This window comes from Ctenopharyngodon idella, chromosome 17, assembly GCF_019924925.1.
Source record: "Ctenopharyngodon idella isolate HZGC_01 chromosome 17, HZGC01, whole genome shotgun sequence".
NCBI classification, from domain to species: Eukaryota; Metazoa; Chordata; class Actinopteri; order Cypriniformes; family Xenocyprididae; genus Ctenopharyngodon; species Ctenopharyngodon idella.
This window is the reverse complement of record NC_067236.1, coordinates 33,186,235-33,330,413: the sequence shown is the minus strand read 5'-3', so window position 1 is coordinate 33,330,413 and position 144,179 is coordinate 33,186,235. Positions and strand designations below refer to the sequence as shown.

At 38.1% G+C, this 144,179-nt stretch overlaps 1 protein-coding gene across 1 annotated transcript; it reads left to right on the top strand.

The window, feature by feature from the left end:
* Positions 1-68,229: 68,229 nt before the first annotated feature.
* On the top strand, positions 68,230-143,716 carry esrrb (estrogen-related receptor beta). Its single transcript, XM_051866923.1, is given in 8 exon segments — positions 68,230-68,589; positions 92,302-92,587; positions 92,589-92,724; positions 103,452-103,568; positions 119,543-119,653; positions 120,272-120,433; positions 135,567-135,836; positions 138,824-143,716. Coding segments are annotated over 8 exon segments (1,377 nt in total). The 5' UTR covers positions 68,230-68,539; the 3' UTR covers positions 139,069-143,716.
* The last annotated feature ends 463 nt before the right edge of the window (positions 143,717-144,179 follow it).

Here is a 144,179-nt window from a genome sequence, read left to right as displayed (position 1 = left end):
CATTGTTTCATTTATTCACACCTGTTTCGTATTTAGTTCATTGTCTTGTGTTGGATGTGTATGGCGCACACTGTTTCATTTACTTCTTGTTTTGGATTTCATTCTTTTGTTTTGTTGAATAATTAAGTTTTAAGCTGCATTTAGATCCGTTTCGCCTCTCTGCAATTCATCCTCATCATAACTTGACAACGACTTTCTTGTTGCATAGTATATTTTTACACACACAAAATATCTTCTCTTTAGGATTTGTATTATTTAGAACATAAAATTAAGCCCAGAAAAAGACTTCAGCAAGCCATGTAAGGAATAATTGATGAATTTCCCACTTATACTATGGTTACCAGACATTGTTTAGATGTTGTATTTCAAGACATTTGAATGTTTTTGTCCTTAAAACACTCGTGTATAGGAATACATTCTTTCGTATCTCATCCCAAGCCTCCGTTGCTAATTCCAAAACATCATTTTAGACCTAATAACGGAGGCTTTGAGCCACTGAATAATGCAGTTACAACCCGAATTCTGGAAGTGTTGGGACGTTTTTTAAATTTGAATAAAATGAAAACTAAAAGACTTTCAAATCACACAAGCCAATATTTTATTCACAATAGAACATAGATAACATAACAAATGTTTAAACTGAGAATTTTTAAAATTTTATGCACAAAATGAGCTCATTTCAAATTTGATGCCTGCTACAGGTCTCAAAATAGTTGGGACGGGGGCATGTTTATCATGGTGTAGCATCTCCTCTTCTTTTCAAAACAGTGTGAAGACGTCTGGGCATCGAGGTTATGAGTTTCTGGAGTTTTGTTGTTGAAATTTTGTCCCATTCTTGCCTGATATAGGTTTCCAGCTGCTGAAGAGTTTGTGGTCATCTTTGACGTATTTTTCTTTATAGGTGAAAGATCTGGACTGTAGGCAGGCCAATTCAGCACCCTGACTCTTCTACGACGAAGCCATGCTGTTGTAATAGCTGCAGTATGTGGTTTTGCATTGTCCTGCTGAAATACACAAGGCCTTCCCTGAAATAGAGGTCGTCTGGAGGGGAGCATATGTTGCTCTAAAACCTTTATATACCTTTCAGCATTCATAGTGCCTTCCAAAACATGCAAGCTGCCCATACCGTATGCACTTATGCACCCCCATACCATCAGAGATGCTGGCTTTTGAACTGAACGCTGATAACACGCTGGAAGGTCTCCCTCCTCTTTATCCTGGAGGACATAGAACACTTTTCCACTTTGAAACAGTCCATTTTAAATGAGCCTTGGCCCACAGGACATGACAGCGCTTCTGGGCCATGTTCACATATGGCTTCCTTTTTGCATGATAGAGCTTTAGTTGGCATCTGCAGATGGCACGGCGGATTGTGTTTACCGACAGTGGTTTCTGAAGGTATTCCTGGGCCCATTTAGTAATGTCATTGACACAATCATGCAGATGAGTGATGCAGTGTCGTCTGAGGGCCCAAAGACCACAGACATCCAATAAAGGTCTTCGGCCTTGTCCCTTACGCACAGAGATTTCTCCAGTTTCTGATGTTATGCACTGTAGATGATGAGATTTGCAAAGCCTTTGCAATTTGACGTTGAGGAACAGTGTTTTTAAAGTATTCCACAATCTTTTTATGCACTCTTTCACAGATTGGAGAGCCTCTGCCCATCTCTCTGAGAGACTCTGCCTCTCTAAGACATCCCTTTTACAGCTAATCATGTTACGGACCTGATATCAATTATGCTTTTTCAGCCTTTTGTTGCCCCCGTGCCAACTTTTTGGAGACCTGTAGCAGGCATCAAATTTGAAATGAGCTCATTTAGTGGATAAAAGTGTAAAATTTCTCCAGTTTAAACATTTATGTTATGTTATCTATGTTCTATTGTGAATAAAATATTGGCTCATGTGATTTAAAAGTCTTTTAGTTTTCATTTTATTCAAATTTAAAAAACGTCTCAACATTTCCGTAATTCGGTTTGTGTATATATATATATTTTTTTATTTACTTTAACTTGGTCCAGTCAAATAACTAAAAATGAAATAAAAATTAATCCAAACTATATAGATTTTTTTTTTTTTTAAAAAGACAAAAACACAACAAAAAATGACTAAAACTTTAACTAAAATTAAAATGAAAACAGAAAATATGAGTCCAATTCAAAATATGATTAAAAACTCTATAATAGCATCTCAGTGATCCTGAAATAAACTGCAGAAAGAGAGAGAAAGGCAGAGACAGACAGATATTCTCCAGACCCCCGTGCATTATCCACAAATGCATGTGGGTATTACTTTTAATACTGTTCTGGATAGAGGAGAGTGAAATAATGTGGCGTTTAAGCATCCATCGATTTTGGAATTAAAAAGTTAGTTTGCAAAGATTTACTGTGGGGGTTCGACGGCAGAGCTCTTTATCAGGGCAGCAAATGGGCGGTTATACGCTGTCCAACAGAGCTGCGATTGAGAGATCGATAGGTGCGTGATTTAGTAACTGGGCTACAGCTAATCAATAAGTATAAAAGTAAATGAAATATGCATTACAGGGATTTTATTAGAGGGGGTTAGCAGATGGAGAATAACCGTCGGGCCATTTATTTTATACCTATTGATTGTACAACATAGAGACTCGCCGTAGCTCAAGTGAACCCCTTCTCAAATTCAGCGTGAGTGTCGTGTGATTTATTGCTTTTGAGGTCAGGCGGTGCGCAGACAGCTAAAGACGGCTCTGACGGGGTCCTATCTTAGCACGGCTGAAGCGTTTATATGGCCGCTAGTGCTGACCTGGACATCAGGCATTTCTGACACAGTTACTGTAGGAAAACCCACTGGACACTGGCTTTCAATGCAAATGTTACAGACAGTTCAAACACTGGCATTAGCTTATACAATTAATGTTATTATTCAAGCCACAGCTGACAGACATTCACCCAGAAATGGATATTCTGTTATCATTTACACCTGTATGCTGTTACTTTTTCTGCTGTACACCAAAAGGAGACATTTTGTGATACTTTTCCACACAAAAACAGCTTATAATGTCCAGTTCACCATTTTTACTCACCTTCATATTGTGCCAAACCCGTATGACTTTCTTTCTTCTTCAAAAGGACAAATTGAGCTGCATGATTTCTCATTGAGAGAATGCTGTCAAGCTCAAAATAAAAATAAAAATACAAAAAGCACCATAATACTATCATATAATTATCATAGCGGTATATCTTTTGACCTACATTAGCTTTTTTTTTTTTTTTGTCACTGTTCGATGCCATTGTTTGTGTGTGTCGTAACCAGTCACAACATTTCTCTTTCTCACACAAAGCCACTGTCTGATTTCAGAAGAGTCTGACAATTATGATACTTTTATGATAGTTTTATGGTGTTTTGACAGCACTGATCCTTCATGGTCATCGTAAGGAAAAGAGCAGCTTGAACATTCTGATCAATTTCTCCTTTTGTGTTCCACAGATGAAAGAAAGTGTGGGTCTTGTGCATTTTGACCATTTCCTATTTGGAAGGGAATGACAACAAAAGAAAAGAGGGCTTTGTTGTTGTTGTTGTTGTTATTTCTGACAAACGGAAAATTAGATTTGGTCTCGATTTTTTTCTTTTTTTTCCTTTTTTGTGTGTGGTTTACAAATCAGATTATGGCTACAATATTTTATTGACACATGTGGGCGGCACTGAAACGCCCCTTTCATCTGATTGGTCAAACCGTGCCGTCTTCTATACAGCATTAATTCACTGCCAATGTCTTTACAGTCTGATATCGTCAGGAAACACCACTCACTCTTAAAGGGATAGTTCTCCCAAAAATGAATGTTCCATCATTATTTACTTACCCTGGTAAATGCTGTATGACCATCTTCCTTTTTTTTAAACCACAAATAAAAAAAAGAGAGACTGAGCCAAATCTCATTTCTGTTTGATAAATAACATGTATTTCCTTCCAAAAAGGAAATTAAATGGTCAAAACGAACACAAATTGTGAGTAATGACTTTAATCATGTTTTTTTTGTTGTTTGTTTGTTTTTTAATTCCTGGAATAGTCACTGATATTTGTGTCAAGAAAATAAATTTGTCAAGTATTAGTCTTCTGTGGTGCATATTAATTTCTGCTAGACATTGCTCATGTGCCACCAGCACCAGGACAAACACTGCTTTAGCAAATCAATCAGAATCATTCTGAAAAATCCTTATACAGTAATTGTAAAGGTTGTGGAAGAGTCATGAAAATTGATTGGTGAATTGATAGGAACTCTTCATTTATAGTTTCTGTTTTCATTTTCATTTTATTTAAAGTTTTAGTGATTTTATTGAGTGTTTTTGTCATTTTCACTATTATTTTTTTTAAACGTGTATATAGTTTAGTTAGTTGGTTATTTTAGTACTTAAACTAAATAAAAATGAGAAATGTTGCCTTGGAACTAACTGAAATCAAATAAATTTAAGCTTTTTAATATTTTATCTTATTTCAGTTAATGTTTATTTTATTTCAAGTATTGAAAATGTTTTATGGTTTTAGTTTTAGTTAACAATAATGTCCCTTATTTAAATAGGAAGAATTTAATGAACTCAGGAAACTCTTTATAAAATAAAAGTAACAACAAGGTCATGGGCTTGATTAATTTGGCTTGAAACTGTTTAAGTTGTGAATTTAACTTGTGCACAAAGCAGAGTTTCCATCCCATGTGTTCAAGAGAAGAAAATCGTCACTTCCTGTGAAACTGGTGCAAAATACTAGTAATAAAAATGGAAGAAGTTGCTGCAATCGGGCTCTTTTTTCCTCCATCATAAATGAGTTGGTCTCAGAGCGTCAGACGAAACACAATAAACGCTGTCATGTTCTCTTGCGTTCAGATGCTGGTGTTTGGGAACACAATCGTGTGAGACTCTTCTGGAGGGATTTAGACCAAATCATTTTGATGACAGACTTTGGCTCAGGCGTTTCAGAACCACCAAACCAACATTTGAGATGCTGCGATGCCATTGGTCCGCTGGTTAGTCCAGTTTTCCAACCACAGCCTCTGATGAGGAATTTATTAGTTATTTATGCAATATCCAAAAATTTGCATAAAATTAGGTGCATGGAAACATCTTCTGATAAAGTGTAAGCCTTGAATGTAAGTTGCTTTGGATAAAAGCATCTGCCAAATGCATAAATGTTAAATATCTGTAGAGGTATAAAATATTCTTCGACACATTAACGTCTACTTTAATCTTCATTATATCAGCGCTGCCGCTGCACACAGCTCTGTCTCCAGCACAGAGCCAAACTGTCAGCACCGCGTGTGCCTTAATGCACATTTGAAGACAGAACGTTTAGCATAGCATCTGAATCCATGAATCATAAACGTGATGATCTGTTTACAGCCTTCTGAGCATGCAAAGTAATTCACAGAGGACGAGCGCGCTCTTATAGAGAGAAGTGTTTGCATAACCCTCCGTACGTACAGTCAGATCACGCTGACAAGAGCATGCGGGTATTAGAAATGACACCAGACATCAGTCCTGCGGCCCGTTCGGACCGGCCCGCCTGCCCCTCTTCATTACCCTGAGTGTTTCGGGCCTTCTGCTTTCAGGATTGAAATCTGAATTGGTTCGTCCACTTCCCTCAGCGGCATCCGCTGTCTGCACCTCTTCCCTGCGCCGGGTTTGTCATGTAAATAACAAATGCACTCAGTGTGGTGATTTACCGCAGGCCGCTGGCCTCTGATGTATATTAATATTGCTGCACGTTTCACTGTACTACAGTCCATCATTCATTTGGATAAAAGAGGAGGAATTTAAAAACGGCCAATGCGGTACAATGGGGATACAGATTGCATCCATTTATTGTGCTGAGTGATGGAGCGGCTGCCCACTCTGTCCTTCACCTTTCCGAGATCCGTGCAGCTTCCCATAAAACCTAAAAAAAGAGACGCCCTTTGCCCCTCGCTCTCCCTCTGCCGGTGGGATATGAACCAAGTATTTCTACTGGACACCACCTGCACAGGAAGATGTGGTTTCATTAAGCTAAATAGACATTAATAAAAACTACCATGCAAAACATTTGACCTTTGACTCCTGGCAACAAGTCTGGTGCACACTGCAACATATTCTGCAAAAGAACTGCCCACTTAGACAGGAAGAGACTGTCTGACTGACATGTAAAGTGAACAATCATAGTTCGTCAGGAGGCCTGTTTATCTGAAATAAATATACCACAAAGTTAGACTTTTGTGAAATCTAAATAACGATGTTATAATCTCTGTAAAAAGTCATACACATTTTAAAAAATGAATTCATTACCCTTATTTAAGAACATTTTTACACAATATATATATATATTTTTTTATGTTTCATTAAAATTTAGTTGAGATTGTCATAATAATCAACTATAATATGTTTACCTTAACTTTGGTACTTACATCCATTTTCTTACATTTGTCCAACTTAATTAAATTACTAAGGTTTAATTTATTTTATATTTTATTATGTTAGTGTTACTAAATTTATTTAATTATTTCTGTTTTAGTAATTTTCTTATGTTTGTCCAGTAGAAGTTTATTTATTTACTATTGTTCGATTCATTGCTTAATGTAGTTCCAACTAATTGTATTAACTTAATTAATTTTCTTATGTTGGTCTAAATTAAATTAAGCAGTATATCTAATCAAATCAACATTTATACTAATTTTATTTTTATAAATCAATGGATTCATTTGGATTCACATGGATTCATTTAAGACGGTATGCAAGAGAAGACTAATGCAAGATATGACAAAAGACAAATTATTGGAAAATAGTGGAAAAGTGTGCAGACTTTGTGATTGTCACAAACAGTTGCTCAAACATGAGGAGAAGGATTTATTTTCAGCAGTGTCAATATATTTATTAAACAAAACAGAACAACATCATGACAAGAACTGACAAAGAACAGACAGAAACACAAGGTTTAAATACACAGAACAAACCAATCAACGAAATGAAGAACAGGTGTAACTGATAATTAAACACTGAAAAACCAAGGTAACCAACTGAAAACTCAGGAAACTGAACTAACCTATAGTGAAAACCCACCCCAATATACAAAGATTACAGACCCCCCCCCCCCATCTAGGAGGCACGTCCTCTCGCCTTAATAACATCAATAAAAATACACAAAATAGTCCAACAGAGGAGGGCAGGAGGGAACTTTAACATAAGGGCAAGGTGGGGCTGAAGCCCCAGGGCCTGAGCATTGGCAGGATTGGCAGCCCATCGGGAGCACCTGAACTTTTCCTGGTGGGTGGCTCGCAAAAACCCCACCATGCCCCCACATATTGTGCGCTGTTATTTACTGGAGTGCTGCGAGTGCATGGGAAACAAACACCACAAGCCAAGTGATGAAATGGCCCTACTTGATTAAACCACATGCAAATTCCGCAGTTGCCCGGAGGGAAGGCGGAGCCTGACGGAGCTGAAGTGGTGGATGGACGAAGCACATCTGAAAGCCTGAAAGTCTGTGGCACAGGCAGAACAATGACTGACCAAGGCGGAGCCAGAGGGACAAGGGTCCCAGGTGGAGCCGAGGGGGTGAGGAACCACGGGAAATAAGGGGCCATTGTGGGTGTTCTGCACGGAGCAAAGGGGTCGACTGTCCAGGGCTGGACTGGCCAACCAAATTTATAGTGCACCGAGCAGGAGATGAAGGGCTGAGGCAGGGATTCACAAAACGGTTTCCTAGCCAATACAGGACAAACAAACTTCTCTGGAATGGCCTCCTTGGCCAACACGGAACTGAAATTTACTAGCAATTTCTGAGTAATTTCTTTTTTTCAGTGTACTTCTGTTTTTATCATGTCTTTGACCTCGTCCCACAGTATGTCAGTATCTGAGCAACATCAACATCATAAAACTAATTAAGAACTTTTACTATTCAAGTTAGTCCTGACTTTTCTAAGCAGTCTTTACAAATTGGACTTTTATGTCACATATTTCTCATTAATGTAATTTGACATCCAGTGTTGCCACACTTTTCCAGTTGCTCCTGATTGCTATAATAATTTTTTATTACAAAGAGCATCTATAATATTTTCAGATTTTTGAGGCCTGGAATGACCATTTTTTAAATTATGTGATATGTCCAAGTTTTCCATGACTGTGGGAACCCATATCAAAGACTTTAGATGTACTCGAGTCGTTTTATAAAAAGTCCCGCCTTCTAAATAAAGGAACCATTTTCCAGTTGGACACGCGCTTAGGACTGCACATGTGCATTGGCTCATTCAGGCTGAAATATACAAGCTTTTTACTGTTATGTGAGCATAAGAAACAACATTTACTGTATGGGACAGTTCAGATTTTGTTGCTGACTTTTCCCATATATCATACATTTCTAAATACATTTCAAACACACAGTTGGTTGTTTTGGTTGTGAAGCTCATTGTTCACATGGTCTTATGTGTATTGCTACACTCAGTGTGATTATTATGCGACATCTTTCGTCCCGACGTCAGTTTTTCCGGCTGTATCTGCTCTGTATAAATCTTTACTTTAGCGTCTCACAGGAGCGGGGTCGCTTACTCTGAGAGATGGTGGGTTTGATTGTTTAAATGGTAATTAGTGTCCTGCTATTAATTTGTGTTTGTGCACGCTCAGACTATCGGCCCGAATCCCTCCGAGAGAGAGAGCGGATGGTGGGAGAGCCGCTGAGAGAGTTTGAGACTGGAGACAGTTTGATTTCCAGTGTTATTGTGTGTCTGCCGCGGTGCCGCTGTACCCAGCTGCGCTTCAGCCGTGTCTCTTTATCTCTTTAGCACTCACAGGCATTGTGTTGAAGCTAGCTGTGAAAGAACTCATCAAACAGCCTCTCTGTTTGGGCTGGACAAACGCTCCATTTTACAGCCTCAAATTGGCTGTCAAGAGCAAATCTCACTGTCACCAACCCAACAATACACATACACCAGCCCGAGCGTCCCGTATAACACAGTTCCCAGCATGCTGAGACTATTATTCAACAGGCAAACGTGTGTTTGACTTGTATAATTCTGCTGAAAAGAAAATTTTGACCCTGTGTTGTTTTACAGGCAGAACGTCTGAGCAGCTCTTTATCATCTAACGAAAGTGGAAGGTTATTTATACTGCCCCATGTCGGAAAGGACAGAAAAAAAAAAAAAAAAAAACCCACAATAAAAGCATCATAAAAATACATATGAGAAGTCATATGGCGTGCACAAACCAATGAAGTTTTTTGTCTGTGATGTGAAGCTTCGAGTGACAAAACATTTTTACACAAATGAGGTTTGAGAGCTGCGGCTGAGGGGAAGATATCAAGTGAACTTAACTCGCACAAACCATCACATGACTTGTAATATAGCACACGAGTATTTGCTGCAACTATTATGATGCTTTTTTGTCCTTTTTGCAATTTTTTTTTTTTTTTTTCGGAGTGACAACTGCACTTAAATGTAGGACTTGTGAAAAAGAAGTACACAACCATACATTTAAAAATAGTACTTACTATGGAAATAATATACTTTAAAAGAATATACTTACGTGCAAACTGAGTGATGTTTTGGGGCACTTAATTTCATGTTAGTATAAATATAGTTTAATTTTATATTAAATGCAATAAGCTGAACTGGAATTTTGCAATAAGCTGGCCTTTTTATGTCATTATTATTTTATTATCTGCTAAAAATATACTTTTTTGAAGTACTCTACAAGTGCACATTAAATATATTTAGGTGCACTTCTTTAATGCGGATGAAACACTGATGAAACGAGATCAGAAGAGGAGAGATGACAGTGTAAACATGGCCTAAATCATTTGATATTTGCCTAGTACAGTTACAGTACTGAAGTTCAGTTCTGTTGAAACGCAGAATAAACCTACTAGCAAGGGCACTTAAAGCACCACAGCAGCTTTGGTTTCTATTTTTGGATTGATGTTGACTCATTCTGGCTCCCATGCTGCCCTTTCCTGCCTCTCCGACTCCTGTTTTCCTGTTCTCTCATCCTCCAGTCTTTCTCTTCAATCTCCATCACCTCCATTTTGCCTCCATCCTTCTTTCTGGCCCTTGCACAACACCCTCCCCGCGGTGACAGATCACCTGCATCTAAAGTCCTGGTGTTCTCGCCCGGCGGTCCGTCCCCCCTCTCATTAATGCCCACGCCGGCGTGAGGGCCATATGGCAGCGCAAGACAAATAACGCCAGCGCTCAGCCATTGCTTCTGCTGACAGAATTGCAGCCCACCGCAGTATTTTGCCCTCAGCCGCTTCACTCCACGTACTTGCCTCTCCTCGCGCGTCCTTCAAAAGCCCACCGCTGAGACGCCTGTTGCGCTAATCTCGACTCGCGCCGGCCTGCGCTCTTGTGTGTGGTCTGAGCTTTAGACAAGAGCGTTCATGGTGTTTTAGCTGAGCCAAGGCTCTACAGTGCAAACATTTCAGTCACATTTGTGACTGAAAATTACTGTGCTGCTGTAAAAAATGTTTTAAAAATAGTTCAATAATACAACTGGAATAAAAACTACAACTCCAAAAATGCATCTACACTGCAACAGTTATGCTCACTAGAATAAATATTAAGATTTTGTGTGTTTATGTTTAGGTGATATAGGTGAAATAGGTTATGATGTTATGATTAGCTGTTGTTTCTTTGCAGCGTATCAAAACAGCATCAGGATTATCAAAAGTACAGTCAGAAATTGATAGGATTGAGGGATTGGGTATTTTTTAATATTTATATCATATGACTTAGTTAATCAATATCATAAGCAAGAGCACTGTTTTCTCAGAATATCTGCACCATTGCAAATGTGATATTGATTTTATACAATAGTTCAACGAACAAAACTTGTAACGTGTAAAGTTGTAGCAATCCAAGAGAGCAAGTAAGAAGACAGAGGGAAACCAAGCACTTCACACTCCAACACAACATTAACACTAGACAAACAAACTCAGGAAAACCAAGGGCTTAAAAACACTAGGGAAGGTAATCAACAGAACAGGGAACAGGTGTGTAATTCAATTAGAAACCAAGGCAACTAACAATGAATGAGAACACAGGCAAACAGGAACAGGGAAAACCAAACTAAGGGTATGTTTACACGACAATGATGTACTGAAAACGGAAAAAATTTTCCTTGCAATTTTTTGCATAAAGACGACACTGTTGTAAAAAATGATCCCCATTCACACGGATCCACGAAAACGACTAAAAACGCTTTATTATCCTGCCAGGCCAGTAGATGGTGATGTCACTTTTTAAAGAACACATGCGCATGTGCATAACATAACTGTTTTCACAAATTCACGTTTTTGTTTTTTACACGGAGACGATAACTGTAAAAAAATATATATATATATCGCACTGAATCTTGTTTTTAAACATTTGCATTTTCAGGCCCCAAAATGCATAAAACGTTTTCAGTTTTTAGTTGAAAATGGTGTTGTGTAAACGGCCCATAAAACACAAATGAACTCACAGAACTAAACTTAACCCTAACAGAAGTTAACAATAATCAACTTACATGTAATACATTTAACTAATTGAAGTAAATATTAATTGAAATTTTAGACACTTTTTTTTTCTCCAAGCAAAACACAGTGTTTTATTGGTTGATAAATGAATCTGTGTTTTTGAATAAACTGAGTAAAATTAATTCATTGTTTTATTTAAAATGTTTTAAACACATTTATAAATTAAACATCTCCTTTACTGAAAGAAAAAAGTAATGTGGTCTAGAGTGACATGAGATGTAAATAATGACAGAATTTTCATTGTTAACTATTGCAAAGCTACTCCCCCTCAGTGCAACAGCACCATCTATATGTTCAAGTTAAACATCCTCATTTTGACTGGGACCTTTGAGAGCTCGCTGTTTTGACTTTGCTCAGCCGAGCAGGATCGGGCAGTTTTTCCATTCGCTGTTCCTGCGTCCCCTTATGACCGCTCGAGTGGATGCTGGTTTGCCACACAAAAGGCTAATCATTAAACAGTCATTTAGTCGTGTTCTTTTAAGTATATGAATCAGCCGCCTCATTACTGTCAATGTGTAATTAGCTGATTAATAAACAGGGGCCGGCCGGGCCAGTGGGAAGCGCTCGTGAAGTAATTGTTTCTGGAGAGCCCGAACACAAGGGCCCATTAAGACATAAAGAAGCATGCATTCATCCCAAATCATTACTTTACAAAACGCGCCACTCGTCTCGGGACTGTTGATGTGTAATGGTTCCTTTATGGCCTGGCTCTTCTCTTAATCAGCTACGGTCGGCAGGTGTAGAGCGCTGCGGATGTACAATAGCACTAAAATTAGACAAACACACTTGCCTTTTTAATCACTGTCAAATTGCGGATTCCTAATAACGTACGTCGTGTTTAATACCGAGTTATTTTTCTGTGATTAATTTTAATGTAATTTCAACTTGGTTTTCTGAGCACGTTTTGACCTTTGGCTGCAATCTGAAGGCCGTTTCTCATGGTCATGTGCTGTTTTGAAATCCCTCAATGTGTAAACCCAAAACTGCAGGGTTTTGTTTTAAACACATCTTGTGGTTAGCCATCATTCCCTCCAGAAATATTAATCAATTATCCTGCCTTGCTCCCGGTGCAGGATCCGTATGGAGAGGAATTCATCTGGAAAGAGGCACAAGCAGATATAATAGGACTGAGCAAAAAGCCCGTGCGCTGAGTGCTGTGCTGTCTAATCCTGAGAGACAGCCTAGAGCCACAATGTCACTTTTAGTTCCCCCCTTAGTCCCTCAGTGCGGCGCTCATCTCAAAATGGCCGTGTAATGTGGATAAACTTCCGAAGTGATGGACACAGACAGCGCACACTGGAAGACACTTGCATTTCTGTTTTGATGAGGATCTGAAAGTGTCTGCGAGGCTTGTGGCTCTTACATGTGGAGGCTTTTACTCAGCCTTGCTCAGTGTTTATTACTTTTGTTTATGCTTAATGATTTCAACGATCCCCTAACCCGAAGTATTGAACTTTGGTGCATGATTCCTCAAATCATGTGTGCTGTTGAGGAGAGGTGTGATCAGATGCATGAAACAGAACAAAAACAGGTGAAAAAAATCCCACAGACTTACAATAAAAGAGGGAACAGAGGCACATTTACAGACCAGAAGATCACAGAGATGAGTGGGTGCAGGACTCCTGTTACTTGAGAGCAAACGCCCAGTAACACAACTTAGCAGCCACACCTAGCAACCATTCAGAACACCTCAGCAACCACATAGCAACACTTTACTTCTGTCATGACAACTCTCAGAGTGTTCAGCATGGTAATGTTGACATGTTTGGTCTTGGCGGAATAGATCTGCTACACTGCTGCTGATATTTCTGCTTCTGTTATTACTGCTGTTGGTTATTGCTGCTGCTGCTGTTGCTTATTGCTGCTGTTATTGCTGCTCTTGGTTATCACTGTTGCTGCTGTTGTTGGTGCTACTGTTGGTTATTGCTGCTGCTGCTGTCATTGTTGTTGCTGCTGCTGCTGCTGCTGTTATTGTTGCTGCTGCCGTTATTGGTGCTGCTGTTATTGGTGCTGTTGTTTACTGGTGCTGCTGTTATTGGTGCTGCTGCTGCCGTTATTGCTGTTGCTGTTGGTTATTGGTGCTGCTGTTATTGGTGCTGTTGTTTACTGGTGCTGCTGTTATTGGTGCTGCTGCTGCCGTTATTGCTGTTGCTGTTGGTTATTGGTGCTGCTGTTATTGGTGCTGTTGGTTATTGGTACTGCTGTTATTGGTGCTGCTGCTGCCGTTATTGCTGTTGCTGCTGTTATTGGTGCTGTTGGTTATTGCGGCTGTTATTGCTATTGCTGCTGCTGTTATTGTTGCTGTTGCTGCTGCTATTGGTACTGCTGTTATTGCTGTTGCTGCTGTCATTGTTGCTACTGCTGGTATTAGTGCTACTGTTGGTTATTGCTGCTGTTTTTATTGTTGCTGTTGCTGTTATTGTTGCTGCTGTTTTTGGTGCTTCTGTTGGTTATTGCTGCTACTGTTATTGTTGCTGCTGCTGTTATTAGTGCTACTGTTGGTTATTGCTGCTGTTTTTATTGTTGCTGCTGCTGTTATTGTTGCTGCTTGTTATTGCTGCTGCTGCTGTTATTGTTGTTGCTGCTGCTGTTGCTTATTGCTGCTGTTATTGCTGCTCTTGCTGCTACTGTTGGTTATTGCTGTTGCTGCTGTTACTGTTGCTGCTGTTGATTATTGCTGCTACACTGCTGCTGCTGTTATTAGTGCTACTGTTGGTTATTGCTGCTGTTTTTATTGGTGCTGCTGCTGTTATTGTTGCTGCTGTTGGTTATTGCTGCTGCTGTTATTGGTGCTGCTGTTATTGATGCTGCTGCTGCCGTTATTGGTACTGCTGCTGCTGTTATTGCTGTTGCTGCTGTTATTGGTGCTGCTGTTATTGGTACTGTTGGTTATTGCTGCTGCTGCTGCTGTTATTGTTATTGCTGCTGCTGCTGCTATTGGTACTGCTGTTATTGCTGTTGCTGCTGTTATTGTTGCTGCTGCTGTTATTGCTGTTGTTGTTATTGCTGCTACGGCTTCTGTTATTGGTGCTGCTGTTGGTTATTGGTACTGCTGTTATTGTTGCTGCTGCTGCCGTTATTGCTGTTGCTGCTGTTATTGGCGCTGCTGTTATTGGTGCTGCTGTTATTGCTGCTGCTGCTGTTGGTTATTGCTGTTGCTCCAGAGCAAGTACAGGACTTTCTACTAATACATACACAACATACTGCTGTGAGCAAGTAAGACATGCTGCTGCTGTACAGGTGGAGGGATTCTGAAAGCGCTCTGCAAACTGCTACAGCAAATACTGGCCAAGAATTTGAAGGTTGAGCAGCAAGCTCATTGGCTACTGATACAGCAAGAACCAATCAGCTGTGCACTATAGAGAATGATGTGATTGCAAGCAGACTGAGTTAAGGACCTATCAGTCTGCACCATCTATACTTTCATGACAGAAGTCTGTATTAAGCAACGCTTTATTAACTATCCAGAACATTGTAAAAATTACCCAGAACACCCTAGAAATGACAGTAATCACATAGCAACCAGCCAGAACATGTCAGCATCTGCATAGCAATGCCTTAGCAACCACCTAGAACATGTCAGCAAACGCATAGCAGGACACCCGAGAAATGACACAGCAATGCCTTACCAGATATCAACACCTTAGCAACCAGCCAGAACATGTCAGAAACCACAATCAAAATGCCAAAGCAACCACACCTGCACCCTCTTGAAAATGCAATGCTGAGTCTGTTGTGCTATGGATTTTATGATGTATAATGTATATTGTGTATTGTGAGTCAATCTCAGTGTCCACTGCCAGTGAAGCAGTGTCTGCTGGGATAGAAAATGACATCATCAGTCGCAAACTCCACTGCTCATGAATTGTGGAAGAATTTAGAAAATAATGTTTGAACCGAAATTACTTGGAAAATGTATAAACGAGAAGGCTTTGAATCACGTGTTTCTAGCCCATCCGTGGATGGAAATGCTAATGCAATCAAGCCTGTTAATCACCGTCCACTGGCCTTTTTCTTAGGGAGGAGGTTTGTGTTTAAAAGCTGCCTTTAAAGAAACATTTGACACATGAGTGAACATTCTGTTATTCACTCACCCTGTCCAGATCCAAAACGACCATGAAAACTACAAGCCAGAAAGCCTTAGTAACCACCCAGAACATGTCAGAAACCACATATCAACAGCTTAGTAACCACCCAAATGTCATATGTGTATCATAATGGCTGTCCATATAAATTCTTCTTTTGTGTTTCACATAAACAAAAGAAAGTTGTATGAACTTTAGAGTGACATGAATGTGAGTAAATGATACTTTTTAATTTTTTGGGTGAACTACCCATTTAACTGTTCCATCTGACCTTTGACTTTAGGCACACTGGTAAAATCATTAACTATAATTTAAAGTTTAATGTGGGGTTTTATTATCTGTGCCAATTAGAGAAATCAGTATGTAGAAGCAGATTTAGTGGCATCAGAAATCTCGTCGACCTCACGCAGTTCTGTTGGATATGAAACACACTCATTAGCACAACAGAGAGCCTGTGTTTCTGTGACCTCCAGCGGATTCCCTTCTATCTTCAAATGTTCGTACATGAAAGTTTGCTTCAGTCGAATCCATAAAAGGACTTTTTAATTGTCAATCATTTATCAGATTGTGTGGACCGCCGTGCAGTGTCATGATACAACTGTTTACAATCCACTCAAAACGTGCCTGTGGCGACATTTCTGCTAAACGATATTACATTGCTTATTGCATGTTTCACAACTCTTTCAAAGCGAAATGTCCAGTGGTTGGCACTAAAAGCTCGATCAATTTTTAACAAAAACAGATGAATGTGAATCTGGCAATGTTTTATTACGCTGGTTGAATGTATCATGGCAGTTTGGGAATCAGATGTTAATGGGAATCCGTTAGCTGAACATCTGATGCATATGGCACAGAAAACTGGATTCACTGTTGCGAAGGCAAAAATTTCAGAATGGGGGGAAAAAAAAAATTCTGAATGGGAAATTCAGAATTTACTTTAATTTTTTGTCATTTCATACAACATACCCTAGTTTTAGGGTATGTTTAAAAGACAGCGATGTTCTAAAAATGGTTAAAGTTTTTCTTTTGCATTTTTCACGTACAGACGACAGTGTTGTCAAAACGATCCCCGTTCACACGGATCTGCAAAAAAGTTTAAAAACTCTGTATTCTGCAGTGCTGTACCAGGTGAGCTAATGAGCAAGTTTACTACATCAGAAAAGGCACATATATGGTGCTGGTTATGTGATGCAAACATCAAACATCATGTATTAGTTTCCAAATCATGCACTATGGTAAATGTGTTTTAATGTCATAACGTTGTAACGATCAGCCTTATCGGTTGAGTTACATGAATTGAAATAGGGTCAGATTATATTGATTATATACACCGATCAAGCATAACATCATGACCACCTTCCTAATATTGTGTTGGTCCCCCTTTTGCTGCCAAAACAGCCCTGACCCGTCGAGGCATGGACTCCTCTAGACCCCTGAAGGTGTGCTGTGGTATCTGGACCAAGATGTTAGCAGCAGATCTTGTAAGTCCTGTAAGTTGTGAGGTGGAGCCTCCATGGATCAGACTTGTTTGTTCAGCACATCCCACAGATGCTCGATTGGATTGAGATCTGGGGAATTTGGAGGCCAAGTCAACACCTCAAACTCGTTGTTGTGCTCCTCAAACCATTTCTGAACCATTTTTGCTTTGTGGCAGGAGCATTATCCTGCTGAAAGAGGCCACAGCCACCAGGGAATACCGTTTCCATGAAAGGGTGTACATGGTCTGCAGCAATGCTTAAGTAGGTGGTACATGTCAAAGTAACATCCACATGGATGGCAGAACCCAAGGTTTCCCAGCAGAACATTGCCCAAAGCATCACACTGCCTCCGCCGGCTTGCCTTCTTCCCATAGTGCATCCTGATGCCATGTGTTCCCCAGGTAAGTGAATCATCAGACCAGGCCACCTTCTTCCATTGCTCCGTGGTCCAGTTCTGATGCTCACGTGTCCACTGTTGGCTCTTTCAGGGGTGGACAGGGGTCAGCATGGGCACCCTGACTGGTCTGCAGCTATGCAGCTCCATACGCAACAAACTGATGCACTGTGTATTCTGACACCTTTCTATCAGAACCAGCATTAACTTCTTGCGCAATTTGAGCTACAGTAGCTCGTCTGTTGGATTGGACCACACGGGCCAGCCTTCACTCCCCATGTGCATCAGTGAGCCTCGGCCGCCCATGACCCTGTCTCCGGTTCACCACTGTTCCTTCCTTGGAGCACTTTTGATAGATACTGACCACTGCAGACCGGGAACACCCCACAAGAGCTGCAGTTTTGGAGATGCTCTGACCCAGTCGTCTAGCCATCACAATTTGGCCCTTGTCAAACTCGCTCAAATCCTTACGCTTGAAAATAAGTACTTAGTCTTTATTAATCAATAATCTAAAAGTAAGGAATAAAAGTTGGTGTTTTACTGACACTAGTGTTTGTTTCAGCTGGACTGTTGTGAATTGTACAAGGATGTTTTTGGAGCAAAAATGTACGTAGAGGCACATTTTTCCAATGAGTGCTTCAATTTACTCTCTAGTGTTATGGTTTTGAGTCTGAATTATTATCTTACAGATGAACTGAAATCTTTTTTAAAAACAAATGAACTTGCCTTACAGGGTCGGTTCACCAAGAAATTTTAATTCTGTCATTATTTACTCATCTTTTTGGGTTTTCAAACATGTACACTGCAAAAAAAAAAAAAAAAGAAAAGAAAAGAAAGAAAGAAAATTCTTCTTTTTTGTTGCCAATAGTTATCACAGCTTAAAATTTAGTGTTAGAACTCAAATATGACTAAAATTACAATTTTAAGGCAGCCAACTTACTTTTTTAAGTTGAAACAACACATTATTCATTATTCTAATGTTGAATTTTAAGTTGCTGCATTTTTTTCAGTGTATGTGGCTATTGTTTTCTTTGCAACACTAAAGAAGAATTTGGTGACACTTTACTTAAAGCCTTAATATATAATGCATTACAAAGTTATTTTGAATGCATTAATTATGCCTTGTAATGAACCTTAATGGTCTCATGAGTAACTGTAACCACAGTTATACATTATAATACTTATCTATTCAGTGTTACACCTTTAGAAAGTATAATACATTAAAACACGTGACAATTCCAGATGGAACAATAAATCTTTCTTTGCGTTCTTTTTCAGCTCATTTTCTCTTTTGGAGCTGGACAGGTGTGGCCCCAACATGTAAAAGTGAGTACTTTTGTCCGTGAATTATTCCTTTAATTGCCCACTCAAAACATCCAAGCTTTTCCACACGCTGACAGAGACGTTCAGTCACATCCTCTTATACCTTTCTGTAGCACGTCAAAGAGATTTGTCCACTCGCTGTAATTAGTCGTTACCATGACGACTTCCTTCCAGGGGAACAGCCCCTCCCAGCCATAAAGCCCCAGCCATCCTCGATGGGCCGAAATGAATTTCCTCACTGGGGCAGGAAGTGGGAAAGGAGGGCGGTGTGTGTGCGCCCAGTCAATCGGCCCGCTCCAGTACAGGAATCCAGCGGCTGATGCTGCTCATATTTCAGCCTTGGTAAAGATTAGCTGTCAGCCCCAGAGGAGATGTATTGATCTGTTTTCCTTTTTTTTCTGCCAGCAATCACCTGACAAAGGCAGCGAGGAGGGCTTCCGTGAGTGATGCCCGTTCCCGTCTCCACCTCCTGCGCTGGATATGGGGGTTCCGGTGACCGCTGATGCCGGGATATAATTAAACCATAAACTTTACGTGAACTTGCACTCTGAGCCAAGTGTGCTTCGTTCATTAGGGTGAAAAGGCCAAATGAAACATTATGCGTGAAATCAAACAAAACAACATTTGTTAATCAGGAGCTTTTTCTTGTTTTACAGTAATGCACGAGTTTGACTTGGGTTAATTACATACATTAGGTTAATGACTTAACCTATATAGATCATAATCATATGCTGGTTTATATATATTATGGAGATAAGTATATGATTCTTTTTTTTTTTTTCATAGAGAGACGCTATATATAAAAAAACATTGTGCTTTGCAGTAATATTTCAGAAGCAGTTAAATCTGCAAACGCATGCCATTCATAACAGTGCTGAACTCTATAGAAGGAAATGTTCACCTAAAGGAACATTAAGCGTGATTCACTTTGTGTGTGCGCTGTTGAGTACTAGCAAATAAGTTTATTTGTCATATGCACAAAATGTCACTGACAATTTGTACAATGAAATGCTTGTTGTGAGGCTCAGGCAGTCTACAGCTGTAAATACAAACACAGATACACATAGAAAGAGTGCATAAAAAAAACAGTAAAATAAGATAAGATTAGGAGCAAAAGATAAAATGCAGATGTTCATGTAAACCGTGGAATTGTGTATGAGAGTATGTGTAATAGTAAGAAAGGTATGTGTGCAAAATATGCATGATTTAGTACAATAGTCCGCTCTAACCCATGTTAAACTGTTTTTGATCCTGTAAATGAACAGTTGATATCCGAAAGAACTTGATGCATAACGTATTATGTTTAAAGCATGAAAACATGACGTTTACTGCTCAGCTTTCAAGAAATCATGTTTTTCCAAGTTCCAGTGAAACAAGTATGGATTTTCTGTGGTTAATTTGTAAACTGTTACTCATAATACTAAATATGTGCTTAAAGCCTTGCAGAGTAGCGTGTAATTATTTAAATGAGTGCCTTCAATACCCATGAATGTGTCTTTCACATGTTTTGCACCAGCCCTGTTTCATTGAAAGTGTTTTGGATTTGAAGGCCAGTGGAAAAATGTCTAAAAACAGATTTCACCATAACACACTATCCGCAGCCAGCTTTGAACCAGGTCATACTTTATGTTAGGGGTCTTTTTTCTACATTATAAAATTAAGCATTTAATACAATGTACTTATTGTGTACATACATGTTGTTCTGCAAAACTCTTGTATTGTTGGCATGAACTAAACAGTGAAATCTGTCAAACAATGTAAATTCAGCAGTGTTGGGGAAAGTTACTTTTAAAAGTAATGCGTTACAATATTGCGTTACTCCCTAAAAAGTAACTAATTATGTTACTTAGTTACTTTTCACGGAAAGGAATGTTGTGTTACTTTTGTGTTACTTTTTCTCACCTGCGCTGGGCTTGCTTGTTTGTTTTTAGTAACAAAAATAAACAAAAAAAAGTTATATTTTTGGCAAATGTAAAGCCCTTTCACACCAAAAGTGAAATGAATAAGTGTCACAGTCACTGTCTCGTCCCGTTTGTTTTGGTGTTCATGTGTGTCTTTGTTCCTAGTTCCCGCCACTCATCAATCATCATGGACACCAATCACCCTCACAGCTGTTTGTCCTTTACATTGTGTATTTAAGTTCCTTCCTGTGTTCAGTTCATTGTCCGGTATTGTTTATGTCAAGGTGTGAGTGTTGGTACCCGTTCTTCTGTGTGTTCACGAAATAAACTACGTTTTGGATTACCTTCTTCTTCCTCATCTATTTGCCTGCAGCTACCCGTGACAATAAGCCTCAAATGCATATTTACTCCTGTACAGTAGAGGGCGCAGCTCAAACTAACTTTTCAGCTGCGCTGCCATTCTGCATTAAAGAAGAATAGGATACAGGAGAAGGAAGTTCGACTCTCTTCAGAAATAAAAGCAAAATAATTTACTATTAACACAAATGTGATGTTTATTTAAAGTCACTTTTGCTTGCTGGTATGGTTGAATTGGATCATCGAGGATCAGCGTACAGTGCGCATGACACAAATTTCGTCATCAGAAGAGCTGACGAGCACCACTGGATTTTTGTAACCATGCGTACTTTGTAATCTCAGGTCGCACATGCGCATTTAATTTTTTTGCAGTATTTACATGGGTTGTAACTCATGGCAAGAGATTGCTCAGAACTGTGCATGAGTTGAATGCCTGTGCACACGTACAAGGCAATACTGTATACTTTGCAAGGATGTGTGTTCAACTGTGGACGTACATTTGCTTACGCGTTAAAAAAGGTATACTTTTAGTTTTACTCTTGATTCTCTCAACATGAGCACAGAACTGTCAGTCAATACATGAAAAAACTAATTATATTTGAAAAAGTTTTTGTAGTAAATATAAAAGTAATGCTTTTATGGAAAAAGTAATTTGATTAGGTAGCTCACGTTACTTGTAATGCATTACCCCCAACACTGAAGTTCAGTGTGCTGTTAATAGAGCAGTAAGATACAGGAATGTGCGGCAGTGTTTCTTGAGAATCTATGGAGCCCCACACATGATATTTAGGAAACAAATAGTAGGCTAAATCATGTGCACGATTTATAAATCGAGGGAACAAATTAGTAAATCGTGCAGCTCCTCCTGGTTAGTAATGTATGGTTTCTCAATGTATTCAAGGATTCAAGGATTTTTATTGTCATTCCCTACATGGTTACATAAAGGAACAAAACTAAGTACTGAGGTCCCGGTCAAAAATACAAAATAAAACATTTTATTGGTTAGTATCTAAGGTGTAGAATCTAAGGTGTGTGTCTAAGCAGCGTCATCAATAAATAGCATAATAAGCAATAATAAAAAAAAAAACCTAAATAAACAATGCAAGCATAAAACAATGCAATAATTAGTAATAAATAAGAACATAAATAGTCAAATATTATTGCACCTAAAAAATCTGTAAGTAGACATTATTGCACATAAAAAGTCTATAATATTACTGTCATTTTAAAAACACAAACTACTACACATGCAAGTGTCTATGTTATTGCACGTATGCACATATGCACATTTTTATATTGCTAGAATAAAAAGTTATGGTTTAAACTGCTTTGCAAGCAAATAACACTCCCCATAGGAATAAATTAAAAGAAAAAAAATTGTTAATGTGTTAATGAGTGTTGATGTGCAGAACACATACTGGCTATCTTTACTGTCTGCAGATTTATTTAAAAATATGTTCAAAATTATCTTTATTTATAATAAGTCAACTAAATTAAACATTGACTAACAAAATGTTTTTAGATTTATCTTTAGTCAAAATTATACTTCATATTACACTGTAAAAAAAAGTTTTTTAAAAAGTTGTAAATAAAACAGATAATTGAATTACTTTATTTTATAAGAAAATACTATGTCAGTCTTTCTACTTGAAAATTTCAAATGTCAATTTTCTTACTTTGTAATAAAGTGTGAAATGTATAAGCAATTTCTGAGAGAAAATAGTTTAAAAGTAAATCCATTTTTCTTTTTTCAGTGTAGCTAATTTTGTTTGTAATGAAATTAACTTATAAAAACATAAATATAATTTGAGGAAAAAATATCTGTATTCGGCTGTAACAAAGAAATCATGGCCCTAAGAAACAGTGTGTCAGACATTTGTATGTGAATATGTGGACAGTCTAAAGTATGTGCGTCATAAATCAAAGGCCGGCGGTGTGCGTGTGATGATGCCACATCAGTCGGGCCCCTGCGGTGAAGCCCTCTGTTACAGCGCTCTGACGCCGGGCGACTCCGGGCGTTTAGCCTGAACTCAATCACGAGCTGCTCCACTGTTAATCTCACAGCCTGGAAAAACACTAAAGATGTCGGCCGCCACTTTGCTTTGCGTCAAGAGTCAGGTAATTCTCTTTCCAGAGCGCCCGAGTAACAAATCACATCTTCAGCTGTCTGTCTTTCCATCTGTCTATCCCTCCCCCTCTCGCCGAGCACAAGATTGATGGAGAGATGGAGGGAAAAATCAATGCTTTCCTGCGAGCTGTGTCATGTTTAGGGACGGCTGATGCGTAGACGGCAGCTTTTCCTGGTCTGTCCGCCCTGATTCACTCCATCTTTCCCCCTTTCTCTCTGACCTGATTTCCCTGCGTTTGGGCATCAGCGGGTGGTAGATGAAATCGAATCTCTTAGCTTGTTTTCTTTAGGACGGCGGTGATTTCCAGCCGATCTGTTGCCGTGAATATGACTTTCATCCCTATTTGTCATTTTATGGTTAATTATACGCTTACACAGTGCCTGTCGCACTTGATGTCATTCATCTTTTCTTTAATCAACGACTCGATGCCATGCTCATTTGTTCATGTATACAGTCAGGGTCCGAAATGAACTCCCGCCACGCGCCAAATGAGGGTAAAAATGGGCTTTGGTCAGAAAAACAAAATGTACCATCGCCACTGAACAGTTTAGGCTGTTACAGTACACCAATCAGGCATAACATTATGACCACTGACATTAGTGAATAACACTGATCATCTCTTCATCACGGCACCTGTTAGTGGGTGGATATATTAGGCAGCAAGTGAACATTTTGTCCTCAAAGTTGATGTGTTAGAAGCAGGAAAAATGGACAGGCATAAGGATTTGAGCGAGTTTGACAAGGACCAAATTGTGATGGCTCGACGACTGGGTCAGAGCATCTCCAAAACTGCAGCTCTTGTGGGGTGTTCCCGGTCTGCAGTGGTCAGTATCTATCAAAAGTGCTCCAAGGAAGGAACAGTGGTGAACCGGCGACAGGGTCATGGGTGGCCGAGACTCATTGATGCACGTGGGGAGTGGAAGCTGGCCCGTGTGGTCCGATCCAACAGACGAGCTACTGTAGCTCAAATTGCTCAAGAAGCTAATGCTGGTTCTGATAGAAAGGTGTCAGAATACATAGTTTGTTGCGTATGGAGCTGCATAGACACAGACCAGTCAGGGTGCCCATGCTGACCCCTGTCCACCGCCGAAAGAGCCAACAGTGGACACGTGAGCATCAGAACTGGACCACGGAGCAATGGAAGAAGGTGGCCTGGTCTGATGAATCACGTTTTCTTTTACATCATGTGGACGGCCGGGTGCGTGTGCGTCTCTTACCTGGGGAACACATGGCACCAGGATGCACTATGGGAAGAAGGCAAGCCGGCGGAGGCAGTGTGATGCTTTGGGCAATGTTCTGCTGGGAAACCTTGGGTCCTGCCATCCATGTGGATGTTACTTTGACACGTACCACCTACCTAAGCATTGTTGCAGACCATGTCTGTGGCCTCTTTCAGCAGGATAATGCTCCTGCCACAAAGCAAAAATGGTTCAGGAATGGTTTGAGGAGCACAACAACGAGTTTGAGGTGTTGACTTGGCCTCCAAATTCCCCAGATCTCGATCCAATCGAGCATCTGTGAGATGTGCTGAACAAACAAGTCTGATCCATGGAGGCTCCACCTCACAACTTACAGGACTTAAAGGATCTGCTGCTAACATCTTGGTGCAGATACCAGAGCACACCACCACAGTGAAGTCCATGCTTGTGCCAATGTCAATCCTGCATTGTAAGAAGAGCATCGTGAGCAATGGCATCACCCTGGATCTCATGAAAAAAAAAAAAAAAAGGATTTTTCCATTGTCTATTGGATTATTGCAGTAAATAAGCTCTGTGACCCCCAAAAGTTTATGACTCTTACAAGTTTTGTTCATGACAGTCTTCACAAATGAACACAATTTTTGAAGCCTAAATACTATCGGCAGAAGTTAAAGCTAAACATTGACTATAAACTAACTACACCGCTGTCACATGACATTAAAGTCATCACTATGTCACGCGTGACCTTTCCAACGTGATTATGTAATGCGTGGCACATCGCAGAGCAGTGCAAGACGAGCATTTGTGGTTAAAAATTATATAAATTTTCTTTTTTTTTTTTAGAAAATGTCCGATGGTTTCTCTAGATAAGACTCTTATTCCTCGTCTGGGATCATGTAGAGCTCTTTGAAGCTGCACTGAAACTGACATTTGGACCTTCAACCCGTTGAACCCCAGTGAAGTCCACTATATGGAGAAAAATCCTGGAATGTTTTCCTCAAAAACCTTCATTTCTTTACAACTGAAGAAAGAAAGATATGAACATCTTGGATGACATGGGGTTGAGTAAATTATCAGGAAATTTTAATTCTGAAGTGAACTAATCCTTTAAAGGTTCTTCATGGAACCATTGATGCCAATAAAGAACCTTTATTTTTAAGAGTGAAGCTACTCAGAGCGTCCATCCCATTTCTTCTCATTTTTTCTGGCACTCTAATCAGAACACTGCGAGCTCCGGCGGGTGAAGTACGCCAAAAGCTGCCTTTCCTGACAGCCAATAAAAACCCAATAATCTCCCCCATTCAAGTGGCCCTATTTTAAAAAAACACTAACTAGTGCTATTACTCAGGTGCTGGGCGCCGCTGCCTCTCTGCTCTCTTCCCTTAATGCTCTTTTTATTTAATATATAGCCCATGAAAAATGACACACTCCCGTCTCGGTGTGTAGATATTTTGTTGCTGATGATGCGAGACGAATTTCCATCACGGCTTTGTTTCCAGCAGGCGAGCAGATAATCTTTTACAGCGCAGAGGGAGTACGCCACGTCCATCAATCTAGTGTGCTTATGGCTGCCGCCCGCCCGCCACCGACCAGCTCTCATGCACACGGGCGAGTCAAGGGTGCAGGTCCACCGCGCTCAAACGGCATGTTGATTAACAAATCATCTGCATCTAAATAACTCACTCCTTCAAAATATAATGTATGCCATGCTATATAGGTTATATAACATAACTGTTATCGTTTGAACAGATATCTGAGTACATATATTTTATAAAACATTAATATTAAGTTATAAAATCAAATTTTAACATTCAATTGTTATATTGAAAGGGGGAAATGTCACAGCATTGTAGAGAGCGAATGTACAAAGTCACATTTTCTGGATACATACTGTACAGCAATTATACAGTCCATCTGACAGAATCAGGGGAACACTTAAAAGTGATCATTACATCAGAGAGATTGAGGAATCATTTCTATCACAATTCCCACTGATTTTGTTCAGTCCAGGATGGAGAGTGTAAACGGGAAGCGTGTGTTGGCGGTGTCCGGCGGGCCTCAGTCGTGGTCCAGTGGCACTGAGGCATCTTTGAATCATGGAAGAGCAGCGTTCATGACTCTCCACGGCTCTTTTCCGCTCAGATGCAGAATGCCTGATTGACAATAATAGGAAGTGGCAAGATCGATGGGAAACAAGCGAGGGGGAACGTGTGCACGAGTGTGTGTTCTCTCCGGTTGGGAAGAGTCCGCAAGCACGGGACAGGAGACGCGGGAAGGCTCTTAGGTGGCAGAGCTGTCAGTCTCCTCGTTATTCCGGCTTCACAGATAAATGGGAAGGTTCGGGAAGAGGGATGATCTGACCGTCACTGTCACACTAATGCTTTACCTCAACAGATCTGATGTGTGTCTTAAATGCCTGTGTTGAATCATCGTTTATTCAGACTTGTGTTGTTTTCCAAGGAGTACAAAAGGAGATGTTAAGCAGAATGTTCATGTTGCTCTTTTCCATACAATGAACATAAATGGTGACCAGCAGCTATCATGCTCCAAAAAGCACAGTAAAATTAGGTAATATAAGTTGTGCACTATACAGTATTATTCTTTAATATTCTGTACGCTACAGGTCAAAAGTTTGGAATAATTAAGCATTTCTTTTTGTCAGATAAATGTTGGGTAATACCTGTGTGTGCGTGTGTGTGCATGTGTGACAAAATATGGTAATATCCAAAATTCTTGACCATGTGGGGACATTTTTTGGTCCCCATGAGGAAAACAGCTTATAAATCATACTAAGTGGTGCTTTTTGAAAATGTAAAAATGCAGAAAGTTGTCTGTGATGAGTAGGTTTAGGGGTAGGATTAGTGTAAGGGGATAGAATATACAGTTTGTACAGTATAAAGATCATTATGTCTATGGAAAGACCCCATAGAACATGGAAACCCAACGTGTGTGAGTGTGTGTTTGAAAATGGTGCTAAAGCGGTGAATCCTCGAAAGTGTGATCAAGTGAAAAGCAGGATTAGACCCCGGTGAGATGTCACGAGTTCAGCCCACTCTCTAATTGATTGGTGTGAGATGCACATGAAGAAGACGTTAAAGTGAAATGAAGTCATAACAGTGAATAGAGACATTTATTAGGTCAGACACGGAACCCACCAAAACGTTGAGATTGTTTATTGATTTTTGTGTTTTGGCTGACTGCTCCTGTGTAATCGCTTGTGCTGTTGCGGCGACCCGGACCCTGAAGCCCCCGACCGCAGACAGGAGCTCAGAGCACTGTCATCTGATGCGCTTCCAAACGGGCCACTGTATATCTGAGAATCAGCCTCATTTAAGGAATATTCCTGGTTAAACATAACTGCATCTGAGGTATGATGATTAGCACAGAAAGTCATTTTGACACAAATAGACAGTCCACATTTACAGTAATATGGTGGTTTTAAAATGTGAAGCTGATATTTTGGTTAAAGCACTTACAAGAGTCATACAAGCAATGTTTGTTATTTAGATGAATTTGTGGTTGTGACATCAGTATAAAATTCTGTCATGAAACTCTAGATGGTGCAGGCTGATAAGTCCTTAACTCAATCTGCTTGCAATCACATCATTCTCTATAGGACTCAGCTGATTGGTTCCTGCTGTATCAGTAGCTAATGAGCTCGTTGCTCAACCTTCAAATACTTGGTCAGCATTTGCTGTAGCAGTTGCAGCGTGCTTCCGAAATCCTCCACCTTCCCCAGCTCCACCTATACAGAGCTTCCACAGGTAACTTACTGTATGTATGCTATATTGTACAGCAGCAGCATGTCTGTCTTGCTCACAGCAGCGTGTTGTGTATGTATTGGCAGTAGCAAGTCCGTACTTGCTCTGCCACTGCAGCAGCAGAAATAACCAACAGCAGAAGCAGAAGCAGCAGCAGCAGCAGCAGCAGAAGTAACTAACAGCAGCAGCAGCAGCAGCAGAAATATTATCATAACAAAAAAATATAATATTATCATAACAAAAAAAACAAAACAAAAACTGCGTTTACATGGACCACAATAATCGGTAGTAGCACAGTAGGAATAAAAAAAGTCACAAATTGGAATTAATTGCACAAATCCAATTTAAATTTCATTTGGATTATAAGGGGTGGTTTAAACCTTTTCTAATCCATTCAATAGGACATGTAAACATGGACTGAAAATCGAAACTGGAAAGTTTTGCGCAAAGTTATGTTCAGTTTCATCAGTCGGAATGGTTTTCAAAAGGTGTCCATGTAAACGTAGCTAATGTAACTGACCCTTGTGAAAAAGAAGTATGCTTTAGCATACTTTTAAAAAGAGCACTTATTACAGAAATAACATTCTTTAAAAGAATATACTTAAGTGTGAAGTGACTAATGCTTTAATTTGCATATTGTAATTGCATGTTATTTGCAATTAAATTAAAATGTATTATAGTTTAAATTTATATAAAAATGTAATTAGTTGAACTTTAGAGTGATTTCTGACCCACTTCAGTAGGACTTAAGTACCCATCAAAATATAATATATATAATTATTATGTGTGTCTTTAAGTTATTAGTATTGTTGACATGAATGGGTTTAAACTGTTGCATACATCAGTGTGTTCTCATGTCCAGTTTACAGTGAGAGGCACTGAGTCGGACCATGCCTAGAAGTTTTAAGACCCAAGGAAAACGGCGCTTTAGAAATGAAATGGCTAACCTCTGATGGCCACCTCATCCTATAGTTGTTGAGTGTAGTACTACACACGTATAAAGAGCCGCCACTGGCTGAAGGTTGCTATGAATCTGCTGGCGGTTTATTAGACGGGGCAGTGAGCTGTGACTGACGGTATTGTCCACAGATGGACTGAAGTCCACGGCACACGGGACCCTGCACGGCCTCGCTGACAATACAATCAATAACCACGCGCTTATTACATGACCTCTCTCTCCTGGAGTGCTCGAATGCCTCTCTTCCTCTGGTTCCGCTTCTCCTGCTTCATTTTTAACCCCTTTTATTTCCCTTGTAACCTGATTGGTCTCCAAAATCTTTGGTCTCTTAGGCCAGAATCAAGTACACACATGCAAATGAAAACCAATGCAAGCACATGATCCCACTGTTAATATGTGCACTCTTAAAAACCTCAGTACTACAGGGGGCGATAGAGTTCCCTTCATATGTCATTAAATTCAATGTTTGCCTAGTTAGCATTAGCTAGTTAGTACGATGGCCGAGATAGCTCAACACACTGCAACTGAAGAAAACAAATGCAAATAGAAAAAACACCAGCAAATTAAGAAAACATCTTCATCAGTTTGACAGCACATGTGCTGCAAATAACCACAACACAACCAAATAAAGAAATGTATTTGTATTTGGTTGTGGTGTGAGTATTTGCAGTGTGTTTCTGTATTTGGTTGTGTTTGGAGTATTTGCAGTGTGTTTCTGTATTTGGTTGTGTTTGGAGTATTTGCAGTGTGTTTCTGTATTTGGTTGTGGTGTGAGTACTTGCAGTGGCTTTCTGTATTTTGTTGTGTTGTGAGTATTTTCAGTGTGTTTCTGTATTTGGTTGTGTTGTGAGTATTTGCAGCCCGTTTCTGTATTTGGTTGCGTTCGGAGTATTTGCAGCGTGTTTCTGTATTTGGTTGTGTTGGGAGTATTTGCAGAGTCTTTCTGTATTTGGTTGTGGTGTGAGTATTTATAGTGTGTTTCTGTATTTGGTTGCGGTGTGAGTATTTGCAGTGTCTTTCTGTATTTGGTTGTGGTGTGAGCACTTGCAGTGTGTTTCTGTATTTGGTTGTGGTGTGAGTATTTGCAGCACGTTTCTGTATTTGGTTGCGTTGGGAGTATTTGCAGTGTCTTTCTGTATTTGGTTGCATTGTGAGAATTTGCGGTGTGTTTCTGTATTTGGTTGTTTTGTATTTTCAGTGTGTTTCTGTATTTGGTTGTGTTGGGAGTATTTGCAGCACGTTTCTTTATTTGGTTGCGTTTTGAGTATTTGCAGCATGTTTCTGTAGTTGGTTGCGGTGTGAGTATTTGCCGCGTGTTTCTGTATTTGGTTGCGTTGTGAGTATTTGCAGCCCATTTCTGTATTTGGTTGCATTGTGAGTATTTGCAGTGTGTTTCTGTATTTGGTTGTGGTGTGAGTATTTGCAGTGTGTTTCTGTATTTGGTTATGGTGTGAGTATTTGCAGTGCGTTTCTGTATTTGGTTGCATTGTGAGTATTTGCAGTGTGTTTCTGTATTTGGTTGTGGTGTGAGTATTTGCAGTGTGTTTCTGTATTTGGTTGCGGTGTGAGTATTTGCAGTGCGTTTCTGTATTTGGTTGCATTGTGAGTATTTGCAGTGTGTTTCTGTATTTGGTTGTGGTGTGAGTATTTGCAGTGTGTTTCTGTATTTGGTTGTGGTGTGAGTATTTGCAGTGCGTTTCTGTATTTGGTTGCATTGTGAGTATTTGCAGTGTGTTTCTGTATTTGGTTGTGGTGTGAGTATTTGCAGCGCGTTTCTGTATGTGGTTGCATTGTGAGTATTTGCAGTGTGTTTCTGTATTTGGTTGTGGTGTGAGTATTTGCAGTGTGTTTCTGTATTTGGTTGCATTGTGAGTATTTGCAGTGTGTTTCTGTATTTGGTTGTGGTGTGAGTATTTGCAGCGCGTTTCTGTATTTGGTTGTGGTGTGAGTATTTGCAGCGCGTTTCTTTATTTGGTTGCATTGAGTATTTGCAGCGTGTTTCGGTATTTGGTTGCGGTGTGAGTATTTGCAGTGTGTTTCTGTATTTGGTTGTGGTGTGAGTATTTGCAGCGCGTTTCTTTATTTGGTTGCATTGAGTATTTGCAGCGTGTTTCGGTATTTGGTTGCGGTGTGAGTATTTGCAGTGTGTTTCTGTATTTGGTTGCGTTGGGGGTATTTTCAGTGTCTTTCTGTATTTGTTTGCATTGTGAGAATTTGCAGTGTGTTTCTGTATTTGGTTGTGTTGTTAGTATTTGCATCACGTTTATTTATTTGGTTGAGTTGTGAGTATTTGCAGCCCATTTCTGTATTTGGTTGTGTTGTGAGTATTTGCAGCGCGTTTCTGTATTTGGTTGCGGTGTGAGTATTTGCAGCGCGTTTCTGTATTTGGTTGTGGTATAAGTATGTGTAGCGCGTTTCTGTATTTGGTTGTGGTGTGAGTATTTGCAGCGCATTTCTTTATGTGGTTGCGGTGTGAGTATTTGCAGCGCTTTTCTGTATTTGGTTGTGGTGTGAGTATTTGCAGCGCGTTTCTGTATGTGGTTGCATTGTGAGTATTTGCAGTGTGTTTCTGTATTTGGTTGTGGTGTGAGTATTTGCAGCGCGTTTCTGTATTTGGTTGCATTGTGAGTACTTGCAGTGTGTTTCTGTATTTGGTTGTGGTGTGAGTATTTTCAGGGTGTTTCTGTATTTGGTTGTGTTGTGAGTATTTGCAGCCCATTTCTGTATTTGGTTGTGGTGTGAGTATTTGCAGTGTGTTTCTGTATTTGGTTGTGGTGTGAGTATTTGCAGCACGTTTCTGTATTTGGTTGCTGAAATTTTACTAGTCACGAATTCCATTGTATTAGATGTTTCGGCAATGACTAATATTTTTGGAGGCTTGATGACAATGGATTTTTTTTGCATGTTTTTTGTTGTCATAAAGTTCCTGAAAAGTTTCAGAACAATTAGTCAGATAGTATTTGATGCTCAGGCTAAAAAAGGATGCAGTCTGCTCTATTTAATATTTTTGTCTCTACATCTCGTTGTTTTTTCAGCATCTTACGGCATGAGCATTGTCAAGTTAGACTTTTGAAAAATGTGTCTTGAAGCCACTGTGCTCTGTTTTGCTCTTGTTTTTTAACACTAGAACACATCCTGACTCTCTCTTTCTCTGTCATGTGCAGCTCTATGTTCCCACTGTGGACCCCATGGCCCATAAATGCTAATGTCCTCCACTTGCCTCTCTCATAAAGCCCAATAAAAGAGCACCATAAATCCTGCCAATTAGCACCATCTATCAGTGCCGTTAATTGGAGAATGGAGACTCATTGGTGGGTGACCTTGCGTGTCAGAGATGATACTGATGGCTGATGGAGATCAGTCTGTGGTCGGAGCTCAGGATTGACAGTTTGGACTGTAGTCTACAAGAGAACAACTCTGAGACATGCTACACTATTATGATCACTGTACAGTGTTATTTGATCAGTGACTTAAAGTTTTGTTAAATGGAAATAGGACAAATGGTGTAAAAAGTCCACACTTTGCATTTAAATGAACATGCATTTTGATCGGTAACGACAGTCAAACGTCATTTCATGACGACAGACGTAACACAACACTGTCATTATTTTTTACTCCAGCTAGAGGGCGCATGACTTTAAAACGTAAATATAGGTCGTAATAAGGTGCTTGAAAAACACCTATAGGTTCGTCTGAATTTACAATACTAATAACTTAAAGTCCACCTATAAAATCAAAATAAAACAGTTATCTTTTTACCTGCATGTCATGTGACCATTAACTGTCATCAGAGAACCGTGAACATGCAAATGTGTTGTTAAATGATTAACTTATATCTTAGGGAGATTAGTTTCAGCTGACAAAACAAGTTTGGGAACCCATATTAGCTATTTACCCACCCTTATGTGCAAAACATGTGACTATTTTTTCTGTGGATCACAAAAGGAGACATTTTGAAGATTTAAAGTGTTAGTTTGCTCAAAAATTATCTTTCTGTCATCATTTACTCCACTCTCATGTCACTTCCACTGTATGGACAAGAAAGAAAGAAGAAGAAAGATTTTTTTTTGTCGAGAACTCTCTTTTTCTTTTTGGTACATATAGGTTTGGAATGACATAGGAATAAGCAAATAATGCTGAAATGTTCATTTTTAGCAGAACAGTTCCTTTAAGTGTGTCTGAACTATTTCACCGCATCAAACTGTGATATCTGTGTGGCCCGTCCTGCCCTGGTCAGAAAAGGGACACGGCTTTCATCCACAACACTCATTTGAGTCTCTGATACAGACTGAAGGATATAAAGAGTGAGAGAGAGAAATAAAAGCCTGGAGTGAGTGAGTCTCTCCTTCTCTCTATCAATCTCTCTTCATGTGGATTAGAAGCAAAGGCCGCTTTAAGCTGCAGTTGTGCCGCCCACCGCACTGACACGTTGACATGCACTTCCTGTCACAGATAATTCACTCATCAGCCTTTGAACTGCAGTTGAGCATGAGGAGGATGAGCTGCTCTCTGAGAGAGTGTGTGTGTGTGTGTGTGTGTGTGTGTGTGTGTGTGTGTGTTCAACTGCGGAGAAAAGGTTGACAGACCAGCTCTGTTTCAAAACCTGCTGCGCTCCCTAACTAGACAGCACTGTAAAGGAACTCTTGTGAAAAATAAATAATATACTTCTATACATGCATCGCATCGCCGGCGACCTCAGATACTGTTATTCATTCACTGCACTACTATACCATGAAATTTAATCTCGACTAACTGTGTATCATTAGATGGATTTAGAACTCTAGCTTTGCTTTCTGACCACCGTTTATGATTAAAACAGTTACAGTGAAAGTAATTTCATAATTTATGTCATGAGTACAAGTTAATCCATCGGTAGTTATTGATATTTCTGATAGAATAATGAGACACATTTATACTCAATCCTGTCTGCTTCTGTTTATTTGTGTTCACATACTTAAGTGTGAATGTTTTTGATACTTACTTGCATGTTAATTGCAATGAAGTGGAAATTTATTATAGTTTAAATTTATATGAAATGCAATTAGTTGAACTTAATAATGACTTGTATTGTCTCTGAAATATGGATGAAGTGTACTGCTGAATGTACTGAGAAGCATTTATGGTTACAAAGTGCATTTCAAATATATTAAATGTAATATTGAATAACACTACAATTAAAGTTATAATCATGTACTTTACCTGTGTTTGAGTATGTTAGTCAAGACATCAAAATGTATTAATTTATTTGATAATTGGAAAGTGCACGTTTTAAAATTGTGTTAAAGTGGATCTATGGTGCCCCTTTTCACAAGATGTAATATGCGTCTCTGGTGTCCCCAGAATGTGTCTGTAAAGATTCAGCTCAAAATACCCCACAGATCATTTATTATAGCTTGTCAAATTTGCCCCTATTTGGTTGTAAGCAAAAACACAACGTTTTTGTGTGTGTCCCTTTAAATGCAAATGAGCTGCTGCTCCCGGCCCCCTTTCCAGAAGAGGGCGGAGCTTTAACAGCTCACGCTTCGGTCACTCAACAACAACAAAGCTGGAGAATCTCACGCAGCCAAAATGAGGATTGTCAGTAACGGTGTTCAGCCTTACATTGTTCAAACCGGAGTCGACACTGATGGAGAGACTCAGGAAGAAGTTACAACTTTTAGACGTTTCTGAACGGTTAGTGGATAAATTTATGTAGTTGCTGTGGAGTTGATTCAACTCATCCTCTAGCATGTGCCGTCATGTTAATCTTTTGTGCAAATCCAGAGTTGAATTGACCCTCGTTTGTGAAGCAGTCCAGGCTTAAAATGACGGCATGGTAACAACACTCTACTACAACAACTCTTCCTCTTCTCTAAAGCAGCCCAACATGGCCTCACCCCCTTTGTTGCGTGTTCTCAGGGCCGGGGTTTATGTAAATTTTAGGGTTTGTGATGTCACTAACCTGGGAAGAAGCTTGTTGTAGTTCCTACCAGCCGTTTGTTGTAGTCCTTAAACAGAGAAAATATCTCCCTTTGCATTGAACTTTGAGTGTCGTAAGAAACAGCCATGAAAGTGTATTCTCTTCAAGTGCACTTAAGTGGCCTTTTATTTCTTTAATATTATATTATTATATTATTAAAGTAAAGTTTAATAAAAATATACTTTTAAGATTTGAAGTACACTACAAGTGCACATTCAATACAATTAAGTGTACTTTTTGTAGGCTACATAAAGTGTACATAAACCAACAGTTAAAAAACTGAGCTATTGTTGCCATTTGAAACAATTTCAGTAAAATGTGTTATTTTAGTATCATTGATATACTATTATAGTTTTTGTTAATATTTTGAATTAGACTTTTTTTTATTTTCTGTTTCCTTTCGCTTATCATCTTCCTCCTCTTTTCATGAATGCAGAAAGTGGAGCGGATGATCAGCGAGAGAAAAGAATCATTTGCAATAAACGTCGGTACAGAGCGTCTTTTGTTTGCGCTCGTGGCACGTGGTGAGCCGTACCTGCCAGGTGTGTGAGCCGTGACCCGCGCTCCTCTGTTCTGGGCCGGGCCGGGAGCGTTGAGAGACGAGGGTCTGCCCATCAAAAGCCCCATTCAGACCGAGTCACGGGCAGCACAGTGGAGGACAGTGTCGGCCCTCGAAACGTGACACCCGTGACAGCGGCACGGCAAGACCCCGTCCCACAGCTGCTGAAAGCTGCCGGAGACCGGCGGAAGATGGGACACTGCGGCTATTGGGCCTTTTGGATCTCCTCAGGCCCGGAAAAAAAGAGTCCCGGGCCGAGCAGGAGGTGATAATAAGAGCGTGTTTGAATGTCTGATCATCAGAGGAAAGGCTGCGGAAATGGATTGGCACTTCAAACATCGTATCGGTTGCACACAGGAACAGGTGTGTCTGAAGTCCACACATAGGCTACGCTGTTAAAGCCTTTATGTTCTGATCTGTGATTTTACACAGTTTACTGGTAATGTGAGAAGCCTCCAGAAGTCTCAGTGTTGCTGATGAATATGAGATATAAAGAGCCATTTCTAACGGACACACAACCCTGCTGTGAATCAAACCAACAGATTCAGTTCAGGTCACTTCAAGCTGAACTGGTCAAATAATTATAATGTTGGTCTTTTATTTATGGCAAATATAAACTAATCAATAACCCCAAACTAACTGATTCCTATACTGAAAAAAAAGTGTAGGATTTACTTTGATTTTCACTCATTTTCAGTAGTAATTATCACAAATAATTGCAGAGAATTGACAAGTAACACAATGAATTAACCGTGAAATTTTAAAGTAGAAAGACCGAAATGGAAACACTTTAGTTTAGTGTCCAATTCTCACTACACTCTAAAAAATGCTGGGTTAAAAACAAAGGCTGGGTTGAAAATGGACAATAACACAAACAATCGCTGGGTTTGTCCAATTTCAACCCAGCCTTTGTTTTTAACCCAGCATTTAACCCAGTTTTTCAGGATCTGTCCAGGCTGAGACTCAACCTTGAATAGCCTAAATGTCACTATAGAAGTATACACTCTAAAAATGCTGGGTTAAAAACAACCCAAGAAAATGGACAAACCCAGAGAATGGGTTGTTTTAACCCAGCGGTTGGGTTAAATGTTTGCCCAACATGCAGGGTAGTTTTATTTAACTCAACAATTGTTTAAAAATGACTGTATTGCTTGCTTAAAATGAACCCAAAGTATGTTGGAAATTAACATTTATTAATAAGTTTAATGAGTAATAATCAAACTATAAACATTAATTTGCTTATTAATAAATGTTCATCTTTTGATTATTATTGTTGCCTCTAGTGATTATGTGTCTGATTTTTCATTTCCAGCCTATTTTGGGTTCATTTTAATCCAGCCATACAGTAATTTTTAAACAATAGTTGGGTTAAATAAAACTGCCCAGCCTGTTGGGCAAACATTTAACCCAACCGCTGGGTTAAAACAACCCATTCTCTGGGTTTGTCCATTTTCTTGGGTTGTTTTTAACCCAGCATTTTTAGAGTGTATACTCCTATAGTGACATTTAGGCTATTCAAGGTTGAGTCTCAGCCTGGACAGATCCTGAAAAACAGCTCCAAACTATAATGCGTCCAACATGTGATTCCTTTGGTTTCTGCCAAACAAAGAGGAGTTTAACTGCACTAACTTCAGCTGTGAATCTACATACATGTGTGCGCTGCAATGATGTTTCAATATTGATCTGTTCTGAAAACACAAACCATTTCACTCATTTCATTCTCGAGACGCAAACAAAGGTTCAAACTCTTGTGTTGCAGCTTAACGGCATCTTATTGGTTTCTTTCAGCGTTGTGTGATCATGAGCTCGTTAATCTAATTTCCCTTTGCTGTGATTGAATGCTGCGCTCTGCACTTACTTTATAACCCAGATAAATCTGCGGCCCGTCGTCAGAGAAAATGTAATCTGTCACGCGTCAAAGCGACGCTCGCTCGCCTGATGGTAGTTAATGATGATGTCGAAGGGCACGAGCGCCTCTCCATCTCCACAGCTTTGTTTGCCTTCACCAACACCTGATGCTGCTGAATTAATTAATTGCCTCCAATTAGCCTGTGCGCGGCCGTGCCAGGTGAGTATCTTAAAGAGAGTTATGGGATATTAAAAAGCGGGGAGGGACTACATTAGGGCTGACCTTTTCCTTTAAATTACTGATATTTGAGAGTTAATTCCGAATTCAATGAAAAGCAGGGGGCCTTTTTAGTCCTTGCGTTAAAACGGGACGCTCCTCTGCCAGGAGGTCATTAATTATCATCTTTATAAATTAAATGAAGAAGATGTCAGTGCTTGAATCGCACTATTTTTTAATCTACTATCATGATCACATATTAGTGAACATTACACACCGGATAGAGACCCTGTTTATGACCTTTCCATGAATTAACTGTGAATCTGCAATGTGAAAACTTCTTTCAGGCAGAGCTGCTGAGAAATGCAGAGACGTTGCTTGTGTAGATCAGGGTTGTGAATTATTAACAATGGGAAAACAATGCAAATAATGAAATGCTTTTCTCTATTTAATAAACACGTTCTGACTCCCGACTCATTTGGACGCTTGGTCAGGAGCATTTGGATTCTCTTTTTAATGCACAGCGTCCCCCATTAGTGTCATTTTTCGACTTGCAGGTACTCGATTAAGCATCAGATCAAGATACATTTAATTCTTTGCATGCAAAAGTAGAAATTGTATGAATATTTATACTTTCATAGTTATTTTGGAGCATTAAACCCATCACTCCTCTAAAACTACCCACTTCTCAACAATATAAAACACATAACAGGCAAGTACAGTCAGGTATTTATACCATGGTCTGTCTGAATACTCTATTCTGATTGGCTGGAAGGTGTGCAATAAAACCATTTAATGCACAGGTAGTTACAAGTCAGTTTAATCACTGTTCTATATTAATGCACTGTTTTCATTGAAGCACACACACACACACACACGTCACTTGGAGATTGCACACACACAAACATTCAGAAGCACAGAAACTTGTAATCACAACTGAATCGCTACATTATATTTCTCAGCAATGAGGGGGTTACATCGCTGGTTTTGAAGTAATTAAACTCACAGCTTCGTGATGCAGGTAATTCACACACACATCTCTCTCTCTTGATAATGAATTGAAATAAATGCTATAATTCATTCATTCAAATAAATGTAATGTTACGCACTACTTTATCTCTGTGTCTGATTCAAAGTGGGCAGAATGCTTGATCTAACGAGTCGTAACTGATGAAAGTAACCGTCATTTTTACCCTTTTTACCTCTCCACTTCGCTAAAATAACACTTCTTTTGGGGGCAATTTTTAAATGTGTGTACAGGATCTGAGCTTGACGGCAGATGGAGACGGTGACACTTTTGGGTCTGTTCCTCACACCAATCAATCATTTCGCCTCAGAACACTTGGAATATTTGTACTTTATAAATAAATTGTGACTGTAGTCATTTCTGCCTGTTATGTCCTGTGTTTTACATTATATAAAAAAATGTCTAAATAGTGTAATGTAAATAAAATAATCGTGAACGTTTAAAGGGGACCTATAATGCCCCTTTCACAAGATGTACTATAAGTCTCTGGTGTGTCCAGAATGTGTGTGTAAAGTTTCAGCTCAAAATACCCCACAGATCATTTATTATAGCTGGTTAAATTTGCCCCTATTTAGGTGTGAGCAAAAACACGTTGTTTTTGTGTGTGTCAGTTTAAATTCAAATGAGCTGCTGCTCCCGCCCCCTTTCCAGAAGAGGGCGGAGCTTTAACAGCTCGACGCTTCGGTCGTTCAACAACAACAAAGCTGGAGAATCTCACGCAGACAAAATGAGGATTGTCAGTAACGGTGTTCAGCCTTACATTGTTCAAACCGGAGTCGACACTGATGGAGAGACTCAGGAAGAAGTTACAACTTTTAGACTGAAACTGGACGTTTCTGAATGGTTAGTGGATAAATTTATGTAGTTGCTGTGGAGTTGATTCAACTCATCGACTAGCACGTGTCGTCATGTTAATCTTTTGTGCAAATCCAGCGTTGAATTGACCCTCGTTTGTGAAGCAGTCCGGCGTAAAATGATGGCATGACAACAACACTCTACTACAACAAAGCAGCCCAACATGGCCTCACCCCCTTTGTTGCATGTCTAGGGGCCGGGGTTTATGTACATTTTGGGGTTAGTGATGTCACCAACCCAGAAGAAGCTCGTTGTAGTCCCTACCAGCCGTTTGTTGTAGTCCTTAAAAAATCGATTTCTGTAAAAGAAAATATCTCCCTCTGCATTGAACTTTGAGCGTCGTAACTTTGCAGATGTTGTTTATTCTCAAACAGCAACATTACACACTAACTAAAGTTAAAAAAGTCAAATCATAATAAACCACCCCTAAGTTAAAAACATAGCCCAACATGTATGTCATAATGGCAAAATTATACCCCAATAAATAATTTCATAATGACAATAAAATCGAACATGTATTAAAGCAGCAAAATAAATAGACCTGCCTTTTTTAGACTTATTACTAAACTTTTATGTCAAAGGCCGAGTCAGTTTCATAAAGGATCAATGACGTAATGTGCATTTTTTGGTCTGGATATAAATTAAATACATAAAATATATTAAAAATGCAATTAATATATACACTGACTTGACTACACATCTTCTTTAATAATCATGTTTTTCATTTCTGAATTAATTTTCATTTAGATTTTTTGGGGAGTTGACATAAAATCAAAAATGATATAATGAAGAAAAAAATCATGACAAGAAATGGAGTAGTTTGGCCTAATCTAATCAATCAAATTAAATTCAGCCCATGCCATGTTAATAACATGCATGTTTGATCACTTTTAATTTTAGTGCTCTGTCCACTTAATGTCCAATGTGAAATCTGAATGGTTAAGCAAAACCATATTGCTGAATTTTATTAAAAGCTCTGGTCACATTCAGGCACCCGGACACCCATGAGAGCGGCTCTCACACACATCCGCCCGCGCATCCTGACCGGCATGCATTTATTTATCTCTTATGTTTCCTTATTCAGTTTGACGAATGAGTGACAGGTTGACACCTCATTCGGCAAGATTAATAGAACGACACAATATTTACGTCGCCGAGACAGCCAATTATCCCACCATCTATCACCAAGATTATCTTTCTGATTGAAAACTACTCGTCCATGTAATCAGAATTATTTGGAATTAGTAGGAAATTTACGGCTTCGTGTGTCATTTTTTTCTGGCTGGTGGTAAATTAGAAATATTAGATACATAAAAAGAATGCAAGATGGGGAGTAGCCTATATAACAGGCCAAAAAGAGTGTCATTGCTTTTATTTTATTGTGTCTGGAAGAGAGTCTGTATGAAACACGCAGCTTGACGAGCGAAGCAGACACAGAAACTAATTGCAGGCTGATATTGACTTTTGGATGACATTAAAAGGGTGATGATTTGTTTATTGTCTTTAATTTCTCATTAGCCTTTTATCAGAGGCGATTACAAACAAGACTCTTTTTCTGAGTTGCTTCTCTTCGTGCTAAAATACTGATATTTCTTTGAATACATTCCTGAGAGTTTATTTCATTATTAGTTCATCAGTCATCCAGTGACTTTTCTCATTTTTGTCGTTTTGTTATACACCACTTTTTAGGTTCACTGTTGGTGTTCAGATCGCTCTTGTAAAACGGTAAGGGCCTAGGAGCATTTCATTAAATTACTTGGTAAAAGTATTGATCTGAGAGCAAAATATATATATATAGAAAATTGAGTTTTTAAGCCATCTCTACTGTGTTCCTATATTAGATGAACTTCTTATACAGCCTTTTGTAATATGATTTTAATTGTGACGTTTTATCCTCTTAGGCGCTCTGGCACCAGAAACCTTTCGGCGTTAAGTGTAGCTTGCTTTTAAAAATAGCAAAAATTGTCACATGTAAGCATGTCTGCATGGTTCAGTATCGACGCCAGAGATCTGTAAATAGGATTAGCTCATCCCGATATAGAGCTTTCACAACTAGTTTGTTTATTTTTATCTTCTTAATAGGAAGGTTGTCTCCTTAAAGGGTGCCAAAATTATCCTGCAAATCGCTGACAATGAAAAATGAAAGGTCTCTAACGGTTATTATAAGCAATCTGTCTGCATTGTGCCACAACGTGACTGCTGCGCTTGCGATACCAATGGGGTGACCTCACCGAGATGTGAGTTGAAAGTCAGCATTTCATCTCGAGGCCCAGAGAATCGCGGGCTCAGGTGACTAACACTGTTTTCGCATAACATTTGTATTACTCTACATTCATTCATTAGCTGTATTTTCTTAATGGATTGTTCAAGAAAGACTCGCAAATCAATCTCAACCTCATGAGTTATTTATTTATGCATACTTTAGGCTTGTGAAACTTTAATCAGTGTCATTGTTGGTTCTTCTTATGTGCTCAATTAAGGTGGAAGTGACTTTGCCTCAACAGAGGATGTGATTGGATAACTGGTCTAACCAGTGGACCAATCACATCGCAGCATCTCAAATGTTGGTTTGGTGGTTCTGAAACGCCTGACCCAAAGTCTGTCATCAGAATGATTGGGTTTAATTCCCTCCAGATTGTGTTCCCAAACACCAACATCAGAGCACAAGAGAACATGACAGCATTTGTTGCATTTTTATTTATGTCATTTATGATAGAGGAAAAAAGAGCCACAGTTTCCCCCCTGATTACAGCAACTTCCATTTTTATTACTGATATTTTGCACCAATATCCCAGGAAGTGACAATTTTGTTCTCTTGAACACATGTGATGGAAATGGTGCTTTATTCGCAAATGCTTTTATGCAATATTACAATTCTGTTAAATTCACAACTTTGACTGTAAACATAGCTAAGGTGTAGTACAAGACAGAGTTTTGATGTAATGGTACTTTATTTTAAAATAGTATACATTCAACATTTATTACATATTTTTTATATTTAAGTATACTTTTTTATTAGCATCTTTGTTTGGTACTGTGTATACAGACTATTGTGCTGTTGTCTATTTTCGGGAAGGATCTAACGTCCATTGTTCAATTATTCCAGAATTCAGTCATGTCAGTTCAAAAAATTCACCCCCCTCAGAGTTGTCATGAACGGCAAAATTAGCTGTATAGACCAAAACCACAATTTGATCCAGGCTGTAAACATGTTTTTTTCTGCTGTAAAGTTGGCCATTTTAACATGGGACTCAATGAGATTCTGCTCTCTTTTGGACCCTGTCCCTAGCGGCCAGTCAATGAATTGCAGTTTAAGTCACTTCCATATCCACCTTATTCCTACGCCCCATGATGCTTTGCGTGAATTACAAGACATGATTACCTTTAAACAGACAGTGGAATGACTGCTTCTGGGCTCTAATTGAAGATAAAACTGTATGTCATCAGTGTAATAGAGGTTACATAAAAAAAAAGAACTCAGCGAACATAAATAAAAAAATTGAATATGGCCCAAGACAGAACCATGGGGTACACCACAGTCTCTACTGGAGAAGGTCTGTCTTTAAGGTATCTTTAATTTGCCATGTTTAAGAGCATGATGACAGTGTCAAAACTAGCAATAAGATCTGGCAAAATCAAACAGCAGACAGTTTAGATTTAAAGGGATAAAAAGGGAAAAATTAAGGGAAAAGAGTAAAATTGAATTTGCCATATAAAGCAGTCGTGTCTCTTCAGAAGTCTTAGAATAAACAGCTTGATTCATATGGATTACTTTTACAATGTCATTATGTGCTTTTTTGAAAGCTTGAAAATGTTGATGGACAAAAATTACAGAATATGAAAGTAAAATTTAAAAAAATATATATATATTGAATATAAAATATTAAAAATATCTTCAATTGTGTTCCGAAGACGAAAAAGTCATACAGTTTTGGAATGACAGAATTTTCATTTTTGGGTGAAATATCTCTTTAAATTTAGATTTAAATTTGCATTTGGCATATACTCTTATGTATTTTAATAATGTATGTATATACATATACACTGATCAGGCATAACATTATGACCACCTTCCTAATATTGTGTTGGTCCCCCTTTTGCTGCCAAAACAGCCCTGACCCATCAAGGCATGGACTTCCCACAGATGCTCGATTGGATTGAGGTCTTGGGAATTTGGAGGCCAAGTCAACACCTCAAACTCGTTGTTGTGCTCCTCAAACCATTCCTGAGCCATTTTTGCTTTGTGGCAGGAGCATTATCCTGCTGAAAGAGGCCACAGCCACCAGGGAATACCGTTTCCATGAAAGGGTGTACATGGTCTGCAACAATGCTTAGGTAGGTGGTACGTGTCAAAGTAACATCCACATGGATGGCAGGACCCAAGGTTTCCCAGCAGAACATTGCCCAAAAGCATCACACTGCCTCCGCCGGCTCGACTTCTTCCCATAGTGAATCCTGGTGCCATGTGTTTCCCAGGTAAGCGACGCACACGCACCCGGCCATCCACGTGATGTAAAAGAAAATGTGATTCACCCCACAAGAGCTGCAGTTTTGGAGATGCTCTGACCCAGTCGTCTAACCAATCACAATTTGGCCCTTGTCAAACTCGCTCAAATCCTTGCCCATTGCTTGCCCATTTCTCCTGCTTCTAACACATCAACTTTGAGGACAAAATGTTCACTTCTGCCTAATATATCCACCCACTAACAGGTGCCGTGATGAAGAGATCATCAGTGTTATTCACTTCCCCTGTCAGTGCTCATAATGTTATGCCTGATCGGAGTATATACTGTATATATGTTGCCTACAACACTAAATGTTACACATTAGAGTAATAGTAGACTGTTAGGTTATGATTACGGTTAGTAGAATAAGTTGACTTGTACTTGCAAATTTACTTATAGTCAGTGGAACGTCTAAAGTGAACTATTAAAATAAAGAGTTACCATGAGTAGTTATTTAAAAATAATAATTTGTAAATACATGCAATTATATCTTGTAATTAAATTTTTCAACACATGTTGTGTTTTCAGTTGCAATAACTTGTTAGTCTTCCAGCTGATGAAACATTATACGTATGCACACACTGTATATGAATATTGTCTTTCGAGCTGCATTGTTATTCCACTCCGTCCACCCCAGAGAGCAAATTAACAGTTTACCCACATGCCTCCTTCTGCCCTCTTCATGCCCTGAGTGGCATTTGTATTCTGATAGTCTGTGTAGCTGCAGTGCATGTTGTGTGTGAGACGCTGCTGAAACGTTGCATATGTAAATAGCCAGCGCAGCGAGAGGCCGCTGAATGAAGACTTCCTGCAGCGTCTAACTGAGACTTCCTGGTGTGGTTGCCACAGCGAGGTTGCGACCCCGAAACATGGCACAGAGCGCGTGTCTGTCTGCCTGTCTGTCGAGGGCTCTTCAGAGAGGGGAAGAAAGTAATAAAAGAGGAGGAAACGCCACTCGCTTCCTCGCACTTGTTGCTGATGAAGAACTTTGTCAGAGACAGAAACGCTTTACACAAACTAATTAGCATGTGGAAGTGAGCATATTATGCACGCATATTTTAAATGCGAACGCTTGCTTCGGGGGGCAGTATTCTCAATGAATTTGATATGAACCCATACACACGATATACAGTAGATATATTACATTATTAAAGTAAAAACAAAAATCATTTTAGAATAGTTTGCTTAAACAGTAAAAAGTAATTCTGGGAGCTGTTACCACAACTTAAATAAAGGCATGGTTGCAAGTTACAAATTCAAATTTATTGTTTTGATTAAACCTTTTTAAGTTGCAAACATTAATTTGTAGAGTTCTGTTGACATAATAATGTTGATCATTACATCAACGTAATATCATCTGTAATTAAACTCAAATTTCTGCATTAATTGGCTTTTTTTTTTTTTTTTTTTTAATTAGGTTGTAGTAACTTAATGAAATTGTCTTGATAACTTCGGAAATTGGGCAGTGGATTTCTAGTTCCCAGCATGCTTTGTGTAGGACTGGATAAGGAGAATAAATGTTGAAATTAAGTGTTAATTTATTTGTTTTTAGTGAAGGGAAAGAGCTGTTAGTGTTTAATGCTGTTATGTTTGACATTTAAAAGAGTTTCTGTATTGTTGAAGTTTTTGTGGTTATCATTGTGCTGAAGAGGTAAACACTACATTGACTCTATAAGCAATGACTGCGCTAATTCCAGTGACAAGTAATATCTTGTTCATTAAATATACGATAGCTGTTGATCTGAACTGATCAGATTAATTGGTTCCAGGGCTACAACTCTGATAGTTGGAGTGACTTAAATTTTTTGAATAATCAACTTAAAAATTAGTGTTTATGCTACAAATTATTAAGTTCCTGTAACTCACAGTAGCTTGTTGGTTGGACGTAAATTCACTTAAAGTTGTCATATTTTTGCCAATTTTTTTTTTAGAGCCAACGCATTTTTTTTTAGAGCGTAATAGCTATTAAAGGACAGAAAAATACAATTGTGTACAACGCTATTTGAGATCAGGTGCTTTGTCACTGCACTGCAAGTTCGACATCACTGAGGCCAAAACATCACATATAAACACTGATCAACACTCATCAAAAATGGTAAAGGAACCAAAAATGTGCTTGCTTGATGCACAAGTACTAACAAGGTTTGTTCTCATGTGTGACACAAGCACATTTGAGCTACTGCAAGAACCAATATTATGGTTTTTACTGTATTTTTGATCAAATAAATGCAGCCCTGGTGAGCTAATGTCTCTGAATAAAAACCTAAATAATGACTAAATTATTTTTGGGTGAACTAAGCCGTTAAGATACCACTAAAGTCAATAAAAAGTGGCCATCTGAATCAAAGATTTCCAAAACACAATTGATTTGCACTGTATTCAAGCTAAATCACATCAGCTAACGAACAGAAAAAGAATAATGCTCTTAAATTCACACTTAAAGTGTGCAGCAGGCAAGCTGTTTCGAGCAGGCGCACTAGTGGCCCAGCATTGTGGCGCACAGGTCTACTTCTAAGAGAAAAGTTGTAGGGGATTTCTCTGGTTTTCATCTCCTTGCCTGGGGAATCTCGGTGGGTAGGACTCTCATTTCCTCATCAAACACTGGGCGAGTGATTCGGAATATTTATGAGGCTCCCAATTTAAGTTAAACATTTAACAAAAAGAAAGCAATTGAAATTATACAGCAGAAAGAGTTAAGGTCCCCGTAGGGGGGCTGCGGTAAAATTTGAACTAGAAACACTCAGGTTGAATTAAAGCAGGAATCCAGTGAAATGAACCGTAGAATTCTGTAATCTTTCTCGGTCTAGATTTAGAGGGCATTAGCCAGTCAATAAAATGTAAATTCTCAAACGCTGATCGCATTTGATTGTTTGGTCAGTCGCGGTGAGGGATGGAGATACGATCAAAGCCGTCTTAAAGTAGCGCTCTAAAAGGTGTTAATTACTAGCGCGCTCTAAAACAACTGCTTTCTGGAAGCTTAGCCGTGTCAAAAACAGTTTGCGATTTGACAGGATAAGTCCAACCGCTTTAGTAATGCCAGCGATTATCCGGGTCCGATCTGTGTTATTTCCCACCCGCGCTCCCTTGAGGATCAGAGAAGTGAATGTTAGAGAGGTCACGGTATGAGAGACGTCTGTCCGCTACCGTTTAATTGTCTTCCCTTGAGGGATTTCTCCACATCTATGAATCAGGTAGAGTGGGAGAGACGAATTCAGCCGGTTTGATCACCGTCACGATAGAAGGTGTCTGACTAGATTTAAGGGCATGGAAATTACAGGCTGAGCAGTGACTGTGGGATTGAGGCTGGTTAGATGTCTCAAGAGGGTCCAGTTGAACTACAGGGTAGTAGAATATTATGAGTTGGACTGTTGAGCTGTAGAGGCCGTCGACTCACATTGTATTTGTGTTGTCTGCCAGGCCTTCAGGGCATCGTCTGACGCAGAGTTTCATAGCCTCAAGGAATCATATGCTGCCTTCTGTGGAGTGTTTGTCCATCTGTATCTGTGTGACAGCGCGACGAGTTTATCTTTCCATGCATCAGGTGTCAGAAACCGAGTGCATTTGGATTCCCAAGATCATGGAAAACCTGAAGCAATTTCAACTCCATTGCATTATTAAAGCAATGGAAAAATCATTTAGGCTCAGCTTTAATATATTGCATCAGTTAGAAATTGCTCTTCACGTGTGCAATCTCTGTCACTAAAAAAAATCTTCATCCAGAAACCACAAGTGACTGGAAAAGTCATGGAACTGATTGGTAAAAAGGTATGGAAACACATTTATGTCAAATAAACAGTTGTAAGACTGTGACGTAAGGTTTAGCTGGTTAACACAGTCGAGTTAACCCCTGCTAATGTGCTAACTACACCATCAGTGCCTAAAAAGCTCTCTGAGATAAATGAGAATGCTAACGGGTCTCTCTTGCTACAGCTATTATAGACGTCCCCAATCTGTAATAGTTGACAACCCTAAAATCAAGGAGAAATGATTGTTCAAGCTCCAGCTCTAACCCCAATCAAAAGATAAACCTAACATTTTTTTTTTTAATAATGCTGTTCTATGACTAACAAGAATCCATGAAGGTTCTGCTTGGCAAAATCATGGTTAAGTGTTGAGTTGCCATGCCTGAACAGTTATCAGGGATAGAGTTGAGTTGACAAGGATTTTTTTATTAATTGATATGAACAAGATGAAGATATTCAAGAAAGCTGGCAAAAAAACAATGCAAAATAAACACAGCTTATCCTAACAGTGTTAAGACAAGATCACACATAATGCAAAGGAACAAAGGACTCGGAGGGAATGAGGAACTAAACTAGAAACAGGTGGGACTAATCAGAAACTATGGAAACAAATGACAACATACTTAGAAACCATGACAACTAATGAACACATGAAATGAGAACAATTGAGTCTTAAGGCCCGTTCACACTAAGAGCAATAACTATAACGATAACTATATTTGCGTTCACACCAACGAACGATAATGGTCAGTTTATTCTAATCTCACACGCTGCAGTTTCAAAGTGTGTACAACGTTTTTGCTGTTCTTGTTGTATTTACACGGCTTTAACCAGCAGATGTCCTCAGCATGCTATGTTTGAGTGAATAGCTAGTGTAATCGATCTAATCTAACAGTGAATTTAGCTGAAGAAGTCAATATAGTGGAATAAAAACAACTCCTAGTCTTTTTCACTGCAGCTTCAAAGGAAGCAAGACAATGTTGTTGTAACTAGCACTGGATATCTGAGGTCATTTTATCTTACACTGTTTGTTAGCCTGACATAATGATCTCATCGTTAATACTTCTCACCATTTATTCTGAGGGTATGACCGATTGCTTTCAATATATCCATTTTCTTTAAAGTATCCTTGAAAAGGGGGTTTGACTCGTCAAACAGTGGTGGCTTTTTCTGGACCTCGGCGATTAACTTCTCCACAGTGTCGTCTGCCATTTTACATGCGCAAGCCCTTAAATTAGAATGGATTCTGATTGGCTGTCAGTGTTTAATCATTCAACAGCTGGAAAATATCACTCTGAAAGTGATCCCAATGATATCGTTTCTCTATATTATTATCGTTATAGCTGTGGTGTGGACAGTGCTATTCTTTTAAATTTATAATGATTTTTAGAACTATATCTTTATCGTTATCTTTAAAGTTATCGTTCTTGGTGTGCACAGGCCTTTATAACAGAAAATCACACACAAACATTGGCAATGTGTAGATTCACTGTTTTTTTCCCATGCAAGATGCAAATCTATATCAGAGATTTCACGTGCTGAAATGAGCCATATGTGCTTTTTGATTGATAGTGATGGGAGAAACTAAGCTTTTGGAAACTTTGAATCAACTGAACCAATAGCTTCGCAAAATGATTCAGTTTCAAGCACTCAAAACACCGCACGCTGGTGACGCCTGCTGGTCAAAATGGTGTAAATGCAACGAAAACTCAGTCCAAAATACATAAAAACAACTTTTACAAACCAATTGCAAATGTTTTATTGAAAGTTTTAAAATGCAATTAGCAAATCTTCTAATACCAGTAAATATGAAGTGTCTGTATAATGTGTTATTTTATTAAATTGTAGGGTTTGTGTTGTTTATTTTATGGAGAGCTTGGTTAATCAGGCTAAGAGACTATTAACTACAACTCTATCTTTTTATTATGCAAATGTGTCATTAAATATGTCTAAAAATGTATAAAACTGATCCGAGATCAGGTAAAAACCATAAAGCAACTGGTTCATTGGTTGACAGAGATCATCGTCCCCTAGTGGCGAGCCATTGAAATTTTGAAGTAAATTTTCAAAGTTTCGAAACAGTTATGAAGTAGTGAAGCCTTGTTTATTGAAATCACGTGACTTTGGCAGTTTGACACATGCTCGAATCACTGGTTCGTAACAAATTATTTGCAAAGGTTTCAAAGCTTCACAAAGCAGTGTTTTGAAAGCCACCTTGTACACATATATGTACTCTTAAATATAAAGCTTTCAAAAGGGTTTTTTTTGCAGTGATGCAATAGAAGAACTATTTTTGGTTCTCCAAAGAACCTTTCATTCATCAAGAAACATTTTTTCTTAGAGCCCGTCCACACGGAGATGTGTTTAGCTAAATATTTTGTGTCATATCAGTGTTTCGTTCAGACGAATCTGGCGTTTTGGGATCCTGAAACCGCTTTTTGAAACGGGGTCCCAGAGTGGATAAATCTGAAAACGACACCCTTGCGTTTTCATGTGTACGGCCAATCCGTATATTTTGTGAAAATGACAATGTCATCACCCCACATCTTGACTCCTCGACTCGCACGCTCCAAGTCTTCTTCTCTGTGTTTAGTGTATCTCTGTGGCCGAATTACAGTGCTACATACTGATCTGGCATGTATACTACATCGTTTTGAGTCCGTTTCAGTGGTTTTGTGTACGCAGATATTTATTTGAGGGAAAAAATTATCGCATAGGGAAAGCTCTGGCTTTGTGTAGATGCGGCCTTAGTGTGAAGAACATTTTAATAATCTAAAGAACCTTTTTTCACTATAAAGAACCTTTTGTCCAATGGAAAGATTCTATGTATGTTAAAGGTCCTTCATGGAAGCATCGATGCCAATAAAGAACCTTCATTTGTATGAGTGCATGACACTGACGTCCAGCACTGGAAGAGGTTTGAGACGCTCCCTGATTTACCTCAGTTTGACATTTATCTGTGAGTTTGGAAACAAGCTTTTGATCAAGCACCTGGTGACCTCTGGGTGAGCGGCACCATCGTCTGCATGTTGGCAGTGGCACAGATGGTTTTTTAAAAGCAATAGGTTTGCAATTAGCTGACGCAGCGAGAGGGTTTTGCAAGCTGTCCTATTCTGGGATGTGGGCGGACGGGCTGAAATGGGAATGGAACTATTGATCCGCTGGCTGAGAATGATGCACATGGACTATTTTTGGGGGCAGAGGGGAATTCGCTGCCGTCGAGAACATTATGTTGCGTGACGTAGTCGAGCTCTTCAAAATCAACTCGATATTGGCAGCAAAGTAAAAAGGCCGCTACATCTCATGACCTCCGTGCTTCACGAGCAGAAATACATTCTCCTTTGCACCGCTGGTGCTGATGTGGGACAACTGTAGTCACCGAACACAAACCTGAGCCAGCAAACTGGACGTGCAAGTACAAGTTAGCTGAAGCTGTATTTAACTCCATCAAGCTATTTTTACTTCACTTTGTAAGCATAATTCGATCTATAATCAACTGAATCAGTATTGCTCCAAACGCTGCACCTGATCGACCGAGAGTTTGCAGGTTCACCCAATGGCAAACATGTAAACAAGCAGCAGTAAAAGCAGATGATTGCATGCGTTTGAATGCGACGGCCTGCAGCGGGCCTCAGGCTTTCCCAGGAGCCTCTGCGCTGCCAGCTCTCCACATGTGGCTGCTCACGGCAGACATTAAGCGGTTAATGCTGAACTAGTTTAGTGATATCACATGCGGGGTTATTGACCACATCCTCCTTCTCATAGTGGATGGTTGAGCTTTTAGATGTGTATCTGCGCCAGTGTAAAACCTTCTCTGTCTTAAACAAACATTGTGTAATCAGTCATGGGAATGCTCAAGCAATATGAATCAATTTGGAAAAGAACACTTTCCACATTAGCGCTGCTGTCAAGCACAAATTACAGTGGAAAGCATGTTGATGAAATGAGCTGATAGGAAAAGGTTTGACTAAAGCAGGGCTAGAAATTCATGAATTTTAAGGTGGGTCCATGATGTTTCAGTGATTGATTCCTGCAGTGTTGTGTATGGTAAAGCACAGACTGTATCACTCAAAACTGAACTCAGATCGAGGGGTTTTTAATACACACCCACTGGCTTTCTACGACAAAAAGAGGCCGGAGAGACAAGAGCAGTCGACAGGATCACTGGGACTTTACAGCTGCAGTGTTAAAGGGGTCCTACTATGCTTTTTTTACATTTTCAACTGCAATGTTGCTGTTTGAGCATGAAAAAGCTCTGCAAAATCCCTCCAGCGGGAGTTCTTCTCTATATCAGTGTCAGTGTTTCTGAACTCCCTGAAACGCCTCCATTGTAGTCTCGAGTTTTCTTCACAATATTCATCATTTAAATAATTCATACGCAGAATAAAGGTGGCAGGGCCTGGTTGAGTTAGTTAGTAGTGTGTTGAAACTGGCGGTTATGGTAAGGGGCGGGGCATTTCCCAAACACCAATCACAACACACTGAGCATAATAGGTTCCTTTTAAAGAGCATTGTAAAGCTCAGGCCCACACAGAATCTGCATTCACTGAAAGTGTGAAAAAATAACATTCAATTCAATATTGGCATTTTTATTCCAATCTCACAAATTCCCTGCACAAAACTGCTTAATGCTGCTGCATGAGTGTTTGTAATACAATAGCTGAGGGAGTGACGCCATTTTGACATCAATCTCTCAACATTGTTTTCCTCTCTTGGAAAGTCATAGAAAACTTATCATGGATTTTTTCTTTAGCTATTGGGCCAAATGGGAACGCAAAATAAATATATTTGATGTTCTATATACCACTATAGAAGTTCACCCAACTATGATGACTTCTGCTTTTCCATTGAGTAATGCAGAAGAATGGCTGCTATAATCAAAATTAAGGGAGAACCAATAAAATATTACTGATTATACTGTTGTACACAATGTATGCTTCATTTCCTGTGAGCTTCTCGTTTGTCTGTGCATTTTTTGCATAATAAAATAAAACACATATTCTGTGATAAGCTGTATTTTTGTCAGTTAAATACCCTAAAGGAGAACTATAATGCCCCTTTCACAAGATGTAATATAAGTCTCTGGTGTCTCCAGAATGTGTCTGTGAAGTTTCAGCTCAAAATACCCCACAGATCATTTATTATAGCTTTTATTATAGCTTACTATAGCTTATTATAGCTATTTATTATATACACTGTTTTTGTGTGTGTCCCTTTAAATGCAAATGAGCTGCTGCTTCCGGCCCCCTTTCCAGAAGAGGGCGAAGCTTTAACAGCTCGCGCTTCGGTCGCTCAACAACAACAAAGCTGGAGAATCTCACGCAGCCAAAATGAGGATTGTCAGTAACGGTGTTCAGCCTTACATTGTTCAAACCGGAGTCGACACTGATGGAGAGACTCAGGAAGAAGTTACAACTTTTAGAATGAAACTGGACGTTTCTGAATGGTTAGTGGATAAATTTATGTAGTTGCTGTGGAGTTGATTCAACTCATCCACTAGCATGTGTCGTCATGTTCATCTTTTGTGCAAATCCAGTGTTGAATTGACCCTCGTTTGTGAAGCAGTCCGGCGTAAAATGACGGCATGAGAACAACACTCTACTACAACAACTCTTCCTCTTCTCTAAAGCAGCCCAACATGGCCTCACCCCTTCTGTTGTGTGTTCTCGGGGGCGGGGTTTATGTAAATTTTAGGGTTAGTGATGTCACCAACCCAAGAAGAAGCTTGTTGTAGTCCCTACCAGCCGTTTGTTGTAGTCCTTAAAAATCGATTTCTGTAAAAGAAAATATCTCCATTTGCATTGAACTTTGAGTGTCGTAACTTTGCAGATGTTGTTTATGCTCAAACAGCAACATTACACACTAACTAAAGTTAAAAAGTCAAATCATAATCAAATGTCCAAATATCCCATTCGGACATCACTTTGACTACTACTTTGTGCCAGTGCAGTGTGAACATTTAGATATTTGAGAATATGTATTCACTCTGAAAAAGGATTTTAAATCCTATAGACCTTGACTTATCCACCTTATTCTTCTAGTTATACCTATAGCGGATGTAAAGAAAGCTTATTCAATATAAAATAAGATGGATCTCTTGGGTTTTTTCTGATACTTTGATGCATCAGGAGCGTGTCTGCTCCACCCTCCCCCTTGTTGAAATGACAATGACATGCTTTTTAATCAGGCACGGTGTAAAATGTCCATGTGAATTGCAGTCATCAAAGTCGGCCGGGCAGTCCATTAGCATGGCAGAAAGAAGATTGTCTCTAAAATGGAGTCATTAGTTACGCAAACCCCACGACCGACTGCTTGTTTGGATGAATCGGTTGGATCTACCTGCTGCCCCGATGACTGTTTTACCCCCAGTGAAACCAGCGGCTCGTTCTCCTCTCTTGTGCGGGGGACTGAGTCTGCCGCGCTGATCAGCGTCTGACGTCGGTCTGAATGGACCCAGTTACGGCAGAAATTACAGCCGAGGAGAGGGGCTAATAACTGTTATTAACCCCGCGTGGACGTGGCCATGGAGAGCGCGGCACGATAACGAGGGCCCGCTGTCAGAGTTCTGAGGTGCGACGCGGAGCCGCTCTCGCCCCCTAGGAGAAGCTAACTTATTAAAATAATGAATTAGCCCACCAGATTACTGGAGCCTGCGGCAAAGGCAATTATCCCTCTCCAAATCCCCGACCGGGGCTCCCCGACGCTGCCATAAAACAAGCGCTCGCAAAGAGCGGCAACAGAAAGGCCCATTCCAATGAAAAGGCTGTTAATTAGGATCTCTCCCACTGCGGGCGGCCCTTTACTGCCGCCACAACACGAGCCCGCGATGAAGAAGACACGCCGTCTGAAACTGTGGGGAAGCGGCATTCTGAAATGATGCGGGGATATCAAAAAGGACTGAGATGAAACTGTAGAGGTGATTGAGCAGCTCCGGTGACAAGAACCGCTGGCTTTGTGTGGTGGTGGTGTCTTCAGAAGACGTGATCAGATATCTCTCTTATCCCACAATGACATTTACTCTCAGTGAGTGTGTGCGCGTGTCATCGATACCGTATCCCAAATCTCAGCCCAACATCATGAAAGTGACATGTAGCCAAGTATTGTGTCCCATACTCTTAATTTGTGCTCTATATTTCTCCCATCCCAGTGCACACTTTGACGGGTGTGTGGGCAGCCGTTTTTGCTGTGCCGCCCGGGGAGCGACTGGGGGTTCGGTGTCTTGATCAAGGGCACCTCAGTTGTGGGTAATAAGAGTTGAAGAGAGCGCTGCTCATTCACTCCCCCCTCCTACATTTACTGCTGGTACTGAGAGACTCAAACCCTCGACCTTCGGGTTATAAGTCTGACTCTCTAACCATTAGGCCACAATATAATAATATGATAATAATGGATAAGAATAAAATGAAACTCACAATAATCGTATTAATTGTATTAATTGTAAAATTGAATTGTATTTTGAATTCATCTTTATATTTTAATTTTATTTATTTTTGTTTTGTAATTTTGTTGTTATTTGTCATTTATATTAGTCTTTTTTAATGTATATAAAGTTTTTATACATTTTTATTTCAGTTTTAGTTTGAGTTGTTTTAGTACATCAAGTTTAATTTAATGAAAATTAGGATTTTTCCTTGGTAACTACCTGAAATAAAAAGTTTAAGTTTAGTTAATGTTTATTTAATGTGAAGTAACAGATTTTTTATGGTTTTAGTTAATTGTAATTAACCCTGAAACAGACTAACCAGCGTTAAAAAGTGCAGAAAAAAACTTAATCTTGTTGAAATCAAAGGTTGTGTGTTAGTGCTACACGCTATTGGAAAAAATGACTTTTTTTAAATTATTTCTACGACATTAATTACATTTTTTTTTTTTTGTGTGCAAACCATCTTTTTAGGGCTGAATGATTTGGAAAAAATTGGGTGTTCACACATTACAAGAAGCAGCTCAAAAAAATTTCAGTAACCATAGAGTAAACAGAGTAAAAAAAAAAATAATAATACTAATAATAATAATAATAATAATAATAATAATAATAATATGTTGTCAAAGGCCACATTCCCAATGTTTTTGACATGCAATATGACAATAAAGTAATAATTATGTATGTTTATATTGTGATTAGTATTTAATAAATGTTAAGCAAAATATATGTTATACAACAGTTCTGGTTTCTGGTTCTTAAAACTGATTGGCTGATAGCCGTGCGATATTCTAGTGATAACAGCACTCCTACCTTTTCACCATTTGTATCACTTGAAGCGACTGTCATGGCAGCCGAGCAAATCCATCAAATTTTTTACAAATACTACACTTGTACCACGAACTGTAGTTTTAAGAGTTTTTTATGCGAGAAAGTCCTTTGCAAATGACTCCCGATGGTTTTAAATTGACAGCATTTCCGTGTGGAGATTTACATATGCATGAATTAATGTCAAGACAAAATGTGCATATTTACATGGGTCAGATTGTGACTCTGATGTATTCGTAGCCCTGCGAAGTAATTATAATACAAATATGAGACATATAACCAATGTCAACAACACAGAGCATCACTGATCTCTGAGCAGTTGCAGTCATGCCACACTGACACTAATAACATTACATCAGCGCCACACAAATGCACTGAACGAATCCATCGAGCTCAAAGTGTTTCAGGCTGCCCGTGAAGCACAATCAAATGGCCCTCCGACCCCCTGCTATTCATCACTTTTACACATTAGCCAGACATGGGCGGGAATATTAAGGAGTTCCTTTACCGCAAAGTTCCACAGTGAAGGATCAGCATGGGAACATCCATTTTAATCAGCAGGGAGATTCACTTCTGTGTGTTTAACACTCTCCGAACTCTCTGTTCAACGCTCCTGAATATCTTACCGCTTCATCCTGATGGCCAGCTGCAGATGTGTTCTCTCAACACTGCGTTCTTCACAAACCACACACACGTGTACGAACACTTCCATGGGTAAATACTCCTGTGATGCCCCTAAAGAAAAGTGAATAGGAGTGGGTTTATAGGGTTGGATTGATAATGCTGGCTTCAGTACAAAACATTGCATTGTTGCATTTTTTCAAGCATTTTAACACTTAAAGTCCAAACAAGGTTGTTTTGCTTGACTCTTGAATGACTGGTGCAACACAAATAAAATAGAGCGATAAAACTCAAACATATAGTGAGAGCGATCAAGAAACAGTGGAAAGAAGGATTTGCAACAATTAAACAGACGTTTTAATCAATAATAAACTCTATCTCTTATAATCACTCATTTTCAACAACATGAACATGCTTGTGTAAATCTGAGCAGCATTAACAGCAAGCAAAATCACTGTCAATTTTTTAAATATCTGATTAAAGTTAATAAACGACATTGTTTGGTGAGGAAATGATGCAAATCAGTTAAATGAGGTAAATTCTCAGAGTAGACATGCATGAGCTGCCGTCGCATCAATCTCAATCGCCATCAAAGACATGCAAATTGAAAACTAAAGAAAGTCATTTTGTGCCCAATGGAAGTTTTCCTGAGTAAATTTTGTCTGCCATTAAGAAGTAAATTAAGTGCTGGGCCGTTGCTTTGAGACTCATATAAACCCACACACACTTTAAATGTGTGATGTGTTGTGAGTTTCTTTGAATGGAGTTGAAAGGAGTGCTGTACTGTAGTGATCATGTGTTGTTCTATGTGTACGGTCTTGCATTGTAGCTGAATTTGCTCGCTGATATCCGACAGGCCGACAGACCAGTTTTCAATTCGGGCACAGTGCCGGTCATGCAAATTCACCATGCTGACCCACAGAAAGCTGATTGGTTTGAAAGTGACTTGTGTCTGAGCTGAGTTCATACATCGCTATTTTTCCCCATTAAATTTTGATTGCAATATAACTGTTGCCATGATGAAGGGAAAATGCACAAACATCCTTTTAAATAAAACTTGCTAATATTGCAGTGTTTATTGTGGCAGAAATATACCACTGACACATTGCATTCTAAAATTAGCCTCATTGCCAAGGATGCATGTTTTCGCTGAATAAGACACTAAAATACAGCACTAGATTGCTGCTGCAAACAAGTCCAACAGAGGCAGGAAGGAGGGGGTTCAGGAGGAAGATGAGGATGAAGAGGGGCTGACCAAAATTAATGCTAAGGCGAAGATGATGGTGGGAGGAGCCAGAAGATGACTCAGAGCCGAGACAGGATGAAGGCCTATAGTGGAACTGATGGAGGGAGAAGCCAAGATAGAGCCAGGAGTCTGACTGCCTGAGGTGGAGATGTGACCAGAGGGGACCCAGGTGGAGCAGAGGAAACGTAGACCCAGGGTGAGGCTGAAGGCGTGGAGGGCCAAGGTGGAGCCAGAGGTATGCATGACCAAGGTGGAGATTTTGGCCTGGCAGACCGGGCTGGAGACAGTGGGAGTGAGGACAACAGAGGAGCCGGAGGTAAGGAGGGTCGAGGCACAGCTGATTATTTAGATGTTCGAAGCGGAGCCAGAGCGACGAGGGAGCCCTGGCGGAGCCTGAGGGATGACAGACCATGGTGGAAACAAGGGAGCTTTGATCCAAGTTGGAGCCAATGGGTCGGAGGGTTGAGGTGGTGCTGATTGATCCATGGACCAAGATGGAGCTGATGATTGGGATACCCCAAGTGGACCTGAGCAGCTGGGTGGAACCACAGAATGAGGTGTGGCCGAATAACTGGATGGCAGAAGAGGAGGAAGAGGGAGGCTGGGAGGAAACATCCAGCAAGGGTGAAGACGGCTTGGAATTGGGCTGAACCAGCAGAGACTGAGACAAATTGGAACTGGGCTTAACCAGCGATGATGAAGATGACTTGGGACTGGGCTGAACCAGTAGAGACTGAGACAATTTGGAACTGGGCTTAACCAGCAATGACAAAGATGACTGGGCTGAACCAGCAGAGATGAGGATGACTTGGAACTGGTCTGAACCAGCAATGACGGACAGGACTTGGACCCTCAGCGACAGGAGTGTGGGCGGAGCTCCAATTCATCCCCTTATACTCCACTAATAAGCCCTCAGCAACGGGAGTGTGGGTGGGGTTCCAATTCATTCCCTTGAAATACTCCACCAATATGTCCTCTATGACTGTTTAGACTCCGTGATGTCCTCGGGCTTCGGGAAGAAATTAAATTGACCTCTGGCAAACACTCTGGCTCGATCTTCATGGTGGGTCCAAAGTGGGGCTGGCGTTGTCCTCATCAGCAAGGCAGATGGTGTACAGTGAGTCGCAGTACACCAGCCTCCACTCCACATACTCTGTGAAGCTCAATCGAGGACATTCCACAGGCAGGCGAGCCTTTGACCGCTTGTTGAGGTTGGCGTTGAAGAATTTGCAGAGCGAGCGGTCGAGATAGTGAGTGAGTCATGCCAGATCAAGAAAATCCCTTGTGTGATCCTCGAGGGAGCGATCACCCTGCTCAGGCGGACACCGGGGATATCCATATTTTTATTTCCCTTTTGCGGTTTTAAATGCTTTCTTGGTCTTGCATTCTGTAACGAGTGATTGTGTGTAGCGAAATCCACAATAAAGATTTGAGCAGGATGAAGATTATCAATGCAAATAAACTTTAATAAACACTCTGAGAAAAACACAACCACCATACAGGTTAACGTAAGACACAGAACTGAGGAAACTGAAGGCTTAAATACCCAAGAATGATAATCAAAGAAACAGGGAACAGGTGTGTAACTAATCAGGAACCATGACAACTCATAACAAATGAGAACTCAGGCAAATGGTGACAATGAAAACTATAAAAATAAACCTAAACAGAAAAAGACAAGAACGTGACATTTGGAGAGTCCCCATAAACCACATATTCAAGTGTGTGTGTGTGTGTGTGTTTGAGGTAAAAAAGTGCACAGCCATCATTCATGCTTGTGGGTCAACTTTAGTTTGGTGAGCAGAGCGAGACAGTGAAGGTCACACACTGACAGACTCTAGTCTCTGTCTCTGTCTGTCTGTCTCTTTGCTCTTTCCATCAATCTCTATAAAATGATATTTTCCTCTGCCATCATGCATTTAGTTGTTTTCTTATCTGAGATATCTTTGTTGTGTTGTTTTGAGTTGCATTTTCTTCCTCATGTGTATTATTTCTTTCGTATGTGTATGTTGTGTCTATATCGTGTGCTTTTCAGACTTTATGAATTTCTGACTATTTGACTGGGAGTTTAATAAATAAACCTCCCTTTTTTTTAAATTTTTTATGGTTTTAGTTATTTTTGTACTTAAACCATCTAAACTAAAATAAGAAATGTTGCCTATTTTATTTCATTTTATTTCAAGTAGCTTAATGAAAATGTTTTTTAGTTTTAGTTAATGATAATAACCCTGACTCTGTCTGCCATCGCTCATGTGGCACACAAGAACCAATGACGTTTGTTGCCAGCGATATCAAATGTAATGCGACTAAGGTGCCATTTTTTTTTTTATTTGAATATGAGCATGACAGACTTACGACAGAAGGGAATTATCAGTCAACAACGACTTACATTTCAGTCTGTTCCTCACACAAAGTATCAAAAGACTTACAGTATAGCATTCTGTCATATAGGCTACTGTTATGATACTGTTATTATGAAGCTTTTTAAAAATTGTCAGTAAAAATCATCAATATATTGTAAGGAAAAGCGCAGCTTGGACCATTTTTTGTGTTTCATTGAAGAAAGAAACATGAATGAGGGTGAATAAATGAACTTCAGCTTAACTATTCCATAAATAAAGTGGACAGCAATGAAGATGAAGTCAAAAGCAGGTGCAATAAAGTGTCATCTCTCTGTTGTTGGATGAAGGTCCCTCAAGCAGCTTTTTGTTGGGGAGCGTCACTGATAGCAGATATCGCTGATCAATAAAAGGTGCTCGCTCCACTCTTTCTCCTCAGGCCTTTCATTTCTCCCATCATCATGTGTGGATCTGAGTACATGCATGCGTCTGGAGGAGGTACTGTGGGCAGCCTCGGACCCCTTTATCAATCAGGATTTTTAATTATACACATCCCAGCTGACAGCTAGATTAGAAAGCAATCGACGTTATCGGCCACCAAATCTAATTACTGTTTATTGACAGATAAGAACGCGCTCCTTTCACTTTCCCAAATGAGATAAACTTCCTTTTAGCCGCTTCTTGGTGTGAAGAGGGTCCGACGCGCTTACTGTCCATGAAAGACTTTCTAATGACCTGTGTGTTATTATGGGATTAACAGTTTTGGTGTCAGATGTGTGTGGCACTATCACAGACTCAGTAGCCTACTAGTGGTTGACCCATGAGGGATTTCATTGGCCGAAACTAGAGAGCGGCACAATTTAATTACAGCAAATGAGGTGTACACAAACATGCAGGGTTTTTTTTTACACAATATTTACTTTTAAGCCAACAAAGCCATAAACTTTTATGCAACCTACACTAGTGTTTAAACATTTGGGGTTGGTGAGATTTGTAGGTGTTTTTGAAAGAAGTCTCTTCTGCTCGCAAGACTACATTTATTAGATCAAAAATACAGTAAAAATTGTAAAATATTATTCCAATGCAAATCAGCTGTTTTCTATGTGAATATATAGTAAAATGTAATTTATTCCTGTGATGCAAAGCTGATTTTTCAGCGTCATTACTCCAGTCTTCAGTGTCACATGATCCTTCACAAATCATTCGAATCATTTCTGATTATTATCAATGTTGAAAACAGTTGTGCTGCCTCATATTTTTATGGAAACCGTCAATTATTTTGTTTTTCAGGATTCTTTCAAAAGAACAGCATTTAGAAATCTTTTGTAACACTGTCACTTTTGATTATCCTTTCAGGAAGTTAATGTACATGTTCATTTTTTATCACATTCTCTTATCAGTAGAAAATAATCTTAAACTATCAACCCTGTTACCGTGATGTCAACTGATATACACTGTGTATATGTGGAGAAATCAGCATTAAACAGCTTGTAGTGTCATGACCTTGAGCTTAAGTATATTGTGGCAAAAAGAAGTGTAAATTAAAAAAACAGTCAACCCTGTTACTTTTCTGTAGGTATAGTTAAAATGTATTCATTCAGCCTGCGATGGCAAACTAGGGTTTTAATCGCTCAATAAGATGTTACGTATATATAATTTAATTGCCTTTTTCGTAGAATGAGCATTAAATGATAATCGGCCTGGCTTTACTAGTGCAGCTGGTCTACATTGAGTTCATTTTATGTATGAAGTGACACTCTTCTCTCTATCATTGCCACATTAGACACTTTACTGTTTAAAAAAAGCTGTGAAAGAGCCTCAGGTAAAGCCGGCCTAAATGATTGGATTATTGTCCTTCCATTTGGCGGCGAGATAATGACTGAATGATAAACATTGCAGTGTATGGATTTCCTGTCAGGTTCCATGAAGTAGACATCCTCATTTCTTGAGTATCCCACCCCCCGTTCCTCACACACACGCTCCAAAACACAACCGGAGAGAGAGAGAGAGAGAGAGAGACGCACGCTGGAGTCCATTCAGAGATTCAAAAAGCACTTACGGCCTCCTGTCCATTTTTGTTAAGTGAGTAAATCTGCAGCCGGACCACGGCACGGGTGGCCGTGAGCGTCTTCCAAATGAAATTTGGTGGGATGGAGTGGACTGAGAGGAATGGACAGAAAAACAAGTGGACAGAGTCTTATTTGGTTTAGCGATGGAAAGAAAAATGTTTGGGTTTTGAATTATGCAACGTTCAGAGGGACAGAAGTTTAGATTAATGCTTGATTCTGTTTGATCCGAGGACATATTTCACTGGGTCTTGACTGTCTGCTACTCTGAACGTGAGTGACTTTAACTGGGTTTGCCATCATGTCGTAATTCATTTACAGAGCGGCAGGGAAAAATAAGTAGGTATCACGAGTTTGGAAAAGAAGCCACTGTTTACCACCCATGACCCCGGGAAACCTCCCGAAATATGATGTTTCCAACTGTATTGGATCAACATGATGAAGGTTTATGGGAAGAGCAGCTATCCATGTTTATTAACTAAAGTGTTTTCATATCTTCTGTGGTTCTGAAAGCATACAATTGTGCGATCAAATGTTTGTCTTCTAGAACTGACTTCAAACGCAAATGCAGAGCTATTAGTTATAAATGTATTCAGTCTGCATGTGTCTAGCATGTGAAACAGTAACAACACGCATATGATAAAAACAGATGATGGAAAGGGATTTTCTTATATAATATTAAAACAATTAAAATGAAAAAATAACTTTGCAACAGTTTTCACTCAGAAATCGCTAGTAAATTTCACAAATAAATGGCAAGTAATGCATTGAATTAAATGTGAAATTTAATTTGATTTCATTAAAACATTTAAAATTAATTATTAAACTGAATTTAATTTGAATTCAGTGTGAAAGTTCACCCTCTGATCCTAAAATACATCTTTGAGGTTTTTGTGTCCATTTTATTGTATGTCCAATTGCTTTTCAAGAGCACCAGCACATCTCTCCTCAACTAGTCACATGTTTTGAGGAATCGTTCATGTCTGGAGCACGAACGCTGCAGGACGAGTTACAGGTGGAATATAGAATAAATATGAGGTATAGTAATAGAAATGCTTGCTTAAAAAAACAAACAAAAAAAAAACACCATTAACTAGTGAAGTCATTAGTTTCCTATCTCTTGTGTCCCTAACTTCACCTTTAAAAAAATCAGTATAAATGTATCATTTGCAGATAGAAAGCTAAAATATTTTGCATTTATATGCTTTCAAAGTACCTTTGAATTGAGATGTAAGGCTGCAAGAAATACATTTCATGAAGTGCTTGTGTTGGTTTTGAGTGATTAGTGGTTATTTATTGGTGTTTAAGTTGTGGTGAAGCAGCACTCCCTCTAGTGGAGTCCAGAGGAATCAGGCTCATTCACAGCTTCATCCTCAGAATCACATTTCATTCTTTAGGATGTTTATTACAGGATTTATGAAAATACTACATCTCTCTCTTATCTCTAAACCTGCTCTGCTCATATGCTTTTTCTCAATGTATGAATAAAAAACAGTAAAATCTCCAATCAATAGCGTTATCTTTGTTTTTAGAGAGTTTTTTTCTATCTCAATAAAGTAGCTGCAAATTCACCTCAATGTCTTAAACTACATGATGGTTTACGGAGGTCTTTTTTAGGCCTTTACTAGTCATGACATTTAACCCAGTGATTATTACAGACAGCAGTGTGAGCTCAGCTCAGTCCAGACGCTCTTCTGATTTATTCATCAGTGAAATCCAGCCGACCAGCACAACTAACTAGTGCTCTAGTGCACATATTCCTGTGCATAGCCTCTCAGCCACTGGTCAGGATTCCTATGGTAATAGAAAGCTCAGGGATCAAGGAATCTTTTAAATGATGGAAAAGTCATTGAAATTAGTGTATGCTTTGCATAGAATTTCCATGAATTGTTTTACTGAGGTTTAGGGAACATTCTGTGTTTGCTAGGTACATTATGATTGTTATAATGCTTGTGTAGAATAAAAGTTTCCTGCAAGACAGTCTGTCCGAAAGACATTTGTACGCTAATATGTAATTGTTTACATCTTTTATTCAAAAGTGTGTCATGCCCCAGCAATATTTATAAAAAGATTTTGAACAAAATCCTACTTCAGGAATGACAAATCATTTTCCTCCTGGAGATTTCTGACACATTAGTTTTAGTTCAGTGAACCACATAAAGAACTAGTCAGTTATTACCTAGTCAGGATTACAAAGTTTGTAAGAATGTGTATTTGTAGGGATACAGCATTATTTCACATTTACAGATTTTTTTTATGAAACAGTTTTAAGACTTTAAAAGTCGTCATGAAAGAGAAGTTGCGTTAGTCTTTTCTTCCCTATTGTGAAACGGCTTCTCGAACAAGAACAAATGTAGGGCGGGGCTTGATTTTGTCTGTGGGGAATTGATTGGATGGTTGTGGTTTGCTATTGGTGGATCTCATGTGAGTGACAGGTTGCCCCGCCCTCTTCATCAGAGAAGAGATGCTGCAAGAGGGAAGGGGAAGTTAGAAAAAAATAATAATGATGACTAACACGGATAAGTCATTTATAATAAATACTGCAGTATTGCAATAAAAATGGTTAATTTAATATTTCATATGGTAACTTTAAGATAGATGAGTATTGGACGTTCAGCTAGCAGAATTCGATTGAGCTACACGAACAACAGAAATATAGGTATCCGTTAAAAGTTATAATGGTTTAAACAAGTTGTTTCCCTGAAAGTGGCCCACAGCTCTGGCGGGGAGAGTTTCAGTGGTCAGCAGCGGGAGGAGGAGCTCATACAAATGAGCGTCCAGCGGCGCTTCGGTGCGATAAACGCGGTCAGTAGGAGATGGAGAAGCACCTGAGGATGAGCTCCGTGTGTCTGTGTCTGCAGGTACACTCAATATCTCCGATCTTCTCCTCTTTTCTGGAACATTACATCCTGAAATATCTTTCCTTTCTTCTTTCTCTTGCTGTCAGTGAATTATGTGGAGTGACGGGAACTTTCACACACACCGCCGTGTTTCACTCTCATGTATTAAAGCTTGGTCATTTCGCTTTTGCTTAATCAGACTAGTATCATTTGCGTTGATTCGTTTGTTTAAACATGTTTATAACAAAACTGAGCAAATTACACACCAAATCCATATCAGTTTGTCGCGTGAAGCTCATATCAACACATTTACAGTTCGATCAGTGTCTTTTCTCTCTCTCGTAAGTTTTTGTGCGAGCGTTTTACTTTGCAAAATTGTCCATTAACCTTACATTTGGAAAGTGATTCATAAATACAATAAAGTTAAATCCGTTTTGTTTTAGTGTTATTTTGTAATCATTATAATTGTTATAAAACAGTAGAAGTCTAGATAGCCAGATAAACGTGTGCAATCAGACAGATTCGAAAAATATTTGATAGAAAAAAAATCTTAGGAATAAATATTAGTAATACGATCTAAAACAGATTGACTGTTTTGCTGAGCATTTCTTATACAAGAGCTGGAATATGCAAAACTCACTGAAACACAACACAAGCACATATGATGGTTTTCTGTTTTTATTGTGATGAATTTAATCTGACAAATTGAGTTCAAAGCTAAACTGAGAATGTGAATAATAACTACAAACTGTAACTAATGCTTGAGATCTGTACATAAAGTCATAAATACAGCTTTCGTTGCAATGCTCTAAATATGAACCAGATTTTACGTGGAAATCAAACTCTTTTTTGTTTTGTAATACAGCTGTAGAATTTGATTTGAATTAATTCTTGCTTTTTCATGTGCAGTTTCTAGTCTCAGAGCGGAGGCACATGAGGTGTGTGTGTGGCTAAATTAAATCTAGAGATATCTCGTCATTTAACACATGCACAATATCAGCGTTTGATATCAAATCCTGTGTAACATAAGACCAGACCTTAATAAGCATTCCAAAGGGATTCTACGCAAATCATATGGATTAGGTTCGTGGATGAATGACCTTTAATTCCATGTTTTTCAATTAAATTACTGTATGTTCTTGAATCCCAGAGATATCAATCATCTGCTCCATATCAATGATAGAGTTAAAAAAAAAAAAAAAGCACATGCAGATTCGCAAGTATTTTTACGCTCATGTCAGAGTTTTGTATTTTGTTGTTGGCTTGTTATTTTGAACTGCATGTGCACTTTTATATTGAACTGCTTGTCAAAGAAATGAGAATATTTTTTACATTTATAGGGAACAGAGAGTTGATTACAGTATTCAGATGGGACATATATTGTTGATTTACATTAACTGACCGAATTTTGGCTATCCTTTTATTATGTCTCACTGAATATATACGCAGAGTTTTCTTTCTGAGGGCTTGCAGTGAGACATGAGTGATGATCAATAGGGATTGTGTGATGTTTTAGTATTGATTATGGAAACGCGAGCCGGTGAATAGAGCAGGGCGGGGTTCCAGGAGCTTCTGTGCAATCCGAGGCATCAAAATACACAAATCAGCTCACTTAACATCTGAATGATGTACATTCATCAACATGATTTATTTTTTAATGCATACCTGTTACCCAGCATGCCTCAGCCGCCCACAGGCTTCTCTGTGTGTGTTTATTTCAGTGAATTTGTGACACAGAGGCAGCTGTTCAAACTGGCCACTTGTCATGCGTGTGGTTTCGTTACGGCTCTCTTCTGATTCTCTGCTGCTGCACGCTTATAAAATGATACAGTACAAGCGTGAGTGACTGTGAAACGCGTCTGCATTCTCTGCATTCTTCAAGGCTTGATCAACACTGAGACTCTGGTGATTCTAAAGCTTCGCTCACCGAACCGTCCGGCACCTGCTCTCAAATGTTTTAATGAACCAAGCAGAATTTCATGAAACTTGGAGGCTGAGAATGGATCTTCAATGTAAGATTTGTAAAATGTTTTTAATATTTCACGACACTGCATGAAAGAGATCCTCTTAACCAACGCACATATGTTTGTAATTTAATTTCAATTAACATATACTTAGTATAAAAATAATAAAACAAATGCATCAAAAGTAAAATATAACTTTGATAACGTTACTGTAAAATTGACACATTTGCATCTAAATGCACTTACTATATATATATATATATATATATATATATATGTGTGTGTGTGTGTGTGTGTGTGTGACCCTGGACCACAAAACCAGTCATAAAGGTCAGTTGTTTTGTTATGATATGACAATATTTGGTCGAGATGCAACTATTTAAAAATCTGGAATCTGAGGGTGCTAAAAAATCTAAATATTAAGAAAATCACCTTTAAATTTGTCCAAATGAAGTCCTTAGCAATGCATATCCACTCACAAAAATTAATTTTTGATATATTTACATTAGGAAATTTACAAAACATCTTCATGGAACATGATCTTTACTTACTATCCTAATGATTTTTGGCATAAAAGAAAAATCGATAATTTTGACCCATACAATGTATTGTTGGCCATTGCTACAAATATAACCGTGTGACTCATGACTGGTTTTGTGCTCCAGGGTCATATATATATATATATATATATATATATATTAATAGTTGCTTTTAGATAATATTTTACAGTTAACACAATAAGTGGATTAGCACAGATTTTTCATGCTGTCATTGCAAATAGGAATCTTGTTTTACATGTAAAATTACTAAAATAATATTATAAGGTTTTCCTCCTCATATAGGAAAGAATAAGTTGTTTTTGTGCTGTGATATATTAGCTCGAGTCTGTTGTGTGTGTGTGTGTGTGTGTGTGTGTGATCATCTGTGGGAGTATTTCAGCACATCAGCCCCGCCTCCTGCTCACTCCCCCCTCCCCCTCCCCAGTGTAGCGCCGCCCCATCTGTGTGTTTAAGCCCCGCCCCTCTGAGGCAGCAGCCAACAGCAGCTGTTCCATATTCATCAAGCTCTTCAGTCTTAAAGAGGCCGACACTGAGCATGCAAACACTCATTTCTGCCTCTCCGCCGCTCACACGCTCATCGTAGCGCGCTCTCCTGCCGCTGCAGCTCTCTCTCTCTCCGCTTCACCCTGATCAGACCCCCTCCTCCCCCACTCTCTCTCACACACACACACACACGTGCATGCGCAGGCACACACACACATGCGTACCTGAGTCGGCGGTGGGCTGCGCTGCTGGAGGGGCTTTTCGCCGCAACTTTTCTCAAGGTGCTCGCTTGTGGTTTTGGGGGGAGAGGCGAGTGTCCGGCGTATCCTCTTTCCTTCTTCTCTTCCTCCTGGAATGCTAAAACTGGGCTGATGGACATTTCCGAACTTTGCATCCCTGATCCTCTCAGCTATCATAACCAGTAGGTGCATCTTCCTCTTTCATGCACTAACACTGCTTCCTGTGTCTGTTTTTGCTCGTTATTCTCATTCTCAAACTCTCTGATAACACAGTTTTCGTGCGCTGCCTGAACTTTCTGCTGCTGTCAAAGGGATTTTCTGCTGCACTGTTGCTTTTCACACGCATAGATTGAGACACTTTCCTCCTTTTGCTTTAAACTAGACTGTTCTAATGCTTCTCTTCTAATGCCCTGATTTCTATGCAAGCGTGTGTTTGAAGGGCTCTGGCCTCAGGCAGAGGGACGGATGTTTGTTTATTAAATGAAGTAGACGTGGTGAAAGAAATGTGTTTTTGAGTGGCCCCGGAGGGCTCCAGGTGTCCCGGGGCCGTCTGAGATCGCGGCTCGCGCCAGGCTGTGGAATAATGCGCTCGCTTTACAGGAGTTTTCTTCTTATTTTTCACAGAAATCAAGTTGCTTTGCCTTTCATAATCTTTTTTGTTTTTTGTTTCAACACTTTTCTCCAAATTGTCCCTTAATTTGGCATTTAAACGTATGAAACATAAACATTGCGTACAGTATGTCACATTTACATCTGTTCTAGTTTACCTTGTGCTTGAGTTGTCATTAAAAAAATCAACATTGTGATATGTCTAAAAAGCGTAATGTGTGCTATGGATTTTTGGATATGGATTTGTTCGTTTACTCTCAGTAACATGTAATGTCACATCAGCAGCTCTGACATAATGAAATGGGCCGTGTGTGTGTGTGTGTGTGTGTGTGTGTGTGTTTAGGTTAAAATAGGCTAGATTACACTCTGCACACTTTACTCATCTTAAACACACATATTTTAAGCTGCTTTGTAGTTTTACACTAAGACGGATTACGAAGGTTCAGCAGAATTCAGCTGCTCTCACGCATGCTTTTCTACATAATAAAACCTTTATTTAGAATTAGTTTAGAAATTTAGATTATATTTAAAATGCATATTTTTATTTAGGGTAACACAAATTATTCAATCTCCACTAAAATTTTGTAAATAGTGTACTTTACAGATACTGGGAACTAAAGCTCGGTGTAATTATTATTATTATTATTATTAAGAGTTTGTTAAATGTTTAAATTTAAAAATGTTTAAATTTTTGTATTAAATAAAACTGCTGGTTTGTTGCTAAAACACTTTTATTACTGTATCTGTTAAATCTGAATCTGTTCTACCAAATTATTTTGGTACATTAATATATAACAGTGATTATACTACATAATTTTTGCATTGAAAAATATTAAATAGTTCTTTTTTCATTAGAGACATAAAAATGATCACACATTTGCAGTTACATTATGGATGTAATATTAATGTAGAGTGATAGTATTTGTGTATTTATTAATAGAGGAACCTGGACTGTGCATCTATAAAAAGTTAGTCTAAAATATTTCCACAAATGTTATTGAAGTGATTGAATGAAATGAAGTTGTTAGTGTTTATAATGATGTTGAAGGGCAGTGCCTGTGGCTGTCGGTGCAGTACGTGATCGCGGCTGCGTTATATTGGGATTGCATGAGGGTGAATCGAGCGCTGAACACGCCTGACCTCAGATGCTCCGCTGCTCTGAAACGGCCACCGGTGAATGTTGTGAGGCTGACGCTCAGATGTGTTTTGTTTGATCCGAGCCCTTCAGAAATACAGCGGTCACTTTGACGTCTTCTTTACTCAGCTGGGATATTCAATACGACCTGGAGCGAAGACTGACTCCACGTATTTGTGGTTCTCACTCACTGTGTTTTTCTTCGCGGGATGACAGGGTTATGTTTGTGTGCATAGGCACCGCAAGACAAATTCAATTGAACGATTGTTGGACTTCATTACCGAGTTGGCGAATCGAGCACAGAAAGCGCGTATCTCTCGCATTTCCTTCCCTCTGTTTCCCCCCTTCCGTTTTATCTCATTAGGTCGAGAAAAAAGCAGCTTTGGGAATTGCATTAGTGCATCTTAAGTTAAAAGCTGGGCGCTCTTTGAGCAAGTGTTTCAGTGCTGTTGGGTTAATCAGATTTTTGCTGTCTGTGAGGAGATGCTATCGCGGGTAACCAAAGCGGCCGGCTCTGACACTATCCAGATGGGATCAGCTTACAGTAATTTGGTTTCAGAAAACATTACTCACACAGATCCATGGCTGTGGTCAGCCCACATATTCATGAGCTCTGGAGAGGGTTTCGATTCTCTGGACGAGCCCTCCGCCGGCCAGCTGACCTCTGGCCAAAATGAGCCCGATTCTCAGTTCGGTTTCAGAATGATGCAGTTTTTTAAACAAACACGCCATATAATCTGTTTGTTTCTGAGCGCGTCACTCACCTGTGTTTATTATCAACACATTTTTGGTGCTCTATATTTGTCATCCGTGTGCATTTAACCCTGATTCACACTCTCTAACTCTCTCTGTTTTTTTGGTTATCCACGCAATGAATCTCCATTATAACACTTGTAAGGCATTACACTCTTAAAAGTGAAGGTTCTTTATTGGAATCGAATAATGTTTGACATCGATGGAATCTTTCCACTGCACAAAAGTTCTTTAGATTATTTAAATATTCCAGTAAACAAGACTTCTTTGGGGAACCCAAAAGGGTTCTTCTATGGCATCACTGCGAGAAACAAAAAACATTTTTGGAACCTTTATTTTAAAATATTGGAATTGATGGTTCTTTAACATCTATTGCACAAAAGATTCTTTATAATGGAAAAAGGTTCTTTAGATTATTAAAATATTCTAGAAATGTTCCTTTGTGGAACTTCTTAAGTAAAGGTTTCAAAAAGGTTTTTTGTTTCTTGCAGTGATGCCATAGAAGAACCCCAAAGAACTCGTTGTTTCTAGAATATTTTAATAATCTAAAGATCCTTTTTCCACTATAAAGAATCTTTTGTGCAGTGGATGTTAAAGGTTCTTCATGGAACCATCGATTCCAATATAGAACCTTTATTTTTAGGAGTGTGTGATGTAGCTGTCAAACAAGAACTGCAAAATCTGAAAAATTCCAGAATGGGTGTTTGTTGCGGCAGAAGGAGTGTATTATAGAGCAAGCGCTGTGGTCTCAGCGTGTCTTGACAGTAGGGTCACTTTCAGCGCTCTCACACCCTGCGGCAGTGACCGAACCGCCCGATGTTGCCCATCCGTCCCCCAATTCTCACCGAGGTAACCTTGGCATCCTCGCCGCGCCATGACAGCAGGTTTAAAAATAAACCTAGCTCTGTTAGCGTGCTGAGGATAATGCATCCGCATGGGGGGTCTCTCACACACACACACACACACACACACTGTCTGGTTTACTATCTTTTTATGGGGACTCTCCATAGGTGTAATGGCTTTTATACTGTACAAACTGTACATTCTCTGTACAGTCTGCATTTTTACATTTTCAAAAAACATCACTTAGTACACTCTAAAAAATGCTGGGTTAAAAACAACCCAAGTTGGGTTGAAAATGGACAAACCCAGCGATTGGGTTGTTTTAACCCAGCAGTTGGGTTAAATGTTTGCCCAACCTGCTGGGTAGTTTTATTTAACTCAACTATTGTTCAAAAATGACTGTATGTCTGGATTAAAATGAACCCAAAATTAAAAAAATCAGACACATAATTACTAGAGGCAACAATAATAATCAATTTAATAAAGCAATTTAATAAATGTTTATTGTTTAATTATTATTCATTAAGCTTAATAAATGTACATTTATTAAACATATTAATACATGTTAATATCAAACATATTTTGGGTTCTTTTTAAGTAAGCAATACAGTAATTTTTAAACAATAGTTGAGTTAAATAAAACTACCCAGCAGGGTCAAACATTTAACCCAACCACTGGGTTTGTCCATACTTAACCCAACTTGGGTTGATTTTAACCCAGCATTTTTTAGAATGTATGATTTAGAGGCTGTTTCCCTCACAGGGATCAAAACAATTTCCTCACAAGGTCAAAAATTGCTGGTATTACTATCTTGTGTAGGGAATACCAGGTACACACACACACACACACACACACACACACACACACACACACACTGTAGAAGAGCCCACAGAGGAAGAAGTGATGTACAGACAGCAGGGCTCGTCTATAACAAATAAAAAAGGTACAAAATTTGTCACCTTTGCCTTATTTACCTCTGAAGGGTGCATATTAGTACCTAAACGGTAAATATTAGTACAGTATGTTTTGAAAAGGTCCCGCCCCAGTGACAGCATTTGCATAGTGTAAGTTTAGTAAGAGTTTTCTTCCATATTTACACTGTTGCAGCCTTTTAAACTCTTTCAATTTAACTACTAAAAACACTTTTACTAATAGAAAATTGATTTTTTTGAAGTCTGCTGTATTTAAGTGACATCAAGAAAAATATTTGAATTATAAGTTCCTCACTAGTCGCATGCGGTGTTATTTTAATATCATGTATTTCATTTTGCATTTTTTCTTTTTTTTCGGCTTACATTTTAATTTTAGTAATTTTGTTGTGTGTTTTTGTAATTTTCATGTCAGTTTTTATTAACTTTTACTCCAGTTTTAGTTTTATTTATTTTCGAAATCAGAAAATTAGAGATTTTGTCTCGGCAATTAGCTGAAATAAGTTGTGTTATTGTTTAATTTCAGTTAATGTTTATTTGATTTGATGTAACAGAAATGTGTTTATGGTTTTGGATTTATTTAACAGTAATAACTCTTTTGGCATGTGATGCTGCACATGCAGTTTCATTCAAACATGCATCTCACATCGCTCCATCCTTAGCACTTGCTCTCTATTTGCATCAATCCCGCGGACGGAGAGAAAACGATCCGAGCGGCGCGTCCTGATTTGCTCGGTAATCAAATGTTGTGGGGGAAAATGCTAAGTCCGCTAATTTACACTTCGGAGAGAGAGGGAGAAGAAACGTGAGGCCGAGCGTCCGCGCGCCGGCGTTTATCAGAGAATGGTATTGGTATTGAGCGGCCAGTCGTTTGAAGGTTATGTTTCTGAGCAGTAATTGAAATGCAAAATAACATTAGGATCGATGGTTAGCTCTGTTTATTTATGGAATCAATATTGAAACGGTCTGTCACCATTGCGGCTCTGATTCCAACTGACAGCCAAACTGAGTGTGCTGCATGCAGACCGAGTCACGCTCAGCGCCTTCACCGCGGGCAGAGCGGAAGAGCCAGCCGCTGGGTGGGATTTAGGAAGGGAAATGATGTCGCCACAGGTGTGTGAGATTCCCGTCGAGGTCGTTTTCTGTGCTCTGTTAGGATTCTGTGGTGTTCTTCTGTCCCTGTGCATTTGGTGTACATGCAGAACTACTAATTAAACAAAGATTATTGGTTAGTTGTTGGTAGTTTGGCTTCCTGAAGCGTGAAACATGGTGACAAACATTGATCTGTTTGTTTGTGTCACTCGACATGTCAAATTCTGACTCAGCCAATCATGTGAGTTTGGGGGCGGGACTCTCTGTTTGACAGGCGGAGCGTTTGGAAAAACTTTCTGTAAACCTTCTGTTAGTTTTGTAATTCAGTTTGAAGTTTTGAAGAAATGACATGCTTCATCTTTAATATTGTTATCTTGGTCTGTTTGTCAATCCAAGTGTCAGTTCAAGTAGAATATTCAGTGATGTTCACATGCAGTATTCACAAGCAGTAAACAAGACTGTAAACAGATGCACAAGTGTTTAGAGCAGCGCTTCCGAGATGGTTTTGGTTCAGGACACTGGAAAACAAGTGCATTTGTGGATTTCTACTTAACCTGTCCATGTTGACATCTGTTACCAAGTGTGTCGAAATACTTTGACACGACAGTTGACATCAAAACTAAAGAGATGAAAATCTGATAAGATGATTTTTATTTTTCTATTCCAAGTATACATAGTTTGACATGTCTACTCTTCTGTGGAGGCCCAAAGTAAAAAATAAATAAAAAAATAAATGAATAAATAAATAAATAAATGAATGTAGGACAATAAAGAGATAAATGACTTGATAAAAATAAATTCAGGGTTAAATTCAGGAAAATGAATTACATTTGTTTTATTACTTTTTCCTTCATTTATTATTTTCTGTATTTATTATTATTATTTTTTAATTATTTTTAACTAACTAACTAAATAAATATACAAAAAAGGAAAATAAATGAAAGAATAAATAAATACAAGTTTAAAAGAATACAAATAAATTAAAAAATAAATACAATAAATAAACTAAAATAAATTTTATATATATATATATATATATATATATATATATACAGTACAGTACAGTACAGTAGTTTGGAAACATTAAGATTTTTTAATGTTTTTGAAACAAATAAAGTCTCTTCTGCTCACCAAGGCTGCATTTATTTAAACAAAAATACAATAAAAACAATAAAAATTGTGAAATATTATTGTAATTTAAATCAGTTGTTTTCTATGTGAATATATAGTAAAGTGTAATTTATTCCTGTGATCAAATCTGAATTTTCAGCATCATTACTCCAGTCTTCAGTGTCACATGATCCTTCAGAAATCATTCTAATATGATGACTTGATGATCAAGAAACATTTATCATTATTATCAATGTTGAAAACAGTTGTGTACAATTTTTTTTCAGGATACTTTGATGAATAGACAGTTCAAAAGAACAGCATTTATCTGAAACATAAAGTAATGATGCTGAAAATTCAGCTTTGATCACAGGAATAAATTACACTTTACTATATATTCACATAGAAAACAGCTGATTTAAATGATAACAATATTTCACAATATTACTGTTTTTACTGTATCAAATAAATGCAGCCTTGGTGACACACACACGCACACTTTATTATTATTATTATTATTATTTTATCTTTTTACTCTCTTCACTCTCTGTGTATTATTCAGTGATGAGGTGAATATCTGCAGCATGTAGATCAGACTCCGTTATACAGCGTTCGTGTCCCTGTGCCGCTCTCATGTTGACCTGTGAACGTTCACAGAACATCTGAGGCCGTTCCAATGGAAATCTGCTCCTTCATGAAGGTGAGCTGCGGTCAGACGACACGTAAACCTGCTGCTGGACTGAGAGTGTGTCATGCTCCAGTCATTTGCCATCCAAACATTTCCACACTGAGTTGCGTTACAGCTCATAATGCTAAGGCTTTCATAAGTGTGTGTGTATATCACACATTTCCCTGGACTGTATTTAAAGTACATTGCAGGTACAGTATGGTAAAACACATTACACATTTATTAATCGCTGGACAGTGTAATTAAACTAAAAGAACAAAGAAGGGCAAGATTGTTCTGTCATACACATGTTAAAGCGCTAATTCAGTTTGATTTGGTGCAAAGCGTTGAACAGACAGACAAATGCAGTACATTATAGTTTACAGTGAGCAGTGCAAACATGACACGGTTTTGAACAGTTCATTAAAAACGTTGGTCACGCTTTACATTAGGTGTCGTTACTACTATGTACTTACATAAAGAAATGTGTAACTGAGCAGTGTTTTAGTCACATTCACACAAAGGCTACTACCTCAAAAATGTGATACCACAGCAAAACTAAGGTTATTTGAGCTGGTTGTGTGTTAAACACGTTATACTTTCTTGTAAGATGTTCTCTGCTGTAGTTTAAATCACAATCACTGCTTTAAACTCTGTCTGATGAATCGATTGATTCAGTTTGTGTCGTCACTGAACTGTCAGAGTGGCAAGTTAAAAATAAAAATGCCCTACTTGCACATTATTATGCATATAAGTAAAAAAATAATTAAAACAAGCAAATAGTTAAACGTCATGATTTTGTAACTAGATGTCAGTTACACTTTATTTTAGGGTGACGTTGTTACAGTGTAATTACACAAATAAGTGCTGAGTAATATTAATTAACTACATGTATTACTGTAGGGTTAAGGTTTGTTGTTTGCAAATAAACGTGTCGAGCCACACACACGCAAATAACACCCCGGTCTTGTTCGGACTAAAGACAAGCCACATGAATCATACACTCGTCTGGCTCTGCGTCTTACATTAGAGCATATTTGATTTGGCAGCTAATTATTTAGCAGAAAAATGAGGAATATGCATTATTTCTAGTGTAAAGAGGGAAAAAGGGGAACGATTTTAAAAAAACCTTCCCAAGTGTGTTCCACGCGAGGAATGAACTACTTTTTCATATGATGAACTGTTCAATTCAAGAGGGAGCTTCACCGTTGGGCTCACACACTTTCACATGTTAACTCTTTCACTGCCGCAGTCACAGTCAGGCCTACACCCCTGCAAGATTTTACTCCTTTAATATACATTATATACGAATATTAATTTGAAACTGCATCATTTTAGAAGCGACAGACCCTTTTAGTATCTTGATAGACTATAAGGTACTAATAATACACTACAGTACACTATAAGATACTAATATTTTTATATTTGAATGTGTGTGTGTGTGTGTGTGCATGTGTGTATGTGTGTGTGCTGTATAATATCTAAGGTACACATTTCTAGTAATTGTGCAGTTAATTCTCATATTGTATTTTCAGAAAGTTTTGGAATATTTTTCCTCTCCCCAAATGTGTCACTACCGAAACACAATAATAAATAATTTAATAAGAAGAGTCACATTGACCTATTAAGATTTTGTTTACATCTACCTTGTAAATATATATATATTTTTTGCAATAAAAAAAAAAAACCAATAAACAAAAAAAAAAAAAAAATAACAATTACAATTTTAACAATATTTCAAGTGTAATTTATGAGATTTGTTGTATTTTGAATCCAATCTTTCTTTGTAAAAGTCATAAAGTTTATCATACTGATTTCAAAGTGAAGGATTCATTAGTTTGAATAAACACTGACCCAAACACTATAATAACATCTTAGTTGATCATTCAAGATACTTTATTTTTGACAAAACATCCCATGTTTCGGTCGTGACGGCACATTTTCAGTAGTGACAGTAATGTGTTGGTAGTGACCACATCACATTACAGGATTTTAACTCTCATACTAAACACTAAAACATATTAAAATACTAATGATTTGCATAACTGTACTAAAATTGTGTTTATTTCCCCCAAATAAATGATTATGTGTTCCTTTTGTCACTACCGAAACAGTCATGGCCGAAACATGTGATGAAGTTTCGGTAGTGACAATTTTTGATATTTTTGAGCCGCTCAAAGATGCTAATCAGCACATGGTTAGCTAGCGCAGTTCTGAACAGTTGTACACATAAAAACTACATTTTATAGAATAACAACCAGAAAAGTTTGCTTAATTGCAGAAAAAGGTGTTTGGTAGTGACGTTCCTGAAAGTTACACACAGATTTTCAGACTTTTGAACACATTTAAGTCAAAATGATGGACCTATCTACTCTAAAAGAGAGACTATGAGAGGGAGGGACACAGAAATATTTCCTGATCAAAAATGTAGAAGTGTGTTAAAATCAGTCTCAGACAATGGACTAAAACACACACTGTTTCGGTAGTGACGTGAAAATGCGGGAGACATTTTTTTACATAAAGTAATTTCAGTGATTTAAATCACTTTTATGTGGCATTAAAGTTCATGATTTAAAAATAATATATATATATATATATATATATATATATATATATATATATATATTATATATATATATTTTTTTAACTTCACTTTAAAAAAAACAACATTGAAAAAAATTGCTAAAATTAAGTTGAAAGTTAATCATAAGTTGAAATTTAGGGGTTATGGTTCAGGACAGCCACCTCCCAATTGAAAGTACCCAATAAATGATGATTTTATATATATTAATCTTACTGATATTTCAAACATTATTGTGGGATTCAATAGATAACAGAAGGATCTTAGTAAAATTTGAATAATTAAATGCTTTTTAAATGTGTTTTTTGGTTGTGGGACAGCAGTTTGCACCAGTTCTGTAGAATGGCCCATACGTATCAATCAGGTGAAAATTAAGTAGATAACACCATCGTTTATATTACTATGTCAGAAATATAACAATGAACAGCAGAATTTAGCTAAATATTTGCAAACAGTTCATTGAAATATATAATGCAAAGAAACTGATTCACTAAAATGATGGTGTTTGAGAAAGATAAGATCTTTTTTTTTTTTAGGGGAGCGCATTTGAGTATTACATTAGTTTGCATCAGCATCTGTAAAATGTGACAGAAAGCAGTCTTGTTGCTAGTAAAGCAATGCAGTAAAGTGTTGTTACTTTTAGTTCGTTACTGTTACTTTAAATACATAAAACTATAATGAGGCCAGTCCTGTGTTTTCCCTTTGCGTTCACTTTTATTTGAGCAAGCTGTCATTATTGAGCATAAATCGGGTATTAGCTGAAACGCTAATGTCTGATGGTTTTCCTACGGTATGTAGCAGATCACTGTAATTTCTGAGAGCTAGTTAGAGCCCTGGTGTGTGTGTGTGTGTGAGTGTGTGTGTGTGTCTCCTCCCCCACATCCTGAGCGCAGGAAGGACGCTGCGGATCGATAGATGCGATCTGTTTCTGGGCTGCAGCGGGACGTTGCGTGCCGAGGCTCTCGTGGTTGTGGCGAGTGATCTCATAGCTTTATAAAGCCGCAGTGGTGACGCGAGGCAGACGGACTAAATTTAATCCTCGGCCCAGGAGTTTAATTGCCGGACCACCAGGCCGGGCCGCTCTCTCCTCCCTGCAGTAACCGGGCACCGTCACCCGGTATCGATCCGTCTCTCTCGCACCTTGTTGTTTTTCTCACTCCTTCTCTTTCTTTCTCCCTCCATCGCTCAAACTCTCAGCGTCTCATTCACTCTTCTCACTCCTCAGTAAGGGTTTTTTGTTGACCCGGTCAGACACTTTCACTTGCCCTGCCATCGTTTTCACTGACCCCAACACAGAAATGATTCTTATAGAGTTACTTTTTAGTGTGACATGCTAAACCTTCTCTAAAAACTCATTCTTATAGAATTATTATGCATGCAGATCTTATGAGCTCATGTTAATTGAGAGGCGACGTTGAATATTTGTACTTTTACCCTCTGATTAATTAATTATTAAATCAGGAAGGAAAAGAAAATGGAAAAATTGCTTAATGTTTAAAATAAATAAATACAGTACTTATTTATTTATATTTATTTTTAATAAATGGATAAATAAATTATATATTATATAATTTAATAAAATAGTGCCATCAAACAATTAATTGCGATTAATCACATCCAAAATAAAAGTTTGTGTTTACATAATATATTTGTGTGTAGTGTATATAGAGTATATATATATAAATACAACATTATAATTATATATAAATATAAATATATATTTCTTATACATCTATGACAGCACTATTAATAATACGTATAATATGATAAAATAAATAAGTAAATTAAGCTTTTTTCTCCCTAAAATTATGTATTGTGATGTTGTAGGAAAAAATAGCTTATATGTTTATTAAATAAATAAATAAATAAATAATATATTTATGCATAAATGCATATTTTTTTATGAAATTTATTCCCCACCCTCACTAGGCATATTTCCCTAAAATTATGTTTTTTGAGAGAGTCACAGAACTCTACAAAATAGAAGTAAATATTTCAATTGTACTTGATGTATGTTATGTTGTTATAAATAATAAAAAAAATATATATAGACAAAATGATTAAAATTAAAACTACAGTATGCTTTTACATAAAATCACATACAGTTCAACCTAAAATATTGATGGACACAAAAATATAAGTAATTCAGTTTTACGTTTGAAATAATTTACATGAATGCATTTCGTAGATGATTTTATCTGAATATTTGTACTTTTAAAAATGTATTTGGTCATATCACATGACCATTTATGAACTAATATAGATAAAAAGATGATCAAAATGAAATGAAACATGTTTTCTTTTACTTAAAATCACATAATTTCAACCTGAAATACTGATGGACACATTGTGTCAACTTTCTTTACAAAAACAAATAATTCGCTTTACATTTGGAATAATTTACATGAATGCATTTGATAGAGGCTTTTCAGTGCATCCGAGCCACACATTTGACTGGTAGTGAACGTGAACACAGCCTGAGCTTCAGGAGAAACAGTGTTGCTGTAAATAACTCATTTGTAGTGGTGAAATAGGGTTAGGGGATATTTTTACATTTAAATCTGAACATTGTTTCTGCAAATGATGCTGAACACCAGCGTAAACCAGTAGTTTATGTTTGAGCTCGTGCTCTTCCTCCGACTCCACTCTCTGCATCCGTTTCTCTCTGGCCGTGTTCCACCTCCTCAGATCAGTCATAAATCCTTGTCAAATTCCTCCTTCGCTTTTTAACAAAGTGCTCGTCTTCACCTTTCCCCTTCTCTCTGTTTATCTCCGCACTAATGAATGAGCGGCTGTCCGCTGCGGCCCACAGATTAAAACGGCTCCCAGGGGCCTGAGCGAGTGCTGTTTACCCCTGTTACCACACACACACACTCACGTGAGAACGGCCTCAGGGTCGGCCCTCGGCCCGTATTCCCTCGGTAGCTGTTAACCCGGGGCGTTTTATGGGCAGTCAGTTCCAGTCTGGCTCTCGCCCCAAGCTCTGAACGAACCCCGTTTCATTTGCCTCCATGAAACTGAGCTCCAAAACAAAACAAGCCCACTTCTCGAACAACAAATGCAATATATTCATGCTAAAGCTGCATTTTTGCTTGAGTGAGGAGCGTAGAGGAGTGTGAGAACACGTCAAGAGTTAATTGAGTTCCTCCTCCGTTTGCTGTTCCTTTATCAGCCCATCAGCTGAGGCCCTCTGACCGACCTGATACTGTGTGTGTGTGTGTGTGTGTGTGTGCGTGTCATGAACCCAGTGACTCTATAAGACAGAAATATGAAAGGGTCTCTGCATTAGAAGAATGCAAATGGATTTTAGATTTCCTGTCAATTTCATAAAGAAATCTTATACATTACTGTTCAAATGATTGAGATCAGAAAGTCTCTTCTGCTCACCAAGGCTGTATTTTATTGTAAAAATGTAAAACAGCTGTTTTCTATGTGAATATTTAGTAAATTGTAATTTATTCTGAATTTTCAGCATCATTACTCCAGTCTTCAGTGTCACATGATCCTTCAGAAATCATTCTGATATGATGATTTGATGCGCAAGAAACATTTCTGATTATTATCAATGTTGAAAACAGTTGTGCTGCTTCAGATTTCTGTGGAAACTGATTTTTCAGGATTCTTTGATGGATAGAAAGTTCAAAAGAACAGCATTTATTTGAAATATAATCTTTTGTAACATTATAAATGTTTTTAATGTCACTTTAGATCAATTTAATGCGTCCTTGCTGAATAGAAGTATTAATTTATTTTAATAAAAAAGTACAGACCCCAGATTTCGAAAGGTAATGAAAGAAAGTTATAGATATACACTGAAAAAAAAAGTGTAGAAACAATTTTCACTCCAGTATTTACAACAAAACAGCATGTAAGACACTGAATTAAATGTGAAATTTTAGAAAAACTAAAATAGTATTTTCTCGTAAAACTACTCCAATAATCTTTATTTACAACTTTGAAAGCCTTTTTACAGTGTAAAACAAATATTATTGGAGTATGTTTTACAAGAAATACTCTTTCAGTGTTAAATTTCACGTTAACTTCAATGTGTTATTTGTGAGATTTACTAGTAATTACCAAGTGAAAATGGTTTCCTAGATTTTTTTCAAGTAAAAAAAAGTTTTTCAGTGAAGATCTGAACAATAAGGGTTTATAGTATAAATCCACATGTACTTATAGATGTTGTTTGGATGTTCAAATAGGTGTCTTGCAGAAGTCTTTTCTATATTGTGGCGTAGTAAAACGCTTCTGGAACAAGAACAAATGTAGGGCGGGGCTTGATTTTGTCTGTGGGGAATTGATTGGATGGTTGTGGTTTGCTATTGGTGCATCTCATGTGAGTGACAGGTTGCCCCGCCCTCATCATCAGAGAAGAGAAGAGATGCTGCAAGAGGGAGGAGAAGATATTCTGATTCAAGATTATGAAGAACATGAATTTAAAACAATAATGATGTGCACCGATAAATCATTTAGAATAAACACTGCAATATTCCTTTAAAAAAATAAGAACGATCCATTTTGATTTCATGGTGCCTTTAATGTTCAGATCCATTATTGTTGAGCAGTCTGGGTAGGTTTTCAGGTGCTGTGAAGGGAAGTATCTCGCTCTCGGGTCTATTACAGCACTTTGTTAAGACTTCAGAGCAAAGCTCAAGCTTGCGGCGCGAGATCTTCAGGCTAACTCGTGTCCAGCGCTGTGGCGGGAGAGCAATTATATTACAGCGGCTGAAATTCTGTTAGTATGACCGGCTGGAATCAGATTAGGCCCAAACTGAACATGATGCTTGGTGGGCGACGCTCAGCATGAATTTAAATGGGTTCACGGTGAACAAAAGCAGACGTGAGCGGGATCAGCCCGAGGAATGAAAGGGTCCTGGACAGGAACGACAGCGGGCCGAGGACAGAAGCTCAGCTGAGAGATACTGATGTGAACATGGAGGAACGGGATGCATTACATTGCCTACATTTTGAAATGATAAAATTAAATTATATTTCTCACCGGTTCGAATTCAGAATGGAACAGGAATCAAATGATTTTCTGGCGTTCGTGGTTCATATTCATCAGCGTTATTAATCTGCTCCACAACAAAAGGCTTTATCAGAGTTGAATGTGACGAGAGAGAAAGACTGAACAGAAATAAATACAAAATAATATAAAGGCTATAAATCAATTATTTCATCTTCTTTCGTTGCACACAATAAACATGAGTCGTCCGATTCACCTGAGAATGACTCTTATCAGCTGATTGTTTGAATGAATCAGTCAACTCTCATGAATCAGAACTCGGTTTAAATTCATCTAATGACTCACTGAATCATGCGATGTTCGGGTCATTTTGACACGAAGAAGATTTTCTTTTTCCCGAAAATACTAGTTAATGTTATCGCATTTGACTGAAACTTTGTGACTTTGTTCACACAGGGTATAACTACTTCTCAATTTTGTTTTTGATAATTTTCATACTTTTTTGGGGAAGGTTTTTCACCTTGTCAAAAATGACCGGCTTACAAAAAATTGCTTATAAATCTCTCATTATGCTTTATTATCACCAAATTTGGGATTTAATCTTTTTGTCACCTTGTTTTCTTTCATTTAGGACTGGTTTTGTATTTCTTTTTGCATCTGATTAATCGTAGGCCTCATTTATCTGAGAGTAGGCCCCTCAGTTTTTAAATGAAAAAAGTGTTTTTTTTTTTGTCGATAATTTTGTCAATTTTACAAAAAATATGAAAAAAAATTTGCATTGTTTATTACACTAGTGTGTTTTAATGTTTAAGCAGGAAATTTGTTTTGAAATGTTTTTATTTTGGTTTTTATTTATTCCAAAATGGCACAAAGTCACACTTGTGGTGTTCCCGGTCAAAAATGACCGGCCTACAAAAATAACTTATAAATCACTTGTTACGCTATTTTATCTCCAAATATTGGATTCAATCTTTTTGTCAACTTGTTTTCTTTAAATTAGGTTTTGTATTCATTTTTGAAACTGATTGATTGTAGGCCTCATTGATCTGAGCTTATATTGGTCAAAAATGACCGTCCATTGAAAATGAATGGGGGAGTCGAAAATCAGAGAAACAGTTATTGTTCAGGAGCGTGTTCATCATGTTCATGTTCACATATATACATGTGGGCGAGCAAAAATAAAGGCCTCGGACCTCCACATGTGTGGATACCTGCATACTCGTGCATCCGCGCACACACACACACGTTCATGTACACAAACAAACCATTTTGAGTATTACAGGCTTTCTTTTGCACAGAGATGAACTTTATCCTCAAATCAGTGAGGCTCAGATCAACGAGGCCTACGATCAATCAGTTTCAAAAATAAATACAAACCTGTCCTAATTTAAAGAAAACAAGTTGACAAAAAGATTGAATCCAATATTTGGTAATAAAATAGCTTAACAAGTGATTTATAAGTTATTTTTCTGCAGGCGGGAACACCACAAGTGTGATTTTGTGCCATTTCGTAATAAATAAAAACAAAATAAAACCATTTCAGAACAAATTTCATATGTAAACATTAAAGCACACTATAGTGTGATAAACGGTGCAATTTTTTTTCATATTTTGCGCAAAATTAACAAAATTATCCACCATTTTTTTTCACTGAGGTACATAAGCTCAGATAAATAAGGTCTATGATTGATCTGTTCCAAAAATAAACACAACACCTGTCCTAATTGAAAGAAAACAAGTTGACAAAAAGATTGAATCCAATATTTGGTGATACGGTAGCATAACGAGAGATTTATACGCAATTTTTTGCAGGCCGGTCATTTTTGACCAGGAACACCACGAGTGTGATAGGGTTTTCAACACAGCACGAGAGAATGCACTGTGAACTAACATGAATATCTTTGTTAACTAACATTAACATTAAATATATAGCTGCAAGCAGCCTTTAAAGGGCCAAGCGCAAAGAAGCAAGCAAGAAATCATTAGTAAAATATAGCATTTTATTTCATATACTTTATTGTAGTTAGTGGCAATTTAATATTTTGTTCAGTTATAGCACCACCAACAGGCTCAATCCCATCACTTTTTTATGTGTCCTCAGAGTGTGCCTATAAATAAGTGTCAAATTTGGTGAAAATATCTCATTTTGTTTAGGAGTTATATACGCTTATGTATGTGTACATAAAATGACCCATGCACGACTTTGATTGCATTTTTTTGCCGCTTACTATCAAAATTTTGGCATTTGGGCTGTAACATTTAGCCATCCTTTACAAATTTCCTACGCTGGTTTCGTCTCAATCAGACTAACAGTTTCAAAGATATTTGCAAATGTTGTTTTAACGCTAAATCACAATGTTGCACAAACCATAAGGCGAAATCTAGCATGTTATGTATCGTTGGACTCTGCAAGGTTCAGGAATCTAAGGAGATGAAAATAAGTCAACCACATCAAAAGTTATGAGCATATGAATATTTGATTTCACCACTAGGTGGCGCCATCTCAAAACTTCTCAGGCTCCTTCAGGGCATCGTGCTGATGATCCATACCGAGTTTCGTACTGATACACTAATGCGTTAAAAAATACAGCATTTTGCTACAAAATGCAAAATGGCCGACGCCCAAAATGGCCGATATGGTAAAATTGGATATCATTCAACTCTGCATGCTGCCCTGAATCTAACAAGACCAGTTTTGTTTTTATTTTTAGCCAAACTGTTCGGAAGTTATAAGCAAAAATAGTATTAGTAAACATAGTAATTGTAAAATAGAAAATTTGCTATCTCCGGACCAGTAGGTGGCGCTGTGCCGAAACACAGCATGTAGCCTCAGGTCATGCTTGTGATGACATGTACCAAGTTTGGTCAGAATACAGATATGTCCAATTTGGCATGCTCTTCTTTGAATTTGGTTTTGTTTATCAAAAAGCTTTGGTAACTTTGCCAGCATAGTCTGAAGATGATCTGATTTGATTTTCATTGCAATTGGAGCAACTGTCTAGGAGGAGTTTGAAAAAGTTCGAAAAGAAGATTTGGCAGAAAAGTTTCATGATGGAAAATGATGTCATAGGGTGCGATCAAATTGTACTGAGCCAAGGAATCAGAGGAAAAATAATTTTGTTTCTAACCCTTATGGTTCAAAAGTTATTAGCATAAACATGAATGAAACTTTGGACAAGTGGTGGCGCTAGAGAGTTTGATCTAGAGACACCAAATTTGCTGTAGTTAATGTTGGGACTGTCCTCTATCAGTGTGCCAAAATTCATAACTTTCCCACAAGCGGTTCTGTGGGCTGCCGTAGACTCAAGAGTGGAAGAAGAAGAAGAATAATGCCTAATAAATGCTGTAAATATATATGGCTTTTTTAACCAAGATAGTGTTGTTCTTCTTTAGTAAAGGTGTTGTGATGTCTTTCTTAAATGTACTAAAGCATCGTTAATGAAATCTTTAAGGAATTGCAATTGTTAATTCAATTCAGTCATTCATGTTTATGAACAGTCATATTTAGTGAAACTAAAGAATCTTTCAGTAATATGTGACTAACAGAACATGAGCGTATATGAATCTGATGCTCTATATGATCGTCATTGCGGCTGCTGGAGAGATTGAGCTGAGCGCATGTTTTATATATGAACATAGAGCCATTCAGACATTTATGCAATTATGCTAAGTGTCACCTTCACCGTGACCTTTGACCCGGGGTTAAGCTCCCCTTAAAGTTTCGAAATAAAGCCTAAATGGAATTGCCCTGTATGCCACTGTTTCTAATATATGGCTGTTAATAAATAAAATGAATGTGCAGAAAGGTGCATATGCATTTATCTTTATTCAGAAGCTCAAACAAACTGCTTTCACTGTGAATTAAACACAATAACAGTCTCTCGTGTTCAGCAGCTTGACTCTCTCATGCCAGGCCGTCTCTGTGAAGATGAAATTTGTTCTTAAGTGATTAAAAAAAAAAACAAATCTTATAATGTACGGCCTATAGAGGATTCATCTGCATGCATTTTATCTCACGTTTATTAACATCAATATTGTTCAAGACCACAGTCTAAAAGTTATTGACAGTTATTGTCCAATTCTCACTATTAACTAGTTGTTTATTATCATGCATATTAGGATATTGGCTGTTTATTAGTACTTATAAAGCACATATTAATGCCTTATTCTGCATGAGCATATTCTACATCCCTTAATCCTACCCAATACCTGAACTTAACAACTACATTACTAACTATTAATAAGCAGTAATTAGGAGTTTATTGAGGGAAAAGTTGTAGATAATAGTGAGAATTGAACCCTAATCTTACCATTTATTATATTTTTTATTATATTATAAATTATGGTAACACTTTACAGTAAGGTCCCATAGTCAACATTAGTTAATGCATTCATTAATATTAACTAACAACATTTGTTACAGTATGTATTAATCTCTATTAATGTTCATTGTTAGTTCATGTTAGCTGTGTTTCATTAAATAATACTAACAGATTCAACTTTTGATGTAATAATGTATTAGTAAATATTAAAATTAACATGAGCTTAGATTAATAAATGCTTTAGAAGTGTTTTTCATTGTTATTTCATGTTAACTAATATAATTAACTTATGTTAACAAATGAAACTGGCTATAATTTACTAGCTATAAATGTGTGTGTATATATATATATTTATAGTGACTAAAAGCACATATCATTGTGATAATGTTTGTTTTGTTTTAATGCAATGAATATTTCACTTTCTTTCAATCACATGGAGTTGTGTATCGTAGATGAACAGCTGGTGGTTAATTGTCTTCTGAGATACAGACATTTTCTTTAGTGAGTCTGAACTGAATAACATCGCTCAGATTGTCATTCTCACATTTCGACTGCAGTTCTTCCAGCGTTATTTACTCACCAAAGGCCTGTAGCACTTGCGAGTGTTAGTTTGGGATTTCTCCATGATATCCGACTAGTCTTTCTGCAGTGTCCAGGACACATTCTCTCTGACAGAGGCCTTTTTTCCACAAGGTCAGTGTTTTAACAAGGAGCTATTTTTTATTATTTATTTTAGCCGTTAACCTCTCTGTGATGTTCCAGAGGTGGCGGCACCTGCCGCAGCGTTGAATATACATGACACAAGAGGCTGCGATGAGATTTCATTTGACACGCTGACCCCATCTCCATGGGCACGGGAAACCAGGGCGAGAAAATAAGGTTGACCTTCGACCCCTGACCTTGAACCCAGCATCACCCGCACTTACAATTAAATCAGTCAGAGAAACAGGCTGTCTGAAGGAAGTCTGCGCTTCACTGACACTGCTGACTGCTGTTCGTATTTCTCTTTTGATTTCATTTTCATTATATTATTTACTTTACGTTCTGTGATGATTTTCTTCTTTGAATGGAGGACTTTACTCTTTATTTAAAACTAATAGAATTAAAAAGCATTTTTGTTACTTTAAATAAAATAAAATATATAAAAATACTTATTTTATTCTAGCTATTTTAACTTGAACCTAACTTAAATGAAAACTGAAATAAAAAAAAAAATAAAAACTACATTGACATATTTAAAAATAATAAATGACAAAAACACACGACGAAATTACTAAAACTTTAACTAAAATGGAAAATATAAAAGTAAAATATTATTCAAATATTTATAAAACTATAATAATAGTATTTCAATGAAACTAAAAGTAATAAACACTGATTATTTCAAGCTAAATAAAACATTTATTATTATAAATTTATTGAAATTAAAGGTGATTATAAGATTGATCATGTTCTGTAATTGTTGTCAATAATGTGAACAAAATATAAAAGTAAAAAAAAATATATGTATTTCTATTTTCTATTTATATTACATTGATACTGTTATATTTTAAAATAGAAATAATAATTCAAAATATTAATAAACTCTCAATGATATAAAAACAGTAACGGTCAGAGATGAAGACTGACGACATGATTTGTATGGGATCAAGGGAAGCTCTGGCCGCCATACCTAAAACAGCTGTGTGTGACCCCGTCATGACCCCTGCGACACCCTGTAACGCTCATTATTTATAGGCTGGGTGACATAAATAATGCTCTGTCCGTTTCACATGTTGTTGACGGTGCTGTCTGTAATAGTGAAGCATTCAAAAGACGCTGGAATTCCTGCAGAACACTTCACTTGAAGCCATTATATATAATGCATTATAGAAGTATTTTTAATGCATTAATTACGCCTTGTATGATCTCATGAATAACTGTAACCACAGTTATAATACATTATAGTACTATTATAATCTATTAATTGTTACACCTTTAGAAATAGTGCATTAAAACACATGACATACAACCAATTTCAGATGCAACAAGGAATCTGCTAATGCATTTTAACTTTGGTTACAATTATTTATGAAAAGATATAATGCATTACAACGTAAATTATGAATATCTAAATCTACATAAAGGCTTCAAGTGATGCCGAACTTTCTTCTGATTGTTGTGGCCTGAAATAATTGATTATTCTGCAGCTATTCTCCAATATTGTTGTACCACTTGTCACAGTATTGGACTGATTTGATTTGCTACAGCAATCCTAACATCTATAAGCATGAAGAGAAATATTCAGATAAGTGTCAGTGGTATTTGTCTTGATGTGAGATGAAATTCATAATCTTGCAAAAAAATATTTATTTTTAAGGACCTTATTCAAAGTTAATATTTGTTGCACAATGATTCATATTTTAATTGCAATCACGATTTCTCGATGAATTAAACAATCATCTGCAGTACTGGCCCACTGGTTATTTATCCTGAAAATATTGTTTTCATTTGGCGTTTCCGTTGTCTTGCATTGGTAACATGTCTATAGATGCTTGGGGTTGCCAGATATCGAGCATTTAAATCCCCCAATCAGAGCTTTTCTCTAGGTTGCATCATGTAAACACTGCAATATAAACCATTGCGATAAATGAAAGTGTGATACAGCCAGTATGTTTTCCTTCACGAGGCTGTTTGTTGTGACTAAATCTGCGAGGAAACCTTCATAAAAACTCTAATAAAACCAAACATGAATCTCAACTATGTTGTCTGCGATTGTGGTTGCTGAATAAATACACTTATGCAACCTCTGTGCTACTATACAAAGTCTTTTTTAAAACATAACGCTTTATTTTACAGTCCTGTTCCGTGTGTACATACTACATACTTATTATAGTAATTACAATAACTGGGTAATAACTAGGGACTAACCCTAAAACTAACCTTAACCCATGTAGTTCCCTAATATTACCCAGTACTTGTCTTAGGTAAGAACACTGTAAGAGCATGTAAGAGCACATACTGTAAAATAAAGTGCATATTAAATATTAAACAGCATATTTTGGAATTACTGCAATGAATATTAGAAATGTAACTGTTTTATCTTTGAGAGAAGTTTTTTGAGGTTGTACCAGTTTTCATAATGTGGAGAGTAAAATTTATTTTTCTACTCCAATTCATTTTTGAAATATGATCATTTACTCAGTTACTGTCATAACTTGTTTTCACAACAAATTTATTTGAACATATTAAATAATTAAGACATTACTAACAGGTAAAGTAAATATAATGAATATATAAGGTAATATAGTGCATATATTTAGTGAAATGCTCCTCTAGTGAACTAACATGCTGTGGAGACTAAATGACTTGCCTGAGGTAAATGTAATGCTACGTGAGATATTATTCTCATGTATAATATTTCTCACTGTTTTATTGATGTTTTTCCGCGGCTGAAACACTGGTTGAGAGATTTCACGTAAACATATCTATGCATAGATCTATTCATCTTCTTCTGCGCTTTTTCCTGTTGTGCCGGTTAGCAAATAGCATTGTATTTCCACACGCGCCCCCTTCTGGATTGGAGTTTGAATCGATCGCCTGTGACTGACTGTATTCATCGTCTTTGGGATACATGTACCGTTACACCTACAATAATGATTTAAAGGGCATTCACACAATGAATAATAACTTTAAAGTCCCCCTGTGGTGAAAATCAAGTTTTTAATGTTGTTTATATATCTATGTGGTGTTTTTAATATGCTTTAAGACAAACCATGTCTTACATCATTGCTGAGTATTTTCTCCTTAAAACTGCAGTAAACTAAAAACAGTCACAAACCCGCAATCAGAAATCGCTGGTGTTTCTGACGTCACAAACTACCTTGTAACCAATCACGCCAACGTGCCGTCGGGTTTAGCATATCATTAACAGCGAACTAGCAGGGGAGTCTCAAGAGAAGCCAGGTTATCCCAGTGTATTTTTCTGTTGATTTGAAAAATCGTGTAGATTTAGCAGTATAGTGGTGTATGATGTATATTACGATGTTATGATGAACTATATGCCTTTCTCCACTGACGTTCTGAGTTGTTCAAAGTGTTTCTAAGGATACTGATTTGTAGAAGACAGACTGAGATGGCAAACAGGAACATGGTTTGTGTAACATTAGCAACACATTATTAGCTGTTTGATAACATAGTCAAGCAAAAGGCTAATCATATTAATTACCGTTATGTGTCCGACGTTGTAAAGTGCGATACCATTGTGCAGCGTTTACCTCAGTAAGTTGAGCGAATTCATCTCTGAGCTGGCGTGAGCAAGTGGAGGCGGAGCTAATTTGCATATTCATTGATTCACGTATATTAAATCAGGCAGGGGTGTAGAATTACATTTTAAGGCATGAAGAATTTTTCACAGAAAAAAAAACGTTTAAATATGTCATTTTGGTGATCAAAGATGAGTTTTAAGGGACTTTAAGGGACTACAGGGGGACTTTAAAGATAAAGACAAAAATTACAGTATTAGAGTCCACACCAACACGCAAAATCGTTTATTATAAGCGCACTGCAGTTTTGGCGTTGGTCACTTTAAATGCTCAGTGGATTCTGATTGGCTGTCAGTGTTTTTATAGTTCATTAGCTCTGAAAGTGATTCATTCCTCTGTATCGTTATAGCTGTGGACTTCACTATTCTCATAGAAATAGAGAATCATTATAGTTATTGTCCTTCGACAAAATTATCCCATTTTAACCATCATCGTTCAGCCCTAATGCACTGTATGAATTGATATGCAGTGTGGGTTTTGTTGAGTTACTGGTGACGACGTGTTTACAGAAAATGCACCTGATACTGTTGATCTGGCACCACATCGGGCGTCCTTCACCTCACGTCTCTGTCTGTCTTCCAGGCTGCTGAACAGGATGGCCGCTGAGGAGCGGCACATGACGTCCAGCTGTGGCTCCTACATCAAGACAGAGCCCTCCAGTCCGTCCTCTCTGGTGGACACGGCCAGCCATCCCAGTCCCGGCGCGCATTCGGACGCCAGCGGCGGCTACGCCAGCGCCATCAACAGCCACTCCAACGGCCTGGACTCTCCGCCCATGTTCACGGCGGGCGGGCCGCTGAGCGCGGCGGGGAGCGCCTGCCGCAAACGCTACGAGGACTGCTCCAGCACGCTGCTGGACGACCCCTGGCTCCATCAAATGCGAGTACATGCTCAACTCCATCCCCAAGCGCCTGTGCCTGGTGTGCGGAGACATCGCGTCGGGGTATCACTACGGCGTGGCGTCCTGTGAAGCCTGCAAGGCCTTTTTCAAGAGAACAATACAAGGTATTCCTTCTGCGTGTGCTGTATGTTGGTGGTTTGAAATAATTATGATTTCTGTAAGAAGTTTCTTCTGTTCCTCAAGACTGCATTTTATTTTATCAAAACACCTCATATTTTCATATAAAGTAAAGCAGCAAACTAAAATGTCACTATGAACTTATTCTGAGAATGAGAAACAATGGCCAATTGTCAATAAAAAGACATTGTGCGTATTGACATATCATCATGACTTGGATGTAGTAATGTATGGTGTGGCGCCAGCGGTGACGTTCTAGTAATCAATCCATCTGATCGCCTATACAAGGTTTACTGTTACAGAGACATATGATCAGATGACCACACTGACCAGAAGGCAGTAAGAGCGGATGAAATAGCCCTCTCTTCTCACTACAGCACAGAATGGACAAACCAAAGCGTTTCACATGGCCAGATTTTGACTAATGGTGTAAAGTCCATAATGTGTCCCATTTTGGACGAGAGCTGACCTGTTATACAGGAAGAGACCATTTGACTGACATGTAAAGCACTGTAAAGACCCGCTCACATCAAGATCTATAACTATAAAGATAAAGATAACGTTATTAACTTCCACACCAGCAGACGATATTGTTCTGTTTATTTTAAGTGTGCACTGTAGTTTTGTCATCTGCCTCTTTAAATGCTCAGTGTCTTTAAAGGGTTAGTTTACCAAAAATTTACTCACCCTCAAGCCATCCTAGGTGTTTATGACTATCTTCTTTCAGACGAACACAATCAGAGATATATTTAAAAAATATCCTGGCTCTTCCAAGATTTATAATGGTAGTGAACGGGGGACAAAATAAATGCATCCATCCATCATAAATATAATCAATACGGCTCCAGGGGGTTAATAAAGGCCTTCTGAAGCGAAGAGATGGGTTCTTGTAAGAAAAATATCCATATTTAAAACTTTATAAACTAAAATAACTAGCTTCCGCCAGACGATTGTACGCATACAAGTCGACTTGGGGCAACTGAAGCTATGTATGACGCAAGATGTAGGAGTATCGTAAGCTTAGACGCCTCTCACGATTCAAACAAATATGGCTGGGGTACAAACTCAAGCTCCTCTTCTCTTATATCGAAATCCTCTGACATTTCTCTTTAAAAATTATTGTTTTAGACTTCTAATTCTAATGCTCTATCCTCTGATCTTCCACAATCATCATTGCGTCATGAGTCAGGTCAGGGGTTATTGTTTTGGCGCAAATCAATGCGTACGGCCGTCTTTCGGTAAATATGGATATTTTTCTCACAAAAACCCATCGCTTCGCTTCAGAAGGCCTTTATTAACCCCCTGGAGCCATATGGATTATATTTATGATGGATGGATGCACTTTTTTTTGGCTTCAAAACACGTCCCCTATTTACCGCCATTATAAAGCTTGGAAGAGCAAAGATGATTTTTAAATATATCTCTGATTGTGTTCATCTGAAAGAAGATAGTCATGTACACCTAGGATGGCTTGAGGGTGAGTAAATCATGGGGTAATTTTCATTTTTGGGTGAACTATCCCTTTAAAGCAGGATGGATTCTGATTGGCTGTCAATGTTTTTATCGTTAATCAGCTGGAAAAAAAATGTTGTGAAACTACTTTTTGGAAATATATCTTTATCATTATAGTTATTGTCCTTTGTGTGAACGGGCCATTAGACTTGATTTGGTTTTTTACCAAAATACAAGACCAGTGTGGAAGAAAGACAATCAGATGCTAGCATGGTGGTTTCTGCAAACGGTTGTGTAAAAACACGTAAAATGTAGCAGAAATGTGTGTAGACTCTGAATTTCGGTCACAAAGCAGGGTTATTATAGTTTACTAAAACACAAATCTTAAAAAATATATAAACAAACATAAATAAATAAAATTGCTTGAAATAAAATAAAATAAATTTTAACAGAAATAAAATAAAATATTAAAAAAATGTAAACATTTTAAACATTTAAACATCATTTTCATTTAATTTAAAATAAATAAAACTAAAACAAATAAAAATTAATAAAAACTATATAGATGTTTTTAAAAAAGCAAATTTACTAAAATGAAAATCTGAATGATGCTAAAATGCATAAATAATTTTACAAAAATGCAGTATTCATCGACTTGTGGATTTACTTGCTAAAACAAAACTCTTCATAAAATAATGTGTTAATTTAAGCTGCTTTGAAGTGAAAAAAAATAAAAAAATTAAACAAGACATGTTTCATTCAAAGCAGAGAGCAGACAGAGAAGTTATCTGTGTGGATAAATATGGTGCTTTCTGTGGAGTGACACTCTAATGCAGAGGTTTCTGTTGTGCATCATGATGTTCAGGGTCACAACAGACGAGCAGCATCACACTGTCATATCGGACTGACACAGAGTGTGTTCTGAACCAGATACTGATCACATGGGCATCACTGTGTGTGTGTGTGTGTGTGTGTGTGTGTGAGAGAGAGAGAGAGAGAGAGAGAGAGAGAGAGAGAGAGAGAGAGAGAGAGAGAGAGAGATGCTGAGCAACACCAGTCACACTGCTATGACTGATATTATAAACCTTAAAAATTTATTTCATAACATTACCCAATGCTCACATTCATTCATTCATGCTTCACGTGTCTTTCTGCTGTGAAATCTGCACTGATTTTATCAAGTAAATGTAAGAACAACTTTAATATTGTTAGTAATATTTCAACTGGTTATCCAGACATCATTTTATAGAAAAATGAATATCAAATATGATGATCATCTTTTGAGGAAAGTTTATTTGTTCATCTCTCAATCATCATTGTATTGCATTGCATTATGTTCATGTCATATATTTATATGCATATGATATACTGTTATAAAGATCTCATTGATTTGCAAGCATCAGAATTTCATCTAACTTTCTGTTCATATTAATATCAGCATCTGCAGCAAACTGCATATTTTTGCTCAGTTTGGGCCTCTGAATAAAACTGAGCTGTTTTTTCCTCCATATTCTCACTATATCAGACTATATGAGCCATAAAAGCTATTTTTTATACTTTGTCTAAAGGTTCAGTATTTACAAAAATTAGACTATTATTTCATATGTCAGGCTTTACAGGGTTAAAGTAAAGTATTTATTTATCTTCAGCGTGAATTACGACACTCTGAATCACTGAGATTTCTGCCCATCAGTGACACAAACACAACATCAAAATCCCCAAACTTTCACGGCCGTCAGGTGTTTAAACACTCGCGGTGGACGTTGACATTGGCTGCGTTGTATCGGCTTTAAACAGTTTATGTACCTTTGTGAAGCAAACAAGCACAACTCGTCCAAAACGCTGCTATTTGCGCTCACCGAAACACGAGCGGCGTGCCTCAAGTCACATATTTAGAGTCTGGCTTTAAAAACACAGACAGATGCACAAAAGCGCTCGCGACGAGACACTCGAACGAATGAGCAGAATTAAGAGGAGGAGAGTTACACGAAAGAAAGAAAGCGCCCCCCCCCTCCTCACTTTGTATTGTCAGATGGCAATTTCCCCCCTCTATCGCTCTGTTCTTCCTCTTGGAGCGCTGCCTGTAATGGAGCTAATCTAGAGCCGTTTGTCCGAGCCACAGGAGTTTTGTCAATAACAATCAGCGTTCAGCAGGAGTAATTAAGGCCGAGCCTTTTCATTAGGCCGGGGGGAGGGGCTCGTCTCCGGGGACGACCGGCGCAATTAGAAACGCAGGCACGCGTCGCCGGGTAATTTCAGCCGCGGCCAGGAAGGAGGGGAAGAAACGGAGGACTTTCTTTAGATTGAAGAGGGACTCGTTTTTGTCTCGTGCAAGAGCCGGACGACTAATGGCATAATAAGCAGACGAAAGGCTCTGGAAGAACGAGGGAGGATTTTAGGCAGGAAGAGACAAGGGCAGGTTGAGATAACGAGAGGAGGAAGAATAGGGCAGATGATGAGCTTTTGACAGAAGACAAGAAAAGAGGCATAAGAGATGTGGATTAGATGTGATTAAGTAAGTAAATAACAGGGTTTCCATCCCGACTGTGATCAGTCTTAACGCAAGAACAACTGCTGAACATGTCAGACCCAACAGGAAAAGTTCAGAAAAACTGTATAAATAAAGTTGGTAACACTTTATAATAAACCAGCTAACAAAAGAACGTTTTACGTTAATGTTTGTTAAATGTTTTAAAAACATTTTTTCTCGGTTATGTGAACATTAAGGCAACATTCCATTTTATCATTTGGCAAACATTATGTGAACGTTAATTTTGAATGTTCTCTGAATGTTCTGAAACAAGTAGTAACGTTTTAAAAACATTAAAAGAACGTCCAACTAAATTTTTAAGGAAAAAAAAATGAATAAATAATGTTTTTGTTCTAACGTTTTGAGAGCATTCTTATAGACCAGATAACTTTGAACAAATGTTCTATTAATGTTACTAGAAGAACGTTTGTTCATACCATTGACATAACATTCTCTGTTAGCTGGGAAGCTTTCTATTAGTTAACATTAGTTAAATACAGTATATAAACTAACAATAAAAATACTCCTAAAGCATTGATTAATCTCAGTTAATGCTAATTCATTTATTAATACATTAATAAAATTACAAGTTGTTTCTGTTAACATTATTTAATGGACCTGAGCTGACATGAACAGTTGTATTTTTGATGAATAAATACTTAAACAAATGTATGGCTTATTGTTAGTTAAAGGTGACCTATAATGCCCCTTTTCACAAGATGTAATATAAGTCTCTGGTGTCCCCAGAATGTGTCTGTGAAGTTTCAGCTCAAAATACCCAACAGATCATTTATTATAGCTTGTCAAATTTGCCCCTATTTGGGTGTGAGCAAAAACACGCAGTTTTTGTGTGTGTCCCTTTAAATGCAAATGAGCTGCTGCTCCCGGCCCCCTTTCCAGAAGAGAGCGGAGCTTTAACAGCTCACGCTTCGGTCGCTCAACAACAACAAAGCTGGAGAATCTCACGCAGCCAAAATGAGGATTGTCAGTAACGGTGTTCAGCCTTACATTGTTCAAACCGGAGTCGACACTGATGGAGAGACTCAGGAAGAAGTTACAACTTTTAGAATGAAACTGGACATTTCTGAATGGTTAGTGGATAAATTTATGTAGTTGCTGTGGAGTTGATTCAACTCATCCACTAGCATGTGCCATCATGTTAATCTTTTGTGCAAATCCAGTGTTGAATTGACCCTCGTTTGCGAAGCAGTCCGGCGTAAAATGACGGCATGACAACAACACTCTACTACAACAACTCTTCCTCTTCTCTAAAGCAGCCCAACATGGCCTCACCCCCTTTGTTGTGTGTTCTCAGGGGCGGGGTTTATGTAAATTTTAGGGTTAGTGATGTCACTAACCCAGGAAGAAGCTCGTTGTAGTCCCTACCAGCGGTTTCTTGTAGTCCTTAAAAAGCGATTTCTGTAAATGAAAATATCTCCCTTTGCATTGAACTTTGAGCGTCGTAACTTTGCAGATGTTGTTTATGCTCTAAAGTGGTAAAAATGTTTTACAGTTTACAATTTAGAAGCTGATATTGTATAAATCAGTGTCTATCTAAAGATAAATATGGATGTGTACACTTTCTGTACAAGTACATGCATACAGAGACTAACAAGATCAGGTTGGTTAGTGTTAAGGTTTGCTTTCACTAAAGGCGTTCAGTCAGCAGTCACTTTTGCTTTGTTTATTTCGACCCTCCACCGAACACATGGTGATATTTCCCTCAGTCTGAGCTGGTCTGAATTCACGTCATCTCCACTCACCGTCCGTTCATGACCATCGTGACCCACCCGACACCTCCGTGCACCTCTTCCTGAGCCCATTCTCAACACAGGTGTAAAGTTGTATGAGAGCTCCATCTCTTTCTTCTATGAAGTAATGGAGCCTGACAGGAAGCCTGTAAAAGTCAGTTTAGATTTTGATGAGGAAGACCTTCCATTTTACTGTAATTTACTTACTTGACCCGAGTCTCTCCCCAAACCATGGTCTGGCACCGCTCCTGAAAAACCATCAAAGAAATTACAGCAGATAAATGTTGAGAAGGTAAAAAAAAAAACCTTTATTTGTCTTCTCCAATCCCAAGACTTTTTATTTTAAAAATATAACTTTTATAGGACCTCTGAGTAGATCCATTCTGAAACTGAAGCGATTGCACACTCGTCTTCTGTATTGCATCATTTCTAAGTGTCGCCTCTTGATTACAAATAAACGCTTGAGGAACAAGAACAAATGTAGGGCGGGGCTTGATTTTGTCTGTGGGGAATTGATTGGATGGTTGTGGTTTGCTATTGGTGGATCTCATGTGAGTGACAGGTTGCCCCGCCCACGTCATCAGAGAAGAGAGGAGATGTCGCTGCAAGAGGGAGGAGAAGATATTCTCAATGTAACTTAAGCATAAGGTCTGTTCCACATCGCAGCTTATTCAAACTGGTCCAGACAGGAAGAGGTCAGAATCATCTGCGATGTGGACCAGACCTTATGCCGAGAGCCGAAGGTGTGTCTACGTGAGAGTAGGAGCGTATTTCAGAGGGAATAAGAGCCATCAGTCTCCTGATGGAACGGTGGCTCGACTCTTCCGCACACAGAGTGCCAATCAGACAGCCGGGATACGCTTACCAACACTGCAATTCAAGACGTATCCTGCCGTAATGATCCCACAGGGACGCATCCCAGAATAGGAAGTTTCAGCCTTTCCTTCTCCAGAAAATATGATAGGATAAATGAGGAATGAGTCTCTGCTCATTCTAGCTGTGGGAAAACCAATTCATGAATCAAAACGTGGAATCGCACAGGAAATGTGTTTGATTAGGGCTGTTTAGTTGCTCGTGACAACAAATGGGAAAACAGGAAGAGGTGCAATCAGACTTTATCACATTCATTTTCACACCTTTATTTACCCCAAACCCAAAGAGATCTGCTACATTTGCATACTGATTTGTATAACCCAGATAAAAGGGTGAATTTCTAATTATTTAATATATCTTGGGACCCTCCGCTTGATCTGTGCAATAATGTTAACATAATTGCATAAGTTGGGAATGGGGGATGGAAGCGTTTGTGGAATATTTCAGAAAGCAGAAGAAGGCTGATGATCTACAGGCTCTTTATATGAGGTTACTGACCTGTTCATTACTATCTTTACAGTACAACTGCTTCAACATTATCTCTACTAATCCATTGCAATAAATAAAGGCATAAATAATTCATTAAATAAGTAAGAATTGTTCCCGAGAAACCTGTAAGAAAGCTTTACAGCAGTGATGCTGATAGATAGAAAATAGTTCAACTGCTTATCTTTTGTAAAAAACAACAACAACAACAAAAAAAAAATAGTTGTAAACTACAAGTAGTTTTTCACATTGAAGCTTCTTATAAATAAAATAAAATGTAGAAATTATAATAAATGTCATTTGTAGTGTGGTTTAAAAGACAATTATTCAGTAAAATCATCGATTAAAAGCACCTACACTGTCAGATGAGAACAAAATTTGAACTATATTGAGATGAATAACGACACTATTGTCTTCTGTAGAACAGCTTTACGGCTGAAATTTCATTTGCTTTATAAATGATTATCTTTACAACATTAACACTGTTATTTTCCTGTTTTATTACTTTGAAGCTGCTTTGAAACAATATATATTGTATAAAGCACTATAGAAATAATGCTGACTTGACTAGTCGTCAATCAATACATTGGCAAGATATTTGGCGTTTATTAATTACCTAGTTTGGCCTGAAAGTGTGGGAAATGGGACTTTTATTTCGAAAATGCTAGCGCCTGAGCACAGATGCACAGTATCTCCCAACCATTTCTTTATTTTTTCCATACTGATTCATTTTCAAATTATTTATTTGTAATTTAGTAAATATTATGTTGGATAAATTAATCTCAGCATTGGCTCAACCACTAATATTTTGTGTTATATAGTGTTTATATAATTTGATAATTATAGAAGTTTGTTTCCACTCTGGAATAGCAAAATTAAAAAAGATAATTGTGGCTTTTTATCTCACAATTCAGACTTTTTTCTTTGAATTGAGAGATATTAACTCAGAATTGTGATATAAAAAGAATTTTTATTAGAATTACCTTTTTTATTTTGTTATTTTGTAGCTTTCATAGATAATCAGAGCTATAATTAGCACAAAATCAGGGGTTTTTAATTAGAGAGACAGCAGAAAATTAAACAGTTACGTTTACACTAATAGAGTTAAATGTGAAGACCTAAAATGCACTTGTACTTCCAGAACCACCATATTTAATTTTGCCGCGTTGAACCAAAAGCTGCACTATTTAAAGGGGTCATGAACTGAGAAATCAACTTTTCCTTGAGCTTTTGATATATAAGAGGTCATTGTACTATGAGAATATCCTGTAAGTTTCAGAACTGAAAACTTCCTTGTTAGTCCAATAAAAGCTTTTATTGACACCAGACCCAGAGAACGACTGATCCTGTAATGTGTCTATAGATAGATGAAACTCCGCCTCCACAGAAGAAATCAACGCCTACTTCATCACTGCAACGTTAGCCCCGCCCACTGGTGTGTTAGTGAGATGAGGAGGAGAGAAGAGCGATACAGGACTAAAATAACATTACCTTTCAAAGGATCCTAATGCTAGGAATATGGTTATTTATTTTCAACAATGTGAATGTCTCAGTTGAGCTTTATTTATTTGTATTCGGTACATTTCACTGTGGATTCTTTGGTAAATCAATCATTTCTGCGCAGGCTTTGCAAACAGACTTTTACAATATAGACTCGACAGTAATGCAACAACATGTCAGTAACTGTGTTAATTCTAATGCCTGATCTGATATTAATGATTCATGTACAGTCAGATGATCTTTGTCTGTGTGTCAGTAAATCAAACCAGTGACTAAACGTTCAACTTCACCTTGTTTCTCTTAGTAGGATGAAAATAATCTGTTATTCAAACAGTGATTAAATTATATGTAGAAAGTGATCTAAGAACGCTCCCTTTACAGTCGCTGGAGCTGTCAATCAAACAGAGCGAGTTTATTAGTGACCAAAACTCCCGTTATATTCAATGAATCTCTTAGTTACATCACGTTTGCACTGTTAGTTATGATAAAAAAAAGCATTCGTTAGTGTGCAGAAATTGAGTTTCAATGACGAGATCACTGCTTTCATGAGCTCAACAACATGTCTGTGATCGACTACAATGTTCATCACTGCAACCTTTCATGCCACGATCTAAATTTAATGCTATAATCAACACTTTTCACGATTAGTTAACCTTGAGAGCTGTAATAGTAAAAATGTGCTAAAAGTTTTCGAGAGAGCAACAATTAGCTATTTCAAATGGAAAGATGTCAGTCAATCACAGCAGTGGGCATTTACACTGAAGTCTCACAGCAGACACAGAGCGTTGAAATCAGAGGGATAAAATCATTGTAGGAAAAATGCCTTTTATTTCTAAATTATGATGATTTTTGGTGTAAAAGGCATACATATATGTGCACCCCAGGAAACATTTTAAAACAATAACACAATGCAGTTCATTACCCCTTTAAAGTCGTCATAAAATGGAAGTTGTTTTCTTCTCTATTGTGTCATATAGCCGAGTGAACAAGAACAAATGTATGGCGGGGCTTGATTTTGTCTGTGGGGAATTGATTGGATGGTTGTGGTTTGCTATTGGTGGATCTCATGTGAGTGACAGGTTGCCCCGCCCTCATCATCAGAGAAGAGAAGAGATGCTGCAAGAGGGAGGAGAAGATATTCTGATTCAAGATTACGAGGAACATGAATTTAAAACAACAATGATGTGCATCGATAAATCATTTAGAATAAACACTGCAATATTCCATCAAATTTGATTTCATGGTGACTGTTTATAAGTTACACACTCATCGACACTGTCATACAGAGATAAAGTTCTTTTTCTGGTAAATCCCGGTGGTATCCTGCACTCGCTATTATTTTCCTCTGCTGTACAGTATGTTTTTATTCACCACACCGTCTTCAGCGATCAAGACAGCCCTGAATAAATTGAGCGAGCGCATAGACATTCAAACCACACGCTCGCACGAGAACAAGAGCGCTGTCTGCCGACTGTCATTCTGCATTTAGGCTTCTCTCCTGCCATTACCCATACATGTCCTAATTGAAATGCCTCGCCGCAGTTAAATGTACATGGACACAAGCAGAATGGCGGAGTATATCAAGCACTTTGCCTATTGTTACTCTCACAATGCGACTCAAACGGCTCTTTTATTGTGCAGGTATCAAGCGCTGAAGTGCTCAGCTTGAATAATGTATCAGTAGCTGGTTATATTCTCCATGTAAATAGCGAGCGGCCCGCGCCGCAGCAAAAGTGGCCTCGGTTTCGTTACGTGAAGCGCCCGTGCCGCTGAAAATGCACTCTGAATTTGTGAATGTAATTTGGTGAGGTGTGATTTGAACAGAAGCGTCGGGATCTTTTGTTTTGAATCCTGTCTCATCTGTTTTGTTGCCTCATGTTTCTTCATCTCTCCAGCACACGCTGTCCCTGTTCTGCAGTGTCTCACGGCCACAAGCAATTTATCAAATTGAGTAAAAGATGATTTTATAAATAAAGTGATTTATAGAGCGTTCTTTTGATGGCTTTGATGGATGCAGTGCGGCGCTGTAAAACTCTCCTGCATTAGCTTGTTTTGGTTGGGTTATTTTTGGACAGCGAGCAGAAGAAGTGCCTCACGCTCTCTTTTCTTTGTCTCCCACCAGGTAACATCGAGTACAGCTGTCCGGCCACCAATGAGTGCGAGATCACCAAAAGAAGACGCAAGTCCTGTCAGGCGTGCCGCTTCATGAAGTGTCTGAAAGTGGGCATGCTGAAGGAAGGTGAGGAGCTCCACTGGGTTTTGAAAGGACAGATGCCTCGTTCGCTTCGGAAGGATGGAGAAATGCATGCTTGCGAAAGGGCCGATCACTTCGTTTTACTTAATCCTCTTTATCAATTTTTGTTCCAGGGTTATTATAGTTAACTAAAACCATAAAAAACAAAAAGCAAAAGAAATAGTAACACTTTACAATAAGGTTTCATTCGTTAACTTTAAAAAAAATTTGGTAACACTTTATTTTAATGTGTCCTTGTTACACGTTACATGTATTTACTATAGTAATAACCATAAATTAGGCATAATTACATCCTATTAACCCTAAACCAAACCCTAATCCTACCCTAACCCTAAAGTAAGTACATGTACTTAATATTATTCAGTACTTATATGTATAATTACACAGTAATAGAGACACATTAAAATAAAGTGTAACCATAATTTTTATTTACTGTTTTTTTTTTTTTTTTTTTATATATATTTTTACTATCTAACATCAACAACAGTGAATAAACACAATGTTAGTTAAAGTTAGTTAATCCATTAACTAATAGGACCTTAATGTAAAGTGTTACTAAATAAACTTTAACTGAAATAAAATATATTTAAAAAAAACGTATAAAAAACTTATAAAAAAAAAAACTACTTTCGGCTAGCACCTAAAGCAATATTTCTCATTTTAATTTTGTTTAATTTGATCTACTAAAATAACTAAAAAAAAAATATATATATATATATATATATATACAGTAATAAAAAAGACAAAAAACACACAATAAAATAACTAAAACTTTAGCTAAAATAAAAAAAAAAAAATCAACATATTAAAAAAAAACTATAATAGTATGTCAATGATATTAAAATAGTTTTCCTTCTAATCCTCCAAGCCGAATATCTGGTCAGTTTATTTAACTTTGTCCAGGGTTAGATCGATTAGGGTTAGTATAAGCCCAGTCTAAGCGTTAGAGTTTGTGTTTGGTTTAGATTCAAGTCTAAACCTCAAAATCAAACTATATATATTTGCTTTTATTGGTCTTAAAGGGTTAGTTCACCAAAAAATGAAAATTACCCCTTATGATTTACTTGATTTGCCATCCTAGGTGTATTCTTTCAATCAAACACAATCAGAGTTATATTAAATAATGTCCTGGCTCTTTCAAGCTTTGTAATGGCAGTGAATAGAGGATGAGAGGGTTAATAAAGGCCTTCTGAAGTGAAGCGATGCATTTGTGTAAGAAAAATATCCATATTTAAAGCTTTAAATGTAGGAGATGTAGGAGTATCGTAAGCTTAGACGCATCTCGCTGTTCAAACAAATAGTGCTGGGCAACAAACTCAAGCTCCTCTTCTGTTATATTGAAATCCTCTGACATTTCTCTTTTAAATTTCTTGTTTTAGACTTATAAGACGTCTTAGACGTCATGCGTCGGGTCAGAGGTCACTCTTCCGCCGCAAATCGATGCGTACAGTCATCTGCTGGAAGCTAGTTATTATAATTAACATTTTAAATATGGATATTTTTCTTACAAAAACCCATCTCTTCACTTCAGAAGGCCTTTATTAACCCCCTGGAGCCGTATGGATTATATTTATGATGGATGGATGGTTTTTTTTGGGCTTCAAAAAAATGCCATTAAAAAGCTTGGAAGAGCCAGAATATTTTTAATATAACTCTGATTGTGTTCATCTGAAAGAAGATAGTCATATACACCTAGGATGGCTTGAGGGTGAGTAAATCATGGGGTAATTTTCATTTTTGGGTGAACTATCCCTGCTCTGTTTTCCCTCAAATGATCCAAATAATGCATTTATGCAACAATCTGATCAGTTTCTGAAACTCTTGCCACTCGACTGATCATATAAATGGACATAGTTAGAACAGTACAATAAATAGACTTAAAAAGTGAGGAGAATCGCTTCCTGTGTGTTTTGTTGTTGACGTCAAAGCAGTGCCGCCCCAAGCATGAGGCGAGGCCCAGGGCCCGTCAGAGAAAGCGGGGTCCGTTCACATTCGCTGCAGGTTGGGTTGCTCTGTGTCAAAGGTCATGTGTCTGATCAAACTCTACAGACAGATTCATCTGTCATTTAGTAGAAGCTCATCAAATCAGACAGATGAACATGGACAGATTATGTGACGCCGTCATCTTCAGATTTCAGGGGTTCTTGAGAAACACGGTTCAGACTTTCCCCGCTTCGACGTACATGTGTGAAGTATGTTTGAGCGTTCACCTCAGCAGTGCTTTCATTAGGTCACATGTTACGTTGCAATGTCATTTGTTGGCCTTTAAATCAGCCACATGCTGTGAAGCATCTTTACTGACTGCCTAGTTCATCAAACACACGTCAGCGATCAGGCTTCACAGAGCGCCAGATGAAGCCGCGCTCTTGCCAGAGACACACAAGCCGCGTTAGAGCCGTAAATGTAGTTGGCTGGCGCGCCGGTGGCCTCGTGTCAAAGCCGCGCTGGACCTGAGGCGCTGCTGGCACGACCCGCGCTCACTCGCATGAGCAACACGGCAGTAAATAATTGCGCCTGTTGGGCAGAGAGACAGAAATATGCTGAATAGGTCGATCCGTGCGTCTGACTAATAGAAGTGTAACAGTATTCCGGCTGGAAAGGCTCGTGTCCCAAAGCGCACGCTCGCTCCCCGACGTATTGATCCGCTAAATGTTTTCCGAACATCTCAGCTCTCTTCCTGCGGATGCTTTTTTAAAGTCCTGCCATGTGGGAAATTGGTGACAATCAAATACACTCACAGATATTTCTTCCTTTCTTACTTTTCCTTTGCTTTTTGTGCATGTTATTACACTGCAAAAAAATTTTTTTTCTTCCTCAGTATCTTTGTCTTATTTTCCAGTACAAATATCGGAACATTATTGAATCAAAAGAAGCAAAATGGCATAAAATAACATCTTGCTTTCTGAAAAAATCATCAAAATGAAGTGAGTTTAAACTTAAAACAGGAAGCAATATCTGCCAGTGAGGTCAGAAAAATAATCTTGTTTATTTTTATGAAAACACTTTGCAATAAGGTTTTGATTAATAAATACTTTAACAAATGTATTGATCATTGTTAGTTAATTCATTAACTAATATTGACTAATTGGACCTTATTGTAAAGTGTTGCCATTTCTTTTACTCCTTTGGCAGAATTTTTTCTTCTTATTTTAAGTATAAACTTAATGTCTGATGTCATTTGCTTGTCAAGTAAATGTATCTTGATTTAAATATGTAAGAACAGTCATTTTTTGCAGCATATGTAGACTAATGTGTATGGAGGAGTAACATGAGAACATGTGGGCTGGATTTAAAACAGGTCTGTAATGGTGTAGTTCACCCACAATCCATCTGTGCCTGTGAAAGCGCTTCCGTCTATATGGAGCTGAATGAAGTAACGGAATCTCTCCTCTGCACGAGACGCCGAGAATGAATCGCATTACTAGCTGATGAAAAATTAATGCAAATATATTATCTGGAGGAATAAGAGCCCAGAAAATAGGGAGAGATTGTCAGAAATGAATCACCTGTGTCGAGGCAAAAGATGGAGGAGGAGACCGAAGCACTGACATCAGTGCATGTGTCTTCTGCTCAACAAAGCTGCATTTATTTGATCAAAAATACAGTAAAAATTGGGAAAAAAATATTGCAATGTAAAATAACTGTTTTCTATGTGAATATATTTTAAAATGTAATTTATTTCTGTGATCAAAGCTGAATTTTCAGCATCATTACTCCAGTCTTCAGTGTCACATGATCCTTCAGAAATCATTCTAATATGATGATTTGCTGCTCAAGAAACATTTATGATTATTATCAATGTTGAAAGTCATATTTGTGTGGAAACTGTCAATGATGAATAGAAAGTTGAAACCCTGATAATATAATATAATATAATATAATATAATATAATATAATATAATATAATAATAATTAGTCAATAAGAACAACCCCAAACAGCACTGAAAATAGGACTTAGATGATGTACAGTATGTAAGCACACAAACAGATCATTTCTACAGGCTGGGTTTGTTCTCTGCTCCTCATGAAAGATCATTTTTAACCTGACTTCCTCACTATTGGTCCACAAGTTACTGAGTAAGTCCTCGAAGTCAAACTTGACTAGTGTTAATCCAGTTTAACCAGCGTTTCCAAATGAATATGATGATGTGAAAGGGCCTCTAGTTGTCCGTCCCGTGTCCCTCCTCAATCGCAAGGTCACTGTCTGTCTCCGATGCGACGCTACGTGAGCGCCAAATCAATCAGGCTTTTCAAGGCGACAAGGAAATGAGACCGAGGCAGAGGGTCACGTCCGTCCACCGTACGACCGGCCCGACCGGAGACGACGGTGAGCTGCTGCCGAGACGAGCGAAGGTCACGCGCTCAATGGAAACATCTCACCTCATTATAACTTTACAGGACAGGAAACTTTCCAGAGACAAACCTGACGGCAGTGCATCTCTAATAGAGACAAGGATTAGTTAAGTCATGTGATAACTGACTTTTTTAGTCAAATCAGCATATTAGAATGATTCCTGAAGGATCATGTGACACTGAAGACTGGAGTAATGATGGGATAAATTACAGTTTAACACATATTCACATAGAAAACAGCTTTTTACATTGTAATAATATTTCACAATATTACTGGTTTTACTGTATTTCTGATCAAGTAAATGCAGCCTTATTTCACACATAAACAAAGCGATTATTATAAAACGTGTGTTTAGCTATTCACAGGTGTATTTATCACCCAGAATTCACTGAGCAGTGCAGGGCTCATCATGTGATCTCAACAAAAACACCATGAGGAGAGAAAAATGACTTCAAACGGTAATGATAGAATTATTTCCGAACTGATAAAGAGTTCATCAGGCGCAGAGGCCCGGCGGTCTGAGCGCAGGATGTTTTCAGTGATGAGATTTACTGCATCGTCCTGGACCCGCTTCATTCCCTCAAAACAGGAAGTGATCAATAAGAGGACTCAAATGTCAGGGACTACAGGTTTTTTTCCTCTGATCAATGGAAGCGAATCGGAGCTGGGAAGAAAGGAACAGATACTATTGAGAGATTACACTGACGTAATCCAAAGACTCTTTAAACCCGCAAGACTCGCTCTCACGTCTCTCACATACTCCAGCGACATCAAGACTTCTGATTTCTGTCTGCCGTAAAATCTATGGAGAAATATGTGTTGTTCTACTGGATGCACTGTTAGCAATCCTGCTTTACAACAGTCTCAGTGTTTGTCTGATGTATGTCAGAAGAGCGTTTGTTGCGTTTTAAGTGCCTTATTAACAATTTCAGTCTTTTGTGATATTATATGCACAACAGCAATAAGTTTAAATTGTTAGTGCACTCAAAAGTTTTCATTTAATCACTCATATGTCATTCTGACTAGGGCTGCATGAATTAGGGGAAAATCAAATAGCAATTTTTTAATATAAAAATTGTGATTTAAAATGCATTAAAAAGGCTTGTTTGTTTAGGTTGCACAATTTAGCCAAAAATGTTTTGATTATATATAAATGTGACTATCAATAATAATAATAATAATAATAAGGATAGGTAGCACTCTATTTTACAGTGTCCTTGTTTCATGCTACATGTAATTAGTGCACTGTAAAAAATGTTATTATAACATTTTTTCTTTTGTCAAATCAACTTATTTAATTAATGTGGTTCAGGTAGCATATTTTGAGTTTCTGCTGATTATTCCAATCACCTTCATTGTATTAATTCAAATTTTTAATTTAAATGAACTCAAAATTTTAAGGCAACCAGGTAACTTACTTTTTTAAGTTAAACCTTAAAAAAGTAAGTTGTAGTATCAACCGTAAATTATGCATAATTACATGCAACTAACCCTAAACCAAACCCTACCCTATAGTAAGTGTAGTCATTATTATTATTAATAATATTATACTAAACATAATAAGAAGTATCACTATTGTAATATTTCACTGTAAAATATGAAAATTGAGTATATTAATTTTATTTGCATTTCAAGTATAACTGTAAAATTGCAATGACATTAAACCATCAAGCTTTTACTTGAGGTGGAAAGCTGCAAAGCTTAAAGAGGCTGGATGTAGAATTCAGAGACCTTTCTTATTAGCGACACCGGTGGCCAATAAGTGAACTGCAGCAGCAACTTCCTGCTCGTGCTCGCACTCGTAATGAACAAGAGACTGAACGAGATTCAAGGCCCCGATATACTCAAGGCGAAGTTCTTTTTCATTATTCGCATAGAAATGCCTTTGCAGCAATAAACTTTTAACAAACATCCTGACGCCGTCCACACTGCTGAGAGAGACGTTTAGATGAATATGTAAATATGTGCTGCACACTTTCATCTCAGTAACAAAATAAACAAAACAAAAATGCCAGCGGTGAGAAAACAGCAGTTCAGAAAGCATTTGATAATAGAGATGTGGATATGTTTTAACAAACTCTGCGATTCACCATCGACAGATGAGTTGATTAAAATTACTCTGTTATGATCATTTGATTATAAAGTATATTTGAGACTGTAGACTATATAGATCTGGCTATGTAGACTATAGTTTGAATTAATCCCTTTTTTTTGCATGACACATTGACATTACAGTACATAAGGGCTCTTTCGGCATTATCCTGAACATTGTATAAGCATTTGTTCATTTCATGTGTACTGAACGGAATAGAGGCTCTTGGAAGCATGTGTAAACGTCACATCCGGCAAAGTCCTTCACATAAAAATCAGTCTACAGGCTTTCAAAGACAACCTAGGAAGTCAGGGAAGGTCTCGTTTATTAAGTTTTGTTAAAAACACACTGGCAATACAAAAAGCGATTAATACATGAAATTTCTTACATATAGCCCCCTTAAAGCTTGTCTTTCTTTGACAACAGCCGATTTATAAGTGCTTGTCGTTACAGTATGTGAAGAAGGTTGATGCAGGTTTTGTTCATAAATGCACGTTATAGCGACTCAAACTCAGAGCAGATGCAGAGATGAGTTTGTGTGGAGCAGCATTTACTTGTGAGATGCTTGAGTGTAAATGAACAGTCTTGCACACACCAAAAAACTGCTTTTGTTCTTCTGCTAAATGCATAGATTAAAATGTAAATGCTTCACTCTAAAACACAGAGCCTGTATATTTATTTAATGAAATTTACGATTTGATATTCCCACTAAGCTATATAGTGATTCTGATTTATTTAGATTAATCATGCAGCCCTAGTTATGACCTCATGTTATTATTTTTTTTTTTTTCTCCATACAGTGAATGGATGGTGATTTATTCTGTCTAAAAGAGGAAAAAGACACCATAACAAAGTGGTCATGTGACTTGTGTGCTATATCCCTCACGCAGAGCTATCAGAGTGATTTCAGAAGAGCTTGTGATATTTGAATATAGTGCATGACTCATATGTTATGATACTTTATGGTGTCCTTTTTGAAACTCGCCTTGTTTTTTCCACATTCTGCCCAACATCTCAGAAAAATCATACGGGTTTGGAACGACATGAGTGTGAATAAATGAAGACAGAATGCTCATTTTATGTGAGCGATTCTTTTACCACACATATCCGAGTGTGTGAACCGAGTGTGTGTGGCGGTTGTTTCCCTCGAGGCCTCGTCTGAACAGGTGAGAGGATTACCGCAGGCGTGAACATGTGTTTTCCACCAGAGAGCCTAGATCACTGCTGGACGAGGACGACACGCTGTAGATCATCTCTACAGGCAGACAGATGACTGCCTGGTCACAAAACAGTGTAGACACCAACCGAATAGGTCATGAGTGAAATCATATGACCCGCCACAATCATCGCTGTGTGTCAGGTCTGATTACAAAAAGATTATCAATGAAATTACTAAAATATGGTGTCATATGAGGCCATTCATATGAACTTTTTATTTGAATGTATATCTGAAGGAAACTGACTTTCTTGAGAAAAGTTTTGTTGATATTTCATTTTCATCTCATTTTCAGCGTTTATAAGCGCAGCACTGCTTTGTGTACAGGGGTAACCGCTATATTTCTGCTTTTCCATAAGTGAATTTGCACTTTCATTTAGCCCGACTGCCGTTTTTGTTCAGACCAACATACATGATATTTGTCTGTAATGATTATCAACTTTTTGTTGATAAACTGTTAATAATATTTTGAACTGTAAAGTTGTTTAAATCATAGTTTTATAGCCATTTTACAGTGTAGGTTCAGTTTTGTTTCAAAACAACGTTGCTACCTAAACAAGTTCAAGTTCTAATCTTTTCCCTAAATAAGTTTTTCTAAACGATTTCAACTGCTGTTTCCAAAAAAACAAGGCCCAACAGCTTGTCTCTGGGGCAGTACTTTTAATAAGACAACTTTGTATCTTATCTACCTCTAAAATGTTCACACTTGTAGTTTGGTCCTCTTGGTTCTTTTGGTCCGAACCAAAAAAAGAAAATAATACATTTAGTCCTGAGTTCACACTGCCATTTTTAAGACTGAATCTAAAGATTAAAAAATAAATAAAAAAACGTATTTTGCGGCAGAACTTACAGAACATCCAAAACGATGCTGTGTGCTGGGCTAAATGCGCTCATTGTGCGCGTACGTACAGTATGATGGCATTTTGACAATCTGAGAACTTGTGAATAGTTTATAAAACATGTAAAGGAGTCAAAACAGCACCAGGAATTGCTCTGTTGCACACAAACGAAAATCTGCTGTGAAGTAGCTCCTATGACGAGACAAAACAGGTGTGCTTCAGCATTCTGTCCTTTTTTAGGGTCGCATCTTGTGACATCACGTCCTGTTTTTGGTTCGTTTAGATGTCTTTGGTCCGTGTTGAATTCATATTTCTGTCGAATCACACCAGAGTTTGTTTGGTAGCGGAGCACGACCCACCTTTTCAGCAGTCTCGGTCTGCTTGTTTGGTGCGCACCAGGGTTCGGATGGCAGTGTTCACACTTATTCAAATGAACCACACTTACACAGCAATCGCAGCAGAGTTTGTTTTAATCCAACCAAACCTGCCAAGTGTGAACAACATATAGCATATGGTTTGTTTCATACAGATTCTTCCTATACAATACAGATTGTTTTAAGGCAGCTTCACAGCAATAAACAGGAAAATAACCGAATCAATGATGCAAAATTAATCAAATATATGAGACAAATTCAAATTCTGCTGTGAAGCAGTTCTTAAAAAGACAATAGTGGTGTTATTCAGCTCGAGTCAGTTCAATGTTGATTTAATTCTGTTCAGCGAAACTGTAGATTTTGAAAATTTGCCAATTATGAAACAAAGTTGACTCTACAGGAAGACAATAGTGTCATTATTCAGCTCAATTCTGTTTAAGTTTTGTTCTCATCCAATATTTTCAGTGCAGTCAAATAGATAATATTATTGAATATTAATATTAGTACCTTATTTGAGTAGTAATATGTACCTTTAAGGTACTACTATGAATCTTTTAGGGTTAAATAAGCTACAATGATGATCCCTTTGAGGGTTCTGCCCTAATGACAAGCAGTTGTTCCCCTAAAAGTCCAGTTTTCGCACATTTTTTTCAACCCACAGTGAACAACATTGGTTGTCCTTTGGCAGGATTGTACTGCGAGAGTTTCCTCCTTTGTTGGCACCGTCTTTGGGAAGAGTGCCTGATGTGGTCTGGCCGTGCTAGAAGAAGCCGCAGCACAGGTGTTTTTGGGTTAGATGTCAGCCCTGCGGTCCCCTCGCCGCTTCTCTCACCGCTGTACGTGAGGAAAAATGCCACGCGCCCACAAGCTGCCAAACGCAGGGCTCTTTGAAATAGTGCTGACGCGAGGCCAGTTCAGATAGAGGCTGTCGGCAGCCATGAAAGGTAGAGTTCACCGTGGCCTTAGGACACGGCCCTGTGAATTTCCTAGCTAAAAACGGGTCAGCCTAAGCTCCCCGAGGCACTGCCAACCATCCCAGCCATGCTGACACTTTCCCCTCGCCCAGATGACAGGCACCCAGAACAGGTGAGACCACCAAAAATAAGGGCCCCTGCCAAGTCCCGCAACCCCCAACCGGAGTGGGGACAGGTCCTTTTGTAGGAGCTTTGCTCGAGAGGGGATTGTTGTTTTGAGAGAGGAAAAGGAGCCCGGGGTCAGCTGGCCCTCGCGCAGCCACAGGCCCGAAGGCTAATCCGCACTCGGATGCCTTCCACGCTGGCCCTAAGCCCTCTCTCTCTCCCACACCACCACGCTCGCTTTGAAGAAACGACATTCGAGATCCACTCGCTGTGAATCGACGGCGGTCAACACCGTAAAGTACACTCGCTTTCAGAAATGTATTTGTTGACTACCGCTCTCGGGTTTCATTGAAGATATTCCAATTTGAGCCGCTCATTCCTCTGATTCGGCATGTGGAACTGTCCAAAAGAATGTTAAAGACGCATTCAGTGCTCTTTTTGTCTTAAAGTCACCATGAAATCAAAATTGACAATTCTTATTTTTTCATGGAACATTGCACTGTTTATTATACTGTAAATGATTTATTGGTACACATCATTATTCTTTTAAATTCATGTTCCTCGTAATCTTGAATCAGAATATCCTCTTCTCCCTCTTGCAGCATCTCTTCTCTTCTCTGATGACGAGGGCGGGGCAACCTGTCACTCACATGAGATCCACCAATAGCAAACCACAACCATCCAATCAATTCCCCACAGACAGAATCAAGCCCCGCCCTACATTTGTTCTTGTTTCAATTGTTCAAGTTCTCAATGTATGGCACAATAGAGGAGAAATGACTAGTGTTGAAATGACAACTTCTGTTTCATGCTGACTTTAAGTTAAACATGACATGGCATTCACAACATTTACTTCTGCATTTAACTAGGAAATTTGGCATCAAACGCAGGGATTTTCACTTTATTTTCTTAATCAGCATTTTTTGTCTTGCTTTCCAGTACAAATATCTAAACATTTTTAAATCAAGATACATTTACTGTAAGAAGCAAAATGATTTCCGATATGAAGTCTTGTTAACTGAAAAATGTATCAAAATAAAGTGAGTTTATGCATAAAACAAGAAAAAATATGGGGTCAGAAAAATAAAGTTAATTCAAAAGTAAAACAAGAGTATTTAATGTTAGACTTTTTTTTTCTTGTAGCACAAACTCACTTAATTTTAATACATTTTCCAGAAAACAAAACTTAATATTTTTAGTGCTGTTAAACGATTAATCGCATCTGAAATAAAAGTTTGTTTACATAATATGTGTGTGCACTGTGTATATATATACATACACACACATACATGTATTTATTTAAGAAATATTTGCATGTATACATGTATATTTATATATAAATATAAATATTTTATATATAATATATTTTTTGTTTATGTATTTACATACTAAATACACAGTACATATGCATTTATTAAACAAACTTTTATTTTGGATGTGATTATTCACAATTAATCATTTGACAGCACTAATTTTGTTTCTCAAGTAAATGTATCTTGAGAAGATACACATAAGAATGTTTAGATATTTGTACTGGAAAACTGTTAAAGCCATTCTTGATGTAGTAGGATGTGATTTGATTGTGTATCTATATAATGTGTCTATACAGTACTCATTGTATTGATTGGATCAGTGAGGTTGTGATCTGAAGACCTCATGATACACGATCCATCCGTTACAAATCAGCCTTTTTCTTTGATCTCTTTCTCTCTGTCTCTCCCCCTGACCCTCTTGTTCCGAGTGTAACGGGAGACTAGATAGTGCCAAGGTTTAATTCCTGTCAGCATCTGTTTAATTATGGCAGTTACTGTTCTAATTAAAACAGGCACCTATGTACCTCTGAATCTTCACACTGGATTTGAGATGGCTGACAGTAGCATGTGACATGAAGCGTCTGAATCCCACAGTGGGCTGCCCGGTTGACGGGATCTTCAGGGAAACCTGACGACCGGAGAAATGTGCCCAAATGTGACCTTATACAGTTCACAGTAGTGCTGGAAAAACAGCTGAAACCAGCCTGAGGTGGTTTGCTGGTCTTAGCTGACCTAGTTTGATGGTTTTAGAAGCAGGCTGGACACTAAACCGGTCGAGACTAGTTCCAGCATGGACATAGCAGAAGTTTCCATCATCATGAGCAGAACTAGACCTCAGTGTTGTGTTTGTTTATTTAGCATTAGCAGCATTAGCATAATATTTACAGACATTTTCAGCAACAATATCGAGACAAAGAATGAAAATACGCCTAAAGTTTTGTCCTTTTGGCATGTCGTATTAATAAGCTTGTTAAGTCAAACCATTTGGGCCAAACTTAAATTATATTTACGGTGCGTTTAGTCAATCCAATCTTTAGCATAATTCAAAATCATTTATCTCTCTCCCCACTGTCTGTGACTATCAATAAAACAATATTAAAATTGTAGTTGGGAGAAATGAGATTTTACTGCGACTTAGCAAGCATCAAATGATCTCCCGGAGTTTGCGAGGAAGAGTAGGACCACGGGGACCAGCGGGTAATTAGGTTAGTGGGTTGTCAGTGTCAGGAAATTGAAAGACAATCCTAATCAGATTTCTGTTTCTAGGGAATCAAATAATTTGTATAAGGAGAAGAAATCTCCCGATTCGGCTTCTAAAAAGATAATGCAGTTTGTTGTCGCTGCTCTTTGTGTCGTGTTTGATGGAATAGACATTATAATTCAGATCAGATGCGTTTAGCAGTTCATATATTACGGAGTTGTACTTTTCTGGGAAATGTTGAAAATGCAAAGCATATACAGTCAGATCAACGTTCTTATCCTGCGTTACGCTCTCCGTAAACGCAAAACCACTGTTATTTGTCATCTGATTATGGGTGCTAAATGAACCTCCTTTCCTCTTCTCTTTGTGTTTGTCTCTTTTCCTCCTTCCCTGCTCTAATCTCTCACTCTGTAATGTTCAATAAAGGGAGAATTGCAGGAGTAATTTGTGGCACACAAACCTCATCTGACACAGTAGTTGCAGAGGGATGAAATCATTTAGCCAGCAGCGAAGTTTAACTGGTCGCTCCTTTTTTGGATTAACTACAGTATGTGATACACATCCCATACCTTTACCTGCCATTTGTTTTTAAAACAGCAGCAATGTTTTAAAATGTTTGTTTTTTTGTTTTTTTCCCCTTGGTTGGAAACATTCCATTGTATCATTCTTCAAACATTAACCCTTTAAAACCTACGGGAACGTGCGCGTCTCTGTTTAAGTGCCAATAGAAACTGAAACCAAGTAGGTAGCACAATAATTCCTTTTGCTTACAAAATCAAAGACTTTACACGTTCAGATCAAGCCTCCAAAATGCTTCTGTTGCGTTGTTTTCACCCTCTATTGAATCTGCACACGTTGCGTAATATGCGTTTACAACAAAAACAGCGCACAGGTGCTACCTGAAAACAAATATGTAGATCTCACGTGGCGTTTCTGCAAATCGTAGAAAGTTGCACAGCATTATTTACAGCAGATTCTCATGATTAAAAAGAGCCCAAAATCAACATAATCCATTGATCATGAGATATTACTCACGGAGTGATGTAACACACTTGGCTAAAAACATGTCTCTCGTCTTTCCGGGATGCACAGTGTAATCCAATGATCCCGGAACCGTCCATGCTTGTTTTCCAATGTGGAATAACACAAAATAGGTATCATTTTAAAGCTTTTTAATGCATCTAACCATTTTGATCATCTCTTAATGAGTGCTGAGTAGTCCCTAGTATACCGCCCGCGGGTGCCATCTAGCAACGAAAAAATTAATAATCATATTTTTCAAAACTACTGCCTTGATCAACACAAAATAAGTGTCATTTGAAACCTTAGAGTCTGAATTTTACAATTAATGTAGCCAATTCAATTAACTCCTAAGTAGTGCTGAGTTATTTGCTGATAAATAGAAAAAAAAATGTTTTTATAATTTATGAAATGCTTTTTTGTACTATATACTGCATGTCAAAAACATCATACAGTTCAGATAGTCATGTCATATGTCTTTTGAAAGGTCTCACAGAGTAGATTACAGCAACACACCATGAATAATGTATAAATATTGTTTTTGTGCTAATGTTTTGAGAACATTATTAAAGCCCAGATAACATTGAACGAACGCTCTATTAACGTTACTGGAAGAACGTTTGTTCATAACTTTGAGAGTCGGTCCCTGTTAAACTGAAATAAATTTGGTGCAGGATTTACTTTGAAACCATTTTCACTCAGAAATTCAGCTAATAAATTTCACAAATAATTACCAGGAAACACATTGAATTAAACATGAAATTTTGAAGTAGAAAGACTGAAATAATATTTTTATGTAAACCGTGTTTTATTTGCAACTATGAAAATTCATTTTTTACAGTGTCAACACAATGATATGTCAGCTCCATCACACAAATATAAATAAATGTTTTGGTTTAGATAAGTTCCCTAATCATAGGTCATATTAATAACTAGCAACCGCAGAAAAACACAATGGTTGCTGCATTAAACATGTGCAATGTGCAAAATATGGTTATTTTGTCAAAATCAATTTCTGGTTTCAAATTTTCTGTCTGAATGTGGTAAAAAAAAAAAAAAATCAATAGATGGAGCTCAAAATGTCATTTTGTGAGAAAATAAATTAAGGTTAATCCAAAATAAGCATAAACCTTTGCTTTTCAGTGTTATAGTCACATTTTCAGCTGTTATTTTCCCCATTACTCAAGAATCAGCCAGTTTTCAGATTTAAAGCTTCTGATTGTATGTTTAAGCCCTTATAAATAGATTCAAATGCAGCAGTTTTATCCAGTAAACTCTTAATATTGAAAGCAGCCTGAGTAAATAAACCAACAGGTCAAATATTACAGGTTTAGGAGTGCTGAGTAATGTGCACATGTAAAAGCATTCTTATCAAATAATTGGCTAATAAATAAGACGTTATGACGAGTAGTGTGGCGTTTATAGTGTGTATGTGTGTTATCATAAAATGAGAAACATGCTAAACTCGTCCTACTCGAACTTCTTCAATATCAGTGTAGGTGGCTTTATGCATATCGACAGCTCGTCATCTGCTGTTTTATGATCAGAACTGTCTAGTTTTGGTTATGATCCTGTATATAAATGTTGTTAGCGTTCTCAGTGGCGAAACAGTGAGCAGGTCCGTCTGTGAGTTCAGTGACCCTGTGTTAAATATTCATCTGTTTGGATGTGCGGCAGGCGTGTAGTGTCACAGCGGCCGCGGTCAGTGTTCACATATGGAGGCCTGACACCTCCGTCACACGCTGAGAGCGCAGCACTGCAGCGGCCAGCAGACCTGAGACCTGTCTCTACCTCTCTCTGTCTCTCTGTCTCTCTCAGGCTTGTATGTTTTTGTGTTGGTGAATCTGTCTGCTCTTTCCTCGGTTTGAATTTCCCTTAAAGGAGAAATGATTTATTTACACTCTGATACAGTTACTATTGAGGCTTGTTTGTGTGGATCAGTGTGTGTGTGTGTGTGTGTGTGTGTGTGTGTGTGTGTGTGTGTGTGTGTGTGTGTGTGTGTGCGTGTGTACAAAGCTAAAAATACCTCAACTGCAAATTATATTAAAGGATCACATTATTTTAGTACAGATTAGCACAGAAGCAAAACAAATGTAAATATGAAGTGAAGATTTCACTTGAAAGAAATGTTAAGATCGGTCATGTGTGTTTAATCCCATTCACTGTTATTTTAGTACCCTTGAGATACTATTATAGTTTTTATTAATACTTTGACATTTAATATTTTTAGCTTTAGTTATTTTAGTACATCAAGTTAAACTAAATGAAACTAAGAAATGTTGCCTTGGAAACTAGCTGAAATAAAATCTATATATATTTATATTATTATACATTATATATGCTCTAAATGCTTCCTGTCATCTCTTAAACGCCGCCGGTCACTCGTGTGTTTCTGTGTTCAGTCAAAATGGACAGTTTGTACTCTTCAAACTCAAGATGTGATTAAATGTGTATTCCATGTGTCTGATCAGGTGTTCGGCTAGATCGCGTACGAGGAGGGCGACAGAAATACAAGAGGAGAATGGATGCAGAAAACACAGCCTACCTGGGGCTCACACTGCCACCGCCAGCCAAAAAACCATGTGAGAACACACACACACACACACACACACACACACCATTATCACTTATGCATATATACAGTGTATATATATATAGAATATTCACTTCAAAAAATTTGCAAACACTTGTATCTCTAAATTTGTTCATATGTAAAAGTTCATCCTGAATCATAATATAGTGTCCTTCATATGTCTGATTTTTTGCACTTGCAAATGTGACCAACAATTTAAATTTATAAATTATTATATTATAATTTATTTATTGAAATTTATTTATAGTCATAATCCCACTATTGAGTGTCACACTTCTCTAAATGCAAATGCAACTTGTTCAGTTTAGACATTCAAACTTTCAGTAATGTTCAAACTTTCATTTATAAGTCATAAACATTATTTTATATTAAGCATAACATACCAATATATGTGCATAACTAATGACTTACAAATGAAAGTTCTTTTGTATTATAATGATTTATTAATGGGTATGAATATGAATATGTAATGGCAGAAAAAGTAATTAATTGTTTGTGAATATTTTTGTAGCAAAACTGTCAACAGTTAATGTTATATTTTATTTTGCGCTTCCAGTGTAAATGCTGGTCTGAGTGATTTTACATCTCTGTGCCTCCTCATCCTCAGTGACGAAGATCGTGTCCCATCTGCTGGTAGCGGAGCCGGAGAAGATCTACGCCATGCCCGACCCCAGCATGCCCGAGAGCGACATCAAGGCCCTGACCACGCTCTGTGACCTGGCCGACCGCGAGCTGGTGGTCATCATCGGCTGGGCCAAACACATCCCAGGTCAGTGGACACGCCTGAATCAGCAATGTCACGTTTAGGTGAAATATAAAGCATGGTTTTGTGTATGTCAATAGAGCTGAGCACAAAGACCATGAAGACCTGCATCTACCGTAGAGGCCTGTACATAAAACATTTGCCAAATGATTTCGTCCTGTCGGTTACCATTAAAAACAGACATGTTAAATGAGGAAAGGGAAAGTAGTAGTAGTGTGCTCATCCTGACTCATCCTGCAGTCTGTCTGTGTTGTGTTTTTGGGGAAGATGGTAATCATTAGCTGGGTGAACTGCTATCTAGTAAGGAGATTAGGAGGATGTTGACCCCCTTAATCACACACACACACACACACACACACACACACACACACACACACACACACACACACACACATACACACACACACACACACACACACACACACACACAGCAGTGCTGCATCAGCACAGAGAGCATTTCAGCAAGGCGCTTACAGCCGACTGGATCACTACTGACCCAAAAACACAGTCTCCTCAAACAGCTCTGCAACACACACACACTCATGCGCACACACACACACTCATGCACACACACATTCACACACACACTCATGCGCACACACACACACACTACTTTTGTTTTGTTTTGTTTTTCTTTGCTTTTTTTTTTTTTTTGCTTTGTTTTTTGGTTCGTTTTGTTTCCTTTGCTTTGTTTTGCTTTTTTGCTTTTTGTTTTATGGTTTTGTTTTGCTTTGTTTTCTGTTTTGTTTTTTGCTTTTCATTTTACTTTTTGTTTTGCTTTTTGTTTGTTTTGTTTTGGGTTTTTTTGCTTGTTTTGTTTTGCTTTGTTTTTTCTTTTTTGTGTTTTGCTTTGTTTTTGTTGTTTTTGCTTTTTGTTTTGCTTTTTTTGCTTTTTGCTTTTGTTTGTTAGTTTTTACTTTGTTTTGTCAGTGATGTGTACATTCAGTTTAAGTTGAACAATTTCTTAATGCACATTGTTATTTTTGCCAATCTGTGTGATTTTATTAACAAAATAAAATGCAGCAAGTAGTGCACATATTCTGCTTTAATTCCATTTAAATTCAGCAATACAGTAAACTTATTTTCTGTCATTATATTGCATTATATATCAGCTGTTACAGTTTTTCTCAATCGATTTGACACATTTCACACACAGATCACTGTTCTCAAAACAGCCCCAAACTGATATATGCTTGAATAATAATACACACAACACAGGAAATGCAGTTTTCCCAAATGTTTACGCACCTATCACAATTGCATTTTGTAATAGGGAAAATATAAAAGGAAAAGTATAAATAGAGCAAGAAAATATGCTAGAGAAGGGGAACATAAAGAGGTGTAAGCGTAAAGATGGTGGTGTGGGTAGAGGAAGGGGTGTGATGAAAAGGAAAGGAAGAGTGGATCATATAGAAGGAGATCATATATGAGGAGAGAGGAGGATAGGAGAAGAGCTGAGTATAGTGGAGGACAAGTAGTGGAAAGAGCAAGAGGAGAAATTGTAAGAAGACATGGACATAGTGAAAATGAACAGCAGGGTGGAGGGGTGGAGGAGAGGTGGATTTTACATGAAATCAGAATTACCCTAATTCAGTGTTTCTGAATCCTGGACCTGAGGAGCCCTATCTGAGGGTATCGGGGATTCTGGATTCAGCCCCCAGAAAATGGTTTTATTTATAAGAAATTCAAGATACTTTGGCATAATGTTATGTATGAATATACATATAAACCAGGGGCGTTTCCTCCGAGGAGGCAAGGGAGGCAGTGCCTCCTCAAAAAAAAAATATAGGATGAGAAAATAATCCATATTACATATAAAACAACACAAATATTACAAATTATGACATTAAAAAGTGCGCAAGTCACTCATATTTCTAAAGGAACACTGCCGAACAGCGACACCCGCAGGTAAAGTTACAGCAGGAGTCATGCCTCCCTTTGCTCTCATAGAAAACAATTAGACCCCCTATAGCGTGCGGTGGGTTTTGTGGGGGGTAATTGAGAATAAATGGGGGAAAGTCACGTGAGAGGAGGCAATGTCTCCATCGCTCTATGATTGGATGTAATTGGTTATGATTGGATATGATTGGTTTGTGTGATAAATCCTGCCTCTTGTTTACGTGCACATTCCACGCGTCAGTTTGAATGAACAAATGATGGCGTCAATGGGAAGACTAATTGAAAAGTAAGTAAACAGATCACCCAGTTAGATATCACCGCTTTATGTCACGTCAAAATCAAACTTGAAATGGATGGAAAACATGATGACTGCGGGGGTTTTTTAGTGCAATCAGCTTGGTGAAATTAAAAATACAATTCGTGTCTGTGACAGACGGTGTTTAAGGAGCATGACTGTTAAAGTTGACTATTAAAAAGAAAAACATCAATACACAAATAAAATATATTGTTTCAATTATTATTGCCTTTAGTTATTAGTTTGAAATTAATGTAGAAATGCTTAAAACACTAACTTGATGAGATTGACTTGGTTTTGATAAATAGAACATTTATTACAATACATTGTTAATGTAAAATTGCAAAATAGAATTGTATTTGGTTTCTTTTTTTCTTTTTGATGTAATGTTCATTTAACAAGGAAGATGTGTCAACGTTAAGAGTAATGCACATGAATTTACATTGATTCATAAATAATTAAAAAACGTGCCTCCTCATTTCAGAGCACCACTGTATGCCACTGATATAAACAAATTTTAGTTGTGTAGATTTAAAGCTGTTGAGATAATTGAAAACTTTTGCCTGGCAATTTGTGTATTCTCAAATGTCAGGATGGCACAACTGCAAATATTTTATTATCAACTGACAGGGTAATAACATTAAGCCTGATACTGTAATGCAACATCCAGAGGACCCCAACAGATTACTGTGGCAGAGTGAAAAGGGTTGTAGATATCTCGCAAATACTGATAAAAACAGCTGATTTCAAGCATTTACAAATATTTGGTTGTACCACCTGACCAAAAAGTAAAAATAAATAAATAAATTAAATAAATTAATTAATTTTAAACACTTTGAAATGTTATGTAAATGTAAATTAAACTTGTTTAAACACATTGTTCATGACTCAAAAATATGCATTACATCAGTTTTGAAAATATTTTAAAAAAAATACAATTTGTGAAGCTTTATTTGCTCAATGATCCATATAACAAAACCAGTTGAAAAAACATTACAATAAACATGTATTTTTGTTAGTGTATTTGTACATCTACAGCTGAAAGTGTTCTAAAATCATCAGAGAATAGAGTTTTAATGTTAGTATTTACATTTTTTAAATGCATTACTGGAAAAAAAATGCAGGGCTTTATTTTGCAGTAAAGTTGAACTGTTTGTCTAAGATAAGAGTGTGTTTAGATCACTGTGGTAACTGTTTTGAGAGCAGTTACATTACTCTGGAGAAATGTGTCAAATCGGTTGAGAAAAACTGTAGATACACCCATATCATTCAGCAGTATTTACTGTATAAAACAAAACAATTTTGCACAATTCTAAAAGTCATTTAAAGCTCTAACATCATTAGTCTTTGCCTGTGACATTCAATGATTGAGAAATATGCACTGATGCGGCTTTAATTATAGTTTTTGTAATAAATAGCACTGAAATGTTAGTTTTCAAACATTATCATGGAGTTTATTATGGAGTGCAGACCACTGACTAGAACATTGAGCGATGGATCATTGGATCATGTTTTATTTTTCTTTGCTTGCAGTATCTTTCATCAAAATATTACAGCATTTCACTTGAATCTGTACCACCTGAGGTGACCTTCTCAACCGAGTCAATTTAAAACGCTGTTCACAACCATTTTACTTCTGTAATGTAATCTTAAAATTAGAATAATCTAATCTGTAATCTAATTCTAAGTGCAAAAGGTAAAGTGTGGGATAGATTTTATCCATGAGGAATTGAGGATTTTCACAAACATTATTAGTGTACGGACGTTACATGCTGTGGCCTTTGGTACTCCCAGGTCCCGTACGCACCTGTCCGAAGCGCAACCGTATTTATATGTCACAGTAAAGCCTTTTATAGTGCACGTTAGGACACTGCACTCAGACCCCCATCTCATCTGTCAGTAAACGGCTGTAAACAGCCTCCTCGTATGGTCAGGCCCTATCGAATCGGCCGTTGATTAATTGTTAATTAATCCCTCCGCTGAATGTCCGGGCTCTGGTTGGCATGGCACTGAGAGGGGCTCTCTGTAAATAGTTTGAGTGGCGTCTCATTAAAGCTGATGTGTGGGACATGTTGACAGATGGCTTTTTTCCTGCTAAGGTGCTAAAGACCTTTGACATACATACACTAGCTTCTTGTTCTCGGCTGTATCACATTTCACCCCGTCTAAGTCCTGGAGTTCCCCTCCTCTTGCACTAACACCACTTCACAGCTATGCAAACGAGCTACATGCTAGTCAACGAGTTACAAAAACCCGCAGGATCACGATTCCGATGAGGCCTAGCGAAGCTTCAGAAAGCACAAAGCTGCCATGCAGGTTGTACCTTCCACTGGAACTGCAGAACTAATGTCTGATGATCATGAATAACAGAAGTGGTACTGGTTTGGAATAAGGCTTTACATTCCGCTATTGGTCGGACACAGTTGCCCTGTCACATTAGACAGCTGGTGATCACCTGCCTCTGGACCCCTGACTCCTAGGGCCAGATTTTTCCAGTAGGGAATTCTGCGGTGAGAATATGTCGGATTGTTTCCCAACCTGAAGCATCCGCTGTGGGAATTCACGTGGCAATGATAGCTGTCTTGCTCTTAAAAGCATTATTCTGATTTAACAAGAGCGTGATGAAATAACACAAAACGGCTTTGTTCTAATAGACAGTGAGTTGCCTACATAGGCAGCATTTGAAGGCATCGCAGACGCGCTCCTTTCACTTGTGAAAGAAAGGCATCATCAAGTTGCCATTTACAATGCCTCCTTTTGGCCAAATCCAATAGTTGTGGGCACATTAGCAAATTATTAGTGAAATTTTCAAGTGTCTGTTGTCAATAGTGTAGTGATGTATGAAGCACAGCTCCTCAGAAGTCATTGCATTGCCTTCTACAATACCACCTTTTGGCCAAATCGGTCACATTAGCCATATTTCTGTGAAATTTCACAAGCAAGAAAAGTCAATTGTCTATTGTCAGTAGTGTAGCAATGTATGAGGAATAGCTCACTTGCGAAAGTCACTTGTGAAAGAAAGGCGCCATTATATCCCTAGTGAAAAATAAGTACTCCAGAATGTATTTGAAACGCATTTATTTTATGCTTTGTCCTTTTTTGTATACTAAATTGATATACTTAAAGTGGACCTATAATGCCCCTTTCACAAGATGTAATATAAGTCTCTGGTGTCCCCAGAATATGTCTGTGAAGTTTCAGCTCAAAATACCCCACAGATCATTTATTATAGCTTGTCAAATTTGCCCCTATTTGGGTGTGAGCAAAAACACACCATTTTTGTGTGTGTCCCTTTAAATGCAAATGAGCTGCTGCTCCCGACCCCTTTCCAGAAGAGGGCGGAGCTTTAACAGCTCACGCTTCGATTGTTCCGAACCCGCTTGAACCGAATTATGTGTGGGAAAATTTTTCACTCTCACAATAAATTCTCGATCGTGTGGATTCTTATTGAAACGACTGCAAAATCAGTCACTTCTGAGGTTTTATTCCAGTGATGCACAACCCACAATAAAGGTGAGGGCGAAATCCAGTCATTTCTATAGGAATCCGTGCCATCTGGAATTTCTCATGAGGGTGAAACATTTCCCAATGCAGATTTCACGAAGGGTTCAAGTTGGTCATGCGAATTCACTGCATTGACCAACAGAGAGCTGCTTGGTTTGAAAGTGATTTCTGTGCTTCATATATCACTACACTATTGACAATAAATTATAGACTTTTTTTTGCACACACATTTTGGCAAAATTTGACCCAAACTTTACACCACATCGACCAGCCAAACTGCATTTGTATATTTTTCTTCTCAGTCCAGTTTTCACATTCAGTCAGTTATCAAGTCAGAATAAGTTCATGAGCACATGCATTAAACTGCTTTGGTTGGTAAAGCATATGAAGTTAACCTGCAAGCATCAAGCCTAAATTTAACAAGCATCACGTCACCCCTCATGACGGCGGATAATTCCCCTCGTACATACAGTGATTCAACTTGTATCCGCGTGTCTCACTCTCTCCCCTTCCCTGGCTTCGGTTTGCTGTTTTCTCGTTGTCATTAAACGGTGAAATCTCCTTACTGTGTTGCCGAGGCTGATCCAGCTCGAGCTGTGCAATCTCCTTGTAATGGAGTGTGAATACTGCCGGCCGATAAATCAGCACCTCATCAGCGGCCTTTATTAAATATAGACACCGACCGACAGGCCTTAGTATATTCAATTTAACCATTGACGAGCTTCAGCGCCACCGATCATGATGGATGGGACAATCAAAGCCCGGATCCGACCCCTTCACCACCCATGCGTGAGATGGGAGAGGTGAGTGAGGGGCATCTGCCACAGAGGACAGGAGTCTTTGCTCTAGTGCTCTCTACTTAGTACTTTGCCCAGGAAAGCCAACTAATCGGCAACATGCCATTAGCGGTCCACCATGTGTCGACTACCAGTGTGTGAGCAGAGATGCAGTCATGTCCTACTCGCACAGAAATGTTGGCTCATGAAGGCCCCAATACACTTCAAGTTAACCTGAAACTGGTGTGACGTAATTTAGAGCGAAATCAGGCCAAAATGTATTTTGCTTGGAGTTTGTTTCGCGAGTAAAAAGTGAACTTTCCAGAAAAGTTCGCTCCGGCTGGTAAACACCTTTAAAGGGGACCTATTATGCCCCTTTTCACAAGATATATAAGTCTCTGTTGTCCCCAGAATGTGTCTGAAGTTTCAGCTCAAAATACCCCATAGATCATTTATTATAGCTTGTCAAATTTGCCCCTATTTGGGTGTGAGCAAAAACACGTCGTTTTTGTGTGTGTCCCTTTAAATGCAAATGAGCTGCTGCTCCCGGCCCCCTTTCCAGAAGAGGGCGGAGCTTTAACAGCTCACACTTCGGTTGCTCAACAACAACAAAGCTGGAGAATCTCACGCAGCCAAAATGAGGATTGTCAGTAACGGTGTTCAGCCTTACATTGTTCAAACCGGAGTCGACACTGATGGAGAGACTCAGGAAGAAGTTACAACTTTTAGATGTTTCTGAATGGTTAGTGGATAAATTTATGTAGTTGCTGTGGAGTTGATTCAACTCATCCACTAGCATGTGTCGTCATGTTAATCTTTTGTGCGAAACCCAAATAGACGCCCACTATACATAGCGTACCTGTTTGCCAAACAGAGTCATACACACCAGGCTAACGTTTATGATTGCTATCAAATGCTGTTAATGGTCTAATATTTTTTCCAAAATATCGCTCTGACAGAAACGCTCCTTTTTTGGCAATCGATCTTGCCAGGGTCAACTTCAGGCTATCCAGTTAGCATGCTTTGCTCCAACTTTTGCCATGACGTTAGAACTGGTACACCGTTGTTGATTGCGAAAAGAAAATGGCGGCGCCGTGGGTGGAAACGTGCAGATTAAGGGATGGTAATATTATAATAAGATCCCCTTCCTACGTCACAAGGGGAGTGAAATCTGAGTGGCTCGTTTTTTCACATGCTTGCAGAGAAAGTCTTGCCAAATCAAAGTTACTGGGTTGTCCTTTTTCATGTTTTCTGGGTTGGTAGATGCACCGGGGACCTGATTATAGCACTTAAACATAGAAAAAATCAGATTTTCATGATATGTCCCCTTTAAAGTACCACTGGTCCATGCTGATGTATTTTAAACATCTAAGCGAAGAACGAGAAAGAACTTTGCTGTGACTATTTCGGGTGCTTAAATGAACACTGCAAACAAACTCGGATCATAGATATCCTGCTGCGTAGTTTTCATAAAATGCACTTCCGAAATGTAATGTTCACTTTTTCATAACTCCATTCTGTTAATTTGTCCGTTACACTTATTATCCACTGCTAAAGACACACAGAAGACACGTGGAGTCAATCCCTTGAGGAAGCTGTTTTGGTCCGTCAATACTACACGGCTACTCATTAACCACGGAATCAGTTTAGCAGCGGAAATAAATGATGTGTAATTATGTGACTGATTAAACCTCGTTTCTGGCCTGTCATCAAGCTGAACGGCTCATGTCAGGCCCAGCGGTGTCTCTGGGGATGAGTACGCAGTGGTGCGGGCCGGTCAGAAGGTCAAGGGACGCAGATTAAGACAAGGGTATTACTGTATTTAACAGAACAAAACGTCATATCGTTCACGCTTCACTGACTAAATGATCTCTAGCCCTGCACTGGCTTCTGAAGGTACCCTTAACGTTAGTAAAGTGTCAATAGATCTTCATTTAAAGTCAACATGAAACGGCACTCAGAAGCCATTTTACTTACATAATTGACAACATAGGCTTGTTTGGTGAAACATGCCTCTACCTACATTTTTGCTCCAAAAATGTAGCTACACATACAATTCACTACAGTTTCCAGCTGAAATGAACACTAGTGTCTGTAAAACACCAGCTAGTTTTATTCTTTTTCAGACAAACTATGATTATAGGTGCAGATTATCAGTTAATAAAAACTTATTTTTTGCACAATTCCTTTCACAATGCTATATTATGACCTCAAAACACTTTTATTAAAGTGCATAATTCATAAACAAATTTTGACGTTTGCATCACATGACCAGCTCCATGTTAGGCTCACCTGGTACAGCATTGCACTTGTGAAAAGAGCTGAAAAACTTCTAGAATGAAGCTAAAATTACATGGTGGCTTCAGAAAATGTGTTTTTATCTCACGTTTGCTTTTGTTAACTTTATCTGCTGCATTATTTTAAACACAGTAGAGCATTTACATTTTAGCATCACTCACCGGAAATTTCATTTCAGAACTGGTGCAATACGTACAATAAAACATTGCCAGATTGATGTTCATCTGTTTCTGAACACACTTTTAGTGTCACCCACAGGACATTTCACTTTGAAAGTGTCATGAAACCTGCAAGAAGCAACATAATATCATTTTGCAGACAGGCAGGTTTTCTCAATGAGCTGGTAATGGAAGGTATTTCCATCCATCATATATAACGAGTTAAAAAATGTATCACAGGTGAACGAGTTTTACATTTCTTTGAAGAAATATTACGAAGAAGGCAAACATCTTATTTTTAGAATAACTTCACTGATGATTCATTTACAATAAGATATGATAGTAGTTTTAGGGTTGGATCATAAAGACTGCGAGGTGGAATCTGCTGCACGGTTTTATTTGAAAGTGTGTTTTGGCATGAAATGAGGTGAGACAGACGCATGAGCTCAAGGCACGTGTGAAATTATTTATGGAGCAGCGTAATTTATGAGCAGAGATGTATTGATTGGGTCCCTGCTGATGATGTCATGCCAAATGTAGAGGAATCACACTAACACACATTTGTTTTTATCACAGTCCATTGACTTCTGTTGCTTTTATAGTGAGTTAAGAGTCATTTCTAGACTCTGGCACTCACACAAACCTTTCTTACATTTTCATTAAAACATTATTTATTTATTTATTAATCCAATTACAATACAAATCTTTAAAGGCTGTTTTCTCAAAATGTGTCAGAAGTCTCCACTTCAGCAGCTTTACATGCACTAAACTTTACAGTTTTATTATCACCTATATTCTAAAGTTTTTGGGTTTTTTTTTTACATAAGGCTGGTTTTTATAGCATTTTATTCCTAAATTATTTTTTCTTGCTTTTGACAGGTTTTATTTCTGATTTATGGATTGATAAAAAAAAAAATAAATAAAAAAAACAACAAATCCAAAATCCCCCTGTAAAGACCTTTACCTCTAATATGAATGGAAGCTTATTTCCACCACTCAATAAAAAATGAAAAAGGTAATTGCGACTTTTATCTCACAATTCTGACTTCTTTTCTCATAATTGCGTGATATAAACTCACAATTGTGAGAAATAAAGTCAGAATTGCGAGTTATAATGTCAGAATTGCGAGATATAAACAATTCTGAGAAAAAGTCAGAATTGCGAGTTTATATCTGACTTTATTACTCACAGTTGTGACATCACGCAATTGAGTTCATCTCGCAATTCTGACTATAACTCGTAATTCTGACTTTATAACTCACAATTCTAACTATAACAAGCAGTTGCGAGTTTATATCATGCAATTCTTAGAAAAAAAAGTCAGAATTGCGAGATAAAAAGTCGCAATTACCTTTTTTATTTTTTATTCAGCAGCAGAAACAAGCTTCCATAAATATGTCAACAAAATCAAACAAGTCAAAAAAAAAAAAAAATTGTACCAATGTTCACATTTCTGTTCTGAAAACTTATGCAAATTAGTGTGTATTTAATTAGATGCCTCAATTATATATTTAAACAGCATTTCAGAAAACTTGCATAACAGTTGTCTAAATGTACTGTTATTAATCAACGGGGAACTATTGTGAAATCTGTTAGTTTACATATTTAGTGTCTGTCTTAATTAAAACAAAGACGAAATACCTGAAGTCCAGATGTCTGCTCAAGATCAAAAGAGGAAGCACATGACTTCTGAAATCACTCTTGATATAACAGTCCTCACTGATGAAATGACGCTGCGAGACTGATGTATTAATAATGCATAAACCGTCCACAGATGCGATCTGTGTAATTCAAGTTTATGTACTTTGATTTCAAAAGCATATCGGTTTCAAATCTACATGCTTGTGGATGTGGGCATTAAATGAAGTGCTTTTTTAATGATGAGTTCATCATATGACTTGAGAATAAGGTGCTCTACTGTGTTTAAGTTCTCAAATGTGATCCATCAAATATAGTTTGACAGGACATGATATGTGCATTATGCAAACGCCTTATGATGTATCATTATTTTCAGCATCATGGGCTGAAGAGTTTGCTTTCGAGAGATGCTGTTGATTGACAGTGAAACTCACACAAACTCCACCAACAAACCATCAGCGTGAGGAGGAGGAGGAGACCGCAGCCATAAACTCACAGGAATAAATTTTCAGATATAAGCTTGTGAATACAGGCAGATTAAAACTTGTCATTTTTTATGGTTATTTTGTTTGTAAAAGGCTGCCGGACTCATAAAAAGCCTTTTTGCGAAGGTTTCTGCTTTTGCCTTTTTACAGAATTGAGGCCTTTGATTTAGCGAGCGTGAAATATTTCACGGGGAGACGGCCGAGCTTGTCTTTGTTACAGAAGATGTTTCCAGCAATGAACTTTATAGGGCTGCATAAAAACAAGCTAAAAACTGATTACATTTTTTACTAGTGCTTAAGATAGATCACAATGGCGGCTGTTTTTCCACAGAGAGTAAAAACCAAGATCTCAGAAACATTTCTATATGGGTAAATGGACATCTGCATTTGAAGTGAAAGTCAGCATTCTGAGACAGAGGTTAAAAACTCTTGTGCCTTTAACAAACATTACCAAGACTTTGACTTAAACTCCTACAGTTATGTATAATTGTTTCCTAATTTCTCGACTAATGCTTGTTCCTAGTCTTATTACAATTACAAGATGATTGTCATAATCTATCATCAAAATTTAAAGACTTGCTTGTTTGAAGATAAGCTACGAGGCCTTGTGTTACAGTGATTTTACCATGGTAAGGGCTGTTCTTGTGCACAACGCAAAACTTTTTATAAAACCTCAACAGCAGTAAAATGATAAAAGACATCAATATTCAATCAATTACTTTACACTCGGGGTTTAAAAGGCCATTAATATTCAGTAATATTATCGATTTAACTGCACTGACATTATCAAATGAGAACAAAATTTGAACTAAATTGAGCTGAATAATCCCAGCTATCAGAAAATGTTTCTCAGAACGTTCTGTCAAGGTTCTCTCACAGTTACGAACAAACATTCTTCCAGTAACGTTATTAGAACGTTCATTCAAAGTTATTTGGTCTTTAATAATGTTCTCAAAACGTTAGCACAAACATTATTAAAGTCCAGATAACTTTGAACAAACATTCTATTAACATTACTGGAAGAACATTTGTTCATAACCTTGCCAGAACATTCATTCACTGTTAGTTGGGAATCAATGCGCTTTGCATATGAATCTCTGAGCCATGAACCCAGTCCTGAGCCTTTTGTGTTCATGCTTAGAAATGAGGCCAGCAGCACCTTCACACATTTGCCGGCCGATGGCGTCTGTAAGTACGGAGCGTTTCTGTGCTGACCTGTTCTCCGGCTGTCCCCGTTCATCCCGCCACCTCCATTCCGAGGCCCTTATTGATCCCTCTTCACATTGTCAGGGGCCCCGCAGTCCTGATCGCAATCTGTTAATTAATGTATCCTCCAGCTGTTCGCCCACCTGATAAAGGAAATTAAACACTCAGCTTCCCCTTTTTCCCGCTTTCTTATTTTCCTCTGGCTCTTTCTGTCTGTCGGCCCGCAAACACTGCAAAGTGTCACCCGGTGGCAGATAGACATCGCCCGCTCATCTCTGCCTCAATAAGACCATTCATATGAAGGTTTGGGGTCAGGTATGGCGGGGTGAGTCGATCAATACTGTAATCTATCAGCTCTTTAATCGTGAGCGCAGCAGATAGCACCGCTTTAGTCGACTTGTAAAGCAATCATTTTAATCATCAGACGCTGGGAGCGTGACTCGTATGATGTGCAAATGCGCTGGCAAACATCACTGAAGAGTTTATTGACAGCTGTCAGAGCAGAGGAAACATGAATAAAGAGCACATACAATGAGCCCTTATCCGATATATATGAGTGTTACTTTGGTATTTCTGTATTAAACAGTTTCATTCAGGGGGAAATCAAATGTTTTTAGGTTTTTTTTTTTTTGTTTGTTTTGTTTTTTTGTCATGTTCTTCAGTGTCCAGCAATTGTAGAAAATAAGAAAATACTCACATTTATTTAACTAAATTACTTCATACCATACTATTGTTGTATATAAATTAATTGATAATTATTTACTTTCTTTTATGGGAGATCCCAGGAAGGAGGTGGTAGTTATAAACCTAAAAGAAAATTGCATATAAATGATCAAAACAGGTGTTGTGATAAATATCTAACAGATCTGGGGGCTCGTCCGGGATACACATACACACACACACACCGAGGGGCATGTTGTCACAATATATGCATCAAGTTGCCACAACAATATCTCCCATTAAAACAGCCTATTGTAGAACTTTCAGCAGAATTTGAACTGTAAACAAATTTCGAAACATTTTTAACATACGTCACTGCTGTTGTATTGTGTATCAAATGTTACAGAAAATATGATGATAAGGAATTTTAATTTAGTAGACAGAATTCACAATAAATATCTAATTTAAGACAAGAAAACTGACTACTGTCAGAAAACTACTTTGTGATTGAATAGTCTCTGTGTGACAACTAGCCCTGGGTTGCCCAAAGACCTTAGTCAGGGTAGCGCCATATTTGATGTTTGACAGGAATTAAAATGAGGCTGAGAGGGATAGAAGTGCAGTGTGTTCAATGGATCGTACTGGTGTTTAACAACATAACAATTGTTCAGCTGATGAAAAGTCATGAAAAGTTGACAAAAACACCATGAAACAATTTTAAAAGTTGTGAGTTGTGACAATTACATGATCTAGGTGCTTGCCATTGCTTGTATACAGTGCTTGCCATTGTAAACACTGTATGTCTGTCCCTCACAACCTTGTTTTCATCTGTGTTAAAGGATTAGTTCACTTCAGAATGAAAATTTCCTGATAATTTACTCACCCCCATGTCATCCAAGATGTTTAATGTCTTTCTTTCTTCAGTTGAAAAGAAATTATCGTTTTTGAGGAAAACATTCCAGGATTTTTCTCCATATAGTGGACTTCATTGGGGTTCAACGGGTTGTAGGTCCAAATGTCAGTTTCAGTGCAGCTTCAAAGAGCTCTACACGATCCCAGGCGAGGAATAAGGGTCTTATCTAGAGAAACCATTGTACATTTGTGGTTAAAAAGTATTACATTTGATTTTTTTAGAAAATGACTGAAGCTGCACTGAAACTGACATTTGGACCTTCTATCCGTTGAACCCCAGTATATGGAGAAAAATCCTGGAATGTTTTCCTCACAAACCTTAAAGGGTTAGTTCACCCAAAAATGAAAATAATGTCATTTATTACTCACCCTCATGTCGTTCTACACCCGTAAGACCTTCATTCATCTTCCGAACACAAATTAAGATATTGTTGATGAAATCCGATGGCTCAGTGAGGCCGCTATTGAGAGCAAAGCCATTCAAACTCTCAAGGTCCATAAAGGTACTAAAAACATATTTTAAACAGTTCATGTGAGTTCAGTGGTTCTATCTTAATATTATAAAGTGACAAGAATACTTTTTGTGCACCAAAAAAACAAAATAACGACTTTTCAACAATATCTATATAGGCTGATTTCAAAACACTGCTTCATGAAGCTTCTGAGCTTTATGAATCTTTTGTTTCGAATTAGTGATTCGGATCTCCTATCAAACGGCTAAACTGCTGAAATCACGTGACTTTGGCGCTCCGATCCACTGATTTGATTCGTAAAGCTCTGAAGCGGTGTTTTGAAATCAGCCCATATAGATATTGTTCAAAAGTCTTTATTTATTTTTTTTTTTTGCTGCACAAAAAGTATTCTTGTCATTTAATAATATTAAGATAGAACCACTGAACTCACATGAACTGTTTCAAATATGTTTTTAGCACCTTTATGGATCTTGAGAGTTTGAATGGCTTTGCTCTCAATAGAGGCCTCACTGAGCCATCGGATTTCATCAAAAAATTTGTGTTCTGAAGATGAACGAAGGTCTTACAGCTGTAGATGACATGAGGGTGAGTAATAAATGACATTATTTTCATTTTTGGGTGAACTAACCCTTTAATTTCTTTTTGACTGAAGAAAGAAAGACAAACATCTTGGCTGACATGGGGGAGAGTAAATTATCAGGAATTTTATATTTTGAAGTGAACTAATCCTTTAAATTCAATATGGCGTCTAACCTGACTAAGGTCTTCAATCACATTGTCTTCATTCAGTACAGAGTTTTGTAATGAATGAAGAACGTCTCGTCTCTTGCACAGGTTTCTCCAGCCTGTCTCTTGGAGACCAGATGAGTCTACTGCAGAGCGCATGGATGGAGATCCTGATCCTCAGCATCGTGTTCCGCTCGCTGCCGTACGAGGATGAGCTTGTGTACGCGGAGGACTACGTGATGGACGAGGAGCACTCGCGGCTCACGGGCCTGCTGGACCTCTACGTGTCCATCCTGCAGCTCGTGCGCAAGTACAAGAAACTCAAGGTGGAGAAAGAGGAGTTCGTCACGCTGAAGGCCATCGCACTCGCCAACTCAGGTGTGATGAGAATATATTTATACTTATAATACCGTTCAAAAGTTTGGGGTCAGTAAGAGTTTAGTTTTAAGAAACGAATGCTTTTAATTAATTTATAATGTTACAAACGATTTCTATGTCAAATAAATGCTGTTTTTTTAACTTTCTATTCATCAAAGAATCATGAAAAATAAAATGTATGACGGTTTCCACAAAAAACTGTTTTCAACATTGATAATCAGAAATGTTTCTTGAGCAGCAAATCATCATATATGAATGATTTCTGAAGGATCATGTAACACTGAAGACTGGAGGAATGATGCTGAAAATTCAGCTTTGATCACAGGAATAAATTATATTTTACAATATATTCACATAGAAAACAGCTGTTTTACATTGTAATAATATTTCACAATATTACTATTTTTACTGAATTTTTGATCAAATAAATGCAGCCTTGGTGAGCAGAAGAGACATTTTGTATGTAGATTTAACATTAATTATCCATCCATCCATCTAAATTTAATTTAATTTAAACCATGGACTCAAATTGTTCCAAAAGGATCATGTTTAGTTTAATTAAGTTTATAATACAAATAATTGCATATAGATTTTTTTCTTTAACAAATTTGCCCAATTTTGAGTTAAATTTATCTGGTAAAAAAAAAAAAAAAAAAAAAATCCTTATTTAATTTTCATGATGTTTTGTCATAATTTTCTCATATACATATTTCACTGTTAGGCAAAAATTGCACAGAAAATTAATTAGATAAATTTCATAGATATTTCAACATTACAGATATTTAAAATTACTATTAAAGTAAGTTCAAGGTCAGGTTGACCCTATAGCACAATGACTCTATATCATATCTGATTTAGCCATTACATTTCCATGTCCACGCCTCAGTGAATCACAGCGCTTTACAGTACTTTCATATATAGTATATACAAACCAAAACCAAAACAGCTACATGTATGGTTTGAAAATAATTTGATTGTTATTCCACCACTGCATCAATTCAAAATCTGATCCAAACAACTCAACAAATACTGATCCACTTGACCCGTACAGTACACACACTGTCTGTCTGTATTCTTTATTTATTAGTACAGTATAATGGAACAAACTCACACTCATCACGTTCCAGCTGAGATACAGATGAAGGGCGCACGGAAAGACAAAAGCGTTGAGCTTTTAATTGAACGCCTTCCGTGTCGCCGTATCTCCATAACAGTAGCCACGGGGCCCGGCCGCCGCCAGAGATAAATTTAGCATTTCATTAGGAACACCAGGGCTGTCAATAAAATGTGTTAAGTCGAATGGAATGAGTATCAGCCAGCGAAGGCCTGTTCAGAGGAGAAGACACAGCGGCCGTATCGACAGCTGGCTTTTCAGAAGGCAGGCCCCGTCCCCGCCTGATCAATGCGGCCTGCGCTCGCCTCGCTTTATTCCGCCGTCTCGGCCGCTGTCTCTCTTTGTCTGGCTGAAAAATGAAAATGCTGATGGTGGCCTTTGCCGTGCAGCGGGATGACAGGCCCGGTGCGGAGAGAGAGAGAGACGCGCTCTGTCCGATGGCTCTCGCGGGACTGCCGCTGTCTGACAGCTGTGAAAATTCATAGCCATTGATTTTGTAATTAGCAGTTTATCAATCGTATCGACAGACTCTTTCTGATGGATTGCAAGGAAATTGTTTCTTCAGACGTGTTTTTTTAAGCTCCACCACACACACACGCGCACACACACTCTCTCTCTCTCTCTCTCTCTCACACACACACACACTCACACACTCTATCTCTCACATACGCACACACACACACACACATACACACACTGTTACTGGTTTATTGACATGATAAATATCAGGATATTTGGAAACAGTATTATGGATCATATTTATAATACAAAGATTTGTTAAATACATAATTTTTAATACTTATATAGACTACTGTTCAAAAGTACTATTCAAAACCGTGGCGCATATTTTTGTAAAAACCATGATGCATTTTATTTTTCAGGATGCTTTGATGAATAGAAAGTTCAAAAGAACAGCATTTATTTGAAATAGATTATTTTGTATCATTATAAATGTCTTTACTGTCAATTTTGATCCATTTAAAGCTTTCTTGCTGAATAAAAATATCAGTTTCTTTTAGGGATGCACAATATATCGGCCACCATATCGGTATCGGCTGATATATGTTAATTTTCAATGTTATCGTTATCGGCCCGATAAGAAAATTTGGCCGATATATATTAAAGCCGATAAACAATGGATTATTTCCTTCAGCTGAGACACTTCAGATGCGCTCTGTCCTCCATGATGGTTTTGAATTGCTTGTTAAAAATCATAGTTAAGTGCAACATACAGTCTGTCATATGATGAGAACATTATAACTGTGTGATTGGGACATGGATTTTAATGGTGGGAATTTTGTTTTTGTAATCAGGCTCTCAAAAATTATATAAAAAATTGTGATTTGATTTATCGGCCAATATATCAGTTATCGGCTTTCAAATATAAAGAATTATCGGTCATCGGCCAAAATTTTCATATCGGTGCATCCCTAATTTCTTTCTTTTATTTTTCATCTTACTTACGCCAGACTTGTGAATGTTATCGTATCACAGTTTCCACAAAAATATGAACTGTTTTCAACATTGATAATAATCATAAATGTTTCTTGAGCATCAAATCATCATATTAGAATGATTTCTGAAAGATCATGTGACACTGAAGACTGGAGTAATGAGGCTGAAAATTCAGCTTTGATCACAGGAATAAATTACACTTTTCTATATATTCACACAGAAAACAGCTATTTTAAATTGTAATAATATTTCACTATTTTTACTGTATTTTTGATCAAATAAATGCAGCCCTGGTGAGCAGAAGAGGCTCATTAAAAAATCTTACCAACCCCAAACATCTGAACCCTAGTGTAAGTGGTTTCAAGAAAGAAAGACATCAGTACGTGTGCTCAGTATGTGTTGTTTGTTCTCGTGACAGACTCTATGCACATAGAGGACGTGGAGTCCGTTCAGAAGCTCCAGGACGCCCTTCATGAAGCCCTGCAGGACTATGAGAGCTGTCAGCACACAGAAGACCCTCGGCGGGCGGGGAAGCTGCTCATGACGCTGCCTCTGCTCCGGCAGACGGCCACCAAGGCCATTCAGCACTTCTACAGCATCAAGATGCAGGGCAAGGTGCCCATGCACAAACTCTTCCTGGAAATGCTGGAGGCCAAGGTCTGATTGGCCGGTCGTCACATGACATCATCGAGGCCACGGCGAGCGGGGCGTGGCAGAGACAGTCTGACTGCGGAGGACAGACGGTCTTCCGACGGACACACAGGTTGCAGGACACTCGTCTCTCGTCTGCCCGAGGCTTGAGACGTTTTTAAAGACCTGAAAAAAATAAATAACTCGGTTTAAAGCGTAAATATAAATGAAAAAATAATTTAAACAAATTATAACAAATACTATGTACTTGTACAGTAATGCTTTTTGTTCATGATCTGTGGTTATAAACGATGGAAGAATCTGTAAGTCATTTCAGAGTGAATAGTCTCACATAGGTGGTCATTTTCATTCTGCTTTCGAGAAGCTGACCCTCGTACGCGTCGCGAACAACCTCAGTCCAACATACGTCACGGCTCGGCCCCTCGGACGACACTAGGACACCTTGAGGACTTGTAAATATTCATGGCGGCGAGCCGCAGGATGTCTGGACGGCCCGGTTCTTCCCTAAATGTGAACTTGCCGACGTCCTTGAAAATACCTCCTGAATCCTGGCCATCCGCGACCGGGAGGACGACATTTGTGACGTGTTTATCCAAACGTCCGTAGCCAGGATCTCATTCATCTTACTCTGTAGTAACTCAGCAATAAATTGAGCCGACGGGCGGGTGGCGTGTGTGAGAGAGAGGACGAGGAGCGCCCACCTCTTGTGTTGCACTGTACTGCTTTTTTAAACTACTTGTTATTGTTGTCGTTGATGTTTTGGCCTAAATGTAGTCGGAGGGCCGAGCAAGGGATGATGGGTCATTCAAAAGGGAGGGGACGAGGTTTCAACGGATTTACGATGCATGGCAGAAGTCCAGGAGACTCAAACAATCAGATGCCCGTATGTCAAACGGCCTATTTTGGGCTTGTTAAGCCTCCGGCAGAGGAAACGAGGTGCCCATCATCTGCTCGGACTTTTATAGCCATGTATCCGAATGAAGGTGTGCGGCAGGTGCAGGTCTTTATCACCAGCTTTATTTTTAGCTCTTGGAAGACGACAGCAGATTGAACAGGAGGGGTGTTTGACCTCATGTTGACACAATAGCATCATGTCAAAAATGGCCTTCGAAGTCGCCGTCCCTATAAACAGCTTATTACCCCTAGATCCACTCGACAGCTGTACGGCCATTAGTCCGAGATATCAATTAGGAATATCCCGCTTCCAACAACCATGAGCTCTGAAAAACGGCAGCAATGACATTTCGCTCTCTGTCAGCATTCACTACTGATGTCATTTACTTGAAGTGAACTGTGGCGCTGTCGTGAGTCGATACTGTGATCGAAGGACCTGAGGGGGATTGTGTCCTGGGGTGCGTTTCCTAAAACAACCATGGTCACAAGTTCCGTCATTACCAACATCCCAGCTAACAGGGAACGTTCTCAGAACGTTCTGAAAAGGTTCTCTCAAGGTTATGAAGAAACGTTCTTCCTGTAACATTAATAGAACGTTCATTCAAAGTTATCTGGACTTGAAAAATATTCTCAAAACATTTTTTTATACATTGTTCAAGGAACATTTTTTCTGAAGCATTTCAGTTGGACGCTTGTCTAACATTTTTTTTAAATGTTACTACTTGTTTCAGAAGTTTCAGAGAACATTCAAAAGTAACGTTCTCATAATGTTTGAAAATCTTATCAAATGGAATGTTCCCTTAACGTTCTTATAACCAAGAAAAAAACATTTTTAAAACATTTAAAAACTGGACGTTTTGAACATTCAGAAATAACATAACTTAAAGCTGCTGTCTGTAACTTTTTTTGTTTAAAAATGTCCAAAATCAATTTTTGAGCAAGTACATAACCAGCCAGTGTTCTAAACTATCTCCTTACCTTAGCCCAATTCACAACGGTAAGCTTGTAATAATGTAATCTAATTCGGTGGTACTGGTGGGTTTCTGCGGGAAATTCGAGCATGCAGCTGTTTGTCTTTGCGTCATTATGTCTCGTCTGTTTACATAAAGAAGAAGTCCCAGCTAGTAGCTATATCATGTGAGGATGCTGCTGGTGACGGATCATTTATAGCCTTTTCTCACAGCAGCTGCGATAATTACACTTGTCATTTTGATGGTGGATTGTATGGTATGACAAATTAACATTAGAGATACAGAAACTGAAACTGAAATCTAGAAATAATGATAATGCACACTAAATACACATAGTCACGCAATGCTGATGTTTTTAACATTAACAATAATAAGAATAATTTCTTATTACAGTATCCACACCGATGTGATGACTGACAGCCAACATTAGATTCGTCCACGCTGAGGTGCCGTGCCGATGCACAACTCACGTAAAGATGATAATTCCGCAAATAACTGCAATTGCAGGTTTCAAACAGAGATGGCGACAAAGAGGCAAAACTTACGGACTGCAGCTTTAATGCGAAAGCTATCAAAATGTTCTTAGAATATATTTTTTGTTAGCTGGGATAGTTTAATGATTCAGTGCTTCCTGAAACCATAGTTCTAACTAACATTCACAAACAGCTTCACAACCTTCGACCTGCAGTTAGAAGCATAGTTTCTTGTTAGTATTAGGGCTGCGACAATAAATCGATGCTTCTCGATTCTGAGATTTTCCGAATACATCGCGATTCTCTCTTGAATCGATTCTGGGTTTAGTTTTTAACAGCAGATGGCACTCTAGGCTAGTTTTTAACCACGTGCTCAAATGCTCATGAAGAAGAGCGCTCGTGCATTCAGCTGATTCTGAGAAAGTACTTGCACCTCAGAATGTTTTTATGACGCAAGATTAATGTAAACAGCCCACTGCAAACACCCTTGTAATTCGCTTCAACCTTTTTAAACTTTATGAATGATTCTTTTATAGAAGGTTCAAGTGGTGTGTGTATTGAGTTCAAGTACAGCTGTTTCTAAAGCATGCGGTGCCATCTGCTGATAAAAACTAATCTCAGACTCGATTCGAGATTCGAGAGAGAATAGCGATGCATTCGGAAAATCACAGAATCAATCCAGAATCATTTCTCGATGCATCGATTTATTTTCCCAGCCCTAGTTAGTATGACCTTATATAGATCATGCTCTTGGGCACAATAAGCAAGCTAATGCAGTACATTCTATATCTTCCAATATACATTTCAATATATTTTAGTGTGTCAAAAATCAGTGCCGTTTTTGAACAATTTTCTTGAGTGTAAATGCGTTAGGGAATCTGGAGTATGACGTAAGAGAAAGCTGCTGAGTAAAGTGTACACGATTACATACTGCATGTTAATGTGATTAAAAAAAAATGAATGGCTTTCTGTTGTTTGTGTAAATGAACTGTGATAATCTGACTTCTGATAAAGGTACGTCACATTAGCGAAATTTTGCATGCAAAAAAGATCCATTGATCCAGGTGTATAAAGCACTTTCAAACCAAGCAGCTTTTTGCAAATTCGCATGACAAGTTTGAACATGTGAGAAGTCTGCGTGGGGAACTTTATTTCGCCTGTGAAATTTCGCCGAGCAGCGGTAAACGTGATCGTATCTTATTGGCGATCTTGAATCGATTCATTAGCAGAAGTTATTACTCCACCACCCGTGTGTGACGTCATTAACAACAGTCTGATATTGTTGGACCAAACGACAGAGGTGCGACCATGTTACTATGGTTTTGGGAAAGTTAGTTCATTTCACCAACAAATCATCATAGTATGGTAGTTAAGCAGCGAGTACAGGACACGCACCCCAGGTCAAATCTGTCTCTGCATTGCTGAAAACTCTTCCCAGAAAACTTGAAGCCGCCACAGTCTCAACCTGACCAGACAGATAGCAAGAGAAGATAATACAGGGATTCATTTTTTATGCAGCGCAACTGTGTGGGTTCACATTAGGGATCAATTCTGACCGAATTCATGCGCTCATCTCAATTTCATAATGCAGACGCTTCAAGCTACTGTACGCAATTGTGAAATCACACACCATTTTGTCGCCGTAATGCAACGCAATAGTACAGCAATGTTTTATTAACACTTGTTAGTCCTACACTTGAGATGGACATACAATAATTAACATATATGCAACATTCACGTAGCTACCTCATCATTCACCCATTCTGTAAATAGTCCTTTAATTCGTAGTGCCCTTTATTCATCACGTTGTCAGCTAGCAGTTCGGTTGTAATGTCGACTGGTTTTTGAGGACTGTAACACAACATCTGGTATTGCTAGATTAACTAAGTTAACTGTCTGTTTCATATACACCACACTAACCACCAAAGCACACAAAACACTCTTCCCGTCCTGTTTGGTGCACAGATTTAGGTGCTTGTTTTCTACTTTTTTGACAATGGGACAATTGGTCACGTTCATCATCTACCCAGTTGACATGAATGTTGATTTGTGCCTCTCCAGTCACTGTTTAGGAAGGACAAGATGCATTTCTATTTATTTATTTGCTTATAACTCAGCATGTCAGGGTCAGAATTGGTCCCTTAATGTTCAAAACGTCAAAGTGACGAAGGCTTTTGTGTTTCTCCTCAAGATATTCATTGTGTATATTATATCACTTTGGCCACGCTGTACAATAATATTGTTCATTTAACAAACACCTGTGTCACTTTCTTTTTTTATGTCAGAAATGAAAAAGTAACAAAGACGTACTCTCAAAGCTGTGCTAGAGTTCTGTCCATTTTCTGTCTGCAACAGAGGCCAGTCGCCTCACAAAAATACTGTCAGAATATCGAGTGCAAATGTACCATATGTGGCAAAAAGTGTGCCATTAATGATGGATGTCATTTCAGGTAAGATCTATGGGGATCTTAAAAAGCATCATATCATGAACACACACTTCATTGAAGAAAACAAAGAGTGCAAAACAAATACACAAGTATCCTAATAATATATAAAAAATATAAAAATTGGGATGATACACAACCACTCTATAATGATAAAAATCCACCCACTCCTATTTTTATATTCCCCATAAATCATAAACAGTGTCTCACCATTTTATATATGTTGTGATGTCACATTAGATCAGGCCCCGCCCATAACTGATGATGGAATCTGCCCTGTTAGCTTAGCTCCTCCCCTGAGTGAGTATACACAGTCTGCCATGTTTATCTTGTTTAGCTAC